Consider the following 142,290-nt stretch of genomic DNA (forward strand, 5'->3'; position numbering starts at 1 on the left):
CAAGTCACATTTCAATGCTTGACCTTTTCTTTCCTGTTGTCTTTAGCAAATGTCAAAATGTCGCCAAGCTTGTTGGGCCAAGCTATAGCTGGTATTAGTCCTTTAAAATTAATGCAGAATAATGAGTGTTCCGTTGCTGTAAAGGAGAGCTCCACCCAGAATAGAAGACGCGTTGTAGCACATGAAGATACAGTATTTCTGCACAATTTTTTTATGAACTTTCTTTTTGTTACATTGAAGATGTCTATAGCTGTGAGCAGTTGAAGGTTATGCTACAGTTAAGGATGGAACAACTTAGACTTGGGAGCAAAAAAACGGGACATCCCTAGACGTACCTTACGTTTTGTACGTAAGTCGGAACACAGTGCAATAGTAAAGTCATTACAGTATTTGTATAAAAACATAATTGTGCGCGAGTTATCTTTTTAATCACCAGTATGGCTATTCATAATATAATATTTGAAACTACTGAGTGGTCAACAGTGTTGAGAGAATTCAGATAAGTATTTCCATTGTGGGTTTTGGCTTACATGTGTCCTTTGATGGAGTCAGTGAACTTGGTGGTTTGGCAGAAGCCACCAGGAGACAAAAGCAGGCAGGTCTGGGTGTGGATGCCAAGTGTGACATAGAATGAACCAGAGTGCGAGCAAGGGAGGAAACTTCTCGAAGTGTCCCGTCACTTCCCAGGCGCTGCCTTTGAGCCAAAGTCAATGTTGTCCTTACAACCCAGTTTCAGGAGGTGAAAAAAAGGCCCACTGACAGGATGCATGGGGGTGGGTGGGGTGGGGTGGAGTAAATGAGGGTAAAGGAGCTGTTCAAACTAAAATGTCGTTTGGGGATACAGACTGGATTTTCTCCTGTGAGTGCATAACCTCATCACCTGTTCACCTAGTTCTGCCTGCCACTTCTCATCCCTCCATTGGTGAGTTGATGTCTTCTGTTGGTTGCACATTAGCTATCACAAGAGTTAACATGACATCCAATCAAAGTTCAGTAGGTTAATTGAAGACTCGAAATTGCCCATAGGTGTGAATGTGAGTGTGAATGCTTGTTTGTTTATATGTGCCCTGCGATTGGCTGGCGACCAGTTCAGGGTGTGTACCCCGCCTCTCACCCGAAAATAGCTGGGATAGGTTCAGAATCAGTTTCACCTCCTGTAAACTTACATTTATTAATCACTTTTTATAAAGAAAATTACTCACAGGCCACACTATGAAGTACACGATCCACTGAGATCCTATACTAGAGCTTTACCGAAACTATTGTTAGCTTACTTTGCTAAATGAGTGGGGAAAATTACAGGTAGAATCACTTTGCATTGTTTTATGAATTAATGTTAATTAATTCCTAAAATGACATTAAACCAGATGGTGAGCCAGAGATACCGCAGACATTTTCTTTTTTCTTTTTTACTGTTGAAAGATACAAAGGCTCTGCATAAACAAAACTGAATACCTCAATTGTAGTGAAAGTTAATTTACTCCAATACTATCTTACTGTGGTGCTTGTTTCATCTATTTGCATAGTAAATGATGAAAAAAATCAACACTGACTTTGTTAACAAGGGCGGTTTGTGTCCCTGTAAAACTGTAATGGATTAAGTTTTGGGGATATGTGAGGTGAAGCCTGCTTTTCATTCACGTCAGCCATTGCTCATTCATCCAGACAGCACCTGCCTGCAATTTCCTTACATTGCACCTCTTCCACTCCTCAGCTGCTTGTGTGCCAGGTGTTCAGTCTGCCACACACCTTAAACCAATCAGTGGATCCTTGTCTTCTACTAGTTTTTAGTTTGTTTTTTCTGCCTAACAATGAAAAATCTGGAAACACAAATTTTGAAAACTACACCTTTAGTTACATAATTCAGAGGTTGGACCGTCTTCATGGAGAAAAACAAAATACCTCAGCAAGCAAGATTACCGCAAATCTTGCAAAGACTTGCAATATACGTTTTTGAGCAGAGGTGGGTAGTAACTAGTTACATTTTCTCCTTGACATTTTCTTCAGCAAATTTTGGAATAAATTGTACTTTTTGTTTACACGTTACATTTTCACATATTTTTTTTAGTATGTTGTTTCGTAGAAACACGACTTTTACTCCGTTACATTGAGTTATGTTATGCTCACTACTTTTATTTTTACCTATTATCGCTTGCAGAAATTTTTGTTTGTTTGTTTGTTTGTTTGTTTGTTTTGTCAGCGAGACTTCTGTCACATGACTCACCAACAGGCTACCTTTTATTTCTGGTTTTATTTGTTATCATAAGTGGAGTGCCTTTTTGTTTAATTAAATTTTTCACAAACTGACAATTTGGGAAGCGCACACGCACCTGTACTTATTATATCGTCCTCATTCATCATCAAAATTAAGAGTGTAAAAAGAGTATTGTTTTGACAAATTAATTTTTCAGTTGTTTACTTACTTTAACGCCACTCAAAATTAAGATTTTACTTAAAGCTTGTCGACCGTGAGAAAAGGTTTTACAATGGCAACAGTTTAATCCAGGGAATATTCATATTTCTATAATTTTTTCCTTGTAAACATTATTTTGAAGTCTGTACAAATCAGAGGTCAACAAATCCTGGGCTGGAATATGTTTGACCTTGAGTTCCTGTATATTCATGGTTGACAACACTTTAACCAACACCTTTGGCAAGGTTTGTATCATCATCTTTAGGGGCCTTTCGTGGATTTCTCCACGCAAGAGAACATCTTTTCACTTGTGCTCTTTTTTTCCTTTTCCCGCCGCAGAATGAGCTCATCACATTTCCACATCCTAATTGTTACAAAGGTTTTCTTTCTTTTCTGCTCACAATTAATTTTGGCTCAATTTGTTTCCCCTGCCTCTTTTCTAACAAACACAAAGGTTTAACTTTCAGTGGTATTGTCTTGCGGTAAGCAGCAGAACATAAATGAATGTGTGTGTAAATGAAAGAGAGAGAGAGAGAGAGCGAGAGTGACCACTACTTCCCTTCTTGGCTAATGGCAGGTTTTAAAAATGGAACCATGGATTTAAGGAGCAGTCTGAAAACCATTGCCAGAATGACATCATGAAATCCAAAAACAACACAGAGCTAAAAATGGAGCGGGCCTTTTAAGAAGAACAGACTCCAGCAAATATTAATGCATCCCTGTTGGCAGTGATTTAAGGAAAATATAAAAATTAAGATGATTGTGAGGAGGCACCTCGGATGACTATTGGACTCTGTCTCAGCCTACACAGGAATTGTGATATGTAAGCAAAAGGAAAGACTGTTTCAAAGTAGTTGTGGACAGGAATTTATTATGTGTGTCGGTGCTGTTCTTCCAGAAAGCCTCATTGCTCCATCTCTTGCGTGTGTCTGAGGAAATGTTCCTGTGATTTCCTCTGTCATGCAGCAGAGAGTGTTAATTGATTCAATAAAGCTTTTACTGGTTGATGTTTCTCTTTCACCTCCCTGTGTTTTTTTTTTTTGCAAGCTTGTGATCATGAGCTCTAGTGTTTCATCCCCAGTGCTTCAGCAGGAGATCATGTTGCTCTGTGGTGTGTTTCAACAGAGCGGAGCAGGGGATCAACCGTATCATCACCATGTCTGAGCTACGGAGAGAGATGGATGTCTGGCCTCTGATCACAACAGGTCACTGCTAACGTGATCAGAGAGGCAACAGTGACACGCGGACACCACAACTATGCACACTCCACAAGGAATGATATGTTGCATGTAACTGATCCAACAGTACATTCCCTTTGATACATTAACAGCATCTTTGTTTTATCTGTTTACTTGTATTCTACTTGTCTAATAAACATACATTTTGTTATTTGCAACATAATTTTTTGAAGGTTTATATATTTTATTTAATATACTTTGGGAAGACAGCTGTATCAGTATTTTGCTTTCCACTTTCCTACTTCCTGAGCCGTCACCTTATCATAGTGGAGGGGTTTGTGTGTCCCAATGATCTTAGAAGCTAAGTTGACAGGGGCTTAATGCCTCTGGCAGGGTCCCTCTGGGCAAACAGGTCTTAGGTGAGGGACAAGCCAAAGAGTAGCTCAGAAGCCCCCTATAATGAATAAAAACACTTGGATGATGTTTTCTGGGACCCCCTCTGGAGCTAGGTCTGGAGGCATGGCTCGATGTCGAGCGTCTCGTGGCTGGGCACAGCCTGAGGAGATAACATGAGTCCCCCTTCCCGAGGGCGTTAGGTGCATAGTGAGCTTGGCGGTCCCATCCCCGGCTACATAAGCTGGTTGTATGGATGTAGAATATCACACCTCTCTGTTAGAGGAAGATTCTGAACTGGTGTGCAAGTTTGAGAAGCTTCAATGGGATATAGTTAGGTTTGCCTCGACACTAGTCCTCTTGAGAGGCCTTGGACTCTCTTCCATTCTGGAATTGCCCCCAGTGAGAGGCGCCAAGCAGGTCTGGTAATACTTACTTCCCCCCATTTCTGTGCCTGCACAATCGGGTTCACACTGGTGGATGAGAGGGTAAACTGCCTCCGGCTTCGGGTTGGGGGAGAGGTCCTGACTGTTGTTTGTGCCTATGCACTAAACATTAGCTTTGAGCACCCAACCTTTTTGGAGTTTTGGAAGGGGTTGTTGGAGAGTCCTTATGCAGGAGGCTCCCTCATCCTACTTAAGTGCTCATGTGGGCATGAATAGGTGGAACGCCCCTAGACCAAAAGCTAAGAGGTGTTTTGTTATTGGACTTCTGTGCTTCCCTGCCAGAGAGGTGACATTCCACGTACCGAGTGCCAGCTTCTGTAGCCGGGGATCGGATCACCAAGGTCCCTGCCTTCGGCCACCGCCCAGCTCACACTGCAACCGACCCCTACAGCCCCTCCCACAGGTGGTGAGCCCACAGGAAGGGGGACCCATGTAACCCTTTCGGGCTGTGCCCGGCCGGGCCCCATGGGTGCAGGCCCGGCCACCAGTCGTTCGCCTTCAAGCCGCACCTGCGGGCCTGGCTCCAGAGGGGGGCCCCGGTGACCCGCGTCCGGGCAAGGGAAACCACAACCCATTAATATTTTTCATCATAGGGGTCTTTTAGCCGTGCTTTGTCTGGTCCCTCACCTAGGACCTGTTTGCCATGGGTGACCCTACCAGGGGTGTGAAGCCCCAGACAACTTAACTCCTAGGATCATTGGGACACACAAACCCCTCCACCATGATAAGGTAATGGCTTTCAGAAGGGGGCCATTAAGCCTCTTCTTAAAAAAAAAAATACAATGCTGGACGCTTCCATGTTAGCAAGCAATATACCCATCTCAAATCTCCCTTTCATAGCCAAGATTGTTGAGAAAGTTATTTTTAATCAACTCAGCAATTTCTTGAACTTAAATGGATATTTTGACAAATTTCAATCAGGTTTCCGAACTCATCACAGTGCAGAATCTGCTCTTATCAAAGTGCTAAATAATATAAGGTTGAATATTGACTCGGGAAAAGTGTCAATTCTGGTCTTGTTGGATCTCAGTGCGGCTTTTGATACGGTGGAAAATAATATACTGCTGAACAGATTGGAACCGTGGGTAGGACTAAATGGAACAGCCCTTAAATGGTTCAGATCCTACCTGTAGGAAAGGAGTTATTTTGTAACCATTGGAAGTGTTCAATCTCATTGAATGGCAATGGCCTATGGGGTCCCTCAAGGGTCAGTTCTTGGATCCCTCCTGTTCAGCCTGTATATGCTACCCTTGGGTCAAATTCTTCAGAACTTTAATTTTTACTATCATAGCTATGCAGATGACACACAGTTATATCTAGCAGTGTTTCCAGATGACTACAGTTCAATTGAGATGTTGTGTCACTGTCTAAAACAGATAAATAACTGGATGAGACAAAAACGTCTTCAGTTAAACCACAACAAAACTGAGATAATTGTTTTTGGAAATAAAGAGGATTGTTGTTAGTAAATACCTGGGGTCACTCTCTTTAAAAACCAAAGAGCAAGCCCGAAACCTTGGTGTTATGATAGATTCCGACCTGACTTTCAACACTCACATCAAATCAATTACTAAAACTGCCTTCTACCATCTGAAGAACATAACCAGAGTTGAAGGGTTGCATGTGTCAAGCAGACCAGGAGAAGCTCATCCATGCTTTTATCTCAAGTAGACTTGACTATTGTAATGGTCTTCTGACTGGATTCCCCAAAAGAGCATTAAACAGCTGCAGCTCATTCAGAATTCTGCAGCTCAGGTTCTGACCAGAACAAAGAAGTCAGAGCATATTACTCCAATTCTAAACTCTTTAAACTTGCTTCCAGTCAGCTTTAGAATAGATTTTAAAGTTCTGCTAGTAGTCTATGAATCACTAAATGGTTTAGGTCCTGAATACATGAAAGAAATGCTAATGGAATATAAACCCAGTAGGGCTCTGAGATCGACAGACTCAGGTCAAAATAGTGGAGCACAGAGTCCAAAGCAAACATGGTGAAGCAGCATATAGCTATTATGCTGCACACAAATGGAATACGTTGCCAACAGAAGTGACGTCAGCCTCAAGTGTGAATGTTTTTAAGACAAGGTAAAAAACTCTTCTTTTTCCTCATGCTTTGAGTATTTCAACTTTTAAATGATATTTATTGCACTGTATGCGGTTTTAATTGCACTTTTATTTTATGTTTTTTCCCCTCTTTGTTTTAAATGTTATGCCGTTTTTTTCTTTGTTTTTAAATGCTTTTAATCATATAAAGCACATTGAGTTACCTTGTGTATGAAATGCACTATATAAATACATTTGCTGTGCTTTACTTTATTTCTAAATGGCACAGGTTGTGCTTCGAGCAGAAGTAGGGACTGGTTACAAGGACAACCACACAAGATCCCATTCACCGCCACCAATGAATAAAATCCAGATGTGGGTAACACCTTGCTAGACTTTATGCGCAAGGTAATAAAAACCTGGACTGTTGAGCAAATGGTAGAGGAGGAGGAGGAGGAGGTGGAGGAGGAGGAGGAATAAAGTGCAGGTGTGCGACCCCCATTTGTCCATGCATTTTTGTCTAATGTAAATTCTGTACAGAGGTATACTTGTGAATACATGTTTCTGTCAAAAGTACTTTCTCATTGTTATATGTTCAGATGTTTGAGATTTTCACTAAAGAAAAAAAATATTGGTGTCAAAGTCATTGTTCTGCTTGATCTGTCTGCTTTCACAAAAAGGCTGTTTTCTTAGTTTTTTCCTTCAAAAACAGATTTGGCTGAAATATATATATATGTAATATTTTTCTTTTGGGGGGGGGGTATATTCTTTACCTGGATAATGTTTGTCATACAAGTTATGAAAAGTCCTCAATGTTTCATATGAATTGTCCGCAGTTATTTCTAGATATATTACCTCCCAATTTTGTGCCAGTCGCTCATTCCTAACTGCATTATTGTTTCTTTGGACTTCATTCTGTTCACCTGATTTTTTTGCTCTTGTAATTTTGATCATAGATAGTAAAACTGGTAGGGGGTCACTGATGTCAACTCAACTCACTTCACAAAAAAGAAATAAAAGATTGAGTCTTGAGAATACCACAACAACCAAACCCTACTGTCTGGAACAGGTAGTCCAGAGAGTGACAGCCGGCCCGACCGAAACAAACTGACAACTCGAGTGGATCACTCGGCTCACGCATTGATTAAGACCACAGCTAGCACCATGAATGCTAATGTGAATCTAGCAGCTAATATGTGATTCTAGCTCATGTGAATGGACTGCATGCACAAGCACTTGGGATCTCGTCAGTTTTCGGCAAACTAGTATCCTGTTAGCTTCCTGCTCCGTTCATGGAGCGAACACAAAACACAAGCATTGCAATTGCCAGAACAAAATTAGGAAATATATTATAGTAAGACAGACATTTTAAGCAGGTCTTCTTAGGGTCCAAAATACACAAAATGTTTTATTTTTGTGGAGCAATTGTTGAGATTTTTGTAGCAATTTCTAGACACGATTCTCCTCCTCTTAACGATACAGCTTATCAGTGCGGTACTTCAACGGTATTATTATCAGTAATTATTTTTAAACACTAAAACTAATATCAGAATTAACATTGCTTTATTTTAGTTTTGAAATAAATTAACAACAATGTAAAATAAAAGAATAAAAACAATTATTTACAGAAAATGAAATGCCTTAAGAAAATCACTATTATATGTTAAACATTTTATAAACAATTATTTAGTGCAAACAAAAACAGTGGTGTAGAACTGCTGTAAGTGCTTGTCTTCCAGCGGGTCTAGAGGCTAGGCAGTCAAAAATGCTGCATTTCTCCACTTGAATGTGCTGCACTTGCGCTAAATGTTTGTTAAGGTTGCTTGAGTGTAAGCATTGTAACTTACATTTAAATGATTGATTGCGTTTGTGGCAGCGTGCATTGTCACCCAATCTGTAATTTTCACAATCAACCTTTGAGAAATGCAACTACACTTTTGACTCTTTCACTCTCTCTGCCATGATTGTCACCAACTGTGCGGTCAGCGTTGGTGTGCTAAATGAGAGATTTGCTTGCGCGTGAAATACTTGTTGCTATCATGCAATGAAAACTCTTAAACTCATGTCAAATTGTAATGGGAAAAAGTGGCTGTTTGGCTGGGAGATAACCCATCAAACCAAGACTAACCAAACTTTTACATTAGTTTACCGGTTGGATTGAGTGTAAATCAATTACTCATGCCTGGAGGGCGAGACGCAAAGAATGCTGGGCTTCTACATTAGTGTAACAAGTTAGTAACAGCGCTGACTCAATACCGGCTGCCGCCCACACGTCAAAGTAATAACATACTGTAATCACTATGGGATTATGCGGGACAATCGAAAAATGTTTTAATGTCATGAATGACCTCGTAATATAATCACACAGCAGGAAGGACTTCCCGTGTGCAAGTCTTTGTTTTGAGAGCTCAGATAAAGGTTTTATTTACTGTAAACTTTAAAAACATGCATCACATATCTTACCAATGAAAATGGAGTAATGCATCACCAAAGACCTCATTTTAAGTTGCATTTCGCGATGGGATAATGAATATTTCGGACCCTGCTTCTTCTTCTTGTTTTGCATGTGGTCATACTGTTATAGCTATTAAGTATGGGTCAGTGCTATAAAATGAACCATAGTATATGATTAAATTAAAATGACTAAAATAGCCTTTAGAAATAGAAAGGTTTTTTATTTTTAGTCAGACTATTATAATTTCTATACAGGTGGTCTTTCACCATCCCGTTCTCTGCGAACAAAAACAATCTCTGAAACTTGAGAAAAGCTGTCCGTCCAGCAGGTGATCTGTTCAGTGTTTCCGCCAGTCGCATATTTATATTTTTACGGTAATTCCATTAAGCTTCATTACAGCTTCAAACCTGGATGGATGGCGAAAGATGAGAGTATGAACTTTTGTTGCAGAGCACTTCAAGAATTGGATGTTTGAAGCTAATGAGAGAGCGGGAGTTGAGCGGAAAGAGGCTATGATTCAGAATGGAAAAGTTGACTATGCTCATTTTCACAGTTTTCATTACAAACCACTGAGGACCTGGAAACAACAGTCATTTTTATTTAATGTTTTGATGGTACATTAACTTATGAGCTCATGAATAATCATAATTAATTTGTTCTGTCCAGTAAGTCACGTTAACATTCTCTTCAAAAATGTCATGTGTATAGTATACAGAAGGGGTGTCAAAATGTGCCACATGACAGCTTCCTTCAGAGGGCTGTTGTGAGTGTGACTGTGAAACCATGTAAATGTTTAATCGCCTTATCATATCACATAGTGTATACGCAAGCAATTGATGAATAACCAGTTTTGAAATCAGAAAAAAATTGCAATATCTCAGCATTATTATTTATTACATACAATATGATTGGAAATTTTGGTACAAGTCTTAGCAATACTTATGGAAATTGCCATGATTTGTTTTCGCGGGCCACATAAAATGAGGTGGCGGTCCAGATCTGGCCCCCGGGCCATGGGTTTGACACCTGTGGTATACAAGATACTGTAATTGCAGTTGTAAACTGAGTATAACTGTTTGTGGTCATTTTGTACTGGTACTGTAATTAAGAGTTAAGTTTAAAAAAATGTTCAGTTTTGGTCCAAAACACATCTGTTGGCAATGATATCCTCCTCTACTTTACAGACATATCTCAACATGTTGAGTTGATCACAACAAGGGTAGGTTTTGTGTAGTGTTTGGCACGATAAACCAATGTGACCGTTCGTAAAGGCGAGAGATACGACTGTATTGGTAGCAGACTCCATTATCGATACAAAATCCACCAGCAACCCTTACCTACATCGGTTGTAGGGCTGTGGACCGGATAGCCCGAAACTATGAATCAGTTGCCTGTGGCTTTACAGTTTTCATATCTTAAAACAAAGGTGTCAAACTGGTGGCCCGGGGGCCAGATCCGGGCCGCCACATCATTTTATGTGGCCCGCGAAAGCAAATCAAAATCGCTAATTGTGTTCTGGTGTAATACCATTGAGAGTGAGGAGAAGTGGAACGGAAGATGAATGAATGAATGAATGAATGAATGAATGAATATCCATCCATTTTCTGTACCGCTTCATCCTCACAAGGGTCGCAGGACCATTGAGATATTTGCAAGCATTTTTTTTTTTTTTACTAATCCCCCTTTGAAAAGAAATGTAATAGTTGAAAAACATGTTTTTATAGGCTTCTGATTTCAAAACTGGTTATTCATCAATGTGTTGTGTGTACTGTAATTACAATAAATGAGGGAATCTTTCATTCATATGGGTGCACAGTCATAGCGGCCCTCCGAGGGAAGTCATAACTGCGATGTGGCCCGTGACAAAAGTGAGTTTGACACCCTTGTCTGAAAACAAGTGTGAGAGCTCTCGCGTTGTGCGCCGTGGATGTAACGTTATGCTTACACCCAACAACAGCAGTGGTGGGCACTACCGACACTAGTAGTTTAACTCAATTTCTCTGTCGCGTCACTATTTCAAGATCAAATAGCTTTTCAATAGTTAAGCTATTTTCTTGGTTACAGCAATAGCAAAGTAGCGTCCACAGATTCTACATTTCCCCCAGCACGTTGTGAACATTGAATGCAACGCAACGTTACCTACCTTATCTCAAGTGCGCCTTCGACACCGGAGCCAGTGTCGGTACCAGATGTGATCCGGCTGAAAGATTGGATCGTAGTCCTTCACCTGTTTATGATGAGACGCTATACGATTGGCTGGAACTTGGCAGGATGACGTAGAAGACTGTGGTTGGTCCATTTCGCAGGCTGGGAATTTGAGTTCTTATGAGAGAACACGGATTAATTTTACAAAGAAATCTAGCATTACTTATCGAAAGGGACTTACTACAGTCAGCTATTGCCTTAATGACCTGAGAGCCAAAAGGCAACCATTTGTAAGGCATCAAAAAGTTACACAATTAAAAGTTAGCTTGACTTAACGTTACAGTTTGGACTCTTTTTCAGTTTATATTTTCAACACATGAATGCCATTGTGTTTCTAGAGCTGCATTTATTCAAAACTTAACCATTAATTCTATTTTCTTGCTACATTAGATGAGCAGTTGTATTATAGCTAACAGGGCAAGCTCCGATTGGTAGGGTTTATACAATGCTCAGCTGTCTATGCATGTTTTCACCAGCTCTATGGAAATGTTAATTTTTCTGGTTCACAATTAGTTTTCCACAGGTGTAGCTACATGGAGCAGGTTTTCTGCATCATACCAAAAGGCATCCTATGCCATGTACAGCATTGGGACCTGCCTTGAAAATGGAAGGCTGTATAAAAGCAGCACACCTGGTATACATCTTGCACTGGATGGTCTTGATTATATATCAGTACAGGCAGTATTGATGTGTGGTGTCGTAACTAGTCATATAGACACACTACACTCGATCTTAGCCCACATGCCATACAGTCATTTGTCATTAGTCAATTTTATTTCTATTACAGGATATATTGTTGCGGGGAAAAGGCGACACAAACTCAGGAGACACAAACTCAGGATAAAAATAATACTGTAGTGACCTAAGAACCTGAGGTTGAGTACAGAGCATGGAGGTAAGGAAAAGCCATATCTCAGGGAGCCGTCCACAGGCCAAGATAGCGCCCCCGGTGCAGCCATGAAGCGAGAGCCTGCACTTAGAGCTACTGGAGACCCCAAGAGGCATGACGACGGCCCACTGTAACTCCCAGTGCAGGGCTCCCCCCTGATGAAACACTGGAAACAAAATATTACTTCTTCTTCTTTTCCTTTCGGCTTGTCCCGTTAGGGGTCGCCACAGCGCGTCATCCTTTTCCATGAGAGGAAACAAAATATTACTAAACAATAATAATCAAATCAAAAAATTTATACACTGAAATGATTTTAAATATATGTATGTTAAGATACAAATAACAGAGAAACAACAGGTAACAAAGAACTAACCACTACAGAAACATGACAGGACTAAGGAGACATGATGACAGAAGACAATCGACAGACAACAATGCAGCAACACAGACTGAAAGAAAGCAGGCAACTAAATAAAAAAAAATTGACAAGACAACAAGGAACATCTGGACAAGACACGAGTGGCTGGAGGGAGCTGATTGGTCGACACAAGGTCGAGGCTTGACGAGAATAGGTGGACATAAACTACATGGGGCACAGGAAAACATGAAACAAAATTAAATATAATCTTAACTAAAACACAGACCATTGACAAGTGCAATAAAAATAAATGCTAGGATAAGTAAAAGGAAAAAAGTAAATACCAATATGTGTTCCTATTATCAACAAAACTCTTTTGTTTTTTTTGTCTGTCAAATAGTGCTAGGTGCACACCATAAATAAAATAAAAAAATAAACAACAACAAATAAACAAATGTACATAAAAATACATAAATAAACAAACAAAATAAATCAATACATCAGATTTTAAATGGCTTTATTGGTATGCGGAAAAGGAGTTCAGGTTGTCAAAGGAAATGTGAAATAAAAGCAAAAATATCTATTGATTAATATAGAGGCCCTGAGTACATCCTTTCTTTCCCTTCTTTTTCATTCAGAAATGTTAGCATATACAGTATATTTCAAGCCACCATGAAATTACGGTAGTTAGTATTAATTCCCCGTACTTTAAATGAAGCCAAATGTTTGAGGTAAATTGAAATAAACAGAAAAAAGAACCAAACCTCGAGGGGCTTTTAACCCATACACATCCTACTCACGCAATGTAGTTTGTCCGAGTGGAGCTGCCGCAGTGACATCATCGTCAGGCGTGCAAGCCACCGATGGACCCCGATCCAATCTTGCAGCCGGATCACATCTGGTACCAACACCGGCGGCGAAATGTGCGCCGCAGATTGTAAACATCCGGACAATATGACAAAGGTGGCTACATCTCGGCAATTCCCATGGGCTATATACATCAGCAAACTAATGCTTCTTCTTGAGCCCATTCAGTCCACTAATACGTTCCAGTGTTGGTACTTTGCAACCCCAAAAAGAAACTACCAACAGGACACACAGTCAGCTATGTCCCGAAGACAATCGGCAGTCGAGCTAAGCTAGTCATCACGACTTAAAGTTCAAAAGTTCAATCAGCACTCAGCAAACAGTGTGATTGTTTTTAAAAAAAAAAGGCATTACATGTGTACAGTGGCGCTCCTAGCTTAACTGATGTGTGCTAGACCCCCCTTGGATCTTAACTTGTTTGTTTGTGCACATTATTTTCACGACAAAATCAATTGTGGTGTATTTAAATAATTAATCTGATATTTGAAAATATAGATTTATATATATATATATATATATATATATATATATATATATATATATATATATATTTTTTTTTTTTTTTTTTTTTTTTTTTTACTGTGTTATAAAGCAACAAATAGAAGTGGTTAGACAAATGTCATTTTATAGAATTGGGTTAAGTCAAGTCAACTCAAGGTTCATTATGATTAATTTCTACGTCAACAAATGTTAACGATTGCATTGTTTCCGCACCAAATCGAATCGTATTGAATAATCATATCGCTCCCATACTGAACCGTATCGTATCGTTCCGCCCTTAAACACATCGTTTTTGTATCGAATTGTAACCTGTGTATCTATATATGTATCAAATCGGCCTGATGCCAGAGATTACCACCCCAGTTTTGAGTCAGGAATGCCTTGATATTTTGATGTCAATCAAGGTCACTTAGTATATCTTATTTGTCAATATTTCTATATTGTTTGTCTCGACCTTTAAACCATGATGATGACCATCTCAACAGCAAATTTCTGTCATATGGCAACATTTGTAGTTTTCACATGCCCAACTGATTTGTTAGCTAGAAACATAACAAAACCCTTTGGAGACATACACCACAAAGAATTATTTGCTCACATAGTAGAAAGGGTTTGGCACAGCGACTGACCACACAATATACTTATACTCAGTCCATCAGTAGTTTCAGAGCTGCTCCAAATCTGGTGGCCACATGTGTCCCCCTATTTTATCCCAGTGTGCCTTTCTTTATTACTTAATTGCTTACATACTTTTGAATGTAATCTTCTGGCCATGCTTACCCTATCACAGACCACTCACTATGCCTGTGCCAATTCAAATATCTAGGTAAAGTACATTTATATATTCAAACAGACACTGAAAAGAAAGAAGGATACAACTGGAGCATGTGTAGACCACTGTTGCATTGGCACCTTGTGTAGAAAGTAAACTTCATGCGCTTTTAATCAGCTTGCCATCATTTCGAGAGAACAAATGTTGCTGCATGTGGTTATTCAAAGGAAACCTTGGGTTATCCCACAGAGGGGTTTCATTGTTGTGTGGTGCAGGCCAATGGCATGTGGTCCCAAGCGCAGGGAACTCAAAAAGATCTTCAATAGAAGTATTCACCCCTCAACAGAATCATAAATTGTACAGTCCCGTCATCTTACATCATACTCTGTGCTATTCTACTTAGCCTGTTTGACTGTCATTTTCGACGTAAAGTATGTTGTGTTAAGATTTTGTGCCATTGTCTCATTCTTGTCAGAGCACAGGTTGTTGATTTTAAAAAACTACAGCGCAGCAATACTGTATTTGGGTGGACCACCAAACATAAGCTGCGCAATATTTTGAGTGCTATTTTAGTAACAATTTGTTCTCCCGGCATTACCTATTTCAGAGTCATAATTACGTACCATGTTCACCCATTTATTGCCCTTGTTGTCAAAGACCCAGTTATTAGTGATTTATATTCAGATTTGTTGAACACACAATATGCTTCAGTAATAAATTAATTTATAATGAAAATATCTCAAAAGATCTCATCCTCAGCTTTTTGGCATGTTGATGCCAGTACTGCATACCACAAATACGTCCTTTGGGTATCGAACTTTTTCTTCTGGCAATTAATCATATAAAGTTGACACATTCAGCTTTTCTGTGACTCAATCATCCACGCTGTGTTCTTGTCGGCTTGACATAATGGCAATGACGACATAAACACTTGATTACTGATCTGGGGGTTGTGATAAATATGATTGTTGAGCTTTCGTTGATCATATTAGGACGGAAGACTGCCAAAACCTATATACGGTTCAGTGAAACTATACTCTTCTTTTTTTTCTTTTTTTGTACTAAAGATATCTAAATATTCCTATTTGTGCATGACTCGATCAAACTAGAAGAAGCCTCCATTATTTATGGGGGTGACATTCACTTGAAAGAAGCCACTTGGTGGTCAGATGGTAATTCTAGCTTCGACTGGCGGATATAAACAGAGACGAAGCGAGGACCTTGAGGACAGAAAGCAGCTGGAAATAATAATGATGTTGTCAAATCATGACTTACCACAAGGAGAAGGAGTGCCTCGGAGCACCAACACAATCCATCCTTCCATCCATTTTCTGAACTGCTTATCCTTACTAGAGTCGCGGGTGCGCTTTCGCCTATCTCAGCTCACTTGGGAGACGAGGTACACACTGAACTGGTCACCAGCCAATCGCAGGGCACATATAAACAAACAACCATTCACACTCACATTCATACCTACGGACAATTTAGAGTCTTCAATTAACCTATCATGCATGTTTTGGGGATGTGGGAGGAAGCCGAAGAGCTTGGAGAAAACCCACGCAGGCACGGGCAGAACATGCAAACTTCACACAGGGGGGGCCAGGGATTGAACCCCGGTCCTCAGAACTGTGTATCTGTATATATATGTGTGTAACAGGAACAGAGCTCCACTTCGACTCAGACGCCAGCAAAATGAAGGTGGGTTACTGGTATGGTCTAGGATTATTAAAGATGAGCTGGTTGGACCTTGGATCCCACCCCCGCCAGTGTGGAGTTTGCATGTTCTCCCCGTGCTTGCGTGGGTTTCCTCCGGGTACTCCAGTTTCCTCCCACATCCCAAAAACGTGCAAGGTAGCTTAATTGAAGAGTCTCAATTGCCCGTAGGTATGAATGTGAGTGTGAATGGTTGTTTGTTTCTATGTGCCCTGCGATTGGCTGGCGACCAGTTCAGGGTGTACCGCGCCTCTCGCCCGGAGATAGCTGGGATAGGCTCCAGCACGCCCGCGACCCTAGTGAGGAGAGACGGAACGGAAGATGAATGAATGAATGAATGAATGGTTGGACCTTTTCGAGTTCAAGATGCGTTCAAAAGGAACTCCCAAACATACCGTCAGTTTTTAGAAAACACTTTCTTCAGGCAGTGGTTGAGGAAGAAGTCTGGATTTTTCAAAAAGACAAATGATTTTTATGCAGGAAAATGCTCCATCACTTGCATCCAAGTGCTCCTCTGCGTGGCTGGCCAGGAAAGACTTAAAACATGAAAACCGATGACATGGCCCACTTCCTCACCTGACCTGAACCCATTTGAGAACTCGTGGGCAGTTCTTAAACGGGATGTATACAGTGAAGGAAAACAGCACCCCTCTTGAAACAGTGTCTGGCAGGCTGTGGTTTTGATTGACTACAAATCAAGTAACTGACAGAATTCATGGATGGAAGGCTTATCACCACTATTAAAAAGAAGCGTAGCTGTATTTGCCACTTTTATTATATACACACATCAGTTTCTAACAATTTATATTAGTTTTGATTTGTTTGTTTATAGTTCTCACTTAAATAAATGAAATTAAAAAAGTGAAATGGGAAATGTGTTTTTCATTGAGTTGCCTAATAATTCTGCACACCAATAGTTGACTAATAATTGTCCACATACATACATATCATACACACACACACACATATCCTAAGAAAGCCTAAACCTCACTTTTACTTGCTTAAACATTCTTTTTTGACGTTTATTAACATTTTGGATTAACCTAAAGCACTGCGGTTGTTGATTAATAAAACTAATCTTCATAAATGACTTGCCTAATAATTCTGCACACAGTGTAATGTAGTAGCACTAATTGACTGTACTGTACATGCTGCTGTCTTTCATGCAGTAGGCGTGGGTTTGATACTCAGTCAGGGCCTCAATACCCAGCCACTGCCAAACAAATCATGCAAGTGACTTGCTGTGGTAACCCCTCGTGGGAAAAACTGATAGTCACTTAATCTCAACCAAACATTGCCTGAAATTACAGATCAGACATGCTCAACGATCAGGATGAATTTTGACCCATTCCTCTTTACAAAAATGTGGCAATTCAGTAGGATTCTTGGGATGTCTGATGTGAATAGCTCTCTTCGGGTCACGCCACATTATCTCAATCAGGGTGAGATGAGTGATTAGTCTTAGGATTGCGGAAAACAAATAACGGTGATAGTTAAGCAAAAGTTACCAAGCCAAAGAACGTCAAAAAGGACACAGTTGTTGTCCTTCCTTTTCTGCCCACTGCCCTTTGTTTTTCTCCCTTCCTTTTTTGCCAGTTTAAGAGGACATGTCTGGTAATGAATAGTAATGGGGCTGTGTGTGCGTGAGTGTATGTGTGCTTTGTGTTCATATTTTAGGCTGTGTATGATTGTGAAACTGAAATGTGCAGCCACTCAATACGGAGAATTAACATCCCTTTGGGAGAAGACATCTTGATTCTGTCATCCACAGTGCCCAGAGCTGGTGTCACTCGAGCCTGTGTCGTGCGTTGGTGGAGAGGAAGCACATTGTCGGGAAGAAAAATATGCAAAAAGAAAGGATTGATAAGGGGGAAATAAAATAATACAGAGGTTTGGCAAAAGGACAAAAGGACATAAAGTGACATTAAGGATATAGCGTGATGCGAAGCCAAACAAAAATTGAATCATGGCTCCTTCTGCCGTAAAAGCATTCAGTTATCAACCTTCAGGAGGTTCTGTTTTTTTTTTCAGTAAGCCACAGTCTGCTACGTTGTTTGCAGTAAACACTGTCAGTGTGTCACTCCACTCAAAAAATAGTTTTGCAAGCCTGTCTTAGACAATAAATCTTAAAAGTATTTGCATCACAATGAATCTCCAACATAAATAGGAATTAGATTTTTGGACAACATTGCCCTCTAAAGAATTGTTGAGGAGCGCATCATAATAACAGCAGATAGATTTGCTGCTCTGGCAGAAAGGGATGTAGAATACTGTCTACCACTGATAAAGCTAAGTCCACCCCTTTGCCGTCAGGAAAGTTTTTAACCCTGTCTTGGACTTTTTTCCCTTGCTTTAAAAGCAAATGGGCATCTTTACTATACAGCTCTTGTATTGAATCCCTTAAATTGCTCGGGTGCACGTAATTCTGCGACATGGTAGATTGGATATGAAAGTGAAGCCTGTCAAGTACATAACTAGAATAGCATTCAGTAGAGACCAGACCTTAACCTTGGTTTAACTGTTAATGTGGCAAAAACATAACGCCATCATTGTGACAGTGGCACACAGAACATCCCTGAGCATTGTGTTCTTGTTTGTTTAGTTGTTTGTTTGTCCGTTGGGTAGTTTGCAAATTTCTGATCATTGGAGAATGAAGTAAGCTGTTTTGCCTACGATACTCATCCAAGTACAATGCAAAAAAGTTTTTTTTTAAACTAGTATTCATGCATTGTCATCTGGATTTATGGCACATGTATTACCCTTACAATAGTTTTAATGCATATCAGTTTCCAGATTTTACATAATCCTGCAAACTAACGAATGGCTGTCAAAACAATACTCAACTCAACTCGACTTTATTTATGGAGCACTTTTAAAAACAACTGCAGCTGAAACTAAATGCTGTGCATATAGGTAATAAATAAAACAACAACAAAATTGATGATGACAATAATAATAATAACTATAATAATATCCATCCATTTTCTGAGCCGCTTCTCCTCACTAGGGTCGCGGGCGTGCTGGAGCCTATCCCAGCTGTCATCGGGCAGGAGGCGGGGTACACCCTGAACTGGTTGCCAGCCAATCGCAGGGCACATAGGAACCAACAACCATTCACACCTACAGGCAATTTAGAGTCTCCAATTAATGCATGTTTTTGGGATGTGGGAGGAAACCGGAGTGCCCGGAGAAAACCCACGCAGGCACGGGGAGAACATGCAAACTCCACACAGGCGGGGCCGGGGATTGAACCCCGCACCTCAGAACTGTGAGGCTGACGCTCTAACCAGTCGGCCATCGTGCCGGCACTATAATAATAATAATAATAATAATAATAATAATAATAATGCCGGCACGGTGAACGCCTGGTTAGCACATCTGCCTCACAGTTCTGGGGACCGGACTTCAAATCCCAGCCCCGCCTGTGTGGAGTTTGCATGTTCTCCACGTGCCTGGGTGGGTTTTCTCCGGGCACTCCGATTTCCTTCCACATCCCAAAAACATGTGTGGTAGGTTGACTGAAGACTCTAAATTGCCCGTAGTTGTGAATGTGAGTGTGAATGGTTGTTCGTTTCTATGTGCCCTGCGATTGGCTGGCGACCGGTGCAGGGTGTCCGAAGATAGCTGGGATAGGCTCTAGCAGCCTGCGACCCTAGTGAGGATAAGCAGTACGGAAAATGAATGAATGAATGAATGACGTTTATCATAATTATTGTTCTACAAAATATTCTTTGTTAATAAAAAATTATACTTCTTCATAAACCAAACCAGTCGGTGAGATGTAAACACTCCTGCAGCTTCCCCTCTGTCTTGAGACCAAACTGTCACAGTACTTATGTTGGTTGCCTGCTGTTCCGCCAGCGGGCCTGTTGGTAGTCTCAAGTTGTATGAAATTGTGGATTCCCCAGAGAAGAAGAGCCTTATGCTCCCTTCACATTGGCGTACAGGAGGTCTAAAGTTTTATTTCCTCTCGGTCCAGAGTCTACATGTTGTGTGAAGTTGTTAGCAGATGAGAGAGAGGAACCTGGTTGTAGCCTCCACTGACCAGTTTGATGGCATCTGGATACTGAAATTGTGATCTCACGCTCGCAGCATGCATAACGCCTTTCGCTGCGCACGATGTAGCTGAAGGTTGAATTTAAACAAACAGCTGCCATTTTTTTAACAGCCGTTATGTCGTCCGTTGGCAAGTAACCTCACACTCCCCATAATAATCAATAGAAAGATTGTTTCAAATAGTTTTCATGATTGGCTAAATTACTGAATGTGTGCAAAGGTGGAAGCAGACAATCTAAGTACAGTTTCTGCAGGTTCCAGTACTGCGTCCAGAAAAATAAAGTTAAATTCTTTTCACTGATTTTTAAAGTAACAGTAAAGTATAAAGAAAATCCTCTAAGCTCAGTGACATAGTGAAATTCTAGCTATTTCCCAAATACGAGTTTGTCATTGTTTCCCTATACGTTATTCCAGATTTAAATATATGCTCAAGAAGCTCTTTGACATGAACCTCTTTTTTTAACCAAGTATTTTAATTAGCGTCTTTAAGTGCATGCAGATCTTAATGCACCGCACCATATGCGGGACTGAATATTCATGAATTCACTGAGCAGGTTGTCCCTGCTTTGGACCAAACTCTGCATCTCGCTTGCCCTCATTATTCTGACATGCTGACAAAGAGCAAAACAGCAAAGAAGAAAGAGAAAAGAGCAAAGTCAGACTCAAAAGTTCACAGAAAACTTTGGGACACCGGTAAACAGAAGTGGAGGACAAATTAAGTACTTTTATAATGTACTTCAACGTTGTAGCCTCTGTGAGAAGCATTTTGCTGAGGGTAAGGAATTGTAAAGTTTTTTTTTTACGGTTCGACATGGAGGTAAGATACAACAATTTATTAATCCCTGAAGGGAAATTCAGCGCATGTGAAATGGAAAGCACTTATAAGATACTGTTCATTAGTGCAATGTACTTTCAACAGTACATGTGGAACCTATGAACCTTGTCCATATAAATCACTGAAATGTGTTTCTGTCTGTACTGTCAAACTATACTGCTTTCCCCTCCAAGACTAAAACATGTCCAAAACATTTACCACTTTATAATTTAATGCAGCTTTGTGTCTTTATTATTGGGAAAATAATGAGCCCCTCCTTCCTCTGTTACACTATTTCAACAAAAGAGAGCATTGCGTATGACAGGAATTCTAATTGGAACTCAGTAGTTAAGGGGCACTATTTAGTGGAGGAGGGTTGGCACTTTCTTTCTCACACTGTGAGTGTTTGTTTTAGGGGCCATTATGGCAGAATTAACACAATCCCTGTGTCGTCATGGAGTGGCAGCAGTAACAAGTGTAGTTGTAGTGTATGTACAGGTATGTGTCAGTACAGTATGTACCTAGAGTACATGTGTGAGTATACACCAAGCCAGTAAAGTGTGATAAGCGTTACTTGGGGTGGAGGAATGTGAGGTGGGGAATTAAAAGGAGAGTGGCTCAGCGGTGACACTGCAGCTGCCTGTCTTCTACCTTGCTGCTCTGCTCATAGACGTCAACACTTCCAGCAGCATTATTTGGAGGAGCTCCAAGTGTGGGCAAGGTCAGCAACGCTGTCACTCATCCCCACTGTGCACGTGTGTGTGTGTGTGTGTGTGTGTGTGTGTGTGTGTGTGAAGCACTTGGGCCAGGGCTATTGGCATGTGTGCAAGGGTAAGAACAAGCCTTGATGTGTCTTTGTGTTTGTTACCCTGGTAACAAAGTTACAGCACAAGCAGTGAAGTGAGTATTGTATGAGCGGTTCAGTACTATTTTTAAACACCAATGTCCTGTTGCCCATATTGTCACAAAGGCAAGATTGTACTTTTTTTCTGAACATGGTAACTGCAGGGCTTCACAAGAATTTCAGCACAAACCTAAAATGCACTCCAGTATAACTTTTACAGATGAACTTAATTTGACCTTCTCTAAAAAATGTTATGCAAATATCCAACTGTTCAATATTTTTGTAGTTTGCACAATTTGCCGAACAGCAAAATTCATGACAGCTGTTTGTCCATGAATCAACCATACATTTCTTATTCAGTGAGAATTGGTACTTAGAAAGTCCTCATCATCATGGGGTACACATTTTGTCATTTGAGACGAAGAGGACAGCGAACAATTGATCAACAGTACCTCGCCATTACGAAGCTTCAAACAGGATGTTCTCAGAGGGAAGTGGCCACTGAGCTTAAAGTGCCACAGTGCCATCTTCTGGGCCTTGGAAGAATGGAGGCATTGGCTGGAGGGGACCGTTTCTCCCTTTGTCATATGGACCGATCACAAAAATCTCACCTATCTCCGTTCCGCCAAACGTTTGAACCCCCGACAAGCTCGTTGGGCCCTTTTTCAACTTTAGCCTCTCCTTCCACCCTGGTTCCCGCAACGGCAAGCTTGACGCCCTTTCTCGCATTTATTCACCCCCCTTCAGCCCAGTGGAACCGGAACCCATCCTTCCTTCCTCCTGCTTCATTGGGGTAGCCACTTGGGAGATTGAAGAGGTGGTAAAAAAGGCTCTGAGAACCCAACCGGATCCCAAGAATGGACCTCCTGACCAGTTTTTCCTACCCAACTCGGCACACTCTGACATTCTTCAGTTCTTCAGTGGCCCCACAATTCCAAATTTACCTGTAATCCCGGAATCACCCGCACCATCCAGTTTGTACAGTAACACTTCTGGTGGCCCAGCCTGGTTAAAGACACCCGGGAGTTCGTCTAAGCCCGATCCATCTGTGCCCGAGGAAAGACTTCACATCTGCCCCCAGCTGGTCTGCTGCGTCCCTTACCTAGCCCGAGCCACCCTTGGTTCCACATCGCCTTGGATTTTGTGACTGGCCTATGCCCCTCTGAAGGTAACACCATCATTGTTACTATTATTGATCATTTCTCCAAGTGTGTCCATTACGTACCCCTTCCCAAGTTACCCTCTGCCTTTGAAACCGCTGATCTCGTTTAAGATCCACGGCATCCCCGTCAACATCGTCTCGGAAGAGTCTTGTCCACAGTTCTCCCAGGTTTGGAAGGAGTTCTGTAAGGCGGTGGGCACAGCAGCCAGTCTGTCCTATGGTTACCATCCGCAATCTAACGGCCAGACAAAGTGGGCAAATAAAAATCTGGAGTCTGCTCTGCGCAGCGTGGCTGCACACACCCCCGCCTCCTGGAGCACCTTTCACCCGCGGGTGAAATATGCCCACAGCTCCCTCACCAGCTCCGCCACAGGTATGTCTTCTTTTATGGCTTGTTATGATTTCCAACCACCCCTCTTTAAGGAACAGGAGCACACTGATTACTTTAATGGTCTATGCTCTGCAGTTCCTTTTTTGGAACTTGGGGGGCGCTTTGTGCCTCGTCTTTCCCTCTCCCTCTCCCCAGCAATCACCACCTCCTCATTCACGCACCTGCTGTCAATCAGCACTCATCACTCTCTACATATAAGCCTGCCAGATCCAGGAATCCAGCGTCAGAGTGTCGACACTCGTTCGTGGTACACAGGCCGACTCTCATGATTCCTTCTCGTGTGTTCTATTGATTACAATTGTAATTGCAATTGTACTTATTCTCTTGTGTCCTCCTCCGTCCCCAGTACTCCTTCCATGTCCCCCGCTTCGCTGCCCGCTCCCGCCACGCCGTCAAGCTCTTCCACCTGCCCACGACCCCACTTCCTGTACCTTCCCTGTTCCAATCGACGACCATCCCTCCTCGGATATCCTACCCCCTGAGCTGCTAACTAATAAACCATTCTCATCTACTTCCTCCGCCTCCAGCTGCTTTTGCGTCCAATCCTATTTCATACAATTACCAATCGTGACACATTGTGATGTTTATCATGACAGTAACTCATCTTGCCTACAAATATTACAGATTGTATTGTGCTATATATAACAAATATCATCGTTGTCAGATGGAAATCTCACATGCCCGAATTTGGACCATTTAATAGCTTGAGAACTTCAACATGTATAATATAAGGTTGAATAACTTAAAAAATATATATATACTTTTTTTTTTGCTGAAAAACAATGGATTTTGGAGATGCGAGGACGCCACCTGCAGCAGCGATATACTGAAAAACTTTGAATGATTTTCCACTAAACCCTTGGAGTAACAAGTTGACTTGCCCTTACTTTACTTTGAACACACATTTTCTACAGTATGCCCAGCAGCCCCGACAAAAGTAAATTCATCCATCCATTAATTTTCTATACCACTTATCATCATGAGGGTTGCGGCTGCGCTGGAGGCTGTCCGAGATCACTTTGGGCGAGGTGCACTTTGGCGTGGTCCCTAAGTCAAGACAAATACTTTAAAAACAAATCGGAGAGAAAATGCATTAAAATAAAATATACTGTACAGTATAATTCCAAAGTGTTCACACCCCCTGAAATCTTGGTGACAATCAACTCAAATCATTAATATTCCTGCACTGTACTCTGAGTCAGTCATACATCATACTTGAGGATTGCTTAATTTTTTATAGATTTATTTCAAATTCTAGGTGTATTCATAGGTGTATACTACATTTTTTATATATTTTTTTAGCAAAAGCTAGCTATAAAGGACATTAAAATTTGAGATTAGAGCACACAGCAGTTACATTTTGTTGTAAAGTATGATATGATTACCTGAGGTTTATGATTTGAAAATAATACATATTGCATTCATATTATTAATCTCACTCATGAAAGTCTGATGTTTGCAGTTCTTTGTGTTGCAAATAGACAGTGAAACAGACACTTTTCTATGTTTGCTCTTTAAACTGAGTGCTTTAAGGTGTGCAGTTTGGCAGTGACAAATATTCTGTTTCACAGCTTTTCCCCTCCTCTGCCCTCGCAGTACAGTCTATTGATACCTACCCGTCTTGTTTTAATGCTTATGATCGGATTATCATTTTTCTCCAGTACACGGCTTGCCAATCACTATGGCGAAAACATTTGACCTTGTTTATATACTTGTGCTTACCCCAAGGCTATGTATGTGTCCTTTGTCCAGTTTTTGGGGGTATGTGTCCTTTGTCCAGTTTTTTGGGGTATGTATAGTATAATGTGACAATAAGAGTGAATGACCATTATGAGACTTCTTTTCTATCTTACTTGCCTCTGTCTGGCAATTGCTCCACGTTTCTCACTCATTTTTCTTCTTTTTTCTTCTGTTTAGAGGAAATTAGGTTTTATATGCCTCAGAGACAGTCCAAAGTCAAACTTGTGTGACCCTGAACAAAACTATCAAAGCTTAGTTCAGTTGTAACCATGGGCAACAGACAGTTTCATAAACTAATAGATTCACGGATTGTTCTGCGGTTGGAAATATGAAACCCAGTCAAGGTTTAGTTATGGTTGTGGTAAGACAAAATAATAAGTAAGATGCATGAATTTTACCACAAAGTGACAAGCCAAACAAATGTCAGCTGACAGCACAACAAGGCCACATCCTGTCCCCAACTTTGGTCCATACACAGATTGGAACATACTGTAGTTATGCAATATCTATCAATCTAATAGTACCAAAGCATTGCCGTAAAAATTTACATTAATTTTTTTCTCTATTATGGAACGTGTTTTTATCCATCCATCCATTTTCTGTACCGCTTATCCTCACCAGGGTTGCAGGCATGCTGGAGCCTATCCCAGCTAACTGCGGTATATCCTGAACTGGTCGCCAGCCAATCGCAGGGCACATAGAAACAAACAACCATGCGCACTCACATTCACACCTACGGACAATTTAGAGTCTTCAATTTACCTACCATGCATGTTTTGGGGATGTGGGAGGAAACCGGAGTACCTGGGAGAAAACCAGGCAGGCACGGGGAGAACATGCAAACTCCACACAGGCGAGGCTGGATTTGAACCCGGGTCCTCAGAAGTGTGAGGCAGATGTGCTAACCAGTTGTCAACCGTGCCACCGGAATGTGTTTTTATTAATTTAAAAAAAAATAAAAAATTTAAATCAGTTGAAGACAAAACATGAAAATATGCTTATATACTTTCATTAATATGAAAAACATTTGGTTGCATCAAATAAATGTTTTTCTATATATCCAAACCACCACAGTACAGCACATGTTTGTGCATAAGAAATATACAGATATCTTATGCTATAAAAGTATAGTACTCATATCCTCATGTTGAATTAGTGATATGCTCACTCAATACAAAAGCATGTGTTATGGTGTAACTTCAACTGATAGTATTCCTTTATTTATTTATTTCCACTGTGGCAGAATGTTCCAAATTTCAAGCATACTTAAATAATTGGCTTTATTGATTGAATGCATAATTATATGTGATCTCCCCTAAAAAGGCCATGTATAATAATCCTTCATATTAATTTTTCCTGCATGAAACAAACACATTCTCAATCCCACAGTAAGAGGGGAACTACGAAGATTGACGTCAAAATGAGGCAAAACTATAAAAACATGAATTCTGTGTTCTCATATAAGGTATTGTACCTCCAAAATTCTCTATTTCGCTCTGATCTTTGACTGTTGACTGAAACAGTTAATAAATACATCAGAGAGCAGTGTGGGTGTGGCATAGGCAAAACTCAGTGGTATTTTCAAAATGTTTTTATCAATGTAACAACACATTTGTTAAAATGTAAAACTGCTGACTTTTTGAAGACTAATTTGAGTCGAGCCATTACCAAAAATGTGCTTAAAATGTTTGTGTAATTGAATAAATGGAGGTACATGAGGATAGATGGTTGGCATGTGTCGTCTTGTAGAACACCATGGACACTCATTAATAAAATAAAATAGACACGAATTTGTGAGTTATTTCTATGTGGACCGTGGCACACTGGGTAGCATACCATGTCTTTACTACATCCAGAAACGAGGGGTATAGTCATGTCCATTAATGATAGTTCCATTAATGATTTTTTTTGACCAAATCATTTAAGCGTATCTAGTTGAGCTCACTTTTCAGGCAAGCCATGCAGTCATACTGTAAAGTCTCCAGTTGAACTGTCAGTATACTATAGTCTATGAACCTCCGCTAGCTCCTCGTCGATCATTACAAATGTCATTTGTTGGCCAATCTTCAGCATGAAGGGTTGGACCAGTCGACCGTGGAGCATTTCGTTCCTGTAACTGCTCTCAACAACAATATCCTGTTCATCACTGCTATGTGGTGCCCCGGGCTGTCAACACTTCACCCAGCAAGAATGAATAAATAAGTAATGGTTGTCGGGGGTGTTCTACCTTGACATAGCCTTGGGGCACCGAGCAAACTAGAGCTGCCCCGGCCTTCCCCTAATCAGCTACTGTCCATCAACACTGCTTCAGCGCTTTTGCTGACTCGACTCATCCGTAGAATACTGTAGGTATCTTCACCCGCCTCCACCAGTGTTGCTGCCAGTATCTAGCTGCACATGTCAGTGTACACAAATTAGATGTTCCTCGGGTGTGCTCCAGGACATCAGTTAATTGGCACAAACTTACTTCTGCAGCTCCATGTCTTTCTCTTCTGACAGCAAGAGAGAGGGAGGTGCTCGCAATGTGGAAGCAGACTGTGTGGAAGTCACCTTGGCAGACATAAAGTGTCATGTTTCTTATTCATGCAATGAATGACTAATATGGATGGAGTATGTGGCATTTTTAAATCTAATATTTGGTGATGTATCAACTATTTCGGTAGTCCAGGAAAACCATACTATATATCCTTTCTTGGGCTGGATATACAGTATATACGGCTAGTCAAAGTGTCTATTTCCCATTTAGTTTGACAGTATTTTCTGTACATGCACATTTAAAGTGACCCATATATGATATCTCTGTGTTTACATTAAACAACTAAAACCACCCTCCGATTCACTGGGGACCCGTCAAGGGTGTACCCTGGCTCTTACATCCCAGGGCTCTATTTGCAGCGGGACACAAATGCCAGTGGATCCTGATTGTCGTGCAAGTGCAAGGCTCGCTGAGCGTTTTTGCCAATTTGGCAGATCGGTCTGCGACAAGCTGGGCATTCCAGCGCAGTAGAGGATGTGTCCTTGGAAATGTGTCTGGAGGGGTGACTTTGATCATGGTGCAGGCAGACAGATAAATGATCTCCATGGACATATTTAAGTTGCCAGCATTTATCACCAGCTCATTCTGTATTTAGTAAAGGTACCCACTCACATTGTCTACTGCTACACCGTGGCCAGAGGAGTGACAATGCGCCACTCACGAATCACTGCAATCACGCATTGTCCTCTTCTGCACAGAGAATGGTGCCATGTCGCCGTTGAGACTGTCAGTTACATCACATTTAATGGGAATGAGAGGAGCCGCGTTGCTTGGTGGCGACTGAAGTCGGCTGTAAACACTCCCACAGTGGCGCGCTCTCAGGTCTACTGGTCTGCGCTTGTCTACAAAATTACCAACACCGGTCTAACCCGCCTCTAGTGCAGAGTTGCACCGCCTGCCATGCAGGATGTACATCATTCACGAAATAGTCTTCCTCAGGCTTATTGAGTGCAAGTGGTATAGAAAGTGGAAGGATGTCATTTTTAAAATGTATTTTCTAAGATTAAAAAGATCTAACTAAATAGCTCAATTTATTTGGTTGACACCAATAAAATAATCTACACCAACATTTTAGTGACGGTATTTTAGTCCAAACCACCTGTATACTTATGTTTGCAATTCATAATTTTGACCTTGACAAAGATTGTAAGTACTGTGCTTTTATACGGATTAACTCTGGAATTCCATCACTGTAAATAGGGTTCTCCTTCAAATGTGAACCTTTTACCTGATCTACAATCGCCAGGCTCATTCTGCGAGAGAAAAAAAACAAGTACAAGTAGGTCTCTTGCCACACTGAGCTAACCATAAATAAAATTGTGTGATTAAAGGAGTGCACAGTAAAGTAATTCGATCATAGTCGTGTGTGTACTCTGCTCTTAGCCATAATTCATTCATGCAAGCCTAACTTCACTCAATGTTTTTTTTTTTTATCATGAGCAAAAGACCTTATTGGTCTTTGTCTCTCACTGTCATTATCCGTCTGTTGAGTCAATTATTTCCCATGCTCTTGATAAGAAACAATAAACTGACCCCCTTCTCCTCACCCTGAGGTAATTCCTTTGGGGAATGGAGGGGCCTCTGAAAGACAGAGAGCAAGTGTTTGCAAGACATTGTGTGAGCACGTTAGTGTGAGGGTCTGATTAATTAAGTGTGTGATATTGTGTTTGTGTGTGTATGCGGAATGGCCTGCATGCAAGTCCACTAGCCTGTGTATATGATTGTTTGTGTACATTTCATCACAAGTGCCAGTGTGTGTGATCTGTTTCCAATTAGCCCTCCTGTGTTCATGTTGCCTAGAGGCATGACTAATGTCTTCTTGGACCGGGATGAGGAGGGATAAAGCCCCAGCTGATGGTCCTGAAAGGGCTTCCATCTGCTGCAACATCACAATGAAGAACTGGCGTTTGCAGACAGATGAGTGTGACAGGGACTCGAGGCGACATACATTATGGGAAGGGCAGCAATGTGGGAATAAGCTATTAGGGACAAATAGTGCTTGTAGGGGAGCACCTTCACAGATATATGGTGGATGGTTCCATTTGCATATACCGGTAATAACTACCATCATTAAGGCATACAAATACATTTACAGTATCTATACATGTTATCATTTTCTTAAAATTTATATATATTTTTTTTACTTCTGCAAGAAACGTCTTCTAAGACAACCCAAAAAGTCCAGTTGCAATCGATTCAATGCCCAGAGCCCACTATCTCTCTGACTTCTCCTATTCCCACTATAATGACCAACATTAAAATACAGTAACATAGTAGGCCTAAATGCTCATGAAAAACGAGACAGAGGTTTTATTCCTAAAAGAAAATGTGTATTTCATATTATTGTAAGCCACTGTAACATGTAGTTTGAATGTTAGTACTGTCCTGAAAGGAAAATACTAAAATGTACTTAATGATTTCATTAAAATGTATTGCACATAAAAGTTAAATAAAAATATTACCGAAGTAAATGTTTTAAAACAATTTTTAAGATTAAATTCAAATTTATTGAACGTACAAGTTGCACATGGTTAGAATGTGTTAAACTAACATGTATTATTTGATTATTTTCAAGGAAAAGAGAGGAAAACAATACCAGTTAACCAGATTTTAATCACGTGCAACTAAAAATTAAGTACTTTTTGTTCAGTGTACGGCGGCACGGTGGCCGACTGGTTAGAGCGTCAGCCTCACAGTTCTGAGGTGCGGGGTTCAATCCCCGTCCCCGCCTGTGTGGAGTTTGCATGTTCTCCCCGTGCCTGCGTGGGTTTTCTCCGGGCACTCCGGTTTCCTCCCACATCCCAAAAACATGCATTAATTGGAGACTCTAAATTGCCCGTAGGCATGACTGTGAGTGCGAATGGTTGTTTGTTTCGATGTGCCCTGCGATTGGCTGGCAACCAGTTCAGGGTTGCCCGATGACAGCTGGGATAGGCTCCAGCATGCCCGCGACCCTAGTGAGGAGAAGCGGCTCAGAAAATGGATGGATGGATGGATGTTCAGTGTACCACAGATTGAGAATCACTGACGTAGCCTACTGTCTAGGATGGGGGTGTTACAGGTTACCTTAATACTAATATTCAGTGAAATAATTTTGAGTAAAATTTTATAAGGCGACACGCTGGACGACTGGTTAGGACATCTGCCTCACAGTTCTGAGTACCGGGGTTCAAATCCCGGCCTCGCGGTTGTCTTTTTCTATATGCCCTGCAATTGGGCGGCGACCAGTTCAGGGTGTACCCCACTTCTCACCCAAAGATAGCTGGGATAGGCTCCAGCACGCCCACAACCCTAGTGAGGATAAGCAGTACATAAAATGGATGGATGGAATTTTATAACTGGGAATGGGTTGAGTAAGTAGGCCAAGTATTTTGTTTATTATTGAGCTTGTACAGCAGCACTTACGATGGCGCTTAGTGTATATTTTGTACTCCGATGTTCCAGGTTTGACCTATTTTGTTTTTCAAGAAAAATGTAAGAAATCAATCTATCATGTGTACTAACATCTCTCTAAATCCACCTCAAATCCTTGCTTGATCCACCCTTCCAGTAGTATAAAGATAAGCCTGATCTTTAGCATCAAATCTGTCACGTGTGGGGAGTAGCTGGACCCAAGAGCAGGCGGAGGCAGATGTAAAATGATGAACAGTTTATTGAGGAAAGGTTATGGAGGTGGTCCTGGATGTGTTGGCAGGCGACAGCGTGGACAGGTGGCAGGCAGTGGACAGAACAGGCGGCTGGCTTGATGGCAGGAATGACGTGGGTCAGGAACACAGGGGAGCACTGGGAACGCAGAGACACGAGAGTTAACAAGGAACAGTATAGCTTACTTGACATAAACTGGGCCATGGTACCGCTAGGAGAGGCTACAATACTTAGGTGAGGATTTCTGGGAACAGGCAGACTTATATACACCGGTGGTGATGAGGCTGATTGAAGACAGGTGCTGAAAACAGAGAGGGGAGGGGGAGAGAGAGAGGACACAAGGCGCCCTCCCGACTCCAATAATGGAACTGCAGGGCAGTATATGACAAAAACTACCCTAAGGTCCACCTTGGAATTTTGAAATACATAACCACAAACATCATTTGATCAGGATTCCGGGTAGGATTGCATTACCAAATCCATATCCCATTTTGACAAGGATCAGGATCACATATCCTGGTTTGAAACACTCCATTTTGACATTTAATTGTATCAAGACCAATCTGATCCAGATGAAATGTTTTAACTGGGCCCTAACTTAACTTAACTCTAAGGATTCCAATAAAGAGGAATGAGCCATTATAAACACACAAGAGGGTAGAGTCATTTGTTTCACTGGGTTACTGGACTTAACCATGCAACATACACAGATCAGAAATTCACCCATATTAAAAAGAACCCATGTGGACATTTACTAATGGTGAAATGACAGAGGAATGTTGCTGTTTGGTGTTCTGTGTCGTGCTTCTGGGCACCTAGCTCTGTAGTGCTTGGAAAGCAAACTAGCATCTCTACAGGTACAATTTCCTGACTTCCATACTTTAAGGGGGCCTCAAAATAGCTTCTGGTCCTGATGACCTGTGCCACTGCTGTAGCACCACCACCTCACCATAAACAATATTTTTGCTTACAACTCATGAAGGTAAGTCATAAATTAGAAACTATTTTGACGTACCAGAGGTCACAAACACCTATAATCACAAATAGTCACATCCACCACTGTCCTCAATCTACAGCAACTAGTAAAGGAAGTATTTTGTCAATGTGATGTCGCCATGTGGAGCCTTGTAGCCTGCCAATGACAGATTTTCGGACACAGGAAACAGGAAGTGGCCAAGTGAACCAACAGCAACTCGGAGGTTATGTCTCAAATGGGCCTCTGAAATAAGGTCAACAGTCCAGTTTACAGTTAGTCACTGTTTTAGGTAGGTGGCCACATATATTTCTTTGACACAAACAAATAACAGAGTGTGAGTACCTCAGAGACTTTGTGTGTGCAAAATAAGTCCTTGGTGCTCTCGCTGGGCTAATTGAAGGCAGAGCTCCTGTGGAGGGCAGCTGATATAGTGGAACTGAACTGATCTCAATCACGTGGTTTACTGAGTAAAGGACTAAAAGAACTGTATACAACAGCCACTGACTATTAGACTGTACACTAGCAGGCCTCAATATTATGTATGTATGACTCTCTCTCCTTTTTGTTTATTCGGTCACTCCCCTTTAAAAACTTTGTTCTGTTCGACTGAACGACTGTAATTTTCAATAAATATCCATCAGAATACAAAGAAACCACAGTGGCAGCTTAAAAAGTCCACTGTGACACAGTAAAACTGTCCTGGGATAAGAGGGATACAGATCTTCCTTTCTGCTTGACCTAAACAGCCGAACAGGACAAAATAAAAATAAATAAATATTATGACCACTTACACAATCTAATACAATTGGTGGTTTTAATTTGTAGTGGTGGAGAAATGTCCTGCTTCATATTAAGACCTATAATCTAATATTTTGACTGTGTGGCTTTTCCATGTCCTCGCAATGCCTGCGTGGGTTTTCTCCAGGTGCTTTGATTTAAAAAACCCAAAAACATGTCAGGTCAACTTCCAGTCAAGATCAGTGAAACAGAGGCAAGAGAATAGTTAGAGCATCTCTGGTCATATCTGATACAGACAGGCAGAGGAGGAGAGAAAAGCAGGCTCCCTTTCCAACGTCTTTGTGTTATTCCTGGAACTCAGGGGGGCTTTGTGTGTGTCTGAGTGATTGAAAATCCAGCAGCGTGAGTCTGGATCCCAGGTGTTGGTTTGCTGGACAAAGCTAACCATCCAGATCTTCAAGCCACTGCAGCTCAACACCTGTTGCATTGAGTGACACGCCAAAAGCTACAAGAAGAGTGAAAGGTAGCCAAGGCGACGAGACCAAAACAGCAGTGGTGTTTCGTGTCTGTGTCTTTGTATATGCAGTATGCCTGCATTCAATAAAAATAATACACTGTGGTGTTTCCTTGACATTTGAATGGTGCATTCTGGATAATAACGTGAAGATTCAAACCTATGATTTTTAAACTTGCATATAGAGGTACAGTAAACTGGTAATGTGTCTATTCAATTGTTGTAACACGGGATGTACACACACAAAAACACACACACGCATGCGCACTCACGCACACTCACACACACACACACATCATAGACTCTATCTGACCTATGTTATGCATAAAACAGTCGAAAAAAATGAATTCTGATGGAAGGGGACCTTTAAGTTTAGGAAGTCCTAAATATGGTCAGACAAGCTTTCCACTAAAATGTGGTTGAAAAATGTTTGCTTTGTTTTTTCATCTTGGTAGCATGTGGAGGATGTTGTCTTGGCAACACTAGCAGGCCATCATCTTGTACAGTAGTTATTCCCAGTACTCTCATGTTATCAGGGACCAGCTGCAAGGAAAAATTTGCTCACTGTGGTTGTGGTTTCTGTTGAAAAACGTTTTTTTTTATAATTTACATTTTAGTAATTTGATAACTGCTTTCTACTTCTGGAACTACAAGTGTAACTAATAAATAACAGTATGTACTGTATCATACACTCATACATATTGTTATAAACCACTGGGAGAGCACCTGAGTGGGAAATAAATGAAACTGAGCCGTAAAAATATAAAAACCACAAAATTATACATTTCTAGGTAGTAATTTCCATGTGTGTTTTGCAGAAATCCACCCACAGTATAAACACTCTAATTAGGGGGCGTTTTACTGTATCTATAGCAACTAGCTACAACTCAAACAGGGCCAATTTGTTATTGATCTACTGTAGTGTTAATGTTGAAAACTCAAATTGGGTATTGACATATTTGACAGCTGACTGCTCCTATTGTTGCACATGAAAAAGGCATAATGAAACATCAAAATCTTGAACTGAAATGTCAGCTGTCAAACACTGTGCTGTGATGCTACACTTTACTGCAGGATGAATGTCTATGTGTTGTGCAGGCCAAATATATTTAGGAAGTGTTCGCTTAGTAGAACTGGAGGGGGTCAAGGGTCAAAATATTTCAAATGCAAGACACTGCCTCCCAAAATATGTCACTCCTCTGTCTATAATGTAGACAGATGCCTCAGTGTAGCTAATGTAGTGTATACAGTATGCATCTCAAGCTGCTGTGGGAGCTCTTTAAACATAAATGTAGCTTTACTGAATTTTGCTGGTTGGAGTCATTCACTGGTCAAACACCCATCTGATTTATAGTGACCGCATGAATATATTCTGTATTACTATCACACGGTTAAATAACAATCAATAGATAAGAGTATAGTTCTTAGCTTGGGAATCTCATTGAGAATTTTTTTTACATGTTTGTTCCTGTATTGGTAAATGTTAAAACTTAAACATTATTATTAATGCATTAATGATTCCCAACTAGTGGTCCATTGCACATTCGTGTGCTGTGAGAGACCATCAGGTGTGCCACAGGAAATTAGTGAATTTCACTTACTGTAATTTCCCAAAAAATATTTTCTTGTTATAAAAAGTGTTTCTTTGTTAAGTATAGGCAGAACAACTAAATACTATTCCATTAGATGGCATAAGGTAAATAATTAACCTGTGTATCCACTTTTTATGACATTTTTGTTTGATGATGTGCCTTGAGATTCTATTCAAATGTATTCATATGTTCCCTAAGGTTTGTTGTGCCTTAGCTCAACAAACCTTAGGGAACATAAAAAAAATATCACATACTAAAATTCAACATTTGTACCCCGGAGCCCAGTTTGTCTTACTATCATTGTGTTTAGTGATGTTATATCATCGTCATTTCATTATGTAGTTTTCATTTCTTTTCGGACCCTAGCTTCGGTCGTGGGGCTGCCCTCTTCAGGCGTGCTCTTCCGTGGCCTGGGCTATTGGACGCTGTCTCCTGTGAACATTTGCACCTCGTTGGAGGATTCCGGCCTTCGCCACTGCATCCACTGAAGCTTCCGCTGGGAACTTCTCCTTAATTCCACCATGCAGGAAGGCATCCCGTCTCTGTGTTGTGACCACGGCATGTGTAACTAAGCTGTGTGTGTGTGTGTGTGTGTGTGTGTGTGTGTGTGCATGCGTGCGCGTGTGTGTGTGCTTTAAGGTGTTTTTTTTAACTTTCCTCATATGCAGGCCCTCAGAAGCCCAGCTGATTCTATAAATACTCTGCAGCACTTTACTTAAGAGTGCAGGTTGTCATTAATGTGGCTCTATTCCCTCCTGTCTCAAACACACACACACACACACACACGCGCACGCACACAATTGCGTTTCAGTTTACAGAGATTTTATTTGAAGAAACCCATCATGCATCATAATTGCCTGGTCTAGTATTAACATAATTGCTGTGTAATTATTAGAGGACAAATATAACACAACCATGATTAAAGGAATTTAGACTAAATGGGGATGAAACTGTCTAAACACTTTTTTGCAATGCATTTGCAAAATTACTGCTGAAAGCAAAATTATACAGTCCACATAGATGGAAAGATGCATACAGCTGACAATTCACAAGAAATCTCTCTCATGATTATACGTGTTGTACAATACCGCTGAAAGAATATCCAATGTCTGACAGCGCACCTTAAAAGAATGACTATGTGCTGCACCTTGGTCCTTGTATATCAACGTATTCTGAGGCCCAAGTTGACATTGATTGATGATCCTTTATATCGCATAAAGGAGTGTATAGTATAAAAGATTAATAGGACACTGAGCAGCGCATGTGGCAGTGAAAGAAAAAATTGGCGGGGAAAAAGCCAAAAGAAAGAGGTAACATCAAAAGAAGAAGAGGGCGCTTGAAGGAGAAGGCCTGAGGGGGCAGCAATCAAACACCTCCTTTATGTACACACATGTACACTGCATGTTACTCATGTGAGAGGAAATACTATGTACTAACTATGTTTCAACATGGAGTTGAACGTGAAAGATTAATTATTAACACAGCCACATCCCCTTACGCTGATGTGACACGACCAACTTATTTTAGTTGTTCCCCCTAAACCAATTACCACACAATTACATGCTTTATAACAGTTCTAAAATGATTTAAAATTATTGTTTTAAATAATTTATCTTTGTGGCATTTTTACAGCAACTAAAACCCGACATTTGAACAGGGATGTACGTACCATTTGAAACCATTGCGTTTGTTAATGGTGTCAGAACTAATTAAAATGTTTCTCGATCAACACTGGTAATTAATTTTAAATAAAACACATTGTTATTTCATTACATTTGATTCCTGATGAACAGTGATGGCCTTTAGCCTCACCCTTTTGTTGCCATCTCTCTCAAACTTTTCATTGGCGTGTCCTCAAGTGCGTGGTTTTGTCACATTGAGGCACACGTTTGTCCCATTTGACTACAGGTCACATGATCTTAAAGCAACACTATGTCAAAGAGCTGCCTCCTCTTCTCCCCCCCTCACCTTTTGAAGTTCATACCTCATCTTTGTACTGCATAGAATCATTTACAGGTGCTATTGAGACTGTCGGTCCATAACGCTACACAATGGAAGATGTGGCTCAAGGGCAAATGTGTATGTGTGTGATACTGTGTAGCCTTTGATATGACGAAGATCAAGCTCAACACGATGACACTTTACGTGCGTGTTTGTGTGTGTGTGTGTGTGTGTCTGTGTCTGTGTGTGTGTTTGTGTGTCTGTGTGTCTGTGTCAGAAAGGACCGTCGATGTAAAAGGATGTGCCATATGCATTTCAGTGTTAACTGATTTTTATTTTTATTTTCTGTGAATTTTTCTGTAACAATTTCCTTTTCCATAGATCTTCCTTTATCCATATTCCATATTCCTCTCCCTCTCACTGGAAGATCCATTCCCACATGGTAATGTGACCTGTGGGGTGGTCAAAGTGTTACTTTGGAGCAGAGCTTGAGTTTAACTTTTTTGCTCGCCAGCCACTGTGTCTAGTGGTTTCCCAGAGTTACTAGCCACTCAGCATTTTCACTAAACACAATTTTGATGTTGGATAATTATGCTATTATAGTAGATAGATTAAAGAACTAGATTTACAATCCTTTTAAAATGTAATTTACCCCTGTGCACACCCAAAACAAGACTATATAAATGTTTAATGTTACAAGAACCACCCTACATATTAGAATTCTGAGTCTGAAACACCACACAGATTTCTGGGAGTCTCTTTTAAAATAATTTTAAAAAATAGGACAAAAAAAGAAATTACCTGCATTTTAGAATTACACTTCAGATGGGCCATGTCTTTACAATCTGCTGATTTGTCAACAACAGCAGACATAAATTCTGCTTTCCCAGGTTTTCCAGTAGCTTTCCTGCAACATCCTTTTGCAAGTCGTTCCACTTTGCGAAGTGTTCTTGTGTGGGGGGAACTTTTCCGCCATTTTATATAACTGGCTCTATGATCTATGTGACTGACTGGCCAGTGGGGTGGCCAACAAATTCATAGCCACCCCCTGAGGGCACCCCAGCACACAGGGATGCTATCGTGGCTCTCTCTCGGCTTTGTACAAAAGCGACCGATTGCAACCTGAGTCCGTTGAAAAGGCTTTGCACTTTATTTCGTCGTTCTGCTGAGCCCTCTGGCAGTTTGCAGTCGTGCATTGTTTTGAAACCATGGTTTTCACGGGATTCTGTAAGATTTTGTCCCAAAAAAAATCTATTGGGAGGGAGTAGGATTAATCTGTATGGGGGGGGGGGGGGAGCGGCAGTGAAAATACACACCTTGTGTTCGCCTCTACTAAGAGCTCAAGAATATACAGCGCTGAGGAAATCCCCACCTGCAACATACAGCAGAGAATGTGGTGTGAAATAGTAACTAATGACAGAGTACAGCTACAAAAATGAAAAGGAGTACAGCGTGTATGAACGAGACTCTCTGGTTGCATACAATGCTTCTGTTACCCCAAGACTCACCCAGCCTTTGATGGAAGAACTTGATCTGGGTCTGACAGACACAAGTCTCGGCAAGCTCGACATGCAGTAGGGCTGCCACGCGAGATCGACGGTTACAACAAAATGCCAAAGGTTCCAGAAGGTTCAGTAATATTAGTGATGATGACAATGACGATTACCATTTCTGACCATTACTTATTGGTTTCCAAGAAGTTGAGAAAGATGTTAACCACTCCTAACAACAGTCAGTGTCACCTCTATTCTAAAGAGTAGAACAGTGGCTGAAGTCAAATGAGATGCTGATGCTGAAATGCACCTAACACGGTGGCTGAGTCTCAATCTACATATGAGACTGAGGCTGCCTCTGCCGAAACCGATGCTGTGAACACTGCAGGTGAGTTGTGTGTTCTGTGCCCAAGTCCCAGTCCAAACCTGAGCCCCAGCACCTACAGTATTTACAGTTGAACCAGTGTAAGCTGTCGAACAATGTGCCTAAAACTACAGCGGAAGAGATTTTATGTTTCACTCAGATATTAATCTACAGATAAGGAGGCAGTGTCTGCATAATTTGGATTCAACCAGAATACATCACTCTATTTTACCTACTTCACAATAGAAGAAAATCTCAGACCTCAACATGGAAAATCAAAAGACTCAACCCTGCTACTGATCTGAGTGTCGCCACATGGAAGGAGTGTGTTCCAATGAAAGATCGTGTGGTTGTCTGTGTTCTTGTTGGTGTTCGGGATTTTAAGTAAATTGACTGAAACTGATTATTTCTGATTGTGGCTGTCATTTTCCGACCTTGTTCCATGCCTATCACCTCCTGTGGTGCAAGTCTGTTCACCCGGTCAACCTAGCTCACCTTCTCCAGTGCCTACACACTCTGCCGCCCTTGTCTCTGGTGTCCCTGAACTGTCACAGCGATAGGTTGATCATGCCGGTGCAGCCCCACGTCGAGGGCCCAGGTCCGGCTCAGCAGCTGCTCAAGGACTCATTCCTAGGTCTGTGGATGCCCCAGGCTTCATTGCCAGCTCTATTACTGACCCCGAAGCTGCTCTTGGCTCAAGTACAGGTTGGGCGGCCAGAGCCGCCATGCCGCTCACCTGTCCACTTTTCGACCACTACTCTGTACCTTTATTTGCCTTTTCTTGTAAATAAATACCTTTTCTGATATCCCCCTGCACTCCTGCCTTGCCTTGCCTTCTCATTATAGAAGCAGTGCCCAACTGCTTGCATAGGGAGACCCAAAGCCTTTCAGAGGAAACCAGACAGAAAACAGGGCGTGGGTGCTAGAAAGCTTCGGAAAATAGTGCTTAGGGTGAAAGTCAAGCTATTTGGATCATTGAGGCTCAAAGTTATGGCACTGGATTGTATGCATGGTTTGACGAAAGTGACTCGTAGTAATTTGGCACTTTCTTGGATTTCCAGTGTAGATCCACTGGACTGGATGAAGGATATGCATCCACACAAGGCTATTTTGCAGTCCGAGTGCAAGCAGGCCCTGCTCATAAAGTTCAAGAAACAGGGACCTGTGCAGGAGTTTAATGTGCCGATGTAGCACCGGAGTAGTTTGGGAGTTATTGTTTTCAAGTGCCTCTTGCTGCCCTGAGGGACCTCACGGCCAAAGTCTTTTGGAATTTCTGTACAGTCAAGCCAGCCCTTTTGAGTCTTCTTATGTTGTCTTTTCTCCTGCTCTGAGATAAGACAAAATAAGAAGATAGATATTTGATTGATAGATGAGATGCATGGTCTCTGGAAAGTAACGAGTACAGGTTTAAAAAAAACAAAAACAAAGAGTGGTTCAGACCTTTATTCCCAGTTTGTTTTTAAAAAGGCAGTTTTTGCAGGGGCAAAGGGCACAAGGAGGTTTGAGAGATCTGCAAACACATGCAGTAAATGTCTACCACAGACGCATACAGGTGTGTTCACACAACGATTGTATGCTCACCATGATGTTTATTCACCAACGTGTGTGATTTAAGATCACCTCCATATTTTCATAGCTGGATTCCAACGTAGATGTAATTTTGGATTAAGCAGAAGAGCGAGATGATGTCAGCACATTCCATTTTAAAACTGCTTCCTCTAAACACGGTTGAATAAATTAACACAATTTCCAGGGACTGAGAGTGTAATGTCAGACTTTGAGAGGAAAACTGCAAACCTGATACAAGTGCTGACATTTTAACTCTTGATGCAAGCTTTATAAATTGGATACTTTGTGGCTGCCTATGGCATTTTTTTCCACACATATTTTAGGTCCTTAAAGAAGAGGACCCCGTGTATTGTGAGGTGCATGTAAAAAGTGAAATATTGAATTCACTGAAGCTGTGGAATACCACATGATATTGAACCACTTGCATATAATTAATTAATTTCCTTTGTTTAACCAGCTAAGGCAATTGAGACCACTTTCTCCAAATGAGAAAGTAGCGTCAAATCATTTTCAATTCAAAACCAATACAGTACAGTACTTGAAGGTCATTTTGTTTTTAAAGCAACCTCTTAGTTTTATCTTTGGTTCGTTAACATTACTTCAACGTGGATAAAAGCACCTGCTGTGTACAGTTTGGTGTGAGAGTACAGGTACACTACTTTTCATGATAGTCGATGAAACACTGCCTCCCCCATGTGGTTTTAAGGCGGAACAACAGTGTTAGTGAGTATTCACAGTTCTCATGTGAAAAGTTACTTTCTTTACTTACAGAAAAAGTGCCATGAAAAGAAAGATTTATAAGCAATACTTGTATGTTGGCAGCTTCAGCTTCAGCTTCAGCTGTCACCCAGAAATTGTCCAACAGGAACTCTTCTTGACATTAATGCAGTCACAAAGCTCGTTACGCAGTTGTTGGCGCAGCAGAAATTGCATTACACTGAGTTATTAAAGAACATAACTGACCATGGCAACAACCTCATGCAAATGATAATGAAAGCCACTAATGAGGGTCTTGACACCATGACAAGGAGGAACATCTAGTCTTTAAAGGACAGGAGGACCTACAGTATCCAGGTCACACAGGGAAAGGTGGGTGATATCAAAACCAGTATGCCCCCCCCCCCCCCCCCCCCCCCAAAAAAAAAATAAATAAACAACTACAATTATGATCTGGAGAAAAACGTGAAGGTGCTCTGTGATGGACTACTGTAGTTTGCTCTAAAGTAAGGCAAACTACCCAGAGAACCAATCCAGGAGGCATAACCTTGTTTCTGAGGGCATCGAGGAGGTAGATAATGAGACCTGGGCCAAAGTCCGCAAGGCGTTCATCAATGTATTGAAGTTAAACCCTGAGCATGCTAAATCCATCGCCATCGAGAGAGCCCGTCGGACAGGAAGGAAACACAACGGGAAAGAGAGGAGTCAACCGGTTGTTGTTAAATTCCTAAATTTCAGAGACAGACGGGATCCTCAAAGCGGCGAGAGAGAAAAGAAGTATAAAACGAGGGGCCCCGGGATCTACATCAATGAGGACTTCTCGGACTTGATGAGACAGAGGAGGAGCAACTACCCAAGTTGAAGGAGGGACGGCAAAAGGGGAACATTGCCTATTACAGGTATGACAAACTTATTGTTCATCCTCCAACGGAACGACGAGAGTCAACCGCAACTTCACAGGTGATGGCGTCATCACCCTTGCACTCAACCGTCAACCCACTGTCTCTTGCTCCACCCCCAAATCTGTGAATGAGAAAAATGGCAGTCAGTGTGGTGATTAGATGACTCCTGCTCCGTCCTCTCGGGTTGGGTTTGACACACACAATGACTCCGCTATGAAGTCATGATGTGATTGTCACACACAGTGAATTCCCCAAAGAAAGGTCTATTGTTTGCACTTTTAAATGGATGTAGTCTGAGGAACAAGGTGCGTGAGTGATGTATTCTGGTTGAATCCAATAATGTTCATATATTAGTTATATCAGAAGCTCACCTGGACTCATCTTTCAGTGACTGAGGTTGTAATCCATGGTTATCTTGGCTGATTACTGTAATGCACTTTATTTTGGAGTCAGCCAGTTCTCCCTTAAACGTCTCCAGTTGGCTCAAAAAGCTGCTGCTCACCTCCTAACTGCAGTACATAAGAGGAACCGGATAACTCTGGTCCTGGTCTCCCTCCAGTGGCTGCCTGTGCAGTTTAGAATACATACATTTTAAGATTCTTTTCTTTGTTTTTAAATATCTAAATGTTCTTGCCCCACCTTACCTCGCTGAGCTACTGCATCCCTAAGCCCTTGCCCGTTGCCTATGGTAAGGTGATCAGCTGCTTCTTGAGGGACCGAGGTCTCGGCTGAACCTCAGAGGGGGATGGAGTCTTTTCCATTTCTGGTCCTGCGTTGTGGAATGACCTTCCTCTGCACATTACCTCATTGTCCACTTTTAAAACACATCTTAAAATCCATTTTTATTCTTTCAGCCTGGCTTAAGACTCAGGATGTGTTTAGTTTGTATTTATTTATTGAAGTATTGACGTAATTATTTATGTATTTATTTTAAAGCTGGTGTGCCACTTGAGATTATCTTGCAGGACCTACAGATGATTTATGAACCTTTTGTTGTAGAATCATCCCAAAGAAACTGTGGAGTCCTGGAAAGAGCAAAGCAAATCATGCTGCAGTGTCCCTGTTACTCTGAGGAATTTAAGGAAATTAGCACAATGAAGTATTCTCGATTAAAGTTCTGCAAAATGGGGGAAGCCCGTGACATCCTCCATGTCCTGAAAGTGAGACAAATACTGAATATGTCACCTGCTAGAATGTACAAAGTGTGCTTAGTCTACTAGAATTTTAAAAATAAAGAAAATTCTAGCAATGGAGCATGATTTTGAAAGTAATAATTCATAATTATATTTCTTCTTTACTATGTACATATATCTATTGTGTACAAGAATAAACTAATTAATTATTTATTTGCATCCTGAGGAACCTATTTGACTTTTTTCCCCTCTGTAACCTGTTCCCAGCTATTTGCGAAATCCTCAACTATTTGCGTTTTTTTTTCTGGTCTTTCTGAAACTCCCTAAGATGCCACAAGATGCCACCAAAGCACTCGCTAATAGGAAAGTAGTACACGTTAAAAGTCAAGGAGAGATTAACCTGAGTTGTTTAGTGGAAGTTACGGACTAAGGAGAGTGTTTGCTGTATGTGCATGTACGTGCTTTTCCAATTCTTTTTTTTTTTTTTTTTTTGCAATTTAACTATCTGTAAGCCATTTATTTTTAAGGGTGATGATGTTAGATGAGTTGATCATAGTTTTATAGTTACAGTTCAAACTATTAAGTTAAAATAAAATGTATGGTGGGCCTCAGTTGTGCTTTTTTTTCTTTTTGCTTTTTGCAGCAGGGCTTGTTCTCTACTGTACGTATCACTGGGAGAAAATATCCCTTTGCAAACATCTTCCTCTTCTTTCTCCATTAAGTGTCTGTCAGGTCTCTTCAAAGGTGAGTCGTTTACATTTTTTTGTGTGTCGTTATGCAGTCTGTTTGTTTTTAAGTTACCTAAACAATGCCTGTACAGTTAAATAAAGAGGTAAGGCTGTTGACAGGTTGACCTTGAAACAGACTATTCATATTTCCATTACTTTCTGTGGGAATTTCTTTTTAAAAAAAACAGTACTTGAAAGTCAGGTAGACATTATGACAAGATAGAGAGTGTAATGACACAACCACACCTGAGGGCGGCGGTAATGCTGTAGACTGTGTATCTGTGTCTTTTCTGCCGGAAATGGAAAATGTGTCAAGAGGAAAAAGCGAGAAAGACGGTGTAAAGAAGTCCTTGTTTTGGCCCATTTTCTGCGGGTTTTTTTTCTGTATACATTTATAACTTATAACGGAGTAAAGATTATTTACTAAAACTTCATGTCAGCTCTCGGAGCAGGTTGACCCGTCGGCAGAGATCGAGTGTGAGTGTAAAGTGTTGTGATTATCGCGTGAAAATGTGCAAAGTCGAAATGCTGAGAGCGTTGCTGAATCAGCGACTGAATGCGGCCGTTGACGAAATATTCGTAGTGTTTGAAAGAACGATAGCAGAATACGAGGAGGAACTTTGTCGGACAAAAGAGGAGAACGCGAGACAACTTCAACTACTGGACGCTTTCAACAGAGCAGGGGCCTCGTGTACAAAAGGTGCGCACGCACAAAAACGTGGCGTCCGTTCTTATTCACGGTAAAGTTCAGATGTATCAAGAGTGACATGACCGTGGAAATGTGCGGTCCCTCACGCCAACTGCATGGCTGGCGTAACGCACGTTTCTGCAGCTTTTGGTGCTTTGGCGAAACTTAGAGGTGATGCTGGGAAAGTGTTCTCATAAATCTGCACACCAGACACACATGAATAATTAGCGCTAATGAACAATTCATGCCCGGCAATATTTGATTTCAACAATGCAATTGAGGGAAGGACTGAGAATTATTTTGTTAACCAAAATATAACAAAATGTTATTTTGTGTTTAATGAACCACTGTTATTTGTGAGAACACCTATTAATTGATCAAGGCGATCATTTATGCCGCCTATTGCCCTCACAATCGCTTCGTGACTCCAGCACATGCACTGAAAAAAAACAGTCCTTTGAATTTACTTCATTTAAACATGCATTAATTGGTGACTCTAAATTGCTCCTAGGTGTGACTGTGAGTGCGAATGGTTGTTTGTTTGTATGTGCCCTGCAATTGGCTGGCAACCAGTCCAGGGTGTACCCCGCCTCCTGCCCGATGACAGCTGGGATAGGCTCAAGCACCCCCGCGACCCTAGTGAGGAGAAGCGGCTCAGAAAATGGATGGATGGATGGATGGATGGAACTCAGTGCACACATAAGGCACGGCGCGCCGCATTATAAGGCGCCCCATCCATTTTGGAGAAAATTTAAGACTTTTAAGTGCGCCTTGTGGTCGTGAAAATACGGTACTGTTACTAATATACTGTTACTGTACAGGGTGTCACGTTAGGCTACATTACTCCTCTATCAAGACTGCTCTACATTTTCAGTTACTACCTCATAGTAGCAGACGCATGTAGCGATGATGTTTGATATTTTTTAAGATGTTTCTATCTTTTAGAAAACTTGCTGCTTGTATGGTGTTTTAGTGGTTAGCACGTCTGCCTTGCAGTGAACAGGTCCCCGGTTCAAATATGGGCTCCTGTGAGATGTTTTCATGTTCTGTCCTTGCTTGTGTGGGTACTCCACGAGTACTCTGCCTTTCTCCCATACTCCAGGAACATGCTCCTTCAGTCAAGTGAAGAATCTAAATTGTCCATATGTGTGAATGTGAATGTTTCTGTGTCTAAATGGCCTACGATTACCTGGCGACCACTCCAATAGCCAAAGTCAGCTGGGATAGATTCTTGGTCGTCGAGGACCCTGATGAGAAGCGCTACAGAAAATGAATGGAATGGATTTATAATGATTTACGTTCCTGTTGTCACTGCCTGATGTTTCGCTATTTGGTGAATATTTGCATTTGGCTTGTTTCACATGTTCAGTAAATGGATACACAATAGTAATAAATGTGGCTCAATTGAATATCCATGTACACATACACACTTAAACCACTTTTAAATAAATAAAAAACATGATTCATATTTTGAGCCACTGTCGTAAAATGTGACTTCAATGAGCAAAGCTTGACTTGTTTGCCGCCTTCTGTCCTGCAGATGTCAGTGAAGATCTTCCCCCCAACCAACAGGAGTGGAGCTCCAGGGTAGAGCAGGAGGAGCCCGAGCCCCCACACGTGAAAGAGGAGGAAACGTGGAAAGGTCAGGAGGGAAAGCAGCGTCAAGGGTTGGACCTTCCAATGGTTCGTGTCATTGTGAAGAGTGAAGATGATGAAGACAAAGGTCAGAGCAATGAGAACAGAGGGGCGGGGCCTCGGACCAGCAGCTCAAGTCAACACATGACAGCCAAAGGTGATGGAGACCACTGTAGAGGATCACAAGCAGACAGCCTCTTAGCTCCACTATCAGATAGTGACGACAAAGCATCCCACTCTACTGACACCGATGAGGAATACTCTCAAGGTGATATGACATGTCACACTGACAGCAGGCACTTGACGTGTTCTCAGTGTGAAAAAACCTTTGGCAACAAGTCAACACTAAAAAGACACTTGATGGTTCACTCTGGAGAAAAACCATTCAGGTGCTCAGTATGTAATAAAAGTTTCAAACTGAAGGATACTTTAATCAGACACTTTAGGATCCACACAGGGGAGAAACCATTCTGCTGCTCAGTTTGTGGTAAAGGGTTCTCCGTAAAAGGAAATTTTATAACACATACAAGAACACACACTGGCGAAAAACCATATTCCTGCTCATTCTGTAACACATGTTTTCGTGCTCGTCCAGCACTGGTTAAACACTTGAGAACACACACAGGTGAGAAGCCTTTTACCTGTTCAGTCTGTGGTGAGAATTTCTCTCAAAAGGAGACTTTGAAGAGGCATACGAGAACTCACACTGGGGAGAAGCCATTTACCTGTTCAATCTGTGGTAAAAGATTCTCGATAAAAGGACATTTGATATCACACACAAGAACACACACTGGAGATAAGCCATTCATCTGCTCAGTTTGTGGTAAAACATTCACTCAGAAGGGAAATTTAATAAGACACACAAGAACACACACTGGGGAAAAACCATTTTCTTGCTCAGTCTGCAACAAATGTTTTGGTGATAATTCGGGATTGATTATTCACAGGAGAACGCACACAGGAGAGAAACCTTTCACCTGCTCGGTCTGCAGTCAAAGATTCTCTACAAAAGGGCATTTGATAACACACACAAGGACACACACAGGAGAAAAACCCTTTTCCTGCTCAATATGCAACACCAGTTTTAGTTGTCATTCAGGACTCTTTCAACACATGAAAAAACACCAAGGTGAGGGTATTTAGTGTGTTTAATTACAAAGTACCAGAGGTCTCAATCAAAACCATTACATACACACACTACAGAGCCCAAAAGTTTTGATTTTTAAAAACAGGTGATGGGAGAATGTGTGTCCATTAAAAACTGACACCAATTGAAAAGCACATTTCAGTTTTTCTATAATTTCATCAATAAGGAATTCAACCGAACTGTATACTGCAGTATAGAAGTACTTGGAGAACTAATGGAATAATGCCTCATGCAGTGATTTTATTAGAACAAGAACCGCTTGGGACGGCACTGCCATGCCGCTGGCATTTTTTCCAAGGGCCCCCTCATATTTCTCACTGTTGACATATGTGCTCTCAATTGTAATGAGTGTGAAGCATAATCAAATCCAGGTGTGGTTAATTATGTTTGTATTGATTGGATGACGAGTCAGTGAATGGACTGAAAATGTCATGCCTCTAATGTGATTGTGTATAAATAAAAATGTCTCCTGTTATTCCAAAGAGAGAACGGAAAAGCAGCAGTTCAAGCACACCTTGATGGTCGCAGTATAATTATTTTTATATATAATATATAATATAACAGTATTTCCAAGTCAATATGCCTTTAGGCTGCTCAACGGCAGGAATGCTTTGATTCTACTCTTAACAGGTTATGGGTCCAGACACAGACAACTGAAGAGAAAAGGTGTTAAATGACCACGTGTAGTGAAATGTTTGTTGTGTACAAAACAAGTCTGTTACCAGACTTATCTTTTACATGATCTTTGAAGTTCTGAAAGGTCTAAGTCAACTACATGATTTATCATCAACCACATCGGAACTAATGGAAAATTCACTGTGGACACACTTTAATTATATGCCGTTCCATTTCTCTAACCTTTTTAGGGTATGACCCACCTAAAACTGTTGAATGATCTTCCTTGTGCCCTCTTAAATTTGCCCAGTACATCAACACGAAGCATTGGCTGCTATGCTAACTTCCACCTTTTATTTTTTTGCTTCTTCTTCTTGGTGTTTAATAGCGGGAGAGCCACTTCACACGTTGGTGTCGGAAGTGGGAATACTGTAGATACAGCCGTATCCAGCTAATTTAATACATGATAACACAGAACACTTATCACCACCTAGAGCTAACGGGCTTCAGGGATACAGACATCTGTGCACACGGTCCAACCATAACACACAATTACCCACATGAATTCTGGCTGTAACAATTAAACTGTTTTGGTTGGAAATCATGGGAGAGCTATCCAAGATCCTTAACTTAGGCATCCCACTCTCCTCCACCATCGCCCTACTTGATGAATTCACCTTAGCAGTCCCAAAACAGCTTCAAACATTCATCGACATGAATCAAACCGTGGCCCAAAAAAAAAAATACAAAATTTTATAGAGTTTTATGTGATCCGACTTTCATTGAGACACCGAAGGTATCTGAGTCAGAGGGGTGTTCCGTATAAATATAATAATTTCAATCAGTCTTCACAACCCTGTTCAAATGCCAGGTTTTTGTGATTTAAAAAAAATAATAATAATAATTAGACCAAGATAAATCATTTAAAAACTTTTTCCACCATTAATGCAGCCTGTATCCTGGACAACTCCATCCATCCATCCATTTTCTGAGCCGCTTCTCCTCACTAGGGTCGCGGGCGTGCTGGAGCCTATCCCAGCTGTCATCGGGCAGCTGAACTGGTTGCCAGCCAATCGCAGGGCACATAGAAACAAACAACCATTCGCACTCACAGTCATGCCGACGGGCAATTTAGAGTCTCCAATTAATGCATGTTTTTGGGATGTGGGAGGAAACCGGAGTGCCCGGAGAAAACCCATGCAGGCATGGGGAGAACATGCAAACTCCACACGGGAATTGAACCCCGCACCTCAGAACTGTGAGGCTGACGCGCTAACCAGTCGTCCACCGTGCCGCCTCCTGGACAACTCAATTGGGAAAAAATATATATATTTTCAAGGGGAAATAAAAAACACTGAGGTAATGTGGTTGCACAAGTGTGCACACCCTCTTATAAATGGGGATGTGACTGCTTAGAATTAACCAATCACATTCAAACTATGTTAAAAGCTTGTCAGCATTTCAGTTGTTTATCTTTACTTTGCCTCTTGAAGATTAATTTCTTTTTTTCAGTTCAGTTGTACTTTTTCCACCATTAATGTAGTCTATAACAGTGGCGTTAAATGTATGGCCCATGGGCCATAACCGCCCCGTCAGGGGATCCAATCCGGCCTGCGGGCATTGTTTAAGTTTTAGTTCATTTATACTTAGACTTGTTTTGAAACTCGTACTTTTATTTTGAAACAACCACCATAGAACCGGTAGTGTTATGAGTCACGTGACTGACATGCACAAACTGAGAGAGAAAAAATAAGCTCGGTAGGGCACACCTCCAATCCATATGCAGTAAGAGAGTGAGACTGCGTGAAGCAATGCCAATATATATGTATCATATTATGTATTGTTTGTTCAGTAACTTCGTGTGCAAATGTGCAGTCATGCAGTGAAAAACGGGTTTTTGAAGTTCATTTTGACATGGCTTTTTTTAAAGCCCGGATAAAAACGGTTAGGTTACGACAGACAAACAAATCATGCGAGTGACTCGCTGTGGCAGAGACCCCTGACAGGGAAAAGCTGAAAGTACTGAGATGCAGGCTACAAGCTAATTTGATGCATGCTAGTAGTTGGAGACGGGTTGCTAATTGTTTGTGCTGTCTAATGATAAACTGATATACTGTAGATTCATTGTTTGTATTTTAAGCTTTTTATGGCAACCTGGGTGACTATTAAATAAGCACCCAATTAAGTTTTTATTTTGCACTTACTGTGAATATGTATGTCCTTAATAGAAATAGCTTATACATTAACCTTGTTCATTTTGTTTTAGTTTCATTCTGTCAATCTGCCTGTATACCTTTACAAGGCAATGGGATAACTGCACTTTCATTTTGAAAAGTTCCCACTTTAGTTTGTAAGGTGTATAGAGTCAGTTGAGCCTTTCAAGATTTCCAAATGTATGTGAAAATATATGTAAATTTAAAATGATTTCTAAATAAGTTGTTCTATTAAGGGTATGTACAGTTTATAGATCTGCTGTAAAATGCATGTGTAAATGAAAACGCTGATTCATAATATTGTTGAAATTGCACTAATTTTTGTTATGACATTTGAGCTTGCCCATATGATTTGAAACAAGATTTGTAACGAGATAATAATCATTAATGTGAATAGTTTCCCAAATGTAGTTGTAATTATGTGCACCCAAAAAATGGTTTTAAAAAATTTGAATTGTCGTTATTTATAGTGGATATTGAGTTCAAATTGGGGGAGTGGGTGTTCTCTAATATATAAACTTCATTAATGGCGGAAAAAGTTTCGGGATGATTTATCTTGGGCTCAATTCTTATATGAATTTTTTATTTTTTTTTTAACAGGGATGTGTAGACTTTTTTTATATCCACCGTATAGCAACACTGCAGGGCACATTGGTGTCAGAAGTGTGACTGCTGAGCAACGCTGAAACAACGGTGTCAGAAGGGGTCCAGTCCACTTTTTAAATATATAAAAATAAATAATTGCATTACACTTAGTAGCACTAACACAACAAACATATCAACAGAGGGTCCGTTGGGAAATTCACTCCGGGCGCGCTCTCTGCGCCCCGGAAATATTGGTAACTCAGAGCGTTGTTGGAGTGTGTCGCTCGATATAAGTAAAACTGACACATTCAATATGGCGAATGTACTGACGTATCCCTGCCAATAGCCAACACGTTAATTAGTAAAGTTAAAGAAAATGCAGCACGCTCTCTCAGTGCCGCAATCTCAGTGCGCGGTGGGGGCGCTTCACTGAGTTTCCGAACGGACCCAGACACCGGGGCGAAACTAGGATTGTTCCGAGACTGCGTGACGTCACGGCCGGAAACAGCTGTGGTCACGAAACGGGGGAACGAAAGCTTCCGCTGACGCTGTTCCGAGCCACGTGCGGGAGAGTACAGCGCTGAACCTTCACCAACCTTATTGTTTGACTCTGCATTTTCGAATGAATTGTTGAACTTTTTAACCGGCCTAGACATTGAAGAATCACCTCGTCAGAACAAAATAACCGGGGAATAGAGGATTGAACGGCCGGCAGGCTAAAGCCGGGCCGCGACTTTTCTTTGTTCTCTTTCTCGACCTCTAAGACGAGTCGTCGCTGAGTGAGTGCAAAGTGTTGTGATTATCGTGTGAAAATGTGTAAAGTAGAAATGCTAAAAGCGTTGCTGAGTCAGCGACTCACTGCAGCCGTCGCAGAAGTTGTTGTCGTGTTTGAAAGAACGATAGCAGAGTACGAGGAGGAACTTTCTCGGACGAAAGAGGAGAACGAGCGTCAACGTCAACTACTGGACGCCGTTTTAATGCCTCAAGTTGTGTTACGCAAAACAGGTTTGTTACTTCTGTTGTTTACCGTTGTTGATATGGGTGGCTGGGCTAAACTAGGCCGCAGAACTTCTTCCATTCTGGATCTACTGTATGTTGGGCAAAGCCGAGAGAGTGTGCGCGTGCGTTACACAACTTCTATCTTCTTCTTTTGGGTTACTTTCGCAAAAACAACTGCCGGATTGTAAAATATGAAATTTCAATGTAATACAGTGCTGTGAAAATGTATTGGTCCCCTTCTCAAATGCTCATATCTTTGTATTGTTTCCCCACTTTAATGTTTAAGATCATCAAAGAAATGTAGATATCACACAAATATAACCCAAGTGCACTTTTTATATGGAGATTTCATTTATTAAGAGGAAAAAACTATTCAAAGTTACCTGGCCCTGTGTGGCAAAAGTAATTACCTCCCGTGATAAATCATGAGTTAGTTGTGGCTAATCACAATTTTGGGTTAATTTTCACTGATTACCCACAGACCTGTTCAATCAAGAAATCACTTAAACAGAATATGTCCCAACAAAATCAAGTGCCGTGCCGCCAATTCAGAAACGTTGAGGACTAATTAAGGAAAAACAGTTGATTTCTTTCAACTGAAATGTATTATATTTTACTCTATGCTGAAAACGGTGGACGACTGGTTAGCACATCTGCCTCACAGTGCCGAGGACCCGGGTTCAAATCCGGCCTCGTCTGTGTGGAGTTTGCATGTTCTCCCCGTGCCTTCGTGGGTTTTCTTCGGGTACTCCGGTCCGTAGGTGTGAATGTGAGTGTGAATGGTTGTTTGTCTATATGTGGCCTGCGATTTGCTGGCTGTTTCTTTAAACACGCAACATCAAATTTTGGGGCTGTTTTTTGGGGAGCTTGATCAGCTTAATGGCATTTCCATTCATTTCAATGGGAAAGCTGATTCGACACACAAGTGATTTGACTTTTGTCGCAAAATGAATTAAACTCTTCGGCCAAGGTACCACTGTATATACAGCTATTTACTTTTTGTGACACTTTGGCGGTGTGCTGTTAGCTTTTTTTTCTTATGTAAAATACATATATGCCTTGGCTTAATGAATGTAGGGAAACAATTATTTAGTTGATCAATAGCACACAGTTACACCAGGATGTTAGCAGTGAACATGCTGTCCAGTGTTCTGGTGGATGCCAGCCAAAAGGTTGTGTACAGGGTGGCATTATTATTATTTAAAAATAATAATACAAATGAAATCATTATAATTAATAATCTGTTGAAGAGCTACTGAACATTTACACTTCAAGGTTCATCTCAATAAATCAGAATATTGTAGAAAATGCAATTTGTCAGTAGTTATTTCGCATCAAAAAGTTAAAACTCATATATTCAATAAACAGGAAATATTAAATGATTTTACTTTTAGAATTTTGAAATGCCCGTAGGTGTGAATGTGAGCGTGAATGGTTGTTTATATGTGCTCTGCGATTGGTTGGCAACCAGTTCAGGGTGTACCCCGCCTCCTGCCCGATGATAGCTGGGATAGGCCCGCGACCCTAGTGAGGAGAAGCGGCTCAGAAAATGGATGGATGGATGATTATACTGTAGCTCATTGCTAATGAAAACCTAAAATTCTCCATCTCAAGAAATATAGGCATTTTTAAACCTATTTAGGGGGGTTTCAATTACGTTTTTTCGCTATTCACGGCAAGGCTCATTCCCTATCTCCTGTTTGGTCTTGTTATTTCCATTACCGTATTGTAATTAGTATTTTTACATTAAGTAATTGGTCCGAGGACCCATTTAATTACATGCTTTTCGTTTACAGCCACACAAGCAACAGAGGACCTTAGTGGGATCAGACCTGCAGATGTCCATGATGACCATCTTCCCCCCAAGCAGCAGGAGTGGCGCTCCGAGGTGGAGCCGGAGGAGCCAGAGCCCCCCCACATGAAAGCGGAAGAAGAGATGTCCGAGCCACCCCACGTTAAAGAGGAGGGAGAGCACCTTCTTGGCCTGGAGTTGCCGGGGACTGCCGTCCCTTTGAAGAGCGAAGATGGCGAGGGCTCGCAGATTCATTCTAGTCAAAGTGAGGCGAACAGAGTTGCGGGGCCTACAAGCTGCAACTCCACTCAACACATGTCAACAGAAGACGTCGATGTCCACACGTCGTCGTCCCACTACCCTGAGACATTTGCCTGTTCAGTCTTTGAAGGATTCTATCAGAATGAGTATTTGATGGCAGAAAACACTCGAAACAACGCATTTCCCTGCTCTGTTTGTGGTAAACGATTCTCGCACAAGAAGAATCTGACGCCACACATGAGGACGCACACAGGGGAGAAACCTTTCAGCTGCTCATTCTGCAGTCAAAGCTTCTCGCTCAAGGCCACGTTGACCACACACATGAGGAGACACACAGGGGAGAAACCTTTCGCTTGTTCAGTCTGTGGGCGAAGGTTTTCTGCACGGGGGAATTGGGTCACACACAGAAGAACACACACCGGTGAAAAACCCTTTTCCTGCTCAGTCTGCAACAAAGATTTTAGTGCTCGTTCCGCATTTGCCAGTCACATGAAGAGACACACGGTGACGAGTATTTAGCTCAGGGGTTTTCCAACTTTTTGGGCACAGGGACCCCTGATAGGGGTGAATTTTTTTAAGGATCCCCTCAGCATCCTAATATCATTTAAATATAATGACATCTAAATGCCAAATGAATCAAAAAGTTGCCTATTTTCAAGAAAAAAAATACACAATTTTACTATGACAAATTCATCCATTTCTGAGAATGGGTCACACACATAAGAACCCCCGTCTCTCTAAGAGTAAAGAGTAAGAGTAAGTTACTCTCTAAGAGTAAAGGTGATTTATTTATTTATTTTTTCCCCAAAAAAGAAAAGTTGTAATCTTAGCAGAACAAAGATACATTTTGTTTGGATGAGCAGACGTACGTAAACTTGCGAGAATAAAATAAAAAAAAAATTCCAGGGTAAAGTCATAATATCATGATAGTAAAGTCAAATTTTAATGACGGAAGTGTGCCGCTCGATATAAGTAAAACTGACACATTCAATAAACTTGATTGTGATAATATAATGCCCTTTGGAAAAGATGCTTTTATTCTAAAAATTAAAAAAAATATGCCTTTTATTCCCAAAATAGGACTTTTTTCTTAATAATATGCCTTTTGTTCTAATAATAATAATATTTTTTTATGCATGCAGAAATGTCAGGTTTATGTGACATTACATCACAATGATATCAAAGCTTTTCATTGGCCCAAAGCTAAGGTAGGGTATTTTTCATATTGGCGTGCGAGTACCCACATGTTGGCATCCACTTCTTCAAATGATTCAACATAATTTATTTCGAATTATTTTATGAGCACCCAAGCTACAGCTCACAGACTCCTGAAGAACACATTTTGACCTGATCTGGATGAAAGGGCTCTGATTTCGAATGCACATTACTGTATATTCATATTTAGCTAACTAATTGGTCTCTTGAGAAGTTAAGTGGCATTCAGTTAAAATGTCGGTGGGTCTCATATTGGTTGTTCATCTGTTTGTTTGTCTTGGGTAGCACGTTGGATGAGTGGTTGGCATGTCTGCCTGACAGTTCTGAGGTTTTGGTTTTGAATCTCAGCTCCGGCCATTCTGTGTGGAGCTTGCATGTTCTCCCCATGCCTGTGTGGCTTTTCACTCGGTATTCCGGCTTAATCCCACGTTCCAAAAACAGTCTTCTGAGGTTAAAGGGGCATTATCAGTTTTAAAACTCCGAGCAAAATTTGAATGTAGCTTCACTTCACTAATCACCCGCCTCCACCCCACACAACACCTTCAGTTTCTGACAAAAGCCATGCCCCTCACTTGCCCGAGGCGTACACTGTATTAATTGTGCACTGTAAACAAGCCGATGTTGGACGTTAGTCGGATAACTTATTCGTAATAATGTTACTATAACACTAAATGTTATCAGTTTAACATTTTGTTTTGAAATGTACAATCAATTACAAGTCAAGAAGAGGTGATAAACTTACCTGTCAAGCAGGAATGTCACTTTTTCTGCAGCCGTTTTGAATCCTCTCAGCTGCCTGTGACCCCTCTGAGAGGCAGCTTGTGTGTTTACCTTGTTTTGTCTCACCATCTGTCCCAATTCCTTCTTTTTAACTCATGTTGCTAACCAAAGGTGGATAATCCACGATAGTTTCAGCGAAGCTCCTGAAGCCCAAGGAAATAAGTTAGGGTAAGGCAGCAGGGGTGTGCTAGCAAGTGCATGGCAAATGATTGACACGTCGTCGGTCACGCCTTCTGTCTCTGACTGCTCGTTTTTCCTCCGTTTTTTTTTCTTTTTTTCTGACTGCTCGTTTTTCCTCCGTTTTTTTTTTTTTTTCAAGAATACAATGTATGTGCCAGTACTAGTCAAAATATGGTATGAGCTTGGAATAACAATGTAATTGAATAATTTATCAACTCAAGAGAGTCGCCATGTTCAGCGAAATCGTCATCAACTCTCGATCGGAAGTGGCGTCTAAGTGCAAGGAGCACTTGGCACACTATACAGTGCGCTATACAACTACGTTGGCTGGCAGATTTTGAGCGCAATGGCTTCAATCATTCCATCCAAAGCTGAGAAGAAAATCTTGCAGCGGCCATCAGAGGAACTATAGTAAACAGTAAAAGCGTTGTACATCAGCTTCATGATGAGAAAGAGATTAGGCAGAAACAAATCACGATCGGCTCACAGCTCGATAAGTATGTAGTATGTAGATGAAGTTTATGATAATGTTTTATTATGTAGCTTTTGTACATGTAATGAAATCGAATATGTAGCATGTCATTGCGAATATTTATTGTGGTTTGTAAATAAAGTGGCCAGGAATTGGTGAACATGTCACGTTCTTGTGAATTTGCACTCATGCGAGCGTGAAAAAATCTAAAAATGGCTGCCCGCATAAGCGACTAGATGTGATGTTTTAAACATACATTTATTCGTTACATTACATTATTTGTTCATCTACTGCACTGGTGGCCCGGGGGCCAGATCCGGCCTGGCATGTCATATTATGTGGCCCGCGAGAGTGTGCATCGACTTTGTGTTTCTTAAAAATACCAAAATTGCAAACTGGCTTCACTTTTAAAAATATTGAGATATTGCAAGCATTTTTTGTTACCAACCCCCCTTTTAAAATAATATTGATTAATACTGTAGTAGAACTAACTGTTTTTACTGGCTTCTGATTTCAAAAGTAATTATCCATTAATTTGTGTATATGTAATAATATGAGGCAATCATATGGGTTTGCAGCCATAACGGCCCTTCGAGTGGAACCGTAAGTGCGATGTGGCCCGCGACAAATATGAGTTTGACACCCCTGATCTACTGTATCACTACTGTAGATGGCAGTGTGGTGACGTTCGGACCAGTGCTGTGTATAGAACGTCTGTACACAACGGCTCTGGTCGGGACACTGGAGGAGCAAAAAGCAAAGCTAAGCTACACTGACACTGACACAGCCCCGGGGTTGTGTGCGCAACTGTGCATGCTTACGCAGTTCGTTCGATGATGCGCGCACGCGCGTGTACCATTTGTTTTTAATGGAATACCGTAAACACGATTCAGAGGTCGTGCTGAGATCGACTCATCTGCGTGCATCGCGAGCTAGCTTAGTTTAGCTAGCTGCGAACAAAGACGCAGAAGGAAGCAACGAGTCCTTGGGGCACGGAGTCGTAAAAGTGTGTTTGCGTGAAAATGTGTAAAGTTGAAATGCTGAAGGCGTTGCTGAGTCAGCGACTAAGTGCGGCCGTGGAAGAAATATTTGTGGTATTTGAACGAACGTTAGCAGAATACGAGGAGGAACTTTCGCGAACAAAAGAGGAAAACCAGCGGCAACGTCAACTACTGGACGCTGTTTTCAAGAAGAGTCGAGACGAATTGCAGAGAGAAGGTTGGTCCACTTCCTCTCGCACATTAGCCTTCATTTTACTGTTCTGAAGCACTTCGGTAGGCTGAAGCTAAGTGGTGCTAAGCATGCGTGCACTCGTCGCCATAGTTACAGCCAAACGCAAACTCGTTCTTGAAACACATTTTTCATCCGATATATTATGACAACTTTGATAATCACACAACGCAGAAAGGACAAACTTCAAAGTTTTGTTGTTCATTTCTGGCACATTAGATTTTTTTTTCTTTAAGTTGTAATTGCATTTTATGGTGTGTTGACAATGGATGTACTGGTGAGCACACACTACACTTCAACAACAGTAAGTACAAAAAAGGAGAGATTTTTAAACAAAAATGACCCAAAAAAAGATGAATAAAGGCATAGGCAAGAAAAGTGATTCCCAACCAATTTGATGGGGGACATTTAGCCTTCATTGAAGACTAAATTTGCCACAGGTATGAATGTGTGTTTGAATGCTTGCCTTGTCTATATGTGGCTGGTGACCAGTCCAGACTGTACCCTGCCTTTCACCCAAAGTCAGCTAGGTTAGGCTCCAGGAGGTCAACCTAGCATGGCCAAAGCACAATAGAAAATGGATGGATGAATAAAAGCTGTGACAAACTTCATAGTTTTGTTCATTTTTGGTCAAATTGCTTTAAAAATAGTTGTAGTTAACATTTACTGGGGTGTTGCCATTTTCGCAGTTCACTAATGTGACTCGGATGTAGCTCACATGGGCTCCAGGCCTGGTCATTGTGATGGTCTGTTTTTCTCTCAGTCCAGGCGGGGTGTCGTCAACATCAGCTATCAGCTGTTGTTCAGCCATCCATCCATCCATTTTCTATAATGCTTGTCCTCATTAGGGTCGCAGGTAAGTTATTTGTTCTAAAAGGCAGCGCTCGGTCCCTATCTCACCTCATACATTAAACTATAAACGATCCTGTTCAGTATCATTTGTTGTTATATGTCACGAGTGACACTTTTTTATTTATTTATTTATATAGAAACAGTGGACGCCATTAACGGGTTCAAGGAGCCACAGCCCCCAAACGTTAAAGAGGAAGAAGAGGAGGGTGATATCACTAAGTTGTCACTGATTCGAATCATTGTGAAGAGTGAAGATGATGAAGACAAAGGGCAACATGAGGCAAACGGAGCCGCTGAGCTTCTGAGCACCAGCTCAAGTCTACACATGACAAAAAAAAGTGATGGAGCCCACTGCAAAGAACCCCAAGCAGACAGCCTCTTAGCTCCACTCTCAGATCGTGATAACATATCGTCATACTATCCTGACACTGATGATGAACACTTTAAAGGTCAGATGACATGTCACACTGACAACAAACATGTGAAATGCTCCCAGTGTGACAAATTATTTTATGACAAGTCAAATTTGAACAGACACATGAGGGTCCACACAGGAGAGAAACCCTTTACGTGCTCAATTTGTGGTAAAAGCTTCAACCTGAAGGACTCTCTAGTCCGACATGTGAGGATTCACACGGGAGAGAAACCATTTAGCTGCTCAGTGTGCGGCAAAAGATTTTCAATTAAAGGAACTTTGAATATACACGCAAGAACACACACTGGGGAGAAACCATATCGCTGCTCAGTCTGTAATGCAAGTTTTAGTTGTCATTCGGGACTTGGTCAGCACATGAGAAGACACACTCGGGGGAACAAGCTTCACAGCCTCCAACATCCGTCATGAAAGAGGCGGGGCCATGAAATTGTTCACCTCATCAATGATTGACCAGCATAAAGCTTCCTTCCCTCGTTTTCCTTTCTCTGGAAATGCACTGTATTTATTATCTCTATATATATATTTTTTTTTTAAGATTGCATGTGTGATGCGACGATGTGCATTGGATGCTTCTTATCTGTATTCTGTTACACACACCGCCAACTCAGACTGCTTCAGCATATTCGGCTTTGTCCGGTTTAAAGAAAATATGGTGATCTGAGAGCAGCGGTGCTCAAGATTTTTAGGTCCAGGGACGCCTTTCCGGGGTGAAATTTTTCCAAAGACCTCTCATAATCCTAAAGCCAAGTTAACATGTCTACTGTGTGTACTCCTAAATGCCATGGAAATTATTTATTTCTTAAATGTTTCAACCTAAATCTTAATGATCTGTTTTAATAGATAGGAACCTAACTGAATTACAGTTGAATTAAATTCAATATTTATCCATTGTCCCGAGCTGAGGCGCACTGCTCCCACTAATAAAATGCCTGCGAACAGAGAGAAGCTAGTTTACAAACCACCTACTTGCAGATTTATTTTTTAAACCTCCGCTATTTGCTGAAAAACTCACTTATTTGCTGTTTTCATATTAGGCCAAAGCCCTGTTTGATATAGAAGTATTGCCTCAGCGCCATCTTGGTGCCAAGGAACTCCAGGATGTTGAAGTGAAGAGAGGTGCTTCATCAGGCCATAGCCTTGGCTATTAGAACAGTATTTAGCCACTATCTTGTGGCATGTATAGTCAATTCTGGTGTTACTCGCAGATTTTTGCTTATCGTGGCAGGGCTCAGTCCCTGTTTCCGGCAAATAGCAGGGGAACACTGAATGCACTTTTTTATCAAATGATATTAACATAATTTATTGCAAAATACTTTGCAGACCCCCAAGTTACAGCTTATGGAGCCCCGCGGGTACAACCGCCTTAAAGGGCAAATAAGCGAGTAAAATTCTCCATTAGTTCTCAGTCATTAGTGGTCAGTATTGACTTTACACCAAGCACCACCAACCTTATTACCAACAGTAATATCCAATACAAGAGCTTGAGCAACAATTCTGACTTCACAAACATTTGAATTATTGATGCTGTCAGAGAGGTATTATTCATGTAACACTATTTGTTATTTTGGTTGTTCAGTTAATACCTCTCTGGCAGTGTATTTATACTATTATTATTATTATTGGAACTTAGTAGATCGTGCAAGTGATCATAATGTTGGGGCTAATCATCTTGTATGTATAATGTTGTGATAGAGATAACTAAAGTGATAATCCTAACATTCCCCATAGGTAGGTAGGTAGACGTTGTGGATGAAAATAATTTTACTGTAAATATTTGTTTATCCTTTCCACTTTCAAGGCCGTTGTTTGTCTCTGTGTTTATATGCTTGCATATTACCCTTCCAACCATGAGGTTACTTAAATTTACATTTTTGGTTGGTGAGGATTTCAGACATTTTCATTTGTCCGCATTAAAGGCTGGATGCGATGTTATTTATAATCATTCTGTCACACAAGCCAATTTATTCTTCCATAATGGAAACAAGTCAAGTAAAGCAGACAGTTCCATATCTACCACAGCCACTAAAACAAGCAAAAAAAGGCGAAAGCCACATTATTGTTACAAGTGTTAATAAAGTGCAACGTTGTGGACTAAAACAAGAGGACCATGGTCTCAGACTTTGTATTTGTGTGTGTGTGAGAGAGAGCGAGAGAATAACATGCAGTGTGACTTCAGTTTCCACTCAGTGACAGTGTGAATGTCAATGATTGTCTCTGTATGTGTCCTGCGATTGCATAGCGACCAATCCAAGGTGTATTCATGTTCTGAGTAGCGTCTAGTGCTCGAAGAATGCAAAACGTTTAAGAACAGTTTAGACCTGGGACAGTCCCTGCAGAAACCCTACTATTAATTTCTGCAGAGGTAGAGAATTATTGAAGACCGAATCCATCCATCCAATTTCTTTAATGCTTATACTTATTAAGGTGGCGGGTGAGCTGGAGTGTATCCCAACTGACTATGGGCGAGAGGTGGGGAATCTTGAGGCAAGTATAATTTTTGAGGAATATTCTTATTCATCAGCAACCACAGTGCTTTAGGTTAATCCAATATGTTAATAAACCTCAAATGAGAATGTTCAAGAAAGTAAAAGTGAGGTTTAGGCTTTCTTAGGAGAATATCAATTTGTAGACAATTATTAAGCAACTGTTGGTGTGCAGAATTATTACACAACTGAATGATTTTCCCATCTCACTTTTTTTATTTTCATTTTTTTAAGTGAGAATTATAAACAAACAAAAACTTTCCAATAGAAATTGATAGATAATGATAAATATAAAAAGAGTGACCAATATAGCGACCTTTCTTTTCAATGACGGTGATAAGCCTTCCATGCATGGATTCTGTCAGTTTCTAGATTTGTAGTCGATCAAGTGCAGCAGAAAACAAAAGGGCTATTGTTTTCCATCCATCCATTTTCCATACCGCTTATCCTCACCATGGTCGCGGGCGTGCTGGAGCCTATCCCTGCTGACTCTGGGCAGGAGGCGGGGTACACCCTGAACTGGTCGCCAGCCAATCGCAGGGCACATAGAAACAAACAACCATTCCCACTCACATTCACACCTACAGGCAATTTAGAGTCTTCAATCAACCTACAATGCATGTTTTTAGGATGTGGGAGGAAACCGGAGTGCCCAGAGAAAACCCACACAGGCACGGGGAGAACATGCAAACTCCCCACAGGCGGGGCCGGGATTTGAACCCCGGTCCTCAGAACTGTGAGGCGGATGTGCTTACCTGTTGTCTACCATGCCTCCAGGTACTGTTTTCTTTCACTGTATATATCCCGTTTAAGAACTGCCCACAAATTCTCAAATGGGTTCAGGTCAGGTGAGGAACTGGGCCCTGTCATCAGTTTTTTTTTGTCAGCGTCTTTTTGAAAGATGCAGACTTCTTCCTGTACTACTGCCTGACGAAAGTGTCTTCTAAAAACTGACAGTATGTTTGGGATTTCATTTTGAGCGCATCTTGAACCTGAAAAGGTCCAATCAGCTCATTTTTAATAATACTAGACCATGCCAGAATCCCTCCTCCGCTTCACTGCCGTCTGAGTCGAAGTGGAGCCGTGAAATAGTGATCCGGCCACAGGCCCACTCATCAAGAGTCACTCTCATTTCATCAGTCCATAAAACCTTTGAGAAATCTGTCTTCAGATATTTCTTGGCCTAGTCTGGAGGCTTTACCTGATGTGTCTTGTTCAGTGGTGGTCTTTTATTTTTTTTTACATTTTCTTGCCTTGGCCATGTCTCTAAACCCTGAACATCTTGTACTTCGACGTATTCCAGGTAGGTTTGCTGTTCTGAAATATGACAATGCCTGATTCTTCTCAAATCCATGGCAGTAACAGTGCGTCTTTTTCTCTCAACACGTTTCTTGTGACCTGTTGACTATTCGCAACCAAACAATTGATGGTTCTGTGATCTCACCCCAATATCTTAGATATTTCAAGAGTTCTGCATCCCTCTGAGAGACATTTGATAATTTTTGTTTGGCCCATGAGGGCATATCAAGTGTGTATTAAACCTTTCCTTCCGGTATATAGAGTAGTGGATTCACTGCTAATACGACAAATTCTAGAATGCTTTGCTAGTGTGTTGATGCGTCAGTTGAGAGAGACCGGCAAACGCCCCTTCCTTTTCTGTTGCTGTCATTAACAACCAGTATGCCAGTATATCCTCAGGAAAATGTACACCTCTCCTTCACAAAAAATGGCCAAACAAAAGGGAGAAAACAGGAGCTTTCAAGACAGGTGGGAGGCAGAATACAGTATCTGTTCACGAAAGTAAAGAACAGACTTGTTTGTCTTCTGTGCGGCGAAAACGTGGCTGTAATGAAAGAATAGAGCATAGCTGGAATGATTTTTTTCTTTAAGCACTTTCTCTACTCCAACACAGCCAAACGAAAGAGCAAGAGAGATGTTTTTTTTTTATGTCAACCTGTTTAAAATATGTGGAAATCTCTTCATGATTTAGTATCATTCTGAATACCAAAATAAAAATGCACAAGGATTTAAAATAACAAATCCGAATTTTTAGTTAATAATTTGATCGTTTTTACAAAGTACAATATAGTGTTATCATGCCGAATCTCCCCCTTGATGGTCTGCATTTAAAATTAATCTTTATCTAAAACTACAATATCTAAATTTGTATTTTATTATTTCTTTATTTTGGGGTATTTTATCTGTCAGCGGTTCGTGTCACGTAGCAATGACGTAAGAAGTCACGTCACCTGTCACGTGACAGTGGTGGTTGACGAAAGGCTGCTGCGACGCAACACAACCGAGACAAACAAGATTATTAATCATTTTGCTGTGTTTGTACTTGTATTTTACTTTCTTATCACACATTAAACATAATTAGTTATTTGTGTTCGGATAAACGCGCCTGTGTAGCTTTCCTGGCTAGCTTAGCTTGCTGGCTGCGAACAAAGCGAGGCGTTGGTTAGCAACACATCACTAAACAGACATTTAAGTGTGAGTGTGAAGTGTTGTGATTGTCGTGTGAAGATGTGTAAAGTCGAAATTCTGAGAGCGTTGCTCAATCAGCGACTGAGTGCAGCCGTCGAAGAGATATTTGTCGTGTTTGAAAGAACGATAGCAGAGTACGAGGAGGAACTTTCTCGGACGAAAGAGGAGAACGAGCGTCAACGTCAACTATTGGACGCAGTTTTCAAGACTCAAGATGAACTCCATAGAGCAGGTTTGTTTACTTAGATTAATACACTTAATATATGGGTGGGTGCTGGGAAACCAGGCCACAGAATTTCTTCCGAACTGATCTACGTTCTGCACCAGTGTTGGGCGAGGCTCTACCAAAATGCAATATTACATCATTATAAAATTCCTAAGTAATATTACCGTATGTGAGTCTGTCAGTCCTCTGTACCAGGGGTTCTCAATCTTTTTAAACTAAGTACTACCTCGATAAAAACTTAGCAATTCAAGTATGACCGTCATTAAAATAGTCACGTAGTAGGCCTAAGTGATTATCAAAAACGAGCCAGAGGTTTTGTGCCTAAAAAGTATATTTGAATACAGGAAAATAATTTTTCAAAATAACCTCTTGTCCAAAGTCAGCTGAAATAGCTGCCAGCACACCCGCAACCCTATTGAGGATAAGTGGTTTAGGAAATGGATGGATGGATGGATGGATGGATGGACTGGCATTGCACATAAACAGGATGGATGGATATCATTGCACTTTCACATGAACAACTATCGGGTGAGAGGCTGGGTACACCCTGAACTGGTCACCGGCCAATCGCAGGGCGCACACTGTATAGACAAACAAGCATTTGCACTTATATTCACACCTACGGGCAATTTAGAGTTGTCAATCAACCTACCATTTATGTTTTTGGAATGTGGGAGGAAACCGGAGTACCCAGAGAAAACCCACGCAGACACGGGGAGAACATGCAAACTCCACACTGGCGAGGTCGGATGTGAACCTGGGTCCTCAGAACCGTAAGGCAGACGTGCTAACCAGTCAGCCACCAAACAGCAGCTAGCACCCCAAAATTATGTACAATCGCTAATTTAATATGCTGAAAAATCGCAAATTCATTACTCGGTCATTAATTAAAATGATAGAATACAGCGTGATGACCAGGCGAGCATATCAAAGTCCCCAAGCTGTGCACATAATAGTCGCGGTAAGCAGAGCCCCATGACCATACAAAAAGCCTTTATTATGTCACAAAATCAAACGCCTGTCTAACGTCGTCTTCCAAAAACCTTTTTTCAAGTGTCCCAAGACTGATAAAAAGCTACAAACAAGGCAGCGTAATGGCAAGTGTTCACTGTTTTGACAGCCAGCAGTGTCCATCAAAGTTCACGGTGACATGCGCCACCGATCATACAAAAGATTCATAAACGCTAACACCTCTGTTATGTCATCTTCCAAACATGTATTTCAAAGGTGAGCGATGCAATCAACTGAAGAAACAGCACACCGAACTTGTGAATATCGTGGAAAATGAATCACCTACCTGAGGTAGCTGTCTCCACAAAGAATTACACCGATCGATTCCAACAAAACAAGCCTACACACAATTATTTTACCTCACTATTTCACTCGTTATTGTCCAAAAACGAAACATCCAGGCTTTGAATACAGGCGACAATTACACCCCATGCTTGCTTGTGACCCAACCGAGTACGCTAACTCGTACGGGGAAATGAGACCTGCTTCTGGCATTTACGTCACAGCTCAAATAAGGTGGGATGAGAATCAGCACCTCCAAGTCTGAGACCATGGTCCTCAGTCGAAAAGGGTGCCGTGCCCTCTCCAGGTCGGGGATGAGATCCTGCCCCAAGTGGAGGAGTTCAAGTATCTTGGGCTCTTGTTCAGGAGTGAGGGAAGAATGGAACAGGAGATCGACAGGCGGATAGGTGTAGCGTCTGCAGTGATGCAGACTTTGTATCGGTCCGTTGTGGTGAAGAAGGAGCTAAGCCGAAAGGCGAAGTTCTCAATTTACCGGTCGATCTACGTTCCTACCCTCACCTATGGTCACGAGCTGTGGGTCGTGACCGAAAGAACGAGATCCCGGATACAAGCGGCCGAAATGAGTTTCCTCCGCAGGGTGTCCGGGCTCTCCCTTAGAGAGAGGGTGAGAAGCTCGGTCATCCGGGAGGATCTCAGAGTAGAGTCGCTGCTCCTCCACATCGAGAGGAGCCAGCTGAGGTGGCTGGGGCATCTGATTCGGATGCCTCCCTGGTGAGGTGTTCCGGGCACGTCCCACCGGGAGGAGACCCCGGGGACGACCCAGGACACGCTGGAGAGACTACGTCCTTCGGCTGGCCTGGGAACGCCGCGGGATCCCCCCGGAAGAGCTGGATGAAGTGGCTGGGGAGAGGGAAGTCTGGGCGTCCCTGCTAAAGCTACTGCCCCCGCGACCCGAACCCGGATAAGCGGTAGAAAATGGATGGATGGACTATGGACTAAGTCCCAATGTTCACTGCATTAAACAGAAAAGAGCAGCTTCAGTACTTCTACTTTTACCAGAAGGTTTTGTATCAGTACTTTTACTGAAGTACTGAACACCAGTACTTTTGACGTCTATTAATACCAACCAGACTCCCAATGGTCAAAAAGTGTGGGAAACTTATGACAATAGAGGACAATTCCAAACCATGTCTTTTGTCTTCTTGCATCCTGCAGAGGCCGGTGAAGTCGCTGGTCATCCTGACCAACAGGAGGAGCCAGAGCCCCACCGCGTTAGCGAGGAAGAAAAAGAGCTCATCTGCATTAAAGAGGAAGAAGAGGAGGCTGACATCACTTCGTTTCCAGTGATGTGTGTTCCTGTGAAGATTGATGACAGTGATGATGACGGTGATGATGATGATGATGATGATGAAGAAAAAGAAGGTGATGGAGACTGGAGAGGATCCCAAGCAGGCAGCCTGTTAGCTCCAGTGCCAGGTGGTGACAACACAACGTCACACTCTCCTGATGATGAACACTCTAAATGTGATGTGACATGTCACAATGACAACACACGCTGGGAATGTTCTCAATGTGACAAAACATTTGTCTACAAGTCTCTCTTGAAAAAACACATGATTATCCACACCGGAGAGAAACCTTTCAGCTGCTTGTATTGTGGTAAAGGATTCTCTCGAAAGGGACATTTAATAAGACACACAAGATCCCATACAGGTGAGAAACCGTATACCTGCTCAGTCTGCGGCACAGGTTTTACTGTTCGTTCAGCGCTGGATAACCACATGAGGACACACACTGGAGAGAAGCCTTATCCCTGCCTGGTGTGTGGTGAAAACTTCTCTCAGAAGGGAAACTTATTAAGACACACAAGAACACACACGAGAGCGCACGCGCAGGATGACATTTATAGTTGCCCCATCTGTTTCAAAACATTCTCCCAAAAAGGATATTTGAAGATACACTCAAGAACGCACACTGGAGAGAAGCCGTTTCCGTGCTTAGTCTGCGGTGCACGCTTTAGCGTTCGTTCAGTGATGGTCAAGCACATGACAAGAAGACACAAGCAAGACAGAGTTTAGTGTCAGTGAGATTCAATATGATGGATTCAAATTAGTAGTAGGGGAAAAAAAGCGTGTGTGTATTTCCTTTTAATTTTAACATTATTTTCAGAAACAAATGTTGCGATGGAAATTTGGTTAACTTCCATAAATCACATAACACCACGCTTCATCTTATACTGTAAGTCACTTGTGTGTGGGGATTTATTTTTTCGCCACGTTGTCGCTAATGGTTCTTAACCACTGAATGTCTTAAATACTTGGAAATTTTTCAGGTATTTTCATCTCCAATCATATTGTTAAGATGAAAAAATGCTTTTTGTAGAATTTTGTTCTGGAGTCACATCTTGATGTAAGTATTCACAAAATGATACAACATGAGCTATTGCTGCTTAAACGTGGAAAAAAGAAAATCCTCTTAGACTGCGTCCTGTCTTTTACATGTTTTTGCTGTTCATTTTCAAGCCAACACAGTACTGTATACTGGTACAAAAGTACTTCACATTAATTTTTTTGTCATCTGCACTGTCTTGTCTTTTAAACAATGGCATATACAAGTGCATCTCAATACATTGGAATATTGTGGAAAACCTGAATTTATCTCACTTGTTCAATTCCAAACAAATTATATTCAGTACAGTGATTTGGTGGTACCTTGACTTACAAGTACTTCAATTTACAAGTTGTTTTGCTTTGTGTTGCGCAAATTTGCAATCTTCAGTTATGTCGCCGCTCAAGTGAAATGAGGACAAAAAAAGGAGAGCCTCAGTCACTGATTCACTCTCAGCCGTTTATTGAACAGAACAAACAGCCAAATTCACATATTGCAAATGAAAATAGTGGCAAGGAGCACGGAGGAGACGCTCATACCATGAGGCCACAACTCTTAAAAAAGGACACACATCAACACAAGAATCTACAGCCGTTTATGTGAATTTCAGCTTAATTACACTTTGCCAAACCATTTACATTGTCTTTTTGTTTTTATATTTTACAATACAGTTCTAATCCAGCCCTATGGGGGGCACAAGTCAGTGCAAACTGTAGGCCGGTCCCAATGCAGAGGGTTGCGTCAGGAAGGGCATCCGGCTTAAAACCTTGCCAAACAAATATGAGCGTTCATCCAAAGAATTCCATACCGGATCGGTCGTGGCCCGGGTTAACAACGTCCGCCACCGGCGCCGTCAACCTGCAGGGCGCTGTTGGAAATTCAGCTACTGTGGGTCGAAGTCGAAGTCAAAGAAGAAGAAGAAGAAGAGGTGGAAAGCGGGTTCTTCGGCAGAAAGAGAAGAGGAAAACACAGAGCCTAGAACTGAATGTGGGGACTTTGAATGTTGGGACTATGACAGGAAAATCTCGGGAGTTGGTTGACATGATGATTAGGAGAAAGGTTGATATATTGTGTGTCCAGGAGACCAGGTGGAAAGGCACTAAGGCTAGAAGTTTAGGGGCAGGGTTTAAATTATTTTACCATGGTGTAGATGGGAAGAGAAATGGAGTCGGGGTTATTTTAAAAGAAGAGTTGGCTAAGAATGTCTTGGAGGTGAAAAGAGTATCAGATCGAGTGATGAGGCTGAAATTTGAAATTGAGGGTGTTATGTGTAATGTGATTAGTGGCTATGCCCCACAGGTAGGATGTGACCTAGAGGTGAAAGAGAAATTCTGGAAGGAGCTAGATGATGTAGTTCTGAGCATCCCAGACAGAGAGAGAGTCGTAATTGGTGCAGATTGTAATGGACATGTTGGTGAAGGTAATAAGGGTGATGAAGAAGTGATGGGTAAGTACGGTATCCAGGAAAGGAACTTGGAGGGACAGATGGTGGTAGACTTTGCAACAAGGATGCAAATGGCTGTAGTGAACACTTTTTTCCAGAAGAGGCACGAACATAGGGTGACCTACAAGAGCGGAGGTAGAAGCACACAGGTGGATTACATCTTGTGCAGACGATGTAATCTGAAGGAGGTTACCAACTGTAAGGTAGTGGTAGGGGAGAGTGTGGCTAGACAGCATAGGATGGTGGTGTGTAAGATGACTCTGGTGGTGGGGAGGAAAATTAGGAAGACAAAGGCAGAGAAGAGAACCATGTGGTGGAAGCTGAGACAGGACGAGTGTTGTTCAGCTTTTCGGGAAGAGGTGATACAGGCTCTCGGTGGACGGGAAGAGCTTCCAGAAGACTGGACCACTGCAGCCAAGGTGATCAGAGAAGCAGGCAGGAGAGTACTTGGTGTATCTTCTGGCAGGAAAGGAGAGAAGGAGACTTGGTGGTGGAACCTCACAGTACAGGAAATCATACAAGGAAAACGGTTAGCTAAGAAGAAGTGGAACACTGAGAGGACCGAGGAGAGGCGAAAGGAATACATTGAGATGCGACACAGGGCAAAGGTAGAGGTGGCAAAGGCAAAACAAGAGGCATATGATGACATGTATGGCAGGTTGGACACTAAAGAAGGAGAAAAGGATCTATACAGGCTGGCCAGACAGAGGGATAGAGATGGGAAGGATGTGCAGCAGGTTAGGGTGATTAAGGATAGAGATGGAAATATGTTGACTGGTGCCAGCAGTGTGCTAGGTAGATGGAAAGAATACTTCGAGGAGTTGATGAATGAGGAAAATGATAGAGAAGGGAGGAGTAGAAGAGGCAAGTGTGGTGGACCAGGAAGTGGCAATGATTAGTAAGGGGGAAGTTAGAAAGGCATTAAAGAGAATGAAAAATGGAAAGGCAGTTGGTCCTGATGACATTCCTGTGGAGGTATGGAAGCATCTAGGAGAGGTGGCTGTGGAGATTTTGACCAGCTTGTTCAATAGAATTCTAGTGCGTGAGAAGATGCCTGAGGAATGGAGGAAAAGTGTACTGGTGCCCATTTTTAAGAACAAAGGTGATGTGCAGAGCTGTGGCAACTATAGAGGAATAAAGTTGATGAGCCACACAATGAAGTTATGGGAAAGAGTAGTGGAGGCTAGACTCAGGACAGAAGTGAGTATTTGCGAGCAACAGTATGGTTTCATGCCTAGAAATAGTACCACAGATGCATTATTTGCCTTGAGGATGTTGATGGAAAAGTACAGAGAAGGTCAGAAGGAGCTACATTTTGTCTTTGTAGATCTAGAGAAAGCCTATGACAGAGTACCCAGAGAGGAACTGTGGTACTGCATGCGGAAGTCTGGAGTGGCAGAGAAGTATGTTAGAATAATACAGGACATGTACGAGGGCAGCAGAACAGCGGTGAGGTGTGCTGTCGGTGTGACAGAAGAATTTAAGGTGGACGTGGGACTGCATCAGGGATCAGCCCTGAGCCCCTTCCTTTTTGCAGTGGTGATGGATAGGCTGACAGATGAGGTTAGACTGGAATCCCCGTGGACCATGATGTTTGCAGATGACATTGTGATCTGCAGTGAAAGCAGGGAGCAGCTGGAGGAACAGTTAGAAAGATGGAGGCATGCAGTGGAAAGCAGAGGAATGAAGATTAGCCGAAGTAAAACAGAATATATGTGCATGAATGAGAGGGGTGGTGGGGGAAGAATGAGGCTACAGGGAGAAGAGATGGCAAGGGTAGAGGACTTTAAATACTTGGGGTCAACCGTCCAGAGCAATGGTGAGTGTGGTCAGGAAGTGAAGAAACGGGTCCAAGCAGGTTGGAACGGGTGGAGGAAGGTGTCAGGTGTGTTATGTGACAGAAGAGTCTCTGCTAGGATGAAGGGCAAAGTTTATAAAACAGTGGTGAGGCCAGCCATGATGTACGGATTAGAGACAGTGGCACTGAAGAGAAAACAGGAAGCAGAGCTGGAGGTGGCGGAAATGAAGATGTTGAGGTTCGCTCTCGGAGTGACCAGGTTGGATAAAATTAGAAATGAGCTCATCAGAGGGACAGCCAAGGTTCGATGTTTTGGAGACAAAGTTAGAGAGAGCAGACTTCAATGGTTTGGACACGTCCAGAGGAGAGAGAGTGAGTATATTGGTAGAAGGATGATGAGGATGGAGCTGCCAGGCAAGAGAGCTAGAGGAAGACCAAAGAGAAGGTTGATGGATGTCGTGAGGGAAGACATGATGGCAGTTGGTGTTCGAGAGGAGGATGCAGGAGATAGGCTCTCATGGAAAAGGATGACGCGCTGTGGCGACCCCTAACGGGACAAGCCGAAAGGAAAAGAAGAAGATTTTACAATACAGTTCTAGTTTTATTTAATTTTCTTTATTGGAGGCTGGAACGGATTAATGGCATTTCAATTCATTTGAATGGAGAGAGTTGATTTTGATGGACTAGTAAATTGAGTTACGACCATGGTAATTTAACTTAACTCATAACCTAAGTCACTGTAGTGTATTTCTTGATTTAACCTTTATTTGTCCTGGATAGGTAAGGCAATATAGAACCGAATCTCTTTTGCAATGTCTACCTGGCTGCAGACAGCAGAGTATAACAAAGCAAAATAAAAGCAAATATAAACATACAACAAAATATACACAAAACATAACAGAGTGGAATACTTAATGGATTTATTTAATTACAATTTTGATGATTACAACAAATGGCACAAAACCCCAAAATGTACCATCAAGGAATGAGAGCATTACATAAGAGCGACTCTAAAGTAGAACTTGGAATTCTGAAAAGTATTTCCATACGTGTTGAATGAATCTGTACAATACGACTTTAGAAGTCATTACACCAGAGAAAGTCATTTGATGTCAAAGTTAACTTGGGATGAATAAATTTGTCAGAAATTGAGTCATGGTCAAGCGTGTAATGACCCCCACACACCTGCGGGCGGCAGTAAAGCACCACGTGTTACGTTTCGTCTGCCGGAACTGGTAAAACGGAAACCAAAAGAAGGAAGCAGGTCTCGATGGTTAAGAAGTTCGTATTCTTGCGTTTATTGTTGCATTTACCCTGAAATCCTCATACTTCAGTGGGATTCAAAACATTAAAATATCTTTCCTTCTTCGTGTCCTGGTGAGATCGTAAACGCCCGAGGTAGCTTAGCTTGCTAGCGACGACGTTAGCGAGACATCGCAAAGCAGAGCTCGCGTGTGAGCGTCGTGCCAAAAATGTGTAAAGTCGAAATGCTGAGAGCGTTGCTCAATCAGCGACTGAGTGCAGCCGTCGAAGAAATATTTGTCGTTTTTGAAAGAACGATAGCAGAATACGAGGACGAACTTTGTCGGACGAAAGAGGAAAACGAGCGACAACGTCATCTCCTGGACGCAGTTTTCAAGAAGCCTCAAGTTGTGTTACACAAATCGGGTTTGTTCCCTTCTTCAGGTCACTTGTTTGGTAACGTTGCAACCAGCTTTGATATTCTTTCACGTTGAAGTAATAATTTTGAAATTATAGTTAGGTGTTTTGAGATCATAGTTAGCGCTACATTTGTGGTTTTAAACCACAGGTGTCAATCTTAAGGCCTGGGGGCCAGATCCGGTCCGCCACATCATTTTATTTGGTCCGTGAATTAGATTTGCAGCCATTTTATGCTTCTTGCTAAAATACCAGAACTGGGAATTGTCGTCACTTTTAAACCGGATTCTGATTTCACAACTAGTTATCCATCAATTTGTTGTGTGTACGTAATAATATGAAGTGATCATACATTCTATATGGGTGCAAAGTTATAACGGTCCTCTGAGGGAAACCATAACTACGATGTGGTCCACGAAAAAAAATGAGTTTCACACCCCTGGTTTCATTCATTCATTCATTCATTTTCCGTACCGGTTATCCTCACTAGGTTCACGGGCGTGCTGGAGCCTATCCCAGATGTTTTTGGGCGAGAGGCGGGTTACACCCTGAACTGGTTGCCAGCCAATCGCAGGGCACATATAAATACACAACCATTCACACGCAGTGATTCCCAACCACTTTGCCGCAGCACGTTAGTGTGCCGTGAAAGATTGTCAGGTGTGCTGCTGGAAATCATTCCATTTAGTCGGAAAATTATTATTTCTTGCTAAATATAATGTAGCTTTGTTCATCTATCTATGTCACCAATGTATAGTGGCAGGCAGAACCACTAAATACTCTTCCACTAGATGGCAGAAGGTACTGTTAACTTGCATACCCACCTGTTGGCATTCATGCAACGTAACAATGTAATTGTGTTCTACTAAATAGTGTCAGTCCAGGCCTTAAACGTTTTGTGCTCAAGCCAGCACTTTGTGCCATCTTGGTACCAAGGAACTATGCTGAAGTGAGTTGATGAGCTGGATTTAGAAAGAAAGTAGTGCTTTGTCACCATTTTATGGCATCTTGGTGCCAAGGGATTATATTAAAGTAGATTAAGGTGTTTCATTTTGACCAAATAAGTACCTTAGTACTAGGGTTCTCTATCAAGATATTGTTCCACAGTAAGAAATTGTGAAGCTTGACTTTTTCAAACCCTGTGTGTTTGTACTCTTGTGTCTTGTAGGCCTCAGTGATGAAGATGTGCCCCCTTCGCTGCAGGAGCGGTGCTTCATCGTGGAGCAGCAGGAGCCCGATCCCCTCCATGTTAAAGAGGAAAAGGAGGACGTGTGGAGCAGTCAGGAGGGCGAGGAGGGGCAAGGGCTGGAGCTGCCTTTGTTTCGTGTCGTCGTGAAGAGTGAGGATGATGAAGACGAGCCTCGCTCCTCACAGCTTCATCGCAGTCAAAGTGAGAGCAGAACATCCCAAGCGGACAGCCTCTTAGCTCCACTGTCAAATAGTGATGACACAACATCACACTCTCTTGACACTGACGACGAACACGCTAAAGGTGATGTGACATGTCACAGTCACAACACGCATGTGAGATGTTCTGATTGTGGGAAAAAGTTAGGTGACAATGACACGAGATGTCACGCTCGAGAAAAACCCTTCATTTGCTTGGTGTGCGGAAAAGGATTTTCTCGAAATGAGCATTTGACCACACACACCAGAACACACACGGGAGAAAAACCATTTATCTGCTCAGTTTGTGGCGGAAGATTCTCCCAGAAGGGCAGTTTGAAGAAACACATGAGAACGCACACCGGAGAAAAGCCATTCAGCTGCTCGGTGTGCACTAAAACATTTAGTGATAGTTCGGCAATGATGAGGCACTTGAGAAGACATACCGGAGAGAAACCTTTTACCTGCTCCATGTGCAACACCAACTTTACTCATCGTTCAGCTTTGGTGACCCACTTGAAAGTGCACACTGGAGAAAAACCCTTTCCCTGCTCCGTTTGTGGTAAAAGGTTCTCTGTAAAGACACAGTTGACACGACACATGAAAATACACACTGGCGAGAAAGTGTTTAGTTGCGGCGTGTGTCATGAAGGATTCTTATACAACTACCAGCTTGCTAAACACAAGTGTCCTGGTGTGAAGTGTAGCAGTCGTACCAATGAAGCTGCAGGACTATAAAAAATAAAATGGAGCAGCACGGGGATATTTCTTTTTGTACATACCACAGTGTCCTCACACTCCTAACACCCTAATAGCCAAATTAAATTAAATAAATTAAATATTATAAGGACCACAACAGTGGTTACTATATCAAGTTATACCATAGGCTGAATTTAGACTGCAGGTCAAAGTGCCCAGTTCCAATTTACAGTTTGCTAAATTGCCTTTCACCTACCGTGCCCACTTTTTTTATGGGAGGTTCATATCTACATGTCTGTGTCGGAAATCCTATTTATATATATACATATACAGAGCGATCGTTCTTATGGGGTTTTACAGCTATCAAATACTGTACATTATTTAAAAAATATGGATTATTATTATATGTATATAAAATTATTTACATTGAAGCAATCTGGCAGGATTTTCTCTTGAGCTCTGATGAGCTGGTCAAACATTCTCGGACAGAAAACTTAGTTTAATTTTAAGCCTTACGATATCGAGGCTGTTTTGTATAAATTACTTGAAAGTGGCAAAAAAAATAATTCTGACATTAAATATACAGTATTGGAAATAAAAGCTTGTATTTTTTAAGTGAAGAGAGCAGAACATAGAATTATAATTCTATGTTAATTAGAAATAGTTAGAATTTTCTGTTTTTAGATGTTTACATTTTATGTTTATGTATTGAGTTAGTTTAGATTAAAGATTTGCTTGTTGGCTCGTGAGCGAAGTTAACTAGCACCCACAAAGCAAGCCGTCATTGAAACGACGTCTTTTCTACATTATGGTCTGCTGTAAAAAATAAATAAATAAAACGTGCGAGAGATCATTGGTGGGTGAAGGATGGATGTTTTTCTGACATCTTTTTAGGGCGTCTTCAAGGCATCCAGTTAAGACTTCTCCAGGATGTCTACGAGGTTGAAATATAGTTTAAAAATGATGTCCTCATGACGTCTGATATTGATCAAATGAAAATCTATATATAGAAAATTATTTAAAATGTTGACCAAATTCATGATGTTTGATATTATGTATGAAATAGTTTCACACAGCTTTCAAAATAAATTTGAATAAAAGTTTATATTTAATGTCATTGTTGTGTGTGTTCAAGGCCAGACTGTAATCATAATAATCATATGCCTCGTCATTTACGTTACAGTATTCCTTCAAAAGTAGACTATTAGTTAGAAATGTTACTTTAGTACTGGGTGTATAGTATTTAAATAGTGACAGTAGATTATACCAAATAATACTGCAAAAATGATTATCAATCTATGATTTGGAGTAAAAAAAAATATATATATTTCCAAACAGTTATAGAAGGCTACAGGCCAGCTTGTTGAAGGTTTCCTCTCAGAACACATTACATAACAAAGTAACAAAATAAAAGTTCAATCAAGGCTGTTCTGGAATGCTACCCCACTTCTCGATGGAGCGTGCGTAAGGTGTTTCCCAGCATGTCTGCAAACAGCATCCTGTGTTCCCTTCTGAACTGTTTGGAGCGCCGCCAGTGGCGTTTTCTGGCATGTGCAATACATGCAGCCGCACAGGGTGGCATAGCTAGGCGGGCAGCAACATTCATTCAAGTACTTGTCTACTGGGAGGTGCTGAACAATGTGTCACAACGTGACAATTTGTCAACAAGAAAATGTCCTTGCCAAGAGGGCAGGTGCTGGACCAAAAAGGGCACTTATTTCACCAAGGGAAAAAGGGCTGGTGCTTGAGCACCACTTTGGGTCGATCTGTGCACGCCCCCGAAGGACGTCATTGACCATTTGCATCAAGGCAGGCCAGAAAGCATAACACTTTTGAAATAATTTACCAATCTAATCCGACCAGATCTTTGATTTCAAATCCATTCTCAAATCAAAACATCCATACCTTGGATACTTCAGTCATTTGAAGTAATGTATATCAGTAACACAGCGGAAACTAACTATTGAGATCTCATCTAAATGATCCGCGGTTAGAGGGAACTACTTCCGCTTGAATATAAGTGCGTAATGCGTAAGCACAGTGGCACGCTACACTGCTCAGTCAATCCCTCAGTCTCTGTGTCTGTACAATGGAATTATGGCAGAGCATAAACGGAGTAATGTGCGCAGCTATTTCAGCTCCACAAGATGCCAAGACGAGGTTTGTGGAAAAACGGGTTGTGGCAAAACGACAAACCTTGTGAAACACCTCAGGTTATAGGTTCAAGCAAGGTAGGGTGGCCGTGCGGTCTAAGGCGCTGGGTTAAGGCTCCAGTCTCTCCGTCGGCGTGGGTTCGAATCCCACCACTGTCAATGGTATTTTAGCAGCAGAGAACAAATTTTGTGTGCACGCATGCATGTTCATGACAATAAAAGGCGATTCTTCTTCTTCAACAAATAGCTGCATAGGAGAAGCTTGTAGTAATAATAATAAAGAGGAGGAGCAGGTCAGCAGGATGGTTGGAATGTGGCATCAGGGAGCCTGGACAAGATGGGAGCCTGCAATCTACCACAGACTCACATGGGCAGTGCTGTGGAAGGCAGAGCCCCATCGCATACGATTCCTTGTCCAAGCTGTCTATGATGGTGTACCGAGCCATACAACCTGTTCACCTGTGGATTGGTGGAGTCAGCAGCGTGCAACCTGTACTTGGATGGGGGACCCTGGAACGTATCATCAGCTGTGGAATTGGACACTACAAACGCCTCCTTCAAGGGAAAAACACCATTGTGGTCAGAATACGTAACCGGGACAAATGGAAAACCACATTCAATAAAAGGTTGGGACACTTTGGGTGTTTCCCTCTCCTTAACCGGGTCTCACATCGTAGCCAGTGACTGACTCCACCCGAGCCTCTGCTTTGCCTTGACCTGTTTCTGCTTCACTTGAGCTTTGTCTGCTGATGTTGGGTACTTCTGCATTGCTCCAGCTTCCACCTGAGTACTTTTGCCACCCCCGCCCGGTAGGCGGCAGAGTGGTTTTAGGTTGCGCGGACGAATTTACGTAAACATCTAACGAAGAAGTAAAATGCGGAAGCTGGCAAGTCGTAAACAGTCAGCCAGTCACAATCCATATTATCGTACTCATTATTTCGTTCGGCTTTTTTTCGATGCTCATTTTCGTCATATGACAGAGTAATCATCATTCATTCAGAATAAATCTGTCTTTTTACTATGGAGCTCTCGAGTTAGCTTAGCTCCGTAGCTACCAACAAAGCGGCGCGTGTGTTAGCGATGTCTTGCTAAATCAGAGCGCAAATGTGAATGTAAACCGTTGTGATTATCGTGTGCAAGAATGATAGAGTACTAGGAGGCAAAAGAGGAGAACGAGTGACAACGTCAACGACTGGACGCAGTTTTCATGACGCACAGAGCAGGTTTGTGCGCTTCTTCCTCTCACTTGTCGAGTAGCTTTCTTTCTTTTTTAATCATTTTACACTGTTGCTAAATATTTGACATTTGTTAATTGCCCGAATGAAATTCTCGTGAAGAAAACGCAGTGCACGCTAACCCCAAACAATAAGTTCTAATTCTATTCGTTGTGGTGACAGGCACACCTGTGCTATAACCATGCTGTCTGTCATGTTGTGAATTTTGCTGTTCAGATCCTTGTTAAAGGACACCAAGTGGTGCAAAAAGTATAAAAACATAAAACAGTGGGACGAGTCTATTCAAAAGTTCAGAGACGGTCAAATTAAGTTATTCTTAGGTTTATCCTACAATTTCACTCAAAATCTGAAAAAAAATCTGAGCTCTATCTATTCTGTGATAACAATGGACTTCTTTCACCCATGACATAGAATTTCAAATTGTAGGACTTAAGTAGCATTCAACATTGGAGACTACACAATAATAATTTGACTTGACTAATTAAAGCTAAACTTTGCCAAACCATGTTTTTTGCCTTCTTGTGTCCTGTAGCTATCAGGGAAGAAGACCTTAATGCTGAGCAGCAACAGCGGCACTCGAGCGTGGAAGAGGAGGAACCAGAACTCCCTCATGTTAAAGAGGAAGAGGAGGAGGCTGATATCAGCAGGTTTCCAGTGATCCATGTCATTGTGAAGAGTGAGGATGATGAAGACGAGCCTCACTCTTCACAGCTTCATCACAGTCAAAGTGAGAAGAGACGATCCCAAGCAGACAGCCACTTAGCTCCATCATCAGTGAGCGACGACACTTCGTCACGCTCTCCTGACGCTGACGATGAACACTCTAAAGGTGATACGATATGTCATACTGACAACAAACACTTGACATGTTCTCAGTGTGATAAGACTTTCATCAACAAGTCAACATTGGAAAGACACATGAGATGTCACACAGGAGAGAAACCTTTCATGTGCTCACTTTGCGGTAAAGGTTTCACACAGAAAGGAAGCCTGACAACGCACACAAGGACACACACCGGAGAAAAAACACATTCCTGCTCGGTCTGCGACAGAAGTTTTAACGATAGTTCAGCTTTGGCTCGACACATGACAACACACACTGGGGAGAAACCTTTTACCTGCTTGTTCTGTGCTAAAAGGTTCTCTATAAAGGGGAATTTTGTAGCACACACAAGGACACACACTGGAGAGAAGCCATATTCCTGCTCGGTCTGCAACGCAAGTTTTCGTGTTCGTTCAGGTTTGGTTCAACACATGAGAACGCACACTGGGGAGAAACCTTTCGCCTGCTCAGTTTGCGGTCAAAGATTCTCACAAAAGGCGACTTTGAGAGAACACATGAGATCACACAGCGGAGAAAAACCTTTTTCATGTTCAGTCTGCAGCACAAGTTTTAGTTACCATACGTCATTCATTCAGCACATGAAAAAACACTCTAATGAGAGTGTTTAGCTATAGTGTGTCTGATTAAAAACTTCTAGGACTGATTTATAACGTTGAACCCAGAGGATGCATTTACATTGTGTGTGGTTTGCTATAATGATATGCTGTTAAGCCCGGTACACACCTAAAGACAATCAGTCTGTTTTTGTGCCGATTTTTGCCCCTTTCCAACCGAGCACGGGAAATGCCAGATAATTTCATGTCTTCAAGATTATCCTATAAAATTGTCCTTGAGTATGAGGTGTGTTAAGAGTGAATTTGTTCCGATTCTAGGGTCTGAAACAGATCGGGGCAATCCATCCATCCATCCATCCATTTTCTACCGCTTATCCGAGGTCGGGTCGCGGGGGCAGTAGCTTTAGCAAGGACGCCCAGACTTCCCTCTCCCCAGCCACTTCTTACAGCTCTTCCGGGGGGATCCCGAGGCTTTCCCAGGCCAGCTGAAAGACGTAGTCTCTCCAGCATGTCCTGGGTCGTCCCCGGGGTCTCTTCCCGGTGGGACGTGCCCGGAACACCTCACCAGAGAGGCGTCCGGGAGGCATCCGAATCAGATGCCCCAGCCACCTCATCTGGCTCCTCTCAATGCGGAGGAGCAGCGGCTCTACTCTGAGCCCCTCCCGGATGACCGAGCTTCTCACCCTATCGCTAAGGGAGAGCCCGGACACCCTGCGGAGGAAACTCATTTTGGCCGCCTGTATCCGGGATCTTGTTCTTTCGGTCACGACCCACAGCTCGTGACCATAGGTGAGGGTAGGACCGTAGATCGACCGGTAAATTGAGAGCTTCGTCTTTCGGCTTAGCTCCTTCTTCACCACAATGGATCGATACAAATTCCGCATCACTACAGATGCTGCACCGATCCGTCTGTCGATCTCACGTTCCATTCTTCCCTCACTCGTGAACTAGACCCCAAGATACTTGAACTCCTCCACTTGGGGCAGCATGACATCCCCTACCTGGACAGGGCACGCCACCCTTTCCGACTGAGGACCATGGTCTCAGATTTGGAGGTGCTGATTCTCATCCCAGCCGCTTCACACTCGGCTGTGAACTGCTCCAGTGAGATCGGGGCCGACAATCTTAAATAATGAGCGTGTCACATCTCCCAAGTCATGATGCCGAGAATTGTGACGTGAACCGGAATGTAGCCAATCAAAGAAGTGTCCTATCCTGATGAACACGGAAATTAGCGTAAATTAAAACAAACGCGTTTTAGCAGATTTTGTTTTATTTTGTATAAAAGTGAGTTCCCCAGGCGGCAAGAAGTATTTTCCAAAGCAAGTTTTTTTTTTTTTTTTTAATCTCTCTACACCACTTCTGCCTCCATTCCCTTCGGCATCACTCAGCAAAGATCTGCGCATACCCGCAGGTGTCTGACTGTCTTCGTTTTTGTGAGATTACGTGTGATCATGCAAGATTTCAAGATCGGTGGTGGAACAGAATCCTTATGTGTGTGTTGTTTTGTGTTGAGAGTTTTAGAACACAGCACACACAATTCAATTTATCTTTATGTGTGGGGTCTGTGAAAGATTGAAAAAAAAATATTTTAAGATTTGAAAAATACTTTTGTGTGTACCAGGGCTTGTGTGTTAACTGTCTTTGCAGTACAGTACTCAATTTCCTTTCGCTAAACTAATGTTTTTGAGTCAACCTGTCCTGGATTTTTCATTTGACATTTAATCTTTCACAATCTGGCTTGTTACATATGCTGACTCACATTTGTTTGCTTCATGTCCGCATAGCAGAACAAAAGCCAGGAGTACGCTGGCTCTAAAGCAATAGTCTCAAACTAAAGGCCAGTGGGCCACATCCGGCCTGCAACATCACTTTACGTGGTTCACTTTAGCAAATAAAGTCATTATACTTAATGTTTTTTTGCGAATTTGTTGTTTTCACAGTATCGCAATATCTATAACCAAATTGCAATTTTTATTATTAACCAATTTAGCATTGTTTTGTTAGTCACTTTATAACGTTGGCAAAACCATGGCAACATGTCCTTTCGATAACATGTCCAGTGATTTTATTCTTGTCAGTAGGAGCACTTTGCAAATTAATAAAACAGGCAAACGATTTGATCTGCAGAGAATTTTCATCCAGTATACACAGGACTGTGCAAAAGTCTTAGGACACCACTAGCTTTGTTTTTTTTAAACCTTTTTCACAGTAGCCAATATGCCTTGTAAAAGGGAGGGCAGTGAAGTGTGCATTTTGACCATGTAAGTCAATACGATCCATTGTAACTGTCCAACACCCAGAATCATATTGGCACTTCCCATCGCTAACTAACAAATAGATGGACAAACTGAAATTCAAAGCTTTATGAATTGTTTTTACATATCAGAATCTGCACTCGCGGCACGGTGGCCGACTGGTTAGAGCGTCAGCCTCACAGTTCTGAGGTGCGGGGTTCAATCCCCGTCCCCGCCTGTGTGGAGTTTGCATGTTCTCCCCGTGCCTGCGTGGGTTTTCTCCGGGCACTCCGGTTTCCTCCCACATCCCAAAAACATGCATTAATTGGAGACTCTAAATTGCCCGTAGGCATGACTGTGAGTGCGAATGGTTGTTTGTTTCTATGTGTCCTGCGATTGGCTGGCAACCAGTTCAGGGTGTACCCCGCCCCTTGCCCGATGACAGCTGGGATAGGCTCCAGCACGCCCGCGACCCTAGTGAGGAGAAGCGGCTCAGAAAATGGATGGATGGATGGAATCTGCACTCCTTTTTTTTACCTGACAAAATAAAAAAAATTCCAAAAGTGTGAGTACTTTTGCCCGCTTTTAATTGGTGACAAATGACCAACATTTTTGTTAATTTTGTATCACGTTTGCACAGCTGTAATATATTTTGTTTCCTAAGGTTCTCCATACATTTTTAATTTTTTTCAAACTAGGCCACCGAGCTGCGCATGCGCAGTGTGGATTTTTGAGGCGGGTTCCATCCATTTTGCAGATTGGGAAACAACCACATGCCGAGGCAATTGAGAAGTCTGTGTTATTGCCATTAGTTCTGCGTTAGTTCCTTGTTCTGTCCATTATCGATGCCGTATAACTAATAAACATCTCTCTATAACTCCACCTCCAGTGCACTTTGAGCGTTCGCAACTTTGCTCGCTAGCTGCGAACAAAGAGACACTAAAGTGGGCGACATTTCAACGCAAGCGGAGCTCAAGTGTGAGTGAGCGACAATGTCAGTTGTGCTTTAAGTTTACTTATATTGTGACGCTAATGTGACACCTCGCTGATATTTAATCCAGCAAAGCATTGTGGGTACTGATTCAACTCTTAAGTAGAATAGTGCAGACTGAAATGTACTAAACTACATCAGTACACATTTTTATTGCCAATTATATGCAGTACCCGTTTTGATACCTTGGCTGAACGAAAAATGTGTTTTTAAAGCAAGTGCTCGCCAGCTTTGGCTCGGGCTTTTGTTGCCAAAGCTTTGCTTATGAACTGATGAACAAGAAATGCTAAACTAGCTAATGATAAACAACTGGGAAAATTCGCACATGACTTGTAGGCTATGTGTTTTTTCAGATTAGGCAAAGAATTATTGGATACCAGAAGTTGGTTGTTTTTTGGCTGCCACAAAACAACATATTTGCCACAACATCAAACAATTATCTTAAATAAGGCCACGGATGGCAAATGTCGTTTTTATACAAGTGTATTGCAACAAAAGTAAAAAGTCATCAGAAAAAAAAGTACAGATATCTGAAAAATCTATTAAAGTACAGTTCGTTACGTTCCACCTCTGGGAAATGGCAAGGAGCTGCTGCGTCACCAACTGCCACAACTGATTCCACGATTACCAAGGACAACGGATCAACCCGGGAATCGGCTTTTATCGGTTCCCGGCATGGAGGAGAAACAGCACCGGGCACGTCTCTGATGTGACCAAGAGACGACGCATGCCGTGGATGGCAGCGGTACGGAGGCCCAACATCACCTTCAACCACACTCCCCCTATATATGGGGGAGTGTTCAAAGCATTTTCACAAAGGTAAGTTATGAGTAATCTGTATCATTCTGTCTTTCCATTTCCAATCAAAAATCCATCCATTTTCTATATCGCTTGTCCTCATTAGGGTTGTGGTGGACTATCCCCTGCTGATTTAGGGCGAGAGTCAGCCAGTTGCAGAACTGTAAGGCAGACATACTAACCACTATTATGCTGTGTTGGAGCAATTGAAAAATAATAAATAAATAAAAATAACGATGCATTATTTTGCTTTGTTTTTTTAATGTAAACCAACTTTTTTTTAACTAAATTGAAGACTCCAATTAAAAATCAGATATTGAAAAACAGGTTTAGCACATCTGCTTCACAGTTCAAATCCCGGCCCCGCCTGTGTGGTGTTTGCATGTTCTCCCCGTCATGCCTGCGTGGGTTTTCTCGGGGTACTCCAGTTTCCTCCCACATCCCAAAAACATGCATGCATGGTAGGTTGATTGAAGACTCTACATTGCCCCTAGGTGTGAATGTGAGTGCGAATGGTTGTTTGTTTCTATGTGCCCTGTGATTGGCTGGCGACCAGTTCAGGGTGTACCCCACCTCTCACCCAAAGATAGCTGGGATGGACCACAACACCTTCAGTGAATTTTAAATTGAATTTAAAAAAAAGAATAATAATTTGTGTGTGTTTGGGTAATCAATTCTTCTAATCTGTTTTAGAATGGCCAATCAAAAATGGAAAGAGTTAATGATTTAGAATAACTCATTTCACACATAAAGCGGATACAAAAAGTCTACACATCCCTTTTCAAATGGACCAACTCAATGTTGTCCAATGACACAAATCTGTGGTAACGGAATAGGTCTCGCATATACATTTGTCGGTGTCGACCGGTTTCCGGGATGATCAGGAAGGAAAAATAATTCTTAACACACCCCACACTCCAGGATAATCTCGATCAGAAAGGGAAATCTGCTTTAATATCGTCCCATATCAGTATGTGTGGATTGGGATTAATCTTTTGTTTTTGCAGGCAAACCAGCCTATGAAATGCTTGAACGTGATCCTGACTGGGTGCCTTCTCTAAACCTCGCCCATTCGGAGGCCATCACTGCAAACCCCGTAAGGTTTCAACATTTGAAACGGAGGGAGATGAGATCCCAACAACAACAACAAGCATCTGCAGTACAAGAGAATGAATCCTGGCCACCCTGACTACACTGGTGATGCAGCTCCTTTATATTCTGGTAAACTACCATTCCTACTTTTGGTTGAGCTTCATCCTACACTCTACAAGTTAACGAATGTGGCACCCCCTGGAAACAGGTTTTGAAACCTGTCTATGTGTATGTGATAACCAAAGAATGAAATTTCTGTAGAAATGGCTTGAGAATGTGGAGTAGCTGATGCAGAACTTAACTGCCATAGAATAGCATGAATATAATGAGAATTATGAAAATCAGTGCAATTAATGAGTATCTTTCCCTGTACCGTATTTGTGTGCTATTGCTAATGTGAATTGTTCAAATGCTAAAATACTGACAGTAGTTCAGCTAATATACAGAAAAATGCCAACCCAAAAATGGGAATCAAATGTCCTGAATGAGCTTCACAATTTGAAGCTTGAATGGTTCAAATTGGTTGAGAAATGTGAAAGAAGGTAAATACAGTGGTGCCTTGAGATACGAGTTTAATTCGTGACCACGCTCAAAAATCAAAACAAGCATATCTCACATCATCTTCCCCCATTGAAATGCCATTTACTGTATCTGTTCCAGCCTCCCAAATAATTCTTATTACTCTATTTCAAAGAGTATTTAGGATTAAGCCTACACTACTTAAACAGTTTAAAGCGCATGACAGTGCGAGCGATGTTCTAAAGAATCATTATTGAGGGAAGTGAACAAAATGAGGCTTAAAACATTCTTCATTCAAACGATGTGAGATTGCACTCTGCAAAAAAAAATAGAAAAGGCCACGACATCCTCCATTTCCTGAAAGTGGGCCAATTGCATGCAGCAGGAGCTGTGTCGAGTGTAATGAGGAAGCCATTAATTGCATTGTGAAACTGTGTCCTGTCTCCCGGAAGTAAAACGGGAACGGCCCAAACTTCCGGGTTATTCCCTTCGCAGCCGAGTGTTTTCTTCATGCAGTTCACATGCCCGACATTTAGATGCTAAGAGATGATAACACCAATTATTCCTAACTGGTCGAAGAGTGTCCACTTTTCTTGGTTTAGCATGCTGGCTGCGAACAAATTGATGCGTTTATTAGCAGCGTATTGCTAAGGCTTGAGTGTACAACGTTGCGGTTTTCGTGTGAGAATGGGTGAAAAACGTGTGAAAGAAGAGTACGAAGAGGAACTTCGTCGAATGAACGAGCGACGTCACCTACTGGACGCTGTTTTTCAAAAGCCTCGAATTATGCTACACACAGCAGGTATGTTCATTTCCGATTCACTTGTATGGGAGCTTTGTGTTTCCTCATTAACAGTTTTGAAGTTGAATGGTAAATTTCTAATAAAACCCTCACTTCAGAGGACGACTTTATTTTCGTTAAAGCTGCTAAACTTTGAACATGTTATGTTGAACTATATAGGGTGACCTACACGTAGATAGCTTTTTAAAATGAAAGTAGCAAAGAAGGGAATGAAGGATGGAAGGTATGGTATGCAATGAAGCAAGGAAGTAGCTCAGGTTCTCCATCAGATCAAGCATCACCTATGCTTGAAACTCTAACACTGGCCTTGGAACCCTAATTTAAAACTAACAAAATCTCAACCCTCTCTTGAATCCATGATTTCAAATCTTAACTCTCCAGGCTAGAAAAAAAACCTACTTTCAATTCTTAAACCTTGTTTAAAACCTTAACAAAGGCTTGAAACCATGATTTTTTTTGGTCTCATTTTTTTAACACAAAAACCTGGCATTTTAACAGGTGTATGTAGACTTTTTATTTCCACAATAAAAAGACGTTCTGAAAAGCCTTGCATTGCAAGGAATAATTATTACCAAGAGCGATGTACTGTAAGTAGACTATTGAGTGCCAGGATGCTTGACCTGCAGAGGGTTAAGGACTTCACGTATTGCAGTTTCTAGCAAAGGTGTGCTCCATTTGCCAGCCACACATCCAAGTTGTTCATGGGATGAACATCATCCCACGAATCGGTATGTTGTGCGCATGTTAAATACATTTCATCACCACAAGTTCATATTTTCTGGGGCCACGATGAAGGTACTATATGTACGCATGTTACTGTATATTTCTGTTGTGATGTGTTGTAAATAATACCCTTTTGTAGTGACATAAAAAAAAAGGACATCATGTGGCTTGTGTGAGTGAAGTTTGACTCTTCTAAACCATGTGTGTTTGTCTTTTTGTGTCCTGCAGATGTCAGTAAAGAAGATCTTCATCCTGAGAAGCAGAAGTGGTGGTCCAGGGTGGGGAAGCAGCCGCCAGAGCCCCCCCACGTTAAAGAGGAAGAGGAGGAGACCCATATCACCATGCCTACATTTAATCGTGTCATTGTGAAGAGTGAAGATGACGACGATGAAGAAGGTGATGGAGACCACTGTGATGGATCCCAAGCAGACAGCCTCTTGGCTCCATCATCAGATAGTGAAGACAGAATATCACACTCTCGTGACACTGATGATGATGATGAACACCCTAAAGGTGATATGACATGTCACATGGACAACAAACACTTGAAATGCTCTCAGTGTGGGAAAACATTTGGTAACAAGAAAATACTGAAAAGACACATGATGACGCACACCGGAGAGAAACCTTTTGCATGCTCATTTTGCAGTAAAACATTTTCTCAGAAGGGAAACTTGAGAACACACATGAGAACACACACTGGAGAGAAACCCTTTTCCTGCTCAGTCTGCGACAAACGTTTTAGTGATGGTTCAGCATTGATTCAACACCAGAAAACACACACTGGGGAGAAACAATTCATTTGCTCACTTTGTGGTAAAGGTTTCGCCCAGAAGGGAAATTTTACTACACACACAAGAACACACACTGGAGAAAAACCTTTTTCTTGTTCAGTCTGCAGCACCTGTTTTAACGACAGTTCAGCAATGGCGCGACACATGAGAACACACACAGGAGAGAAACCTTTTTCCTGCTTATTCTGTGGTAAAAGGTTCTCCCTAAAGGGGAATTTTGTAGCACACACAAGAACACACACAGGAGAAAAACCTTATTCCTGTTCAATCTGCCAAACAGGTTTTAGAGTTCGTTCAGGTTTGGTTCAGCACATGAAAAAACATGCTAGTGTCCGTGCTTAGCTGCAGTAAGCGTGTGTCATTTAAAACTAGCAGGTGTCTCATTTCTGACTGCTATTTGCTGAGTTGAAGAATTATTTGTTTTTCATAGACCCTCTGCTGTGGCAGTGTTTTCCAACCTTCATTGATCCAAGGCACATTATATATTATTATTATAAAATCGCCCAGCACACAACCAATCCAAAAACATTTTTTAAAGTATAAATACTGAAATAATGAGGATGTCGTTCAATAAACTTACAAATGTACTTGTACTGTTTAGTGGAACACAAATCTATTATTTTGCTGTATGATTGGAAACTGATGGACACGTTAATTATGCCTTCTGCCATCTTTTTTAAGCGCATTTAATTTTTCTGCCTGTCACTCCATAAAGGTTGCTGGCATAGATAGATGAAAAATTATACATCATTTGTAGTAAGTGAATAATTTTCAGACCAAGTTGCTTACCTAAAGATCTCGCAGTCTCACAACACAATAATGTGCCAACAATAGTTGGCCTTCCCTGTGCTATGATATGCTTTTTTGTCATTGTAGTTGTTTTCTATACATACATATATTATTGCATTTATTTCTTTTTTTTTTAACTCTGCAGTGCTGGACTTGTCATTAAGAAAGAAAAAAAATCAGCTGTCACAATGATATGGCCAATAGAGTTAGTGGAGAGTAACAATGTGTCATGTTGACTACTTTACAAAGTCTACAATGTAGATGTCAATTCAAACCAAAGGTTTTCTGAGACTGTCTGGATCTAGTCAAATTTTTACTTCTTCCTACACTTTTTCAGAACGGCAGTCATGGTGTTTCAGTACAGGATATTTATACCAGGATGACAAAATTCATTTTGACTTTTCTACTCGGCACATTTCAGAGTCTCCTTTTTTCAAGAGTTGAATCAGTCTTACTTTCACCAGTCTTATTTTTAAGACAAGTATCTGTACTTCTAAAAGTACAGACTACAGTCTAACTACTTTTGCCACCCATTTTGCACATCCCTTTCATGCCATTATTGCTGTCGTCTTTGTTGCTTTGTCACTGAATCATTTTGTACACATCTGTTGTTGATCAGCTCAGCTCTTAATTAAAGCGCGATTTTTTTTATTATAATTTTTTGTATTCAATGGTGTCCCTCAAGGGGAAATTTAAGTCACACTCCAATGCATACTTTGTGTTGCACAATGCACATCATGCACAGTTAATGAGTCTCTCTTCAATACAGCTGTGTAGGCTATAGATCCTAAATGTATATTTTGTTATCGTGATTTTTTTTTAAATGTAGTAATAAGGTGACAACACGTTTTAACATATTTGCCCCTCCCCCCCAAAAAATGCTCTGATTCTGATAAAGTTCAAGAGTGTAATGACACCTCCTCACCCGTAGGAGCGGTAGTGCTCTGAAATGTAACGGGGCGGGACTCGCCTACCGAAAGTAAAACCAGGAAGCAAACAATCAGTAACATCCGGGTTTTAGTGTTCATGCTAGCAAAATGACTCGTTTTTTGTGTGTGTGTGTGTGTGTTTAGCAACGTATCATTAAAGCAAAGCTCGAGTGAAAGTGTAGTGTTGTGAATATCGTGTGGAAAATGTGCAAAGTAGAAATGCTGAGAGCATTATTGAATCAGCGACTAAGTGCGGCCGTTGACGAAATATTTGTAGCGTTTGCAAGAACCATAGCAGAGTACGAGGACGAACTTTCTCGGACAAAAGAGCAGAACGAGAGACAACGTCAACTACTGGACGCTGTTTTCAAGAAGCCGCAAAACGGAGAAGGTATGTTCACTAGTTTAGTAATTTTCCATTTTATCTTAACGACAAGACACATTTAGGACCTTTCTTCGACGAGCCAAATCCAAACTGCTTTACAGACGCAAATAAATAATAATTAAAATCAAGATAAAACAAAAGCAGGATAAATGAAAACCAGTAAAATGACAAAACGCTGAATATCACAAAATAAAAACAAGATGGGGAAAACAAGTAATAATTTGGATTTGTGAAAAAGTACCAGTAAACAAAGCTTTCAGGTTAGATTTAATCAGTGGTGAGCGGTCAGGACCAGAGAATGTATTATTATTATTATTACTATTATTATTAAATCGACCTAATACACGTTTAATATTTAGGTGGTGGTGTGTGCAATCCTGCTACAGCTTCTGTTTGTCCTCCTCTGCAATCTGCTGTATTGTTCACATTTAGAGGCTCCATAGTAACATGTGACTTGACTGAGCAAAGCTTGACTTTACCAAACCGCGTGCTTGTCTTCTTGTGTCCCGCAGACATCAGTGAAGATCTTCATCCTGAACTGCAGAAGTGGCGCACCACGTTGAGGCAGCGGGAGCCAGAACGCCCCCACATTAAGTATGAAGATGCGGCGCTGGAGCCCTTCCATGTTAAAGAGGATGAGTCTAATGTCACCAAGTTGCCATTCACTGGTGTCATTGTGAAGAATGAGGATGATGTAGACGAAGACCACTGCAGAGGATCCCAAGCAGACAGCCGCTTAGTTTCACAATCAGATTGCGACTACGTAACGTCACACTCTCCTAACACTCATGATGATGATGATGAACACTCTAAAGGTGATATGACATGTGACGTTGACAACAAACATTTGAAATGCTCTCAATGTGGGAAAACCTTTGGCATCAAGAGAATCCTGAAAAGACACATGATGACTCACACTGGAGAGAAACCTTTTGCATGCTCATTTTGTGGTAAAAAATTCTCTCAGAAGGGAAACCTAAGAACTCACATAAGAACACACACTGGAGAAAAACCCTATTCCTGCTCAGTCTGTGACAAATGTTTTAGTGATGGTTCAGCATTGATTCAACACCAGAAAACGCACACAGGGGAGAAACCTTTTTCCTGCTTATTCTGTGGTAAAAGATTTTCCCTAAAGGGGACTTTTGAAGCACACACAAGAACACACACGGGAGAAAAACCTTATTCCTGTTCAATCTGCCAAACAGATTTTAGAGTTCGTTCAAGTTTGGTTCGGCACATGAAAAAACATGTTAAGGTGCTTAGCTAGAGTCAGTGTGTGTGATATAAAACTAGCAGGTGTCTCATTTACAACTGGTATTTACCCAGTTAAAGAATCATTTGCTTTTTATAGGCCCTTTGCTGTGGCAGTTTTTCCCCAACCTTCAATGAGCTGAGGCACATATTCTTCATTAGAAAAAGCTCACGGCACACCACCAATCAAAAATGTCATAAAAAGTATAGATACTGAAATAATGAGGATGTTGTTCAGCTGGCTTACTTGCTCACTCGGTTATCTGGACCTGTTTAGTTGAACACAAAGAAAGCTATTATTTTGTTGTTTGAATGGCAACTAGTAGACAGATTAATTCAGGGATGGGCAATTTAAATGATGGCGGGGGCCACAATTTTTTTGTCAGTGCTGTCAGGGGGCCACATGGGAACGTGATTTCCTTGTCGAGTTTTGTCTTACTGCAGATCTCTGCCATTACGTCATTACTCGCACTGATCTGTATTGGTAGATATGAAACGTCCATTTTGAGCTCCGGGCAAGCAGCCATGCTCAGCTAGGGAGGTCAATGTCATCAGTGCATTCCATGTGTGTGGATGGAAAGAAAACCAAAAGACCCAAGGATACCAGTACATTGTGCTGCATACAATTACAATTGAACTGGGAGTCCCTTTATATAAAAAAGAAAAAGTTTGTTGCTTTTTCAAAAGTCCTTTATTGATAGCATACATTTTGCCGTTGACAAAACAGTAACTCTCATGAAAATTGATTGAGAAATTATCAATTTAGGTTAATTTCAGTGGCCATGGATTGCCTTCAGTAGGAACGTCGACCTCCCCAACATGGCCACCACTTAGGCACGTTGCGGGCGACTAGAGCGCGTGGGCATAACTAGTGTACATATCTATGATTACGCTCTCTTCCTGCTGATTTTCATCATGGCGAGATCTGCTGTATTGACGCATGGTGTTATTACAACATAAAACTGTTTTGTTATGGCAGAGGAAATGTATTTATCATTAAAAAAAACAATCATCCAGGGGCCACTTTGAGTGTAAGCGCTGGCCACGTTTCCTCTACCAAGGTATTATTTTTTGGCTGACCGCACAAAGAGGGGGAGATGAGGATAGTGGTTAAAACAGGTGAGAACATGATCAGGTGGTCAAGAAGAATATAATATAGGCATCTTTTAGATGGTGGTTCGGGACGCAGAAGTGGGTAGCGGCCTCATTTTGGGTGGTAACAAACAGCTAGTTAAAATGTATATGGTCATACTCATGTTCTGATTGTTTCAGTACATTACAGAGGCGTGCATAGTTCGCACATGGAACATATTAGATCAGCCAAGTTACAGGAAATGTTACTCACTTGTGCTTTAGTCACTGGTTTACTCTGTAAACAAAAAGAGTGCAGCTCAGCCTCTGGCTAGTGGGCGTCCTGGCTAGCGATATGCTTTTGCCGGTATGTCCAACTAATTGGAAATGGCTATTTTTAAACAAAATAATTGTTTTTATTGTCTTTATATAAAAGTGGGTCATGACTTTGCAACAATAGGAAAATGTGTGACAACAGTTGAGAACCACTTTGAGACCACATTTATTGGTTTGCCAATATTTATCTACTCAATTTTTAAAATCTGCCCTGTCCCACTCACTGCACATGGCAATTTTCCATATTTACCATGTATAGTTTACATCGAAAATCTATGTGTTTTAGAAACTGTGCAAATTCAAAAAAAAAAAGATAAATACAACATGGTCATTGTTTGAGTGTAAATGACCCAAAGGAATTTTAGAAACCTCAAATTTGTTGTTACAGTTCACTTCAATTTAATAATTCCTTCATTCAAAATCTTTTTACCCTTTATCACTTAAGAGGTGCAGAACTGCATTATTTACGTCACACTGTCATCTATTGGCTCAGACATGCAACAACATAAGTCACAGAATCTTGCACTGCGAGCCATAAGTGCTATTATGATAATTATTTATTTAAATCGAGTCGACTGGAGTCACTGTGGGAGCACGGTGAACCACTGGTTAGCACATCTGCCTCAGTTCTGAGGACCCGGGTTCAAATCCGGCCTCGGCTGTGTGGAGTTTCGATGTTCTCCCCTTGCCTGGGTGGGTTTTCTCCGGTTACTCCGGTTTCCTCCCACATCCCAAAAACATGCTTGGTAGGTTCATTGGCGACTCTAAATTCCCCGTAGGGGTGAATGTGAGTGCGAATGGTTGTTTGTTTCTCTGTGCCCTCCGATTGGCTGAGTTCAGGGTGTACCCCGCCTCTCGCCCAGAGTCAGCTGGGATAGGCTCCAGCACGCCCGTGACCCTAGTGAGGGTAAGCTGTACAGAAAATGGATAGAGGGATAGAGTCACTGTTTTGTAAATTCACCTGACAAAAACTAAAAGACTTGAGGCTCCAGTTGGACTTGAGACATGATGAAAAGTTCAGGTTAGTTCTCAGGGCATTTAATCGATTGCAAATGGACTGTTCCAGTTGTCTTTTTCTATCATCCACCTTGCTCTTGTCCCCTCAGGAACTAGATGTACTTTTTACAAACGACCAGCTGGGGTAACCGCAGGTTTTGAGCATCCTCTGCTGGGCCTTTTTGAGGACGGAGTTGATGTTGATCGGCCACTTCAGGTCCTGAGAGACTGTAATTCCCAGGAACTTGAAGGTCTCGATGGTTGACACAAGGCAGCTGGACAGCGTGAGGGGCAGCTGTGGCGAAGGATGCCTCCTGAAGTCCATGATCATCTCTACAGTCTTGAGCGTGTTCAGCTCCAGGTTGTGTCGGCCGCACCACAACTCCAGGCGCTCCACTTCCTGTCGACAACCTTGGGGCGCCCCAGTGCTGATGCTGCGTGTGGATGAGGTGGTCTCCCCCAGCCTCACCTGCTGTGTCCTGCCCGTCAGAAAGCTGTAAATCCACTGGCAGATGGCAGGCGAGATGCTGAGATGGAGAAGCTTGGAGGAAAGGAGTTCAGGGATGATGGTGTTGAATGCTGAGCTGAAGTCCACAAACAGGATCCTCGCGTAGGTCCCTGCAATCCTGTTCGTGGATGGTCAACGCAGAAGTCAGAGGTGTGATTGTGGTCGGTGGTGCGGCTGGGTGGGTGTGGGGTGTGAAAGTGTCCTTTTCAAATCTGCAGTAGAAGGTATTCAAGTCGTTGGCTAGTTTGCTATTGTTCTCAGCTTGGGGTGATCGTCGCTTGTAATTGGTCAGCGATTGGAATGCATGCCAGAGTGATTTAGAGTCGTTAGTGCTAAACTGTTTTACCAACCTTGCTGCATAGTTTCTCTTTGCAATGTTACTTTCTTTAGTCAGCTGGTTTCTAGCTCGATTATACAGGGCCCTGTCCCCGCTCTGATATGCGTCCTCCTTGGCTTGGCGAAGTTGCTTAAGTTTGGCAGTGAACCACGGCTTGTTGTTATTGAATGTGCGAAATGACTTTGTTGGTACACACGCATCTTCATAGAAACTAATATAGGATGTGACAGTGTCCGTATATTCATCCAGGCTGCCAGCTGAATTTTCAAAGACATTCCAGTCTGTGCAATCTAAACGGCTTTGAAGTTCTATCTTTGCTTCTTCATTGTTTTCACTGTAGGCTTCACGCATTTAAGTTCTTGCCTGTATGTCGTCGGTTACTCACTCTCTAGTATTGTTTCTGTTTTTGTGTTTTTCATTCGTCTTTGGAGACATGACACGACTCACTTACACAAGGGGAGACTTGCTAACCATCAAGGAGGCTACTCCGGACTTTCTTTCACCAACTTTCGCAAATGCGCTCAGTTTTTTCCCCAAGTTACTCACCGGAGTGCGTGGGGGGTTCTTTCAGTACAGGAATTGAATCAGTACTTCTACTGTACTTTTACTTTACTTTTATTTTTTTCCCCCACACAAGTATCTGCATGTGTACTTAAGAACAGAGTGTGAGTACTTCTGCCTCCTGTGGCTGTTTTGCACATCTCTTTCATGCCATTATTGCTGTCTTGGGTGTTTATTACTTGCCACTGAATGATTTGCGCACATTCCTCTGTTGGTGATCAATTCAGTTAATAATTATTGCACGATTTTGAGCTTACATTCGCCTGTCTTTGGTGCGCGCAGCGTGGGTTTAGTTCCCACTCAGTGACGGTGTGAACGTGAATGCTTGTCCATCTCTTTACTGTGTGCGCCCTGCGACCGGTTCAGGGTGTAGTCTGCTGGCTTAGGCTCCATTGCCCCGTGACCCTGAGCAGGATAAGCGGTATTGAGAATGGTTGGCTGGATTTATAGGTTTCAAAATTAATTAAATAAATAAATTACTATACACATTCGTGTCCCTCAAGAAGAAATTCAACTCACACTCCGATGTATTATTGTTGCACACCATGCACACAATCGATTTGTGTACATGTCCTAAATGTACAGTATATTTTGTTACAGTGTCTTTTGTTTTTGTTTTTGCCGTAGTAATAAAGTGACACCGTGTTTTAACATACTTGGCCCCAAAAAAGGTGATTCTGGTTCTGATTCTGATATAGGGCAGTGTAATGACACCCCCTCACCCGAAGGAGCACTAGTGCTCTGGCATGTATTAAGTTACCTTACCGTGACCAACGATACCGTGACTCCTTTACCGGAAGTCAAAGCAAAAAGCAAACAAAAAAGTTAGCAAGACGGCACGAGTTCAATCCGGGTTCTATAGGGTGCATGGCTGCGTCTGATCCTCGTTGCTTACATATTTATAACAATGTCAACGGAATCAATTCTTCACGTGTGAATAAACGTGGTTTTAGTGGGCTTTGAAGCTTTTCCATCTTACTTTAGCGTGCTCGCTGCTAACTAAGCGACGCGTTTTTGGTTTTTTTGTTGGCAACATCTAATCACAGCAAAGCTCGAGTGTTAAGTGTTGTGGATATCGCATGGAAAAATGTGTAAAGTAGAAATGCTTAAAGCGTTGTTGAATCAGCGACTAAGTGCGGCCGTTGACGAAATATTTGTAGTGTTTGAAAGAACGATTGCAGAGTACGAGGAAGAACTTTTGCGAACAAAAGAGCAGAACGAGAGACAACGTCAACTACTGGACGCTGCTTTCAAGAAGCCGCAAAATGGAGAAGGTATGTGCACTTGAGTAACTTTCCATTTTTATCTTTACGGCAAGGCAAAAATAGTACCATTCATACACAAGGCAAATTCGAAATGCTTTCCAGACGCAAAGAAATTATCATAAAATTAAGATAATATCCCCCCCAAAAAAAAGCTGGACAAAAAAGAAACATTAACATGACAAAAGGTTTAACATCACAAAATAAAGCTGGATGGTGAAAACAAATAATTAGAATTCATGAAAAAGCAGCAGTATTGGTAAACAAATTCAGAGATTTAGATTTAAACAGTGGTGAGCAGTCAGAGCAAGCAAGGCCTTCACGGCTGGCCTTAATATCAGAAGCACTGACTTGTATTTACAACCTGAATTCTATTTTTTCCCCACCATTGTGTTATAATAATTTATTCCCAACAGTCTATTCTCTTAATTTCATAGTGTTTCTCTTGGCTGCACTGCTTTGTTAGATTATTTGTCCAATCAAATTTCAGCGTCTATGCAGTGCCATGTTAACCTGCCCGGTTCCTTTGGAATAAGTAATGCTGGCCATTGGAATTTCAACTGCATTAGCAATGCCATTGTTTCTTTAGCCAATCAGATTTCAAAGTCACCTCACAAATCCAGCAAACTGACCCACAATAACAAGCATTTTTCTGACCTTTTGTTGGTTGTCAACGCAAGCCATGTTCGACAACCAAAACGCGTCTGTTGTGATCTGCACGCATTAATACACTTAATAATCAGCATATTTGGTGAGTAGGGTGTTTTAAATGTTTTTGTTTTTGTCATGTTATTAGATAAAAATTGATTTCAAACTGCTCGGGATGAAGTACGTGTCATAGCTGTGTAGGGCTGCAACGAGTACTCGAATGTTTCGAGTATTTCAAATAGAAAAAAATGCCAGAGGATTTTTTTTTTATGCCTTGGGGATCCACTTATTTAACTCATTCGCTGCCAGCGCTCCCAGTTTGATTTTATTGGTATATACAGTAGCTATCTGTTAATGGCAGGAAAGAGTTAAATTGTGAAGCAGGCGGACTAGCGCAACGTGGTTACGTCATCAACGCGAGCGACTGTGGCGGAAGCGGAGCAAAAACAGAATGTATCCGAATACCAGATTACTTAATAAAAAATTTGGGTGGGATACTCAAATACTAAAATATTGGATAGATGCAGCCCCATAGCTGTGTGCTATTAAAATGTTTTTGCATCATGTTGATACTAATGATGATTGCCAAAATCAACACACCCACCATGTCTTGGTGGGATGTCAGTGGCAGAAGTAGTGACCAAATTCACTGCATAACCGGTGTGGAAAAAGGAAGGCAAAGTGGCAGTCGTCTTCTTCTTATCCTTTCGGCTTGTCCCTTTAGGGGTCGCCGCAGCTCGTTATCCTTTTCCATTTCTCCTGCATCCTCCTCTTGAACACCAACTGCCTTCATGTCTTCCCTCCCGATATCCATCAACCTTCTCTTTGGTCTTCCTCTCGCTCTCTTGCCTGGCAGCTCCATCCTCATCATCCTTCTACCAATATACTCACTATTTCTCCTCTGGATGTGTCCAAACCATCAAAGTCTGCTCTCTCTAACTTTGTCTCCAAAACATAGAACCTTGGCTGTCCCTCTGATGAGCTCATTCCTAATTTTATCCAACCTGGTCACTCCAAGAGCGAACCTCAACATCTTCATTTCCGCCACCTCCAGCTCTGCTTCCTGTTGTCTCTTCAGTGCCACTGTCTCTAATCCGTACATCATGGCTGGCCTCACCACGGTTTTATAAACTTTGCCCTTCATCCTAGCAGAGACTCTTCTGTCACATAACACACCTGACACCTTCCTCCACCTGTTCCAACCTGCTTGGACCCGTTTCTTCACTTCCTGACCACACTCACCATTGGTCTGGACTGTTGACCCCAAGTATCGAAAGTCCTCCACCCTTGCTATCTCTTCTCCCTGTAGCTTCACTCTTCCCCCACCACCCCTCTAACTCATGGACATGTATTCTGTTTTACTTCGGCTAATCTTCATTCCTCTTCTTTCCAGTGCATGCCTCCATCTTTCTAACTGTTCCTCTAGCTGCTCCCTGCTTTCACTGCAGATCACAATGTCATCTGCAAACATCACGGTCCACGGGATTCCAGTCTAACCTCATCTGTCAGCCTATCCATCACCACTGGAAACAGGAAGGGGCTCAGGGCTGATCCCTGATGCAGTCCCACCTCCACCTTAAATTCGTCTGTCACACCTACAGAACACCTCACCGCTGTTCTGCTGCCCTCGGACATGTCCTGTATTATACTAACATACTTTTCTGCCACTCCAGACTTCCGCATGCAGTACCACAGTTCCTCTCTGGGTACTCTGTCATAGGCTTTCTCAAGATCTACAAAGACACAATGTAGCTCCTTCTGACCTTTTCTGTACTTTTCCATCAACATCCTCAAGGCAAATAATGCATCTGTGGTACTCTTTCTAGGCATGAAACCATACTGTTGTGTTGTCCTGAGTCTCGGCTCCACTACTCTTTCCCATAACTTCATTGTGTGGCTCATCAACTATATTCCTCTATAGTTCCCACAGCTCTGCACATCACCCTTGTTCTTAAAAATGGGCACCATCACACTTTTCCTCCATTCCTCAGGCATCTTCTCACGCGCTAGAATTCTATTGAACAAGCTGGTCAAAAACTCCACAGCCACCTCTCCTAGATGCTTCCATACCTCCACAGGAATGTCATCAGGACCAACTTCCTTTCCATTTTTCATCCTCTTTGATGCCTTTCAAACTTCCATCCATCCATCCATTGTCTTCCGCTTATCCGAGGTCGGGTCACGGGGGCAGCAGCCTCAGCAGGGAAGCCTGGACTTCCTTTTCCCCAGCCACTTCCTCTACCTCTTCCGAGGGGATCCCAAGGCGTTCCCAGGCAAGCCGAGAGACATAGTCTCTCCAGCGTGTCCTGGGTCGTCCCCGGGGTTTCCTCCTGGTAGGATGTGCCCGGAACACCTCGCCAGGGAGGCGTCCAGGAGGCATCCTAAACAGATGCCCAAGCCACCTCATCTGGCTCCTCTCAATGCGGAGGAGCATCGGCTCTACTCTGAGCCCCTCCCTGATGACAAAGCTTCTCAACCTATCTCTAAGGGAGAGCCAGGATACCCTGCGGAGGAAACTCATTTCGGCTGCTTGTATCCGGGATCTTGTTCTTTCGGTCACGACCCATGGTCTAATTTATTTATTTATTTATTTTTTTAATTGGTTCGCACAATCATGTAATCAATCCATTGTTTTGCTTGTTATTGCGGCATACAAATGAAGTTTAAGAACCAGTTTTCCGGGTTTGGCCATGTGACGCTCCCCATATAGGGGATTAAATTAGTTAATCAAGGCACTACTGTATATGCCTTGGTTCAATAAAGTTTAGGAAACAAGGGTTACAGTCACACAAACAACAGAGAACTTTGGGGGCATGCACCTGCACAAAGTTCAGAGTGTCTGATTTAATCAAAGCATCTGTCTCCCAAGAAGAAAAACAAATGCAGTCGGTATGGAAAGTATTCAGACGCCCTTAAATTTTTGCAGCCGTTTGCTAAAATCTTTGCAGCCATTTGCTAAAATCATTTAAGTTCATTGTTTTTCCTCATTAATGTACACACAGCACCCCATATTGCTGCACTTAAGGTTCCTTAGAGCACAGTGGTCTCCATAATCCTTAAATGGAAGACGTTTGGGACGGCCAGAACCCTTCCTAGTCTGGTCTGATGAGACCAAGATAGAACTTTTGGGACTTATTTCTAAGCGGTATGTGCGGCGCAAACCAGGCACTGCTCATCACCTCTCCAATACAGTCCCACCAGTGAAGCATGGTGGTGGCAACATCATGCTGTGGGTGTGTTTTCCAGCTGCAGGGACAGGACGACTGGTTGCAATCGAAGGAAAGATGAATCCGGCAAAGTACAGGGATATTCTGGACAAAAATCTTCTCCAGAGTGCTCAGGATCTCAGACTGGGCCGAAGGTTCACCTTCCAACAAGACAATGACCATAAGCACACAGCTAAACTAACGAAGGAGTGGCTTCAGAACAACTCCGTGACTGTTCTTGAATGGCCCAGCCAGAGCCCTGACTTCAACCCAATTGAGCATCTCTGGAAAGACCTGAAAATGGCTGCCCACTAACGTTCAACAACCAACCTGACAGAACTGGAGAGGATCTGCAAGGAGGAATGGGACAGAATCCCCAAATCCAGGTGTGAAAAACTTGTTGCATCATTCCCAAAAAGACTCATGGGTGTATTAGATCAAAATGGTCCTTCTACTAAATACTGAGCAAAGGGTCTGAATACTTACGGCTGTGTGATATTTCAGTTTTTCTTTTTTAATAAATTGCAAAAATTTCAACAATTCTGTTTTTTTTCTGTCAATATATGGGGTGCTGTCTGTTGTACGTTTAGGGGGAAAATGAACTTAAATGATTTTAGCAAATGGCTGCAATATAACAAAGAGTGAAAAATGTAAGGGGTTCTGAATACTTTCTATACCCACTGTATAAGGTTTGTAGTGGTTCAGGTAGAAGAGCTAATATTTAGGTGGTGGTGTGTGCTATCCTGCAACAGCTTCTGTTTGTCTACTGTATTGTTCACATTTAGAGGCTCCATGGTAATGTGACTTGACTGAGCAAATCTTGATTTTACCAAACCACGTGCTTGTCTTCTTGTGTCCCGCAGACTTCAGTGAAGATCCTCCTCCTAAACTGCAGAACTGGAGCACCGCGTTGGAGCAGCGGGACCCAGAATGCCCCCACATTAAGTATGAAGATGAGGAGCCAGAGTCCTCCCATGGCAAAGGGGAGGAGGCTAATGTAACCAAGTTGCCATTCACTGGTGTCATTGTGAAGAGTGAGGATGATGTAGAAGACGACCACTGCAGAGGATCCCAAGCAGACAGCCAATTAGTTTCACAATCAGATTGTGACTATGGAACGTCACACTCTCCTAACACTCATGATGATGAACACTCTAAAGGGGATAAGACATGTCGCATTGTTCTCAAGCACGTAACATGTTCTCAATGTGGGAAAGTCTTTGTCAACAGGTCCACCTTGGAAAGACACACGAGATGTCACACAGGAGAAAAACCTTTTAGCTGCTCACATTGTGGGAAATGTTTCACTCAAAAGGGAAGTTTGACAACACACACAAGAACACACACTGGAGAAAAACCGTTTTCCTGCTCAGTCTGCAACACACGTTTTCATGTCCGCTCACTACTGGTTCAACACATGAGAAAACACACTGGGGAGAAACCTTTTTCCTGCCTTGTTTGTGGTAAAAGTTTCTCTCAAAGGGGAAATTTGAGAGCACACACAAGAACACATCCTGGATATACATTTACCGCTCAATCAACGACACAAATTTTAGGATTGGGTCCAGATTCGGTACATGAGTAGATACACTGGTGATAAACCTTCTATTTCCTTGGTGTGTAATAATACACAGGCTTCCTACGCAAATATGGAGCGTACTATGTTGATTGATACATTTCCAGGTCTGGAAAAGTATGAAAAATTGAAACTATTATATAGAAAAGCATTTGTTTTCAATACCATTACCACTGATCTGTAGATACAATTAAGAATATTGGGGTTGAGAGTGACGCTCCTGGTCGTCACTCACTAAAATCTCAAGCGCTGTCATTTCATTAGTCGTTAACCTGTGTAATAGCGAGTTACTAAGGCTGGCCACACAATTTTTGTAATTTTTTTTAACTGAGAAGGTTGGTAATTAGGGTCTGGGAAAAGTATAGAAATTTGAAATTTCTAATGTGTAAGAGTCCTGAATACACTACAACCTTTACTGATTGTAGCCATCTGTTCTTAATTGTGGTGAAGTAACCCAAGGTACATTCATCAACGCACACATTTCCAAGTGGCTATCTGGCCTGTGATGTCGTGTAAAACAATTTCTTCAGGCCATAATAACAACGCTAAAAAATGTAATTTTTTTGTTTGTTTTTAATTTCAGGAATTTTTTTATGCCGTCTTGGTTTCATATGGGTAAATTTCTCCCATGCTGAAACAGCCATGCATGAAGTCCTATTTTCAAAAAGCTATTGATGATTTTAAACATTTTGGCCATAATAGTAATTCCTGGCAGTGCAGTGCAGTGCAAATGTAATCTCAACAACATTTCCTAAACTATTTACAAAAATCAAACGATACGTTTTATTTATGAGGAACAGCCCTATTCAATAAAAACACAATCAGCAGTGAGCTTCAAGGCTAAACTTTCCCGGATGATGGTTAATCTTTATGGAATCATACTTTGAATAGCTGACAAAGTAATTGCGTAACTTAAGCTATGCACTGATTAAAGAACACCCATCCTTTAGAATGTATGACGTTTTGCATCAATCTTATCCTGACTCAAATTCTTCCACAGCATTGTTGATAGAACCCAATGACAGAGCAAATGGTGGTGGCCCACTGAAATACACTTCTTCCATAACGGTAAAGACAAAAAGTGCAGAACTGTAAAGACATGAACCGTTTCATAAAAATCGTGTCACATGATTGACGTGTTGACCTTCAAACTCTGCAGATACAAGTGCATAAATGATCCTAATGACTCATTAATTCCACTACACTTTTGTATTTATATGATTGTCTGAACGGTAAAGACATGCATATGAACTTTCAAAAATTCAAATGTATCTCAGAAATACCACCGTTTATTTTTGGTCTGCTAATGTGTGAATCAATGCAAAATGGCTACCTCATCCTGGCACTTCAGATCACAGATCCCTCTGATGGATTGAAACAACATTGAGGTTTTCTCTAGTGGCATTAATGGTAAAGACAGCTCGAGTGACAGGACCATTTGTAAAAGAAAAGGAACTCTAACAACACTAAGATGCATTTGTGTTAGTTTATATATATATATATATATAGAGAGAGAGAGAGAGAGGGATTAAATGAAAATGACCCATATATTACTCCTTACCTTTGAAGACAGATGTCTGTACTTTCTATTTTGCCAAAGAAGGTTTGCTACCTTTTTCAACCAGATGACAACATAGCATTAAAAGAGATTCTGGGGACTTATTTGGCGGAACAAATGGGGACAGTAACGACATGGATGAAGTGAACGAAGGAGCGTTAACTAAGCAAGTTTCGGAGAAGTGAGATAGTCCCCATACTTGGCCTTATTGAAGCAGGAATGGATGATTTGGATAATGCTTTGCCTTGTATCAAACCACCAGATTCTGATATTCAGAAATCGGGGGGAACGGATACAGATAAGGTGTATTTTTTTAATTATCATTAGCTAAGTTAGCATTTTCTGTTACAAGACCATGTGAACATGTTTTCATATCATCAAAGTCGAGCTAACGCTGACTACCTACTAAACATGCGATACCGATTTCTTGTTCTTCTCAGTATGAATGCTATGTAAGTTAATTAAAGAGGAAAACTATTTTGTGTGCAGTTTTCCCGCTGTGCCAAGTTATCAAATTGTATATAATTGAAAGTAAAAATTTATACTAGCTCCTAAGTGATGCGAACTTTGTATCGCTCCGTTGTGGTAAAGAAGGAGCTAAGCCGAAAGGCGAAGCTCTCAATTTACCGGCCGATCTACGTTCCCACCCTCACCTCTGGTCACGAGCTGTGGGTCGTGACCGAAAGAACAAGATCCCGGATACAAGCGCCCGAAATGAGTTTCCTCCGCAGGGTGTCCGGGCTCTCCCTTAGAGATAGGGTGAGAAGCTCGGTCATCCGGGAGGATCTCAAGATTGTAAGAGTAGAGCCGCTGCTCCTCCGCATTGAGAGGAGCCAGATGAGGTGGCTGGGGCATCTGATTCGGAGGCCTCCCGGACGCCTCCCTGGTGAGGTGCTCCGGGCACGTCCCACCGGGAGGAGACCCCGGGTACGACCCAGGACACGCTGGAGAGACTATGTCTCACAGCTGGCCTCGGGATCCCCCCGGAAGAGCTGGATGAAGTGGCTGGGGAGAGGGAAGTCTAGGCGTCCCTGCTCAGTCATCCATGTGGCGAATGGAGATCATCTGGACATAAATTCTTGGATGCGCCCTTTTAATGTACTGTAAATCCGCGTAGTTAGTGCTCTCAATGCCATGAGGCATAGTAGGCCACAATTGCCGTTTCAGTAATCTAGTTTTTTACGGGAGCAGGTGATTGGCCCACTGTCCGACCTGGCATTTCTATTGGTCTCCCATCCAACCGGGGCCAATCCTGCTTAGCTTCCGAGATCAGGCAGTATGTGAGGATCTGGTTGGTGTAAATGCGCTTACTTCCCGGTAACTTCCAGTGGGTTTTCCTCTTGTCCCCATTGTTTACATATCACTGCCTGTGTGTGTTGTGGAACATACTGCAGCTTTCATCATTCATTGAGCCTAACTCATTCTTTGCTCTTGTCTTTTGTTGTCAATGTTCTCCATTCATATTGATGGTATTCAACTAAAGTAAACAAGACACCGTCAACCTCATTGAAATTATAAACAATCACAACCTATCTGTGCAATCACCACATACAATGCCATATATTTGTGTTGTTCTCGAATAATATATGACGTAAATGCTGATTCGCACATAAGAATATCCAATGAATCTAACCCCCAACCACACCTACCCAAACACACACACACACACACATTTTGGTTCCAAAACGTTATTGTACTCAATAAAAATATATATCAATATGAAAGTGTTACCTTGCTATGAATACTTACATACACTGATTGGAGTTTTCTGTTCATGACAGACACATTGAAGACGATGAAGGAATATGTTGTATATGTCCAAAACTGAGACCATATAAATCTGCATTCCCATGAAATGAAGACTTCACTATAATACTGGTTAGTATATCACACACAGAACATTGTTACAGTCCATATGTAAGACATATCCATCCTTTGGTCACTTCAACACATTACCGTCTAATTCAGCAATTGGTCTCCTCCAAAATGTACTGTATGTACAGTAAACAGTATTTATCAACGTGTTATCCTCTCTTCCCAGGGGGGTCGGGACCAAGCCCTCTGGTGAATAGCAAAATCCAAAAGTAATTGATGCCTCATATATAATCATTACTAGGTGATGCACCGAAATGAAAACTCTTGACCGAAACCATTTCCGGTTTTCAGTCCCTTTGTTATGTAGCTGTCAAGCCTTATCGTGTATGTCAGTATTTTACTCTACAAACACGTAGTAATTTGTCTGCTATTTTGCTCTTCAAAGTTGGCTAATGTCTGCTATATCCCGGTTCCAGCCAGGCCTATGTGACAAGTGTACTGTACCACCCGATCACTTATTTTGGCGTTTTGCAACTTCATGTCACAATAGCTCAGCAACTGGCTTCACCGCCGTCTGACTAGCATTTTGTACTCTCTGTCCTTCGTGAAAACGATCACTGTCAAAATGTAGTTTATTCGCTGTCATGGAGGCGATGATTAGTGACTTGTGCTGTGTTGACAACGGACGCGAGGCGTGCGGTCTTTCACCTCCGCAGCTCGGCATCGTATTTAGTTCCGTTAGCTGCAGCTGCGCAAATACATCGCAGGGAACAAGCATTGCACCTGAGTAGCCGAACGGCGGAAAGCAGCACGGTTGGGCGACAATAGGGACGCTGCAGTTTGGACACCCGCAAGCATGACGACGGTAAAGCATCGCGGTTCCTGCAATTCATTGCAACAGGAAAATTTTAATTATTGCCGTTATAAATACATTCATTTTTGTTGTTAATGTGTTTGTTACCCCTAGTTGAATGTGTGCCTTAACTGTCACATTCATGGTTGATTCATGGTGCACGACTATGTCATTAGCCAACTATGACTGTAGGCTGTAATGACATAAATAATGACATCCCAGTCAATTCAACCACAGTCAGCAAAGGCCAATTGGTATTGTTGTTAATAGCAAAATTTCTTAATTATTAAGTGTACAAGCTTGTGTGTTGGCCTCGGCAAAGCTAAGAGTTTGCACAACTACGATATTTTGGCTACTTTTAGTCTTTCAGTCCGAAATGCACTTTTTGCATTTTCGATGCGTCACCTATATATACTTATAGGTGCCACAAGATGGTGGAAAAACACACATTTTTATTAGACAGGGCTTTGGCTTGAGCACAAAAAGAGTGAATAAGAAAGTATTTAATATAATGCAGGGTCGGTTCCAAAACTGCAAATAGTAATAATAAAAAACAATCACTACGTTGATGTCAAAAGCATGCTAACTGTTCGAAGTGATACCTGTTTAATCACAAACATCACAGCTACATACTCTCACCAGTGTGTGTTCTCATGTGATTCCTCAGTGTTGAATTGGCACAAAAACTTTTGTCACAGACAGAGCAAGAAAACGGCTTCTCTCCAGTGTGCGTCCTCATGTGCGTTATGAGTGCTGACCGAAGCCGAAAACTTGTGTTGCAGACCGAGCAGGAATGTGGTTTCTCTCCTGTGTGTGTGCTGGCATGTCTCATCAAGGAGATCTGATAAGCGAATCGCTTGTGGCACACGGAGCAGCTGAAGGGTTTCTCCCCGGTGTGCGTCCTCATGTGTTGAACCAAACCGAAAGGAACGCTGAAACTTTTGCTGCAAACTGAGCAGGAAAAAGGTTTCTCTCCAGTGTGCGTCCTCGTGTGCGTTGTCATGTGTCCTTTCTTCAAGAATGTTTGACCGCAATCTGAGCACATGAACGGTCTCTCTCCCGTGTGCCATCGCATGTGCTTTTTCAAATCAGTCTGGTTAGAGAAGGCTTTGTCACACTGAGAGCACTTCCAGCACGTGTCATCTGTGTGACATCTCCCATCTCTTTTAGAGTGTTCCTCATCAGTGTCAGGAGAGTGTGACAGTGTGTCATCACTGACTGATAGTGGAACTAAACGGCTGTCTGCTTGTGATCCCCCACAGTGGTCTCCATCACCTTCCGTTGTCATGTGTTGACTCGAGCTGCCGCTCAGAGGCTCCGTCCCTCTGTTCTCCTCACTTTGACGATTTTCACTTTTTACGACGACACGAATCACAGGCAACTCTGGCCCAAGAAGACTCTCGCCCTCCTCTTCCTCTTTAATGTGGGAGGGCGTTGGCTCGTGCTGTTCCACCCTGGAGCTCCACTCCTGTTGCTCAGGATGAAGATCTTCTTCACTGACATCTGCAAGACACAAGAAGACAAACACACATGGTTTGAAAAAGTCAAGCTTTGCCCAGCCAAGTCACATTACAGTGAATCCGTGCAGTTTAATGGTTTGTTAGATATTTTTTTGAACCTATCCTGTGTTATTCACTGAACTCCCCAATCAGCTGTTTTTGGTCAAAGCAATAACAAACAGTATTGGTTTGGCACCATCTGGTGGCTTCTTGGGGCAAAGGATACAGTGTGAAGTGAGTTGAAGCGCTTCATATAGACAAAACAGTTCTTTGCCACCATGCTGTCGCATCTATAGACAATTACAATCCTTTTTAGCAGGGGCATCAAAAGGGCTCGAAACCAAAATGGTCGCATATGCGAACCTTTTTTTCAATGTGCGCGAGTAAAAATTTCATCAGGTCGCACTTGCGCAAATACATGTTTTAATGCTCCCTTAACCCAATCTCACTATATTTGACATGGTGGTTGAAAGTCTCCGCATTTTCACTGCTTTAGTCAATCTCCACCTGCACGCTCTCCTTTCTGAAGAACGAGTGCCTTCTCGTTATGACGAACGGCCAATGGGCGCCCACGCGTTTTGCCACCTCGCCACGGCGAGAGTGAGCCCATCGTCGGGCGAGGAGATGTCGCTGACAAGGGCACAGATAGCAGCATCGTACCTGAACGAGTTCAATGAACAGAAGTTCATGAACTAGTTTATATTTTGTGCGAACGTGAACTGAACTTAGTTCATTTCTGCCTGATGAACGTAATTGAAAACGCGCTCCCTCTGGCGTCAAAGAACGGTTTTTGAACAAAGGTTCATTTTCAGTCAAAAGTCCCAGGTTTGTGTTCTTTTGGTGTGCCCCGCCTCTCGCCCAAAGATAGCTGGGATAGGCTCCAACACGCCCGCGACCCTAGTGAGGATAAGCGGAACGGAAAATGAATGAATGAATGTGTTAAACAACTCAGAGCACCTTTGTTTGCAGCCACCCGCTTTTCAAGTGAGCAAAAGTATTGGAACATGTGACTGATGGGTGTTTTTAGTTGCTCAGGTGTTGCTTTTTAGATTGTTTGCTTACACATTAGATAGTACTACTGGTGCTATACGACTGGTGTACTGAGCAACAGACATCAAACAGGTCGTCCAAGGGTATCAACAGCAATTGATGACAGAAACATTGTGAGAGCTGTGAAGAAACACCCAAAGACAACAGTCAGTGACATCACTGCCAACCTCCACAGGGCAGGGGCGAAGGTACAGGCCATACAAACAAGATACAAACTACTCATCAGTTTCAAAAAGAATCGGAAGACCAGATTGAATTTTGCAAAGAAGAGATGAGCTACAAAAGTTTTGGAACAAGTTTTATGGACTGGTGAGACTAAGATTATCCTCTACCAAAGTGATGGAGGAAGAGGATCTGCTTATGATCCAAAACACACAAGCTCACCTGTGACGCATGGTGGAGGTAATGTCGTAGCTTGGGCTTGCATGGTTGCTTCTGGAACGGGCTCACTAGTCTTTATTGATGATGTAACTCATGATGGTAGCAGCAGAATCAATTCTAAAGTGTACAAAACCAAAACCATTTTGTCTGGCAATTTACAGAAATATGCATTCAGGCTAATCAGTAGAAGCTTCATCTTGCAACAAGACAATGACCCAGAACACACTGCCAACACAACAAAGGACTTCATCAGGGGGAAAAGGTGGAAGGTCTTAGACTGGCCAAGTCAAAAACCGGACCTTAACCCAAAAGAACATGCGTTTTACCTCCTCAAGAGTAGACTGAAGGGAGAAACCCCCAGAAACTAACAAGAACTGAAAGAGGCTGCAGTAAAGGCCTGCAAAAGCATTTCAAATGAAGAATGCAACAGTCTGGTGAGGTCAATGGGTCTCAGGCTTGATACAGTTATTGCAAGTAAGGGTTATGCCACCAAATATTCAATGTTATTCATGTTAAGCTAATTTAAGCATGTCTGTTCCAATACTTTTGTTCACTTGAAAAGTGGCTGGCTTCAAACAAAAGGTGCTCCGTCCCGAGTTGTCTAACACATCTAGACGTAAACACCAATAAAAGCTGGAATTCTGAACTTTTGTCTCATATTCATCTTTTGATCTGAAACCCAAATGTCTTCAGTATACAACAAAAACAAAGGAATGGACCGTGCCGTTCCAAAACTTTCGGAGTGGGGACTGTATATTAAACAAATGGGAGGGAGGAGTTACCAAACCTGATCTGTTCAGTCCACCTTGAGTCTTGAAAACAGCGTCCAGTAGTTGACGTTGTCGCTCGTTCTCCTCTTTTGTTCGACTGAGTTCCTCCTCGTACTCTGCTATCGTCCTTTCAAACACTACAACTATTTCTTCCACGGCTGCACTCAGTCGCTGATTGAGCAACGCTCTCAGCATTTCGACTTTACACATTTTCACACGATAATCACAACACTTTACATTCACTTGTGCTCTGCAGGTGCTGCTCACTTCCGCCTTTCTTTGTTAGCAGCTAACAAGCTAAACGCAAGACTGGGAAGCCAGGGACAAGCTTACGCCGCAACAATAAAACCAACGAGGGTGTTTTACTCTATTAAATGACACAAGCACAAGCGAACGAGCACAATAACGCGGCGCTCGCAATTAAATTGATGTTAAAACGTGTACGACGAGACTTCAAAAGTCTATGCCGTTTAGGTTGAAGTGACGTCACAGATTCCAGACCACGTGAGCGAGAAGTTGGAGTTGTGGTTGTCATAGAGATAAATCAACACTAGAGAAGGCATTGGCTGGTCGATGACATGCAGGCGGAGCCGCCATCTTTAACCGGGAGTCCACGGTTATCATAACTCGTTGAATTTGACCGATTTTAATACGGGTTGTTATATTACAAACCTCAGACGTACAGTTACGATACAAGACCCATGAGTACGTTGATAATTTTCATAACTAAGATATTACTTTAATGTTTACAGTCCCGTTAGTATGAAGACTCCGTATTGTTTCCGGTTGGAAAAAGGAGCGCAATGCCAAGATCAAAGTACGAAAAGTTAAGGTTCACGACGACGTTTTCAGAAAGCTTTTGCCCGTATTTGTCCTTACAAATTCATTTGAGTGCAACTGTAATTGGTAGTTTTCCAGTTCCAAAGCTTTGCTGTCCTTTTTTAGGCCTGCAAGTAGCCAGACATCAAAATGGTACCTATGTATGGTATGTGTTATTTTCAAGCTTTCCTAGTTATTTTCTGTTTTTGTTGCTTTAGCTTCTTGTAGACAAGGATCTATTACTATTACCACTTGCTTCTTCTTGTGTTTCTGCATCTCATGGATATTTGTGGAAATAAATCGAGATGTCCCCTGCTGTAGCAACTGAAGAACCCGATGAGCTTCCATCACCTTTTGCCTACATGCTTGCGAGCAGAGCTACCTCCCCCTCTGCTTGGTGGTCTTGTTGGAAATGCCTTGGTCTACATTTCTGGGTTTGTTGTTCATCAGCTGTTCCTGAAATATGTTACGTGACCATCCTTACCACCTTCTTACATAGCAAAGACAACAAGTCGGACAAAAAAATAACCCAAAAAATATATTAAACTTGAATTTGAAGGGACTGGAATTTAAATATTATATGTGAATATGAGGCGCAAAGTAGAAAACAGCATACAGGAAACAAGAGGTAGGAAGGCTGAAAGTCCTGAGTGTGAGCAGGCTGGAAATAGGATGGAGGGAGTAAATGTGCATTATTGTGCTTATAAGCACATATTTCTTTATTTCGTTCACATTCACCGCAAATTTTTCATATGAAGATTACATGAATGAACCCCACAAACTCTAATTGTGGTATTTCAATTTCAGTGATTATTCCCAATTCCCATGCGGCCACTGTTACAAGACTGCAAAAAGCCCTAACACAGAGTTCAAATGACAATCAAGGTTTTGGCCAGCAGGGTTTGCACATGAAGCCTCGAGAAAACCTCGTCTTCAAACGTCTTGTTGTTTTCGCTCACGTCTCTGTTCTTTTTCGCGTACGCTTCCGTGTTTGTGTGTGTGACTTTTGGCACAAACCTCTCGGGTGGGTGGGCTTTATGAGAAATCCACCCTCATTGGCTAATTCGGTTTGAGTGACAGCTAATGCCCCCAGATGTGATGTTTTTTTCCCCCTCCCGCGTCACACTGAGCAGCAGAGGCAAGGTTAAGAATGCAAGATGAAATTTTAGATCACCTTAAGGAAGTGTAAGTATCTATCGTATATGTTGTCAATGCTGTACTAGGAAGAAGTGATGTTGTAAGATTATGCTAGTAAAATGTTAGAAGTGCACAACCACAGTTTATCAACAATTTAGCAGTTAAATACCGTTAGCTATATTGCTAACGTTAGCGCCCATACTGACTCGTCCGTACTGTTTGCTATATGGCCACTGACCACATTTCTTTATCATTTTCTGATGATTACATTACTAAATAAAATTCAACACTTAGAACCAGTACGGCTTAAAGACGGAATTAGCATAAAAGGGAAGCACAAATCCTAAATAACTTGAGTATATACAATATCTACTTTTAAAGTTTTCTGTTAACAAAATGAAAATAATTACAGATAAAGACAGTTTTCCTTTATATAATCTTAGGGTTTATTTTAATATTAGTTCGTATTACAAAATATCAAAATAGCAACATGAGACTTACAGTAACTGAGCAACATTTGACTTTACCAAACCATGTGTGGTTGTCTTCTTATGTCCTGTAGACATCTTTGAAGAAGATTGTTATCCTGAGCAGGGACAGTTGCGAACACACACTAGAGAGAAACCTTTTGCCTGCTCAGTTTGCGGTTAAAGATTCACTCAGAAGGGACATTGAAGAACACCCACAATAACCCACACTTGAGAGAAACCTTTTGCTTGCTCATTCTGCCTTTGAAGTTTCAGTGATCATTCAGGATTGGTTTTGCACATGAGAACACACACTAGTGAGAAAGCCTTTTCCTGCTTAGTCTGTGGTGAAAGTTCTAAGTCGTAATTTGACAAGACACAGAAGAAGCCAGACTGGTGAAAAAACATTTAGCTTCACAGGATGTGACAAACAATTCCCATATACAGTGGCTGATGTAAGTATTTAACACATCACCGTTTTTCTCATTAAATATATTTCCAAAGGTGCTATTGACTTGAAAATTTCACCAGATGTTGGGAACAACCCAAGTAATCCATACATACAGAGAAAATAGAACAAATAAACTCAGAAATTAAGTTGTGTGTAATAATGTGAAATGAAACAGGAAAAACGTATTGAACATCTCAACTGGTATTTATTTAATACTTTGTACAAAAGCCTTTGTTTGCAATGAGCGGTTCAAGAGGCCTCCTCTATGGAGAAACTAGTCGTATGCATTGCTCTGGTGTGATTTTTGGCCATTCCTCCACACAAGCAGTCTTCAAATCATGAAGGTTCCGAGGGCTTATTTTATGGACCTTCAGTTTCAGTTATTTCTAGTGTTGTTTCGTTCGTGAACGTTTCGTTCAGAAGAACACATCTTTTTAGTAAACGACCTGAACTGAATCAGTTTATGAAATGATTCGTTCTTTTATCTTGACCGCCACCCGCCACCATCAGGCAAGCGAGTCGGCTGGGAGCGGAATCGGAACCCGCTGAAGGGTTCTGTCACTCTCTTCTGAATGACCAATGAGCAGCCAGCATGCAGGCAGAGGCGGTACTTAATTAAACGTACTGCCATGTGATTTGCGATTCGCCAGCATTGTCACTCACTTCGGCGAATGACCAATGAGCAGCCAGCGTTAGGCAGCGCCATGCAAGTGGGGGTGGGACTTAAGTGAACTGAGTGATTGGTTCAGTGAACTGGTGTACTGGGGTACTGAGGAACTGAAGAACTGAAGAGTGATTAGTTCGTTGAATTAATTTTTGAGTCACTCAAGCACACGTCCATCCATCCATTTTCTGAGCCGCTTCTCCTCACTAGGGTCGCGGGCGTGCTGGAGCCTATCCCAGCTGTCATCGGGCAGGAGGCGGGGTACACCCTGAACTGGTTGCCAGCCAATCGCAGGGCACATACAAACAAACAACCAGTCGCACTCAGTCACACCTACGGGCAATTTAGAGTCTCCAATTAATGCATGTTTTTGGGATGTGGGAGGAAACCGGAGTGCCCGGAGAAAACCCACGCAGACACGGGGAGAACATGCAAACTCCACACAGGCGGGACCGGGGATTGAACCCAGGTCCTCAGAACTGTGAGGCTGACGTTCTAACCAGTCATCCACCGTGCGTCAAGCACACGTATTTAAAATAAATGTAAAGTAATAATAAATGTATATACATAAACATACATTCCCTCTGTGTCTCTAATGTGATTATTAAAGCTTTGTATTTCATAATAATAATAATAAAAATACATTAAACTTATATAGCGCTTCTCAAGACACTCTAGACGCTTTCCACTAATCAGATGACAATAACAGTAAGGTGAGTGAGCAGAAAGCCCGGCTGGCGGGGGCTGGTGGGGGCTGGTGTCAGTGGGATGCACTGCTGTGGGATGCAGAAAAGTCACGCCGGCTGGCGAGAGCCTAGCTGGATGTCAGGGGACGCGGAAGGATGATCGGTAGCTGAGCACGCATGTTCACGACTCACAACCGAAGCCGGGTGTTCGATTGCTTTCTGAGAGAGAGAGGTAGGTGATAATTGAGCTGTTTTTTTGTTTGTTTGTTTTAAATAATCTCCCCGCCTTTCCTAGTTTACAATACATGACAACAACAACGCATAGTTGAGTGACCATGAACCTGGAACCTCAGGGATGGATCATTAGCTGAATGAGGAAGCACTTGAATTATTTTGTGAAAAAGAACTAAACGATTTGGTGAACGAATCTTATGAACAAATCTTTTTAATGAACTGACTTGCATGATTCAAACGAATCTTATGAACAAATCTTTTTAATGAACTGACTTGCATGATTCAGTACACTCAAAAGAACTGCCGTGCCCATCACTAGTTCTTTCCATAGATTTTCCATTGGATTCAATTCAGGTAATCGGCTGGGCCATTCTACCAGCTTAATTTTTTTCCTTTGAAACCAATTGAGAGTTTCCTTGCTAGTATGTTTTGGATCATTATCCTGAAATGTCTACCCTCATTTCATTTTCATCATCGTCGTAGATGGGAGCAGATTTTTGTCACAAATGTCTCGGTACATTTGCCCATTCATCTTTCCTTCAATAATGTGGTTTACCAGTACCGTTTGTTGAAAAGCAGCCCCACACCATCATGTTCCCACCTCCGAACTTCACTGTTAGTATGGTGTTTTTGGAGCACCTGATCGAGGCAAATTTATGGTGGTAGGATTGGCTTTCCACTTACGTATTATGTCCCCAACCGTGCTCTCTGGAACATTCAAAAGCATAGATATGCACCTGTAAACAATGCCATCGTTATGTTTTGCAACAATGACTTTGCGATGGTCTTGAGACATCTCTATGCTGTTACCATCGTGAGATGTGTCTTGACTCACACCTTGGCAATGAGACCTTTTTGGAGGCCATCAATTAGGACTGAAACAGCCTATATTCATTTGGACTGACAAAGGGCTGGATTGCTGTTTGATTATTGCTAGATTTTAGGTGTTGTCTTGGCTTTCCCTGCCTTTTTGCACCTCCCTTTCTTCATGTGTTCAATACTTTTTCCCTGTGTCATCAGAATCAGAAGCATCTTTATTTGCCAAGTATGTCCAAAAAACACACAAGGAATTGGTCTCCGGTAGTTGGAGCCACTCTAGTACGACAACAGAACACTTTTGAGACATAAAGACATTGACAAAAACAGTCCCTGAGCAATAAAGGGTTGCTAGTTATCTGGTAATGCCGGTACATTATTATTTTTTTTTTACAATTGTGCAAAAAGATGCAGAGTCCTCTAGCACTTAGAGCAGTTCAAAAGACTAATATTACAATAGTCCGGTTCTACTTTCTTTGTATGTATGGATTACTTGGGTTGTTCCCAACATCTGGTGAAATTTTCAGGTCAATAGCACCTTTGGAAGTATATTTACTGAGGAAAATGGTGACGTGTTAAATAATTTTTTCTGCCGTTGTATTTACCATTTACTGTAGTTTTAAGATTTAGGTGACAACATTTCACATTTAATATTTGAATTTAACCATTTGAGTTGACAAATATTGTTCTACATGTGCAGAAAAGTGACTCTCAAATATTCACACCAGTTTTTTAAACAGTTTGAAGCTAAATATGACAAAATATTCCTGTAATTTTCAGCGTGAGCTGCTTTACAAACGGCAAAGGTACAATTGGAAGAACTGTGAGGCAGATGTGCTAACCAGTCTTCTAGGTATATAATGATGTACTTTCCTCATCTTGTTTACAGTTAATGCTTTGTCTTTTGTTGTCTTCTTTTCGCACTCCCCTCTAGAAACCTTGTTCTGTTCAAATGATCAACTCTGATTCTCAATAATTATCCATTAAAAATAATAAGAAACCACAGTGGCAGAAAAAAAAAGAAGAAGACTAAACTCAAACTAAAACTGTCTCGCGGATCCACTCGTTGAGGTGGAAGTTGAGATGATGGGTTCCTTTTATTGTTGGACTTTTACAAAGCTTTCGATTCGATGGAACATTCATTTATTTGATCAGTGCTTAAAGTATTTTGGATTTGGTATTCAATTTAGAAAGTTAATTGACATCTTATATTAGAATATCAGTAGCTGTGTCAATTTGCTTCACGGTATTACGCCCAGTTTCAAGATTAACGTCGGAATCCCGCCGGGCTGCCGGATATCGCCATATTTGTTTATATTAGTTACAGTAATGCTAGCCATTTTCCTTTTAAGTGTTTTTGGGACCAACATAACAATCAGCCAAGTAGCGGATGACACAACCCTCTTCCTGAAAGACAGTCATCAGATCCCAATAGCTATAGATAAGATGAGACATTGAGAAATATGAATCATTTGCTATACATGATACATCCTTAAAAAATATTTAACATTCACATAAAATCACTAATAAAATATATTGGAGTTCATCTCACAAAAGATGAGAAGCAGGGTCAGACTATATATGTAGAAAACAAAATAAAACAATGTGAGCCACAACTTGATTTGTGGCTCGAATGGGACCTTTCTATTATCGGCCAAATCTACTAAACCAAAATGGAAAGTCTATCCAGATGCATATATCCACCTTACTCGCTAGCTAGTTCAAACAAACTTGTAAAATCTATCAACCAAATTAACTTGAACTTCATGTGGAGGACTAAGCCACATTACCTGAAAAAAGTCACATGGTTAAATAAATAGGGGATGGTGGCCTAAAAGCAATAGATTTTGAATGCCTCAATGGCACTTTGAAAGTAAATTGGGGCAAATTGTGAATGTCTAATAGTGACTCATTTTGGTACTGTATCCCTATGCAGCCCTATGGGGGGCACAAGCCAGTGCAAACTGTAGGGCGGTCCCAAGCCCGGATAAATGCAGAGGGTTGCGTCAGGAAGGGCATCCGGCTTAAAACTGTGCCAAACAAATATGAGTGTTCATCCAAAGAATTCCATAGCGGATCGGTCGTGGGCCGAGTTAACAACGTCCGCCCCGGCACCGTTAACCTGCAGCGGCAATACAGTGCCATGAAAAAGTATTTGCCCCCTTCCTGATTTTATTTTTTTATTTTTTGCATATTTTTCCCTCCATCCATTTCTTCACCGCTTATCCTCACTAGGTTCGTGAGCGTGCTGGAGCCTATCCCAGCTATCTTCGGGCGAGAGGCGGGGTACAGCCTGAACTGGTCGCCAGCCAATCGCAGGGCACATATAAACAAACAACCATTCGCACTCACTTGAAGTCTCGGCGCCCTTTGCACAATGGTCATTGCACCGGACAATTGCAATATTAGTCTTTCGAACTGCTCTAAGTGCTAGAGGACTCTACATCTTTTTGCACAATTGTCAAAAAAAATTAAAATAAAAATGTACCGGCATTACCAGATAACTACCAACCCTTTATTGCTCAGTGACTGATTTTTGTCAATGTCTTTATGTCTCAAAAGTGTTCTGTTGTCGTACTGGAGCGGCTCCAATTACCGGAGAGTGTTTTTTGGACATACTTGGCAAATAATTCCAATTCCGCATTCCAATCGCTGACCAATTACAAGCAACGATCCCCCCAAGCAGAGAACAATAGCACACTAGCCAACGACTTGAATACCTTCTACTGCAGATTTGAAAAGGACACTTTCACACCCACCCAGCCAGCCACATCACCGACCACAATCATACCTCTGACTTCTGCGTTAACCATCCACAAACAGGATGTGAGACGCATCTTTAAACAACAAAAGATTAACAAAGCGGCAGGCCCAGACCATGTGTCGCCATCCTGCCTCAAAGTCTGCGCGGACCAGCTCGTTCCAGTCTTCACTCAGATCTTCAATAGATCTCTGAAACTGTGCGAAGTACCATCCTGTTTCAAACGCTCCACCATCATTCCAGTGCCCAAGAAACCTACAATCTCGGGTCTAAATGACTACAGGCCTGTCGCCTTGACATCTGTGGTCATGAAGTCCTTTGAACGTCTCATGCTGGACCATCTCAAGAGCGTCACAGGTCCCCTCCTGGACCCCTGCAGTTTGCCTAGCGAGCGAACAGGTCTGCAGATGATGCAGTCAACATGGGACTGCACTTCATCCTAGAACACCTCGACAGTGCAGGGACCTACGTGAGGATCCTGTTCGTGGACTTCAGCTCAGCGTTCAACACCATCATCCCTGAACTCCTTTCATCCAAGCTTCACCAGCTCAGCGTCTCACCTGCCATCTGCCAGTGGATTTACAGCTTCCTGACGGGCAGGACACAGCAGGTGAGGCTGGGAGAGACCACCTCATCCACACGCAGCATCAGCACTGGGGCGCCGCAAGGTTTTGTCCTCTCTCCGCTGCTCTTCTCTCTCTACACAAACGACTGCCCCTCAGCGCACCCGGCTGTCAAACTCCTGAAGTTTGCAGATGACACCACTGTCATCGGCCTCATCAAGGACGGTGACGAGTCTGCATATCGACAGGAAGCGGAGCGGCTGGAGCTGTGGTGCGGCCGACACAACCTGGAGCTGAACACGCTCAAGACTGTAGAGATGATCGTGGACTTCAGGAGGCATCCTTCGCCACAGCTGCCCCTCACATTGTCCAGCTGCCTTGTGTCAACCGTTGAGACCTTCAAGTTCCTGGGAATTACAGTCTCTCAGGACCTGAAGTGGGCGACCAACATCAACTCCGTCCTCAAAAAGGCCCAGCAGAGGATGTACTTCCTGCGGCTTCTGAGAAAGCACGGCCTGCCACCGGAGCTGCTGAGACAGTTCTACACAGCGGTCATCGAATCAGTCCTGTGTTCTTCCATCACAGTCTGGTTTGGTGCTGCTACAAAAAAGGACAAACTCCAACTGCAACGGACAATCAAAACTTCTGAAAGGATTGTCGGTACCCCCCTGCCGACCCATGAGGACTTGCACGCTGCCAGAACTAAGACAAGAGGGTGCAAAATCCTCTCTGAGCCTCCGCATCACGCTCAACAGTTCTTCCAGCTCCTTCCCTCAGGTAGGCACTACCGATCAATGCAAACTAGAACTAGTAGACATTCCAACAGCTTCTTCCCTCTTGCGATCAACTTCTTAAACACCTAACCGACAATTCCATTACACCATGCTGGCAATTTTTTGACTTGAATTCGTTGTCACATTTCTGTGGGGCCAATTATATATTACTCGTGCACTCACTGTAGTAGTCTCGCCACGCTTCACTATTTGCATATCTGTTGTTGACCAATACTGGCCCCTCATGCCAGAGTGGCCAGTATTTATCTGCTCCATTTGCACACTGGGGGGGGGGGGTTCATTCAGCGGTGGACTCGTTGTCCCGCTGTATAATCCAAGAGCGCTTGAGTTTGATGCTATGAATTGATGGTGAGACATTTCCCGACAGGATTTTCTGGTCAACCCCGGATTTATTGTTCCATTACTCATGTTTCTTTTTGTTTCTGTGTATTCGTCCCTTTAATTGTTTATGCTATATTTACCCTTCCTGTTACAGGTATATTATAATAATGTTATTTTTGATATACTGTTAAATCAAGATTATTTTAAAAAAACGGCATATGCACGCCACATAGATATGAGCAATAGATATGCCAGCGCGCTGCAGCAGCCCGGCTCACCGACGTGCCTACGTGGCGTCCATATTGGGGAGGTCGATGTTCCCATCAAAGCCAATGCATGGACATTGAAATTAAATTGAAACCGGTTTACACGAGGTTTACTTTTTTGTCAGCGTCTAAGCGTGTGATATCAATAAGTAACCTTTTTAAGCCCCCAAAATATGTTTAGCTTGGAAAATGTAACTGCATCGTTGGTCTTCCGTTTTCTTGCTTCCACACTCATGCGCTGACGACTTTGACCCTCCTAACTCTAAATGGGAATGTCGTTTTCGCCTATATAAATATATCTATGGAAAGGTACATGTTTGTCCAAGTGGCTTTTCCGTATAACTTACTCTTTTTTTTATTCCGTGTACGTTTTACGTAATCACACGTGCTTCACTAACTAATTATGCTAACTCAGTATTGAACGCAGTTAAGCTTCGACACAATAATTTACTGGACCAAATAAACTAAGTAACAAGTACTCGAGTCTAGATGATCTTGTCTCAGTGCACGTTGAAGCTTTTCGGATAGGTTAGCTTGCTAGCTGCTAACAAAGAGTCTCGTTTGCAACACATCACTGAGCGGAGATCAAATGCGAGTGTCAAGTTTTGTGATTACCGCGTGAAAATGTGTGCAAAGCTTGTGAAAGAAGGGTACGACGAGGAACTGGACGCTGTTTTCAAGAAGTCTCAAAATGTCTTACACAATGCAGGTTTGTTCATATCTTACTCCCACACAGATCGATATATACTTTAATCGGTACGTCACTATAGTAAATGTTTTTTTAATGGTTATTTACCAACATTTCTGATTGTTTAATTGATCTTAAATCGAACATTACATCGGATGATGTCACCGAGCACCCATTAATTTTGAAGAGTACATTGCTATGGGGGTTCTCACTGAAATTGGTCAATGAAGCCAATATGTGAATTTACCTCTGTCCTTTGGGTTATTGTCATGTTGCATCACCCATCTTCTGTTAACCTTCAAATGGCACACAATTGTCTTCATATTGATTGGAGTCCAGGTTGACTTCTGACTCCAATGAGCTCTTGGAGAAAGGATTAGTCTCTGGGTGCACAGACTTTTTTTCCACCCTGTATTGTGAATGTTCACATGGTGTGAACAATAAAAACATGAAAATATATAATTGACCGTGGTCTTAATTGAGCACTAGCTGCAGATCAGATCCCATTTTCTGACCAATTTGTGCAGAACTTTCATGTCATTACTAAGAGTTCACATTTTTTCTTGCAAGTATTTGACATCCTGAAAATTGATTGCATACTGAATTTCTCAAGTGCCTTCGAAAGTAAGTGATTCTTGTACCTCTTAATTCTACATGTTCTTGATAAACATTACCAAAAACGTATAAAAACATCAAAGTCACAACCTGAGATTTGAGTGAGCAAAGCTTGACGTTGCCAAACAAAGTGTCTTTGTCTTCTTGTGTCCTACAGACATCAGTACAAAATATCTTCATCCTGAGCAGCAGGAATGGAGCTTCGGGGTGGAGCGGCAGGGGCCAGAGCCCCCTCACAATGAAGTGGAAGACGCACCAGAGACCCTGGCCATTAAACAGGAGGAGCAGGAGACTGATATTGCCAAGTTTCCATTGATTGTTGTGATTGTGAAGAGTGAAGATGATGACAAAGGAGGTGATTATTTAATGGGATTAGGGTTTGATAGAGCAGGGGTCCCCATCCACCGGGCCACGGACCGGTTACGGTCCGTAGGATATTTAGTACCGGGCCGCACAGAAACGTAGAACAAAAAGTATTTTATTGACCATCAGATTCTGATATGTTTTACTTTGGAAATGAGGCACATCCACCTGTAGCTCTAGTAAAATATACTCTCAGTCACGTGATATGGTGAAGTATGGTCACTAGCTAGTAGAAATGGGGAGAAAAAAAAAAACGTGTTTGAAGAGCTGCTTTCAAAAGCGGTAAAGGCCAAATAATAAAATAGGAAAGCTGACAATTTCAAAGAAAATGTAAGCTGCATTTAAGACATATCAGCAGTCCTACTAAAAGGTCCCATGGCTATTTAGACCTCCATTGAGTGACTCGCTAACATGGACTTTGTATAAAAGTGTCAATTTCATTGAAAAAAACAAAAAAAAAAACAACCTTGGTTTTGTCATACAAGTGTCCAGGAAAGGCCCCTCTGACTTCTGTTTGACCCAGGTTTGTATCCGCTTTGTCCATATTTGGCTAAGACCACCCCCTTTCCTCTGATTGCTTGCCTCCGTGTAGAAGTCCCACTTGTGAGAGCACACGTTTGTTATGTTGACCGCGCTGGCTCGGGAGCCGAAAGGGAAGGCGGAGATCTGCGTCACTAGCGAAGATTCGAAAGAGTTCAGGCCTCTCGGCAGAAAAACATCTGGAACTCAGCAATGCGTGGACGATTTTAATTCTTATTTCACACGTTTACTGAGGCATCATAGAGACAATATTACATCCCAAATACTAGAAAAAGTTGGTTTGGCCAAATACGTCCCCTTTAATTCATTCACTGCCAGTCCTCCATGTTAACATAGATATTGGAATTCAACAGCCATTAATGGCAGTGATTAATACAGAGTTATTACTACAAGTGATTTGCAAAAAAAAAGAGCCTCCGACTTATCTTTTAGTCCGGGGTGCTTGGTCTCCACGTGTCGTTGGCTAGCTTGTCGTCACATACAGTATTATGCACAGCGGACTCTGTGTGTGAGTTATTTGTTGAGTTGAGTATTTTAAGTAGTATTTTCTATTAACAGCAGCTTTATTTTTCCTTGAGGTCGTACGGCCTTATTTTTAGTTACGGATCACCGACAAGCGGAGTCAAGTGTTGTTTCGTTCACAAATGTTTCGTTCAAAAGAACGAATGTTTTCAGTGAACGTAATAACTGAATCAGTTTATGAAATGATTGGCTCTTTGAGCTTGGCCGCCGTTATTGAGTCGGCTGGGGGCGGAAACGTAACTGTTGCAGCATTCTGTGCAGTCTTGACGTGTCAATTGAGACGCACAGCTGTTGTGGCGGAGATCCGGTCAATTTTCAAAATAAAATACATTTGACAAGCGAAAGGCAATACAACAGAAATTATATAAATTGGTCATTCTTTCTATGCGGACCGGTAACAAATGCCTCACGAACCGGGGGTTGGGGACCACTGCTGTAGAACACAGCAAGCTACAAAGAATGAACTGACTCTGCGGGTTGTATTGTAATGTAGCACCTGATCGATCCAGACATCAAAATCGCATATTTGAGGAGGCTGATCTAAAAACTATAATGACGACAATAAGAACAATGTGTTCAATATTTAGATTTCTACAATGATTCAGAGGGTTTAATGCATGCTTTTACGCATTTATGAATGAAATACATCTGACATCCACCACACGTCTGCGGAGCTTGGTATCTGCCTGCGCCGCGATCAAATTCACCGAAATCATGTTTGAACAGCGATCTACCCTGCGCGTCACTAGGATGTGGTCTGAGCACGCTTAAGTTTAGATCGACTTTCTGCTACCGTTGCCAGGCGCATCTCCAACAACACTTCCTTGCTGTGCCGGCATGCCCAGCTTAGCAGAGACCCATCTGCCAAATTAGCAAACACACAGCGAGCCATGTGCTGGCAGGAAAATCAGGATCCGCCGGGATTTGTGCGCTGTCTATGAAAATAGAGCCTTGAATCTCTCCTTGCTTTCCTGCATGTCAGTGATCACTGTGTGGTGTGCAACACAAAATACACAGCAGAAGTTGAGTTTCCTCTTGGGTGATGGATGGATTATAATTAGTATAATTTAAAAAAATGTTTAATGTCACAACGTGTGAATTGATTGAGTAACACTTGACCTTTCCTTACCATGTGTGTTTGTCTTCTTGGGTCCTACAGATGTCAGTGAAGATTTTCATTTTGTACAGCAGGACTGGAACTTCAGGGTGGAGCAGCAGGAGCCCCAACACATGAAAGACAAAGAGAAACCAGAGCTCCCCCACATTAAATTGGAAGAACAGGAAGAGGACATGAAGTTGTTATTGACTCTTGTCCCTGTAAAAATTCAAGATGAGGAAGTCAAAGGTCAGAGTGAAGAGAACAGAGGGACGGAGCCTCTGAGCAGCAGTTCAAGTCAACACATGACAACAGAAGCTGATGGAGACCACTGGAGAGGATCACAAGCAAACGCCCTCTTAGCGCCACTTTCAGATTGTGACAACATAATGTCACGCTCTTCTGACACTGATGATGAACACTCTAAAGATGACATGACATGTCACACTGACAACAAACGTGTGAAATGTTCTCAATGTGACAAAACATTTTTCAATAAGTCATCGTTGAAAAGACACATGAGAACACACACTGGAGAGAAACCTTACAGGTGCTCAGATTGTGGTAAAAGATTCAGTCAGAAGGCAGATTTAAATATACATATTGGGGGTAAACGTTTTGCCTGCTCATTTTGCCCTTTAAGTTTCAGTAAGCGTTGTAATTTAATAACACACACAAGAACACACACTGGGGAGAAACCTTTTGCCTGTTCAGACTGCACCTTAAGTTTCAGTGTACGTTCAGCATTGGCTCAGCACATGAAAACACACACTGGGGAGAAACCTTTTTCCTGCTCAGTTTGTGGAAAAAGATTCACACAAAGTAGCAATTTGACAACACACATAAGAAGTCACACTGGTGAGAAACCATTTAGTTGCAGTGCGTGTGATAAACAATTCACTTATAAGTATCAGATGAACAAACACAAGTGTGCTGGTGAGAAGAGAATCAATAAATGAAGCTTCAAAAGTAAGTTAACCCTGAAGAAACTTGGACTATCAACATCAGAACATTTGAGTTGCTGGTAAAATGGGAAAGTCTATTTGTGATTCTGATTAAAATGCAAGTCAAACGGATTCTTCACAAAGTCTAAAATTTTTTTCCCGTTGCATCAATAATTGTTAGTGTTTTCAACTTTCACCTCTTATAACATTGATGTTGCTGTTGTGCTGATCTAATAATAAGGGTATAAATGAGAATTTACAACAAAGCTACATATGTTTAAAGAAAGAGCTGACGTTAATATTGTAATGCCCTCGTATATGGTCAAGGATCACGCTGCCGCTGATTCACTATAGTCGCTTTATTACTTCGAGCAGTAACAAAATGCTCATTCTTACAAGAGCTGCTATCGGCTACAACTCATGCCCGACCGAGCACTCCACACACAGGCTCACTAACTTAACTTAAGCCAATGTTCAAGCCAAAATGTTCTTGTGAGCTTTCATTTTTGCTGACGTCACAAACGCCAATCAACGTGCTCACCCTTAACGGCCCACACTCAGAGTAAGGGATATTACAATATCAGAGCTACATTAATAAAATTCCTGCAGAAACTTTTAATGGATTAGCTCAAATGCTAACTGTTGTTATGCTAACATACTGCATACTAATACTGTCATGGTCTGTGTTTTGGTTTGGGTTGTGTTTAGTTTTGTTCCATGTTTTCCTGTGTTCCATGTTTGTCGTGTGCTCATTAGGTTGTTGGGTCCACCTGTTCTCGTCTACTTTGTGTCGACCAATCAGCTCTCTCCAGCCACTCGTGTCTTGTCCAGGTGTTCCTCGTTGTCTCGTCAATTTGTTTGTATTTAGTTCCCTGGTTTCTTTCAGTCCTGGTCGGTTCATTGTCGTTGTCACACGTCTTGCCATGTCATAGTTGCCAGTTGTTTAGTCACCAGTTGATTTAATCATTGTGATTAAATATTATTATTTTGAGATTCCCGCACTCCTGCCTTGCCTCCCTGCTTCACTGCAATTGGGTCCACCATGTTCTTGCCTTGCGTTCCTCGCCTTTGCCCTAACCACGTACGTGACAGAATGAACCGACCAGGACTGAAAGAAACCAGGGAACTAAATACAAACAAATTGACGAGACAACGAGGAACACCTGGACAAGACACGAGTGGCTGGAGAGAGCTGATTGGTCGACACAAAGTAGACGAGAACAGGTGGACACGACAAACATGGAACACAGGAAAACATGGAACAAAACTAAACACAACCCAAACCAAAACACAGACCATGACAAATACAGCAAGAAAACGCCAATGCACATTGATGAGTATTTTCATTTTACCCTATGGTTAGGTATTATTTAGAAAGAGAATAGCTTTTGATTGATTCTGGCCAGGGAATTGGCAAAAAAACAAAACTTTGTGGTCAACAGAGGAGTTCATCAACTCTCCCTCATTCAAGAAAATAAAAGGTACAAAATAACTTGTATGTAACACAAAAGTGGGCTGTTTTCTGACAAAACCATTGTGGTAGGAAGAATTACCAGCAACAGTTAGTCGGCCTATAGAGCAGAGGTGGAGCCGAGATAACAACCTCATCCTGAATGCAGCGAAGATGAAAGAGATAATCCCCGACCTCAGGAAGAACAAGCCATTGCTCTACAGCCTGTCAAGATTGATGGTGTAAAAGTAGAGGCTGTGCAGAGCTTGAAATATCTGGGGGTCCACCTCAGCCATGACGCGATGTGGTCCATCAATACAACAGCAATGGCTAAGAAAGGACGCCAGAAGTTCCACTTCCTGAGATGCTTGAGGAGAAATCACAGCTCCCAAAACAGCAGTTGATGAACTTCTACCTGGCTGCACTGGTGAGAATAAGAAGTTTCTCGAACGTCTTATCAAAACTGCACAGAGGCTCATCGCATACCCAATCCCCAGACTGGTCCACATCTACCAGACAAGCTGCATCCGGAGAGCCACAGCCATCATCAGGGACAGCACACACCCTTGAAAACACCTGTTCACCAGCTTACCTTCTGGCAAGCACTACAGAGTGCTGCAAGTGAAGTGATGCACCACTAGACTCAATAATACAGGTAGCTTCTACCACACAGCTGTGTCACTGCTGGACTCATCCTCCCTCGATGATTTTTAATCACACCGCAACCTGAACATTTCCCATTTACAACATGTGAATACCAGTCACATACTGTATGTGCAATATGTAGCAGCAACAAAACAAACATTCTCTGTATCAACAGTGCAATACAACTCAACAGCCGAAACTTTAGCTATTTCATTCACCTAATGTCACTTAAATGTCTACCTTTTTCATATCAATATGTTATATATTTTGTGTATTGTGTGCGCTTTGCTTTTTTTTTTTTTAGGTATCTATTCTACAGAAAATTTCACTGTACTGTCCCTGTACAATGAACGAGTCGTCAAACATCATCGGTGACGCCATTTCAACGAGCCTGTCTTTGGTGCAAGTTGCACCAAATTATTCATTTGGAAATAGTACTGAACGGGCTGAAACCAGGACAATACCTCCATAACGGTTTTGCCGGAGTAGAACATTATAAATCAAATCTTCGTGTCTTGGTGCACTTTGAATCTTCCCCAGCTGGCTTAGTTTAGCTTGCAAGCTAACGAACAAAGACACATCGCTAAAGCAGAGGTCAACTTTATTAAAGTGTCAAGAATTGTGGTTATCGTGTGACAATGTGTGCAGAACGTGTGAAAGAAGAGGACGAGGAGGAGCTTCGTGAGGAGAACAAGCAACGTCATCGAATACTGGACGCTGTTATCAAGAGGCCTCAAGTTGACTCAGACGGAGCAGGTGTGTTCACTTCTGACTCTCACTTGTTTATTAACTACTTTTTTTTTTTTTTTAAACGATAGTCCTGTGTTTGTCATTAATGGAATCCTGACCATGCTCATCTGTAAGGACTTTAAAGGGCTTTGGAGCCGGAGGTTCGAGTGGGCAACTAGCAGAGGTTGGAGAGATGCTCGTCTGCTTGCTGGTTATTGTCGAGGTGTCCTCGAGCAAGGCACCTCCCCGACCCCCAGTTTAAGCGGTGCACGCATCTTTAACTGAAACTCTCCTTGCATGCCTCTACATGAGTTTGATCTGGTTTTCCATGTGGCGTGCACAATAAAGCAGTGTGTAAGTTGAATTTCACTTGAGGGATTTGAATGAGCATAACACATTTCATAAGAACAGTGTAGTTGAACATCCGGGAACTATATATTACCGCAAATCTCACTGTACGGATATTGGTTTAAGAATACATTTAATTTACGATACTCATTATGTTGCCTCAAGGGGAAATTCCACCCACAGGCTGCTGGATATTTTTGTCACACACGACCCAGGGAACAAGATCACACACATGCTGACATGCAGGGAGAGATGTCAGAGTGAGTGAAGTGTTGAATTTTATTTAGTAATGTAATCATCAGAAGATGATAAAGAAATGTGGTCAGTGGCCATATAGCAAACAGTACGGACGAGTCAGTATGGTCGCTAACGTTAGCAATATAGCTAACGGTATTGAATTGTTGATAAACTGTGGTTGTGCACTTCTAACATTTTACTAGCATAATGTTACAACATCACTTCTTCCTAGTACAGCATTGACAACATATACGATAGATACTTACACTTCCTTAAGGTGATCTAAAATTTCATCTTGCATTCTTAACCTTGCCTCTGCTGCTCAGTGTGACGCGGGAGGGGGAAAAAAACATCACATCTGGGGGCATTAGCTGTCACTCAAACCGAATTAGCCAATGAGGATGGATTTCTCATAAAGCCCACCCACCCGAGAGGTTTGTGCCAAAAGTCACACACACAAACACGGAAGCGTACGCGAAAAAAAAGGGAGACGTAAGCGAAAAAAAAAAAACGCAAAAGTCGTCATCGCGAACATCAACAACAAAAAAGCACGTTTGCGATTTAAAACGTTTTGTGTGAATCTTTTTGTCACAAATCTGATTCCATGCAGGTGAATCCGTTTGAAGACTTGAAGTTTTCTCGAGGCTTCATATGCAAACCCTGCTGGCCAAAACCTTGATTGTCATTTGAACTCTGTGTTAGGGCTTTTTGCAGTCTTGTAACAGTGGCCGCATGGGAATTGGGAATAATCACTGAAATTGAAATACCATAATTAGAGTTTGCGGGGTTCATTCATGTAATCTTCATATGAAAAATTTGCAGTGAATGTGAACGAAATAAAGAAATATGTGCCTATAAGCACAAGAATGCACATTTACTCCTTCCATTCTATTTCCAGCCTGCTCACACTCAGGACTATTTCCGCCTTCCTACCTCTTATTTCCTGTATGCTGTTTTCTACTTTGCGCCTCATCTTTACATTTAATCTTTAAGTTCCAGTCCCTTCAAATTCAAGTTTAATGTCTTTTTTGTTGTTTTTTTTGTCCGATTTGCTGTCTTTGCTATGTACGTGAGAAGTGAGGAGAGAAAATGTTGGGTGAAATCGGACAATTGCCATTCGATTTTGACATTCCACTGTGACATCAATTAAAGATAACGAGTGTCATAAATTACTCGTCTCCCTGTCTGACTAATTACAATCACAACACGTCCATTTTATGCTTCAAGTGGAATTAAAGATGTTGGAAGGTGAATTCAGAGATTTGTTTCCATATACATTAGACATGTTTGAAAATAATTGCTGAAAACGTGCAAACACTGAGAATTGTGTAGTACTGAATTGTGGAGATGTAGCGTTATACAGTTTTCACCATTTCCATCTTTTGGGTTTTCCAGATTTTCTGGGCGTGGCTAATACGGCGTCCAGTGACGTCCATGGGTGTCCGGCATTAGTTATCCTTTCTCCACTGTAGCCTATAAATTGAGCTGGCCAGTGACGTAGTCGGGTTACCAGCATAAGGCCCCCGTACCCATCCATCTACAGTGTATTTTCCGTACTGCTTCTCCTCACTAGATAGCCGGAGCCTATCCCAGCTATCTTTGGGCAAGAGGAAGGGTCCGCCCGAAGTCCGCTGAGATAGGCGCCAGTACACCCGCGACCCGCGAGAAACAGCTCTGATGCGGCTAGACTGTGGAAAATCAGGGACAAATTGGCAAGGGAGCCAGTAAAATAAATATTTCTGTGTCAGAGTACTTGCTTGCTATAGAGTAGTTATTAAATGTGCCAAGAAAGCTTTACTTCAAGTGCACAGCAACAACAACGTAATGAAGACCGGAAAATTAAAAAAAAAAGTTCAGTCATTCAAGTGATCGTATGGAGGAACACCACCACCAATTGGCAAAATGATTGTACTACAACAGTAATATTCATTTTTGTACATCCAGCTATGTATTTTGTAGTTACGTTTAAAAATATGACATGCATGCAATATGTTTTTAAAGGATATTTATGAAGAATATATGTTCATTATTGGTCTTACCGCACCACTGCTCTAATCATTAGGAGGAGCCAGAGGGGCCGCCTCAATTTTCACACAACCCAGAGGTATTTCTGTAGTAGCAGGGGGTTTGCTCGGAGAATACAGTGGGTCAATTACAATTATACACAAACAACCATAAAGAACACATTTCTTATGTGCTTAAATTGCTGGCCTTTAACCTCTACACATTCCTGTTGTACAGAAATCATTTGTAGAGCCACAGAGGACAAACATTAACATTATCCTGACTTTGATTTTTGAATAATAATTTCATGGGCTGTAACAAGGTCGAGTATCTGAGATGTTCTTGCAAATAAGAGATGAAGACGTTTCTGAGAAGTGTGGCGTGTTGTGTATACAAACAAACATGCTTGGGCACATGTAGGACCTGGTGTAAAGATGTCTTTTTATTAGACGAGCTGTTTTTGTTCATTTTCTAGGTTAGACTGTGATTTACAGCGAATAAATTTTTAAAAATTGTTCTCGAACATTCAGGATTTTGTTGAACAAAACAACCACGAAGTCAATGCTATTTCATTAAAAAAAAAAAAAAAACATACATACAAAACATACAAAGTTACTCAGAATAGTGTACCAAATTATTATGTAAGAATTGCCTACCAATGTAGTTGTTTGCAGGTATATTGGCATTTACTCTATACACCTTTCATTTCAAGATGCGCTGCAGGTTATCAATACGGTTGAGGTCAGGGGATAATGTTGGCCACACTGAATTTTTCTGTGTTCGACATGATTATGCATGAGCTGTTTTTGTTCATTTTCTGAGATAGTCAACCGTGCGTTCTGTAGCTTTTTTTTTACCTGCTCCTCTTCTCACCAGCACACTTATGTCTCTTAACCTGATACTGATGACAGAATCTTACATCACACACACTGCAACTGAACGGTTTCTCACCAGTGTGTGTTCTCATGTGTTGAATCAATTTTGAACGTTCACTGAAGTGTAAGGTGCAGATTGAGCAGGCAAAGGGTTTTTCTCCAGTGTGTGTTCTTGTGTGTAAGTTTAAATGTGCTTGACGAGCAAATCTTTTACTGCAAACTGAGCAGGCAAAAGGTTTTTCTCCGGTGTGCGTTCTCATGTGATTTGTTAAAATAAACTTTTGTGTTACTTTAAGACCACACACTAAGCAGGAAAAAGGTTTCTCCCCAGTGTGTGTTCTTGTGTGTCTTCTTAAATATCCCTTTACAGAAAATGTTTTACCGCACACTAAGCAGGCAAAAGGTTTTTCTCCAGTGTGTGTTCTTGTGTGTATTTGTAAATGGCCCTTTATAGAAAATCTGCTACCACAAACTGAGCAGACAAAAGGCTTCTCTCCTGTGTGCGTTCTCATGTGATTTGTTAAACTAAACTTTTGAGTTACTCGAAGCCCACAAACTGAGCAGCAAAAAGGTTTCTCTCCAGTGTGTGATCTTGTGTGTATGTTCAAATGTCCCTTTCGGGTAAATCTTTTCCCACAGTCTGAACAGCTGAAAGGTTTTTCTTCTTCATGACTTCTTATGTGAACTTTGAAATCCCACTTTGAACTAAATGTGTTCCCACACTGCGAGCATTTCCAGTGTGTGTCGTCAGTGTGACATATCATATCACCTTCAGAATGTTGATCACCAGTGTCATCAGAGTGTGATGTTAAGTCGTCACTGTCTGATAGTGGAGCTATGAGGCAGTCTGCTTGTGACCCTCCGCAGTGTTCTCCATCACCTTCATCATCATCTTCACTCTTCACAACAATCAAGGGAAACTTAATTATATCAACCTCCTCTTCTTTAACAAAGGGGACCCCTGGCTTGTCCTCTTCTGCTTTTACGTGGGTTTTTTTTGGCTCTTCTTCTTCTTTAATGTGAGAGTGCTCTAGCTCCCGCTGTTCAGCACTGGAGTTCCACTCATGCTGCTCAGCATGAAGATCTTCACTGACATCTGCAGGACACAAAGAAGGAAAAAAAAAACTTCAGTCAAGCTTGGCTTAGTCAAGTCTCATGTTGTGACTTTTATGTTGTGTTATTGATCGTGTTTATTAAGAACGTATAATTATGGGGTTCAAGAATCATATTTATGTTCCAAAAAAATTTAATTTGTGACTTGAAGAAGAGCTTTTTCCCCCGCGTTTTTATGTTCTAAATCGAGATTGAAATTTCTCATACATATCATTAAGTGAGGTAGGGTATGAGCTGGGTGGTACTACTATGTTTGATAGAAAGAGGAGGCTATAGATGGCACGGAAACTGTTAATGATGTTGAGGTTGAGTTCAGTTTTGTTTGTTTTTAATTTTAGAATTGGCGTGACTGCAGCTAGTTTGAGGGGGTTTGGGACTGAGCCAGATTTGGCAAAGAAGTGCATGGAGCGCAGACAGTAGCTTGCCTTATCTGTGTGCATCGTCCACCAAAATATTGTGTAGAAATACATTGCCTGCTGCGGGTGTTCTCTGCGTGTCATTTATATTTAATATAGCATTATTAACACCACAGAATTCGGACTCTGTGGATCTGATGGTGTGTCCCCTCATGACTATGTGGACTCCTGGGAATCCAGGTTTACTGTATAGCTCTGGGTTTTAACTTTTTTTTTGCATTACAATGAAAAACAGCAATTGTTTTTAATGCTGATTTTGTATTTCTAATTATTGAACTGCCCAAACGCACATTCAGTTCTAGGCTCTGTGCTTTCCTCTTCTCTTTCTGCCGAAGAACCCGCTTTCCACCTCTTCTTCTTCGACTTCGACCCACAGTATCTGTATTTCCAACGGCGCCCTGCAGGTTGACGGCGCCGGTGGCGGACGTTGTTAACCCGGGTCACGACCGATCCGGTATGGAATTCTTAGGATGAACGCTCATATTTGTTTGGCAAAGTTTTAAGCCGGATGCCCTTCCTGACGCAACCCTCTGCATTTATCAGGGCTTGGGACCGGCCTACAGTTTGCACTGGCATGTGCGCCCCATAGGGCTGCATTCCCCTCATACCTGACTAACCTCCTCAATCCCCATTCCCCCACTCGCCACCTCCGCTCTGCTGATGCTAACCTTGTCACCATTGCCGCTGGAACTCCCTTCCCCTTGACATCCAAGCGCTTTTGGAAAAAAAAAAAAAACGCAGCTTCAAAAAATAAACAACGACATCGACTAATATATTGGTGACGATTTTGATCACCGACGTAATCGTGACTAGTCGAATAATCTTGGCAGCCCTCGGTGAAAAGCATAAAATGCCAGACTTCTCACTAACAGACAAACAGCTACGGATGTTCTCAGTGGCAACATGGACGTGCCATGGAACAGTTGAATTCAAATATTGAAAAATTGTGACAATTGTATTGTCATACATAATTTTGTTTTAAAATGTTGCATATCTGGCCATAAGTGTAAATTGTGACCTAGTTGTATTTAAACATCTGAAAGTTAATTTTTTAATGTTATATCAACGATAATTTCAACGTCGGCCATGATATGTAAAACAAACAAACAAAATGGCGAGTGAAAATGTCATGGTGTAACAATGTGCCCGGGTGATGGGAGGGGATTCCATTATTAAATAATGAGGATTAAGGATGGATGATAATTCCGTTATTAAATAAAAACAGGAATATATATTTTTTATAAAATTAGAAAGTAGTAACTAAACAAGTGAGCGTTAGAAGGGAACAAACCTGCATTGTGTAACAAAAGTGGAGGCTTCATGAAAAGAGCGTCGAGTAGTTGACTTTCGTTCTCGTCTTTGATTTGAGAAAGTTCCACCTCGTACTCTTCTTTCACACTTTTTGCACACATTTTCCCAAAAAAAATTATCACAACACTTGAGAGTTGCTAATAAATGCGTCGCTTTCTATTCAGCTAAGCTAAGCTAACTGGAGAAGCTTTCATTAATGATGTTTTACTCCAGGAAAGTAGTGATGGAGACGGTCTGTGTCGAGGCTTGACTGCATTCAGTACAAATTCAAGAAGAATTTGGAAGGAGGCTCAAGTGGTTACCACAAAACGCAACGTGCTGTGGAAGACTGGGGGTAAAACTTTATTCAGCTAACACAATAACAGTACGGCAAAGGCGAAAGGACGAAATTCGTCGCGGCGATGTCGGAGAAAAAGTGCATACCCAAAGTTTTCGAAAACGCAGTAGCTGTACAAACTGGACAACATTCAAACGATATTGCGGTTATCTGCAACACCACATTTTTACCACTGCAATAAACCTTTTTACGAAAACGTTATAAAACAATGTCTCCTTTTCACTTAGACCACAATAATAAATGTAAAGAGTGATACCATTCATGATTTGGGGCGTGCCTCTAACTTAAAAACAAAGTACACAGTAATACCCCTCATTCACCCAGTCACTATAAATGGACTTCAAAAACAACAACGTATTTGTGGTGGTGGTTTGACATAACTCCCCCCGCGGAACTTAGGGTCGATTAATGTGTTCAACACGTTATGTTTGGTGTGCCGGACTTCCGGGTTCTTCCTAAACTCCCATTCTCTCTCTCGCGCGCGTTCGCTCTCTCTCTTTCTCTCTCTCTCACTATTTCTCTCTCTCTCTCTCTTCTCTTTCTCTCTCTCTCTCTCTCTCTCTCTCTCTCTCTCTCTCTCTCTCTCTATATATATATGGCGGCACGGTGGACGACTGGTTAGGACGTCTGCCTCAGTTCTCAGGACTCTTTTGGCCAACTTCATTTTGTCAAACAGGTCCTTTATAAGTGATTTTTTTTTTGGTTGAACAGGTCTGGAGGTAATCGGGCTTGGTTGCGGTCAGTGAAAAAGAAACAAAAAACGTGATTAGCCACAGTTAATTCATGATTTAACAAGGGAAACCATTACTTTTTCACATTCCAGCGCCTCCCCCCTTTTGGCTGACTTCATTTTGTCAAACATGTTCTATTTAAGTAATTTCTTGATTGAACAGGTCTGGAGGTAATCCGACTTGAGTGTGGTCAGTGAAAATCAACTCATGTTTCCCAAAAATATAATTAGCCACAGTTCATTCATGATTTAACAAGGAGGTGGGGGCATTACTTTTTCACACATTTTTATTAAAAAAATTGAAATCTATTAATGTCGATTCGCATGTTCGCGACCGTAGCACGTATTGTAGTTTGTCCAAGTGGTGTTTCCGTTCCACTTCCGCATTCGACATCCGTTTACGTTTTGCTTCACCACACGCACTTCCCTAAGTATTTGTTTCCTGAATTAGTACTGGACGTACGAAAGCTTCAACATAGTTTGTCCCAATACTATTTGACTTGTGCAATAGAGCTTTAATTACATATTCGTTTCTAGATAAACTCGTGTCGGTGCACGAGAATCTTCTCTTAGCTTAGCTTGCTAGCTGCCAACAAGGTTTGAGGAAAGCTGTCAACACATCGGAGATCAAGAGTGAGTGCAAAGTGTTGTGACCATTGTGTGAAAATGTGTGCGAAAAGGGTGAAAGACATTTACAAGGAGCCTTCGCGAACTAAAGAGGAGAACGAGCGACAACGTCAACCTTTCAAGAAGCCTCAAGCCGTGTTGCACAATGCAGGTTTGTTCACGTCTTACCCTCTATTGTTTGGTGATTAAAATTGATTTAGTAACTACAATTATTCACCACATCCCTGTGTTTATTTCTTAATTCTCATGTGTGAAGTCGAACAACCGGGCACTATAAGGCGTCACCAATCCCAACTTACAAACCGTGTGCTGTACGTGACGTGTTTTTAACATACTCGGCCAATAAAGATGATCCTGCAGTCGGATCTCCAACTCGGCAAGGCAGACGAATCTTACAAGCCCGACATAGAATTCAATTCTGCTTCTCATATAACACACCACACAGCGTCTCACTCCCGACACTGTAAAACGTCTTTGCTCAACATAAAACAAATTAATAATTTACATTGATTCATGTAACGTTATCTCTACTTAGCTCTATTAGTCTTGTTGCATGTACTCAACACTAGCTGAATTGAAATACTTTCAAAATATCTGTGGATATTTCATCTTTTTTAAAACTTGAAGCCAACACCTATTTTGGACAGCGTGCGGCCAGCAATAAAAAACAAAGCATTTTTGAAAAAATAAAAACGTTTTTATGCTGTATGCACCATAGGACAATCCTAATGATACGACTGTAACGGCTAAGTCCAACTTGAAGCCACTGAGGGTTTTAGTAGACAGGCAATGTTTGACGCGCTTGCTCGATTTCGTGAAACAAGTCCCTGATCGTCCTTACTTTTATGTCTTTATTTCTCACCCTCAGTGCTCTTCCAAGTGCCGCATGGCATTCAAAACTGTGTCCAAATAGTGGATGAAAAACTGTATGCGCTCCCTCAGTCTACACAACCTCTAAAGAGCACTTCCTACTGAAATAGGCATGTGAAAAGATAAAATGGGGACACCTAGTGGTCAACTTGGTGACAAACATGAAAGTACACGAAATGGCACTTACGACTACTTCTGTTATTTAAAATGTGAATTTCATGTACAGTTTACGTAATTAGTTGTATTTATGTAAATGAGTTCATACACAAATTTTAAGACACATTTGCAATTGCATAAAGTTTTGGCGGTTGATTGGCATTCGAGACAAATCAGTTTCATCATGTATAGTGGGGCAAAAAAGTATTTGGTCAGCCACCAATTGTGCAAGTTCTCCCACTTAAAAAGATGAGAGAGACCTGTAATTTTCACCAAAGTTATACCTCACAGAGAGAAAAAAAATTAGGAAAAGAAATCCAGAAAATCAGATTGTCTGATTTTTAAAGAATTTATTAGCAAATTATGGTGGAAAATAAGTATTTGGTCACCTACAAACAAGATTTCTGGCTTTCACAGACCTGTAACTTCTTTAAGAGGTTCCTCTGTCCTCCACTCCATTATGAGGGTCATCAACTTTATTCCTCTATAGTTCCCTCAGTTCTGCACATCACCCTTGTTCTTAAAAATTGGCACCAGCACACTTTTCCTCCATTCCTCAGGCATCTTCTCCCCCGCTAGCATTCTGTTGAACAAATTGGTCAAAAACTCTAAGGCCACCTCTCCTAGATGCTTCCATACCTCCACAGGCATGTCATCAGGACCTACGAGCTTTCCATTTTTCATCCTCTTTAGTGACTTTCTATCATCCCCCTTAATAATCACTGCTTTCTTTCTGGTCGACCACACTTGCCTCTTCTACTCTTCCTTCCATCTCATTTTCCTCATTCATCAACTCCTCAAAGTAATCTTTCCATCTGTCCAGCACACTACTGGCACCAGTCAACACATTTCCATCTCTATCCTTAATCACCCTAACCTGCTGCACATCTTTCCAATTTCTTTCCCTCTCTCTGGCCAACCTGTACAGACCTGTACTTTTTCCTCCTTCTTTAGTGTCCAACCTGACATAAATGTCATCATATGCCTCATTTGGCCTTTGCCACCTCTACCTTTGCCCTACGTCACATCTCCATGTATTCCTTTCTCCTCTTCTCAATCCTTTCAGTGTCCCACTTCTTATTAGCTATTCTTATTATTAGCCTCTTTTCTTGTATGATTTCCTGTACTTTGAGGTTCCACCACCAAGTCGCCTTCTCCCCTTTCCTGCCAGAAGATAGACCAACTAATCTCCTGTCTGTCTCTCTGATCATCTTGGCTGTAGTGGTCCAGTCTCCTGGAAGTTCCTCCTGTCTACCGAAAGCCTGTCTCACCTCTTCTCGAAAAGCCGCACAACACTCTTCCATTCTCAGCTTCCACCACATGGTTCTCTGCTCAGCCTTTGTCTTCTTAATATTCATCCCCACCACCAGAGTCATCTTACATACCACCATCCTATGCTGTCTATCCACACTCTCCCCTCCTTCAGATTACATCGTCCGCACAAAATGTAATGCGTGCTTCTACCTCCGGTCTTGTAGGTCACCCTATGGTCCTGCCTCTTCTGGAAGAAAGTGTTCACTCCAGTCATTTCCATCGTTTTTGCAAAGTCTACCACCATCTGTCCCTCGAGGTTCCTTTCCTGGATGCCAAACCTACCCATCACTTCTTCATCACCCCTGGTTCCTTCACCAACATGTCCATTGCAATCTGCATGAATCACGACTCTCTCTGTCTGGGATGTTCAGAACTACTTTGTCTAGCTCCTTCCAGAATTTCTCTTTCACCTCTCGGTCACATCCTACCTGTGGGGCATAGCGACTAATTACATTTTACAAATTATTTTTTTTCACCCTCAATTTAAAGTTTCAGCCTCATCACTCGATTTGACACTATTTTTAAGACGGATGACCTTCCTGACACAACCCTCTGCATTTATCCAAATCTTTTTGAGCCTATATTCAGTGGAATACATTACAAAGACAAAATATTTAATGTTCAAACTGATAAACCTTTTTTAAAATCTTCTTATATCTTTATCGTCATCTGAGTGAACACTCCATGAAGTATCGAATGACATAAATATCGATTTCATAAACAGTATAGTGACACAGTTTTGTTTATGAAATCATGAGCCTCTTCACAAGTGAGAATCTTCAAGGGTTTTTGATATATGACGGCTACCGTTGTTGCAAGAGTCATTCCAACAGTGTCCCTTTAAGCCGTAGGTGTCAAACACAAGGCCCGGGGGCCTTGTCCGGCCCACCAGATCATTTTATGTGGCCTGCGAAAGCGAATCATCTTTCCCAACTTCCGTAATTTTTTTTAATCTGTACCAAAATTTCAAATTGTCATAGTTAATAAATACTTACGTTGAGATATTTTTTTCCAAAACCCTTTTGACAGTAACTTCCGCAATTTATTTTGTTATCAATAAGATAAGCAATGAGCAATTATTTTAATAGATACATAAATAAAAAGCAAATCAAATGAATAAATGCATGCAAAATAGTTTATTGTACTCATAAAATAATTAATTCTCATCTTTCATTTTCATTATTTATAAATAAATTACAGGTAATGCACCAATTATTTAAATTAAATAAAACATTGTTAACTCTATATGTATTTTATTGTATTAATATTCAACCAAGCAGCCATTTTTTAAATGAGAGCAATGAATACAAAATAAACCAAAACAACAAAAAATACATTTAATTACTCCATTTTAGGAAGAATAGCTAAATTAATGCAACAAATATCACAGGACTCTTTACAATGTAAATGCCCAAATTAAAGAACAGAGCGAGTGGCGTTTGGCCTCGCCCACCTATGAATTAGCCTGATCCCAGTATGAGCAGCAGTGTCTATCATAATTAAATAAAATGTAGAATATGATTTCAGATGAATGAACATGCTCAGTCATTTGCAATCCTGTGGAATTCATCTTTGTCTTTTCTTACTGGGGCGTGCCCATGAGGGATGGCCACTATTAAATCAAAAGCCGTTAAAGTGCGATTGTGACTTTTCTGACCGGTCGACAATCATTGCATTTTTTTTGTAATATGCTCTGCATCAACATACAAAACCTTCATTAGCAAAAAAAAAATTGCGATGTTCAAAATTAGCACGGATGTTAGCGCAAGTCCGTGGTGTGTGAAATGGACGGATACTATACAGTATGGCCATAGAATGTGAGTAGGATACATGATTGGTTTGATAACTGTTCAATCTGACATTCATCTGTGAATGCCAGTATATTATTTTAGATTTGTTTTGCGCCTCAACATGGATAGGGACGAGTGAGTTTGATGTGGATGACCTTGACTGGCGTGCACAGAGTCCTGACGCCACCCTGATAGAACACTTTTTGGGATGAATTAGAGTACACACTGAGAGCCAGGCCTTCTCATTCAAACATCACTGCATCACCTCACAAATGCGCTTCAGGAAGAATGGTCAAAAATTCCTTAAACACACTCCTGAACCTTGTGGAAAGCCTTTTCAGAAGAGTTAAAGCTGTTATACAGTCCCCTCCAAATGTATTGGAACGGCAAGGTCAATTCCTTTGTTTTTGTTGTATACTGAAGACATTTGTGTTTCAGATCAAAAGATGAATATGAGACAACATTTCAGAATTCCAGCTTTCATTTCATGGTATTTACATCGAGATGTGTTAAACAACTCAGGACAGAGCACCTTTTGTTTGAAGCCACCCACTTTTCAAGTGAGCAGAGGTATTTGAACAGTCATTATTAAATTAACTAAAAGTGAATAACATTTAATATTTGGTGGCATAACCCTTACTTGCAATAACTGCATCAAGCCTGCGACCCATTGACTTCACCTGACATTTGCACCTATTCATGTCTACGAATTCAACATTTTCACCGGTGAAAGTGTGACAACTCGCAGCACAGATGTACTCTTTTGACAATGAAATGGATAGTGCTCTGCAACCTACTCAGTAAGGCATTCACTCAAACCAAACTCACGGTAATGATGAGGGTTGGAGGCAGGAGTACCCGGAGAAAACCCACAAAACCAAGTAGGGGGATTTTAGAAAAGGAACTTTGACAGAAACCTAAATATGATTGTCAAACTAATAATTGTACATGTTGCTGATAAACATTGCCAAAAACGATATAAACGATAATACACAACATCAAAGTCACAACATACGACTTGACTGAGCAAAGCTTGACTTTACCAAACTATGTGTGTTTGTCTTCTTATGTCCTGCAGATGTCAATGGAGAAGATCTTCGTCCTGAGCAGCAGGAGTGGAACTCCAGGGTGGAGCGGGAGGAGCCAGAGCCCTATCACATGAGAAATGAAGATGAATTAGAGCTACCCTTAATTAAAGTGGAGGTGAAGGAGACAGAGCTGCCCCACATTAAAGAGGAAGAGGAGCCAGTGCCCCTCCACATTAAAGAAGAGGAGGAGGAGGAAGATATCGACAACTTTCCATTGACAATTATTGTGAAGGGTGAAGATGATAAAGAAGAAGGTGATGGAGACCCCTGTGGACGATCACAAGCAGACAGCCTCTTAGCTCCACGAGCCGACAGTGCCGACATCACGTCAAACTTTCCCGACACTGATGATGAACACCCTGAAGGTGATGACATGCAATGGAAGTGCTCGCAGTGTGGGAAAACATATGGTTCAAAGTGGGGTTTAAAAGTGCACATGAGAATACACACGGGAGAGAAACCTTTTTCCTGCTCACTTTGTGGTAAAATATTCACTCAGAAGGCACATTTAATAGCACACACAAGAACACACACTGGGGAGAAAGCTTTTGTCTGTTCAATCTGCAGCTTAAGTTTCAGTGAACGTTCAAATTTAGGTAAACACATGAGAACACACACTGGGGAGAAACCTTATGCCTGTTTATTTTGTGGTAAAAGATTCTCTATAAAGGGACATTTAAGAACACACACCAGTACACATACTGGAGAGAAACCTTTTGACTGTTCAGAGTGTGGCAAACAATTCGCCCGTAAGGCACATTTAAACATACACACAAGAAAACACACCGGAGAGAAACCTTTTTCATGTTCAGTTTGCAATAAAAGATTTGCTCGTAAGGCCCATTTAAACATACACACAAGAACACACACTGGAGAGAAACCTTTTGCCTGCTCAGTGTGCACCTTAAGTTTCAGTGAACGTTCAAATTTGGTTAAACACATGAGAACGCACACTGGTGAGAAACCATTCAGTTGCAGTGTGTGTGATAAAAGCTTCTCTCAAAAGTATCTGGTTACGAAACACAAGTGTCCTGGTGAGAAGAGCAGCAGTAAATGAAGCTCCAGGACTTAAAATATACTGGAAACTTGGGACTTTGAGTTTCTAGGTTGTAAAAGTGCATTTGTGACCCTGAATAAATTTTTGTTTTTTAAATCGTCGTACAGTGATAACTCTAACCCATTCTTGGGTCCCTTAAAAGGCACTATATAAGTGTGAACTTTTAAATGAACTTCATGTAATGAAATAAAAACTCAAACTCTTTTCATAGTTCTTTGTTTTTGAACTTCTGTGCCCAATAATTTGGAACACTGTAAAAATGCTGTTGTTATTGTGATGACTTTGTTTCACAAAGTTTAAATTTTTATAGAAGCTAACAGTCAGTTATCAATATTATACATTATAAATCACATTGACTACTTAGGAAAATGAAAAAACACAGTTGGTGCCTATTCATTTGTAACCCAGTGTAAAAGGAGAAAGATTCATGGTGTGGCCTCCATCATCCTGTGACCTCAACCCTATTGAGAGATCTATGAGGGTGGACTGCAGTACACAGTGGGTATGGAAAGTATTCAGACCCCCTTAAATTTGTTTCTTTCTTTATATTGCAGCCATTTGCTAAAATCATTTTTAGTTCATTTTTCCTCATTATTGTACACACAGCACCCCAAATTGACAGAAAAAAACAGAATTGTTGAAATTCTTGCAGATTTATTAAAAAAGAAAAACTGAAATATCAAACAGCCAGAATTATTCAGACCCTTTGCTCAGTATTTAGTAGAAGCACCCTTTTGAGCTATGAGTCTTTTTTGAGAATGATGCAACAGGTTTTTCACACCTGGATTTTGGGATCCTCTGCCATTCCTCCTTGCAGATCCTCTCCAGTTCTGTCAGGTTGGATGGTGAACATTAACAACCATTAACACTCACCTTCACACCTACAGACAATTTAACAGTTTTCAAATAAC

General features: G+C 41.7%; 11 protein-coding genes across 21 annotated transcripts; 9 read left to right on the forward strand and 2 right to left on the reverse strand.

The window, feature by feature from the left end:
* Window positions 1-44,384: 44,384 nt before the first annotated feature.
* LOC133473161 (zinc finger protein 501-like) lies at window positions 44,385-48,068 on the forward strand. The gene is made up of 2 exons (XM_061764754.1): window positions 44,385-44,785; window positions 46,314-48,068. The coding sequence occupies exons 1-2, from the start codon at window positions 44,596-44,598 to the stop codon at window positions 47,549-47,551; spliced, it is 1,428 nt and encodes a 475-aa protein (XP_061620738.1). The 5' UTR covers window positions 44,385-44,595; the 3' UTR covers window positions 47,552-48,068.
* Window positions 48,069-51,464: 3,396 nt separating this feature from the next.
* LOC133473310 (oocyte zinc finger protein XlCOF19-like) lies at window positions 51,465-57,114 on the forward strand. Of its 2 annotated transcripts, XM_061764959.1 has the most exons (3): window positions 51,465-51,747; window positions 51,833-51,973; window positions 53,764-57,114. In XM_061764959.1, exons 2-3 carry the CDS (start codon window positions 51,946-51,948, stop codon window positions 54,537-54,539), a joined length of 804 nt encoding a protein of 267 aa, XP_061620943.1. In that variant the 5' UTR covers window positions 51,465-51,747; window positions 51,833-51,945; the 3' UTR covers window positions 54,540-57,114. The 2 variants fall into 2 exon arrangements, with proteins under 2 accessions (XP_061620943.1, XP_061620934.1); XM_061764950.1 differs by having other exon boundaries at window positions 51,465-51,973.
* A 245-nt stretch (window positions 57,115-57,359) lies between these two features.
* LOC133473328 (zinc finger protein 41 homolog) lies at window positions 57,360-61,271 on the forward strand. The gene is made up of 2 exons (XM_061764983.1): window positions 57,360-57,885; window positions 58,887-61,271. The coding sequence occupies exons 1-2, from the start codon at window positions 57,690-57,692 to the stop codon at window positions 59,591-59,593; spliced, it is 903 nt and encodes a 300-aa protein (XP_061620967.1). The 5' UTR covers window positions 57,360-57,689; the 3' UTR covers window positions 59,594-61,271.
* Window positions 61,272-63,913: 2,642 nt separating this feature from the next.
* On the forward strand, window positions 63,914-68,107 carry LOC133473282 (zinc finger protein 12-like). The gene is made up of 2 exons (XM_061764897.1): window positions 63,914-64,387; window positions 66,851-68,107. Exons 1-2 carry the CDS (start codon window positions 64,195-64,197, stop codon window positions 67,711-67,713), a joined length of 1,056 nt encoding a protein of 351 aa, XP_061620881.1. The 5' UTR covers window positions 63,914-64,194; the 3' UTR covers window positions 67,714-68,107.
* Window positions 68,108-72,500: 4,393 nt separating this feature from the next.
* Window positions 72,501-76,121, forward strand: LOC133473265 (oocyte zinc finger protein XlCOF20-like). Its single transcript, XM_061764863.1, has 2 exons — window positions 72,501-72,933; window positions 74,093-76,121. The coding sequence occupies exons 1-2, from the start codon at window positions 72,738-72,740 to the stop codon at window positions 75,046-75,048; spliced, it is 1,152 nt and encodes a 383-aa protein (XP_061620847.1). The 5' UTR covers window positions 72,501-72,737; the 3' UTR covers window positions 75,049-76,121.
* Window positions 76,122-78,003: 1,882 nt separating this feature from the next.
* LOC133473322 (gastrula zinc finger protein XlCGF8.2DB-like) lies at window positions 78,004-80,080 on the forward strand. Its single transcript, XM_061764970.1, has 2 exons — window positions 78,004-78,385; window positions 78,930-80,080. Exons 1-2 carry the CDS (start codon window positions 78,370-78,372, stop codon window positions 79,847-79,849), a joined length of 936 nt encoding a protein of 311 aa, XP_061620954.1. The 5' UTR covers window positions 78,004-78,369; the 3' UTR covers window positions 79,850-80,080.
* Window positions 80,081-80,228: 148 nt separating this feature from the next.
* LOC133473289 (zinc finger protein 614-like) lies at window positions 80,229-103,590 on the forward strand. Of its 7 annotated transcripts, none has more exons than XR_009787024.1 (5): window positions 80,229-83,026; window positions 83,609-83,842; window positions 84,829-85,042; window positions 87,186-89,860; window positions 90,367-95,572. XR_009787024.1 is itself a non-coding variant. In XM_061764938.1 (3 exons), exons 2-3 carry the CDS (start codon window positions 96,005-96,007, stop codon window positions 101,616-101,618), a joined length of 909 nt encoding a protein of 302 aa, XP_061620922.1. In that variant the 5' UTR covers window positions 88,105-89,860; window positions 90,367-96,004; the 3' UTR covers window positions 101,619-103,590. The 7 variants fall into 7 exon arrangements, 2 of the variants coding, with proteins under 2 accessions (XP_061620922.1, XP_061620911.1); XR_009787022.1 differs by having other exon boundaries at window positions 80,229-83,010; window positions 83,572-83,842; XR_009787025.1 differs by having other exon boundaries at window positions 80,229-83,010.
* Window positions 103,591-106,307: 2,717 nt separating this feature from the next.
* On the reverse strand, window positions 106,308-110,129 carry LOC133473272 (gastrula zinc finger protein XlCGF17.1-like). Of its 2 annotated transcripts, XM_061764884.1 has the most exons (3): window positions 109,553-109,685; window positions 108,769-108,882; window positions 106,308-107,338 (listed from the first exon to the last, which is right to left on the reverse strand). In XM_061764884.1, exons 2-3 carry the CDS (start codon window positions 108,809-108,811, stop codon window positions 106,461-106,463), a joined length of 921 nt encoding a protein of 306 aa, XP_061620868.1. In that variant the 5' UTR covers window positions 108,812-108,882; window positions 109,553-109,685; the 3' UTR covers window positions 106,308-106,460. The 2 variants fall into 2 exon arrangements, with proteins under 2 accessions (XP_061620868.1, XP_061620860.1); XM_061764876.1 differs by lacking the exon at window positions 108,769-108,882 and having other exon boundaries at window positions 109,553-110,129.
* An 8,478-nt stretch (window positions 110,130-118,607) lies between these two features.
* On the forward strand, window positions 118,608-124,414 carry LOC133473174 (zinc finger and SCAN domain-containing protein 2-like). 2 transcript variants are annotated; one of them, XM_061764759.1, is made up of 3 exons: window positions 118,608-118,910; window positions 120,975-121,172; window positions 123,402-124,414. In XM_061764759.1, exons 1-3 carry the CDS (start codon window positions 118,616-118,618, stop codon window positions 124,295-124,297), a joined length of 1,389 nt encoding a protein of 462 aa, XP_061620743.1. In that variant the 5' UTR covers window positions 118,608-118,615; the 3' UTR covers window positions 124,298-124,414. The 2 variants fall into 2 exon arrangements, with proteins under 2 accessions (XP_061620743.1, XP_061620744.1); XM_061764760.1 differs by lacking the exon at window positions 118,608-118,910 and adding an exon at window positions 119,517-120,223.
* A 5,703-nt stretch (window positions 124,415-130,117) lies between these two features.
* Window positions 130,118-133,760, reverse strand: LOC133473234 (oocyte zinc finger protein XlCOF6.1-like). Its single transcript, XM_061764812.1, has 2 exons — window positions 133,391-133,760; window positions 130,118-131,666 (listed from the first exon to the last, which is right to left on the reverse strand). The coding sequence occupies exons 1-2, from the start codon at window positions 133,509-133,511 to the stop codon at window positions 130,549-130,551; spliced, it is 1,239 nt and encodes a 412-aa protein (XP_061620796.1). The 5' UTR covers window positions 133,512-133,760; the 3' UTR covers window positions 130,118-130,548.
* Window positions 133,761-134,367: 607 nt separating this feature from the next.
* LOC133473254 (gastrula zinc finger protein XlCGF7.1-like) lies at window positions 134,368-141,589 on the forward strand. 2 transcript variants are annotated; one of them, XM_061764852.1, is made up of 3 exons: window positions 134,368-134,485; window positions 135,158-135,255; window positions 140,313-141,589. In XM_061764852.1, exon 3 carries the CDS (start codon window positions 140,393-140,395, stop codon window positions 141,377-141,379), a length of 987 nt encoding a protein of 328 aa, XP_061620836.1. In that variant the 5' UTR covers window positions 134,368-134,485; window positions 135,158-135,255; window positions 140,313-140,392; the 3' UTR covers window positions 141,380-141,589. The 2 variants fall into 2 exon arrangements, with proteins under 2 accessions (XP_061620836.1, XP_061620828.1); XM_061764844.1 differs by lacking the exon at window positions 134,368-134,485 and having other exon boundaries at window positions 134,564-135,255.
* The last annotated feature ends 701 nt before the right edge of the window (window positions 141,590-142,290 follow it).

Source organism: Phyllopteryx taeniolatus, chromosome 2, assembly GCF_024500385.1.
Source record: "Phyllopteryx taeniolatus isolate TA_2022b chromosome 2, UOR_Ptae_1.2, whole genome shotgun sequence".
NCBI classification, from domain to species: domain Eukaryota; kingdom Metazoa; phylum Chordata; class Actinopteri; order Syngnathiformes; family Syngnathidae; genus Phyllopteryx; species Phyllopteryx taeniolatus.

What these genes read in the sequence shown, in the direction of transcription:
- LOC133473265 (XM_061764863.1), top strand. Translation starts at nt 72,738, where the DNA reads ATGTGTAAAGTCGAAATGCTGAGAGCGTTGCTCAATCAGCGACTGAGT. An exon ending in AGTTGTGTTACACAAATCGG is followed by an intron (nt 72,934 to 74,092) that starts GTTTGTTCCCTT and finishes TGTGTCTTGTAG; the next exon opens with GCCTCAGTGATGAAGATGTG.
- LOC133473282 (XM_061764897.1), top strand. Translation starts at nt 64,195, where the DNA reads ATGTGTAAAGTCGAAATTCTGAGAGCGTTGCTCAATCAGCGACTGAGT. An exon ending in AGATGAACTCCATAGAGCAG is followed by an intron (nt 64,388 to 66,850) that starts GTTTGTTTACTT and finishes TGCATCCTGCAG; the next exon opens with AGGCCGGTGAAGTCGCTGGT.
- LOC133473272 (XM_061764876.1), bottom strand. Translation starts at nt 109,745, where the DNA reads ATGTGTAAAGTCGAAATGCTGAGAGCGTTGCTCAATCAGCGACTGAGT. An exon ending in AGGTGGACTGAACAGATCAG is followed by an intron (nt 107,339 to 109,552) that starts GTTTGGTAACTC and finishes TGTGTCTTGCAG; the next exon opens with ATGTCAGTGAAGAAGATCTT.
- LOC133473161 (XM_061764754.1), top strand. Translation starts at nt 44,596, where the DNA reads ATGTGCAAAGTCGAAATGCTGAGAGCGTTGCTGAATCAGCGACTGAAT. An exon ending in AGGGGCCTCGTGTACAAAAG is followed by an intron (nt 44,786 to 46,313) that starts GTGCGCACGCAC and finishes TCTGTCCTGCAG; the next exon opens with ATGTCAGTGAAGATCTTCCC.
- LOC133473289 (XM_061764927.1), top strand. Translation starts at nt 89,674, where the DNA reads ATGTGCAAAGTAGAAATGCTGAGAGCATTATTGAATCAGCGACTAAGT. An exon ending in GAAGCCGCAAAACGGAGAAG is followed by an intron (nt 89,861 to 90,366) that starts GTATGTTCACTA and finishes TGTGTCCCGCAG; the next exon opens with ACATCAGTGAAGATCTTCAT.
- LOC133473328 (XM_061764983.1), top strand. Translation starts at nt 57,690, where the DNA reads ATGTGTAAAGTTGAAATGCTGAAGGCGTTGCTGAGTCAGCGACTAAGT. An exon ending in AGACGAATTGCAGAGAGAAG is followed by an intron (nt 57,886 to 58,886) that starts GTTGGTCCACTT and finishes TTATTTATATAG; the next exon opens with AAACAGTGGACGCCATTAAC.
- LOC133473310 (XM_061764950.1), top strand. Translation starts at nt 51,781, where the DNA reads ATGTGTAAAGTAGAAATGCTAAAAGCGTTGCTGAGTCAGCGACTCACT. An exon ending in AGTTGTGTTACGCAAAACAG is followed by an intron (nt 51,974 to 53,763) that starts GTTTGTTACTTC and finishes TTTCGTTTACAG; the next exon opens with CCACACAAGCAACAGAGGAC.
- LOC133473234 (XM_061764812.1), bottom strand. Translation starts at nt 133,511, where the DNA reads ATGTGTGCAAAAAGTGTGAAAGAAGAGTACGAGGTGGAACTTTCTCAA. An exon ending in ACTTTTGTTACACAATGCAG is followed by an intron (nt 131,667 to 133,390) that starts GTTTGTTCCCTT and finishes TGTGTCCTGCAG; the next exon opens with ATGTCAGTGAAGATCTTCAT.
- LOC133473174 (XM_061764759.1), top strand. Translation starts at nt 118,616, where the DNA reads ATGTACTTCCTGCGGCTTCTGAGAAAGCACGGCCTGCCACCGGAGCTG. An exon ending in CTTCCAGCTCCTTCCCTCAG is followed by an intron (nt 118,911 to 120,974) that starts GTAGGCACTACC and finishes TGTGTCCTACAG; the next exon opens with ACATCAGTACAAAATATCTT. An exon ending in TGAAGATGATGACAAAGGAG is followed by an intron (nt 121,173 to 123,401) that starts GTGATTATTTAA and finishes TGGGTCCTACAG; the next exon opens with ATGTCAGTGAAGATTTTCAT.
- LOC133473254 (XM_061764844.1), top strand. Translation starts at nt 135,144, where the DNA reads ATGTGTGCGAAAAGGGTGAAAGACATTTACAAGGAGCCTTCGCGAACT. An exon ending in AGCCGTGTTGCACAATGCAG is followed by an intron (nt 135,256 to 140,312) that starts GTTTGTTCACGT and finishes TATGTCCTGCAG; the next exon opens with ATGTCAATGGAGAAGATCTT.